Source organism: Camelus dromedarius, chromosome X, assembly GCF_036321535.1.
Source record: "Camelus dromedarius isolate mCamDro1 chromosome X, mCamDro1.pat, whole genome shotgun sequence".
Taxonomy (NCBI): domain Eukaryota; kingdom Metazoa; phylum Chordata; class Mammalia; order Artiodactyla; family Camelidae; genus Camelus; species Camelus dromedarius.
The window spans coordinates 53,407,887-53,552,065 of record NC_087472.1 but is presented as its reverse complement, the minus strand read 5'-3'; the positions used below and the strand labels follow the sequence as shown (position 1 = coordinate 53,552,065).

At 35.0% G+C, this 144,179-nt stretch overlaps 2 protein-coding genes and 1 long non-coding RNA gene across 4 annotated transcripts; 2 read left to right on the top strand and 1 right to left on the bottom strand.

Annotated features, from left to right (window-relative positions):
• Positions 1-28,699: 28,699 nt before the first annotated feature.
• Positions 28,700-34,040, bottom strand: LOC135320133 (uncharacterized). The gene is made up of 3 exons (XR_010379356.1): positions 33,914-34,040; positions 33,435-33,528; positions 28,700-29,731 (listed from the first exon to the last, which is right to left on the bottom strand). It is a non-coding gene; the product is annotated as an uncharacterized LOC135320133 (long non-coding RNA).
• A 443-nt stretch (positions 34,041-34,483) lies between these two features.
• SH3BGRL (SH3 domain binding glutamate rich protein like) lies at positions 34,484-104,909 on the top strand. The gene is made up of 4 exons (XM_010985883.3): positions 34,484-34,749; positions 93,539-93,724; positions 97,951-98,031; positions 103,603-104,909. The coding sequence occupies exons 1-4, from the start codon at positions 34,705-34,707 to the stop codon at positions 103,633-103,635; spliced, it is 345 nt and encodes a 114-aa protein (XP_010984185.1). The 5' UTR covers positions 34,484-34,704; the 3' UTR covers positions 103,636-104,909.
• Positions 104,910-130,152: 25,243 nt separating this feature from the next.
• LOC105093954 (TLR adapter interacting with SLC15A4 on the lysosome) lies at positions 130,153-137,819 on the top strand. Of its 2 annotated transcripts, XM_031445483.2 has the most exons (3): positions 130,153-131,694; positions 133,577-133,678; positions 135,188-137,819. In XM_031445483.2, the coding sequence occupies exon 3, from the start codon at positions 135,230-135,232 to the stop codon at positions 136,130-136,132; it is 903 nt and encodes a 300-aa protein (XP_031301343.2). In that variant the 5' UTR covers positions 130,153-131,694; positions 133,577-133,678; positions 135,188-135,229; the 3' UTR covers positions 136,133-137,819. The 2 variants fall into 2 exon arrangements, with proteins under 2 accessions (XP_031301343.2, XP_010984184.2); XM_010985882.3 differs by lacking the exon at positions 130,153-131,694 and having other exon boundaries at positions 133,342-133,678.
• Positions 137,820-144,179: the final 6,360 nt, after the last annotated feature.

Here is a 144,179-nt window from a genome sequence, read left to right as displayed (position 1 = left end):
GGTCCCAGCCAGTGCATTAGGCACTGAGGATACAAATATTTGGCTCTGGTTCTTAGGAACTCACAATCTAGTACAGAGTTAGATGTGCCTATAAAAATTACGATGTAATCTGAGATGTGATATGATCAAGATATGTGCAAAATAGTACGGGAATCAGAGTAAGAAGCCAATATCACGAAAAGTGGGGAGGTCAGGGAAGGCTTTACTGAAGAAGTAAGACAAAAGAAGGGAGATGAGCATTCCAAGTAAAGAATTATTAATAATTCTATATATTTTTACTCATCCTAAAAAGTAATATTTGTTAAAATACTGACTTGTGCTATTTTTTATTTTTCATAATACATATAAAATAAGTAATTATTAGAATACTTTCCAATGTATCTCCCAAATTACCTTGTATACCACCTATGTGTCCACACTTTGAAAAATACTCCTCTGTTAGGGGCACTGGCATTGTTCCCAGGGCTCAGTGCAGATGCATGGGTTTCTTATATAACTAGAAATTTCAGTGACTATTTGATCTATGTATTTTTCAGGCAGTGCTGAATAGATAGGATTTCTTTTTTCTTGGTTGATTAGAGAGAAGTGAGACTCTGCCTTGAGCACAGCTAGGTAAATCCCTGCAAAGGAACTGTGCTGGAACTGAGGAAGACTATATAAGTGCCCAGTCAAAATAGAAAATGTGATCTTGACCAGCTACTATTTTAGGCAAACAGGGGCAGGTGTGGAATAATTCAGCCTCCTTGCATAAGATATGGACCAGATAAAACTGGCAAACATATGATGTATATACCATTATATGTATACCACATAATTTTACTGACATATGAAAAGTTAAAACCATTATCTTTTTAAAATTGAGTTATAGTCAGTTTACAATGTTGTATCAATTTCTTGTGTACAGCACAATTCTTCAGTCATACATGAATATACATATATTCATTTTCATATTCTTTTTCACCATGAGCTACTACAAGATATTAAATATATTTCCCTTTGCTATACAGTATAAACTTGTTTATCTATTTTATATATACCTGTCAGTATGTGCAAATCTCAAATTCCCAGTTTATCCTTTCCCACCTCCCTAAAACCATTATCTTTTTAACCTAATAATCCTGTTTTTGTTTTTGTTGCCAAGTCATTTCAATATTTCAATTAATTTTAAATATAAAAAGGGTTGTAATTTTAGCAAATTGTGTTTCCATTAAAATTGTTTTATTATAATGGATATAAAAATACCTAACTTTGTTTTCAATGAGTACAAAAAATGGGTGAATCTATTATGAATCCATAAATAGATTTATATCTGGTAAACAAGAGTTACACTAAGAAAACAGTGTTTATTCATATTACAAAACTTGTCTAATGTAAACATAGCAGCTGACCAAATATTGAACTTTAGTCTGTTAGAAATCATGCTATGAGCTGTAATGCCATTTCTCAATTGTGTTATTGCACTCTTTGGTTACAAGCACTAATTACAACCAGTTTAGGACTTTCACATTGAGTTTGAACACTATCATCTTATTTCATATTGAACTTGAATATTTCAATGAGTTTTGGATTTAATATTTGGCTTCTTTAATATTTTTAATTTGTTATGACCAAATACCAAACTTCATCATTAGATTTATTTGGTTTTCATTAGCAGCTTTATTGAAATGTAATTTGCATACCATAAAATTTACCCAAATTAAAGCATGCAATTCAATGTGTTTTGTATATTAACAAAGTTGTGAAACCATTATCACAATCAATTTTAGAATATTTAAATAACCCCCAAAAGAATAACTGTACCCATTAGCTGTCACTCCTCATTCTTCCCTAACCCCCCTAAGTTGATCTGCACATTTAACACAATCCCTAAATTAATGTGAAAATTAAAGGGACTCAGAATAGCTAAAGTAATCTTAGAAAAGAAAAATAAAGTTGAAAGATTCACATTTCCCAATTTCAAAACTTACTACAAAGCAACATTAATTAAAATACCAGCATAAGGATAAACATATAGATCAATGGGATCAACTTGAGAATGTAGAAAATACATTACATGTGTGATGAACTCATTTTCAACAAAGGTGCAAAGAAGAGTCAGTAGGAAAAATGTCTTTAAAACAAATGGCACTAGAAAGAGTGATTATTCACATGCAAACAAATTAGACTTCTTCACATTATACACAAAAATTAACTCAAAATGGATCATACAATTGAATGTAAGAGATAAAACAATAATACTCTTAGAAAAAACATAGGAGTAAATACTCATGACCTTGAGTTAGGCAGTGGTTTCTTAGATATGACACCAAAATAACAAGCAACAAAAGAAAAAGAGATAAACTGGACGTCACTGAAATTGAAATACTTTGTACTGCAAACAATGCCATCAAGAAAGTGAATAGACAACCCACAAAATGAGAGAAAATATTTGCAAATCATATACCTGATAAGGGAATTTTATTCCAATTATGTAAAGAACTATTAACAGATAAATAATAAAAAGATAAATAACCCAATTTAAAATGGGCAAAGGATCTGATATGAGTCAGGAAGTCTATTTTTAGATATATATCAAAAGAAATAAAACATACATCCACACAAAATCTTATATATGAATGTTTACAGAAGCATTACTCACCATAGTCAACAAGTAGGAAGAACCCAAATGTCCACTGACTGATAAATGGATAAGTAAAATGTGGTACATTCATACAATAGAATATTATTCAGCAATAGAAAGGAATGAAATAGTGCTATATGCTACAATATGAATGAACCTTGAAAACATTACAGGCATACCTCAGAGATATTGCAAGTTCAGTTCCAGACTGCCACAATAAAGTGAATATTGCAATAAAACAAGTCACATGAGTGTTTTGGTTTCCCAGTGCATATAAAAGTTATGTTTACTTTATACTCTAGTCTCAATTATGCAATAGCATTATATCTAAAAAAATGTACATACTCTAATTAAAACATATCTTATTGCTAAAAAATGCTAACCATCACCTGAGCCTTCAACAAGCTGCAATTTCTTTATAATAGTAACACCAAAATTCATTGATCACAGATCACCATAACAAATATACTGAGAAAGTTTGAAATGTTGCAAGAACTACCAAAATGTGATACAGAGACACAAGGTGAGAAAATGCTGTTGAAAAAGTGGTGCTGATAGACTTGCTCAATGTGGAATTGCCATAAACCTTCAGTTTGTTTAAAAAAAATGCAATATTTGTGAAACACAATAAAGTGAAGCTCAAAGGTATGCTTGTATATTAAGGGAAAGAAGCCTGTAACAGAAAGACTGCATAAGACATGATTCCTCTTATGTGAAATGTCTAGAAAAGTCAAATATATAGACAGAAAAGGAATATACTTGTGGTTCCTGGGACTGGTAAGGTTGGAGGGAGTTTTGGGAAATGGACAATGAATGCTAATGGGTACAAAGTTTCCTTCTAGAGGAATGAAACTATTCTAAAATTGATTGTGATGATTGTTGCACAACCTGTTACACGAAAAATATAGAAATGCACATTTTGAATGAATGAATTACATGGTATCTAACTGACATCTTAATAAAGTGGTTAAAAAATATGGGTTCATAGCATAGATTATCCTTTTCCTCATGAGGTTTATAAATCATTTTACAATTGAAACAAAATGTATAACATCATCAAATATTCAAGACAATGACATTTAAAAAGCAGGGAAAGTAAAGGAGTCTCAATGGAAATATGGTTTCCACACTTCAAAGTGGTAAAATATTGAACCCAGTAGATTATGATAAATCACATATGTTTATTGCAATACCGAGAACAACCTCTATGAAAAGCTATACAAAGATATACACTCAGAAACACTATAAATAATCAAGAAATAATCAAGATAGAATCCTGAAAAAATGTTTAAGAAATAAACAGGGAGGCAAGAAAAGAGAAACAGAGGAGTGACAACCAGAGGTAATGAAAAACAAATAATAAAATGGCAGACTTATGCTCTAACATATCCATAATAATGGTAAATGTAAATTCCCTAAACATATTAATTAAAAGACAGAGATTGGCAGAATGAATTTTTTAAAATGAGCCAAGTATATGCTGTTAACATGAGACTCACTGCAAATTCAATGACATGAGTTGGTTGAAAGTAAAAGAGTAGGAAAAGATATTCCATGCAAATATTAATTTAAAGAAGCAGGAGTCACTACATTAACATCCAACAAACTAGAGCTCAGAACAGAAAATTACTAGAGACAGGGAGACATTACATAATGACTAAAGGGTCAATCCACCAGGAAGTCATAATGATCCTAAACGTCTATGCATCAAACAATAGAGCCTCAAAACAAATACATGAAACAAAAACTGATAGAGGTGAAGAGAGAGAGACAAACCCACATATATAGTTGAGGATCTCAACATGTCCCTTTTAGAATCTGATAGAACTGTCAGAAAATTTCTCATACCACTTATTCTTATATTTTACTGGAAGTTTTGGCTAGTACAATAAGGCAAGAAAAGGAAATGAAAGGTACAAAGATTGGAAAAGAAGGAATAAAACTGACCCTATTTGTAGATGACAAATTGTCTACATAGAAAATCCACTAGTGTATACAAATAATTCTCTAGAACTATTGATTTCAGTGAGATTGGAAGGTACAAGATAAACACACAAAACTCAATTGTATTTCTACATGCTAACAATGTACAGATGGAAATCAAAATTAGAAGCATAATAATATTTATAATTGTTTCTAAGAAAATGAAATATAAAGGAATACACTTAATAATATATATAGGCTCTATATGCTTACAATTACAAAATGCTGATGAAAGAAATCAAAGAAGACCTAAGTAAATGGAGAGACATACCATGCTCATGGAATAGAAAACTCAATATAATAAAGATGTCAATTCTCCACAAACTGATCTATAGATTTAATGTAATTCCTACAAAAGCTCCAAGTTATTTTTTTAAATATAGACAACTTATTCTAGAATTGATATATCAATATACAATTCTATGTATATATTATAGAATTCTATAATTCTATATATATAAAATATTCTATATATAGTCTATCTAAAAATTATACATACCCTAATTAAAAATACTTTATTGCTAAAAAATAAGCAATTCTGAAAAAAAAGAATCACTCCTGCAATTTTAAGGCTTACTATATAGGCATAGTAATTAAAACAGTGTTGTATCAACAAAAGAACAGACATAAAGATCAGTAGATATAGCAAATTTATTTTTGACAAAAGTACAAAAGCAAGTCAATGAAGGAAGGATAGACAGACTTTTCAACAAATGGTACAGAAACAACTGGATATCCATAGGCTATAAACAAACCTCCATCTTAACCTTACATCTTATTTTAAAAAATGAATCACAATGGATCATGGATTTAAATGTAAAACATAAAACTATAAAAAATTTAGATAAAAAATATAATAGCTTCAGAATCCAGGGCTAGACAAAAAGTTTTTATATTTGACACAAAAAGCATGGCCCATAACAGGAAAATGTGATAAATCATACCTCATCAAAATTACAAAATTTTGTTCTATAAAAGATGCTGTGAGGAAGATGAAAAGACATGTTAGAAATGGGGAGGAAATATTTGCAAATCACCTATCTAACAAAAGTGTAATATATATAAATAACTGCCAAAACTTGACATAAATAATAAAATCAAAAATTATTTAAAAATTAAGGACAATTAGAAAGTGCAAAAGACATGAACATCAAAGAGGATATCCAGGTAGCAAGTAAGCAAAAGAAAAGATGTTCAATATTATTAGCCATCAGAAAAGTACAAATTAAGAGAGGGGGACAAGATGGAAGAGTAACTCACCCTCTCCCACAAATACACCAAAACTCACATACATGGACCCACCCAGCCAAACAGAACACCTGCTGAACTCTGACAGAAAATTGCCCTGTTCAAAAGACAAAGACGACATGAATCTGTTTTATTCCTGCATAGGCTTTAGGTAGATAAATAAATAAATTACTTAAGTACCACAATAGATAACTGATACTTCATAAGCCACAGTACAAGAGAGATATGAGCAAGATGAAGAAGCAGAGGAACCACTCCCAATTAAAAGAGCAAGAGAAATCCCCTGAAAGAATGATCAAGGAAATAGATGGTAATGGGCTACTAGATCAAGATTTCAAAAAAGGAGTGACCAAAGTACTGAAGGAACTAAAAGAGATAGTGTTTAGAGATATAAAATATGTCAAAAATGAAATTGAAGCTATAAAGAAGTGCCAAGTAGAATCGGTAACTCATTTGCTGAAATGAGAGCTGATCTAAAGGCTGTACAAAGCAGAATACATAATGCAGAAGAATGAATAAGTGACCTAGAAGATAGGACAATAGAAAGCAACAAATCAGAACAGCTGAGAGAAAAACAAGTAAAAACTGATGAAAGCAACATAAGGGACATTTGGGATAATATAAAACATGCCAATCAACACAAAATAGGGGTTCCAGAAGGGTAAGAAAGAACAAAGGAGATTGAAAAGGGATTTGAAGAAATCATGACTGAAAACTCCCCAAACCTAAAGAAAGAATCAGATATCCAAGTACAGGAAATTCAGAGGGTCCCAAACAGGAAGAACCTAAAAAGACCCACACCAAGACATCATAATCAAGATGGCCAGGGTCAAAAATAAAGAAATGATCCTAAAGGCAACAAGAGAAAAAGAAACAGAGAGTTAAAAGGGAACCCACATAAGGCTCTCAGCTGATTTCTCTACACAAACACTACAGGCCAGAAGGGAGTGGCAAGATATATTCAAAGTCCTGAATGAAAAAAAAAGATGCAGCCTAGGATACTTTATCCAGCAAGGCTATCCTTTAGCATAGAAGGAGAGAAAAAGAATTTCACAGACAATCAAAAACTAAAAGGGTTTAGCAACACTAAACCCATGCTAAAAGAAATATTGAAAGATCTACTCTAAATAAAAAGAAACAGGATGCTACAGAAATGAGAAACTCATAACTGGAAAGGTGATAACTACAATGAATTAAAAATAGAATAAAAACAAAATTATAAAAGAAGACATGTAAATCATAAGCATGGGAGAGGGAGGCAAGAAAATCTGGAGTATTTTTTTTCACTTTTTTGTTCTCAATAGGATGGGTTTGAGCTTATATTAGTAGCTGTTTAATGTAAAAAGTTACAGTAATGGGCTAATTGACTTACAAAAAAGGGTAACCACAAGCCAAAAACTTACAAGTGAGTCATAAAAACTAAATAAAATCCAAGATAATACAAAGGAAAATTACCAAACCACAAAAGGAAGAAAGGAACAAAGAGGAAATACCAAATCAAATGCAAAAACAAATTCAAAATGGCAAAAAAACCCCACATCTATAATTAATGACTGTAAATGTTAATGGACTCTATGCTACAATCAAAAGGCAGAGAGTGGCAGACTGGATAATAAAGCAAGAACCTTCAATATGCTGCATACAAAGACCCACTTGGGGAGAAGGACACATATAGATTGAGAGTGAAAGGATGGAAAAGGATATTCCATGCAAGTGGAAATGCCAAAAAAGCAGGTGTTCCAGTACTGATTTCAGACAAAATAGACTTTAAAACAAAGGCCATAAAGAAAGATAAAGAAGGACATTTTATAATGATTAAAGGAGTGATACAAGATGAGGATATTACACTTGTTAATATCTATGCACTCAATATAGGAACATCTAAGTACATTAAACATTTACTAACAGAGATAAATGGGGAAATTGGTGGGAATACAATCATTGCCAGAGATTTTAACACCACGTTTACATCACTAGACAGACCTTCCAGACAGAATATAAATAAGGCAACAGAGAAATTAAATGATACAATAGAAAAATTAGATTTGGTGGATATTTTCAGAGCATTACACCCCCTCAAAAATAGGATATATATTCTTTCCAAATGCACATGGAACATTTTCTAGGACTGATCATGTACTTGGTCACAAAAGAAGCCTCAAGAATTTTAAGAAGATAGAAATTATCTCAAGCATCTTTACTGACCACAATGCCATGAAACTAGAAATCAACTACAGAGAAACAAAGGAGAGAAAAAGGAAAGCATGGAGATTAAACAACATGCTATTAAAAAACCAATGGGTCAATGATGAAATCAAAGTTGAAATTAAAAAATACCCTGACACAAATGAAAATAAAAACACAACCACACAAAATTTATGGGATGCAGCAAAGGCAGTCCTCAGAGGGAAGTTTAAAGCGATACAGGCCGGCCTCAAAAAAGAACAATATTAAATAAACAATCTAACCCACCAACTAACAGAATTAGAAAAATTAGAAAAAGAAGAACAGAAACACCCAAAAGGCAGCAGAAGGAAGGAAATACTAAAATAATAAATAAATGAATAAATAAATGAATAAATAAATAAGTAAATAAAATAATAAATAATAATAAAATAAATAAAATAGAGATTGAAAAAAACATAGAAAAAAAATCAATCAAACCAAAAGCTGGGTTTTTGAAAAAGTAAATAAAATCGAGAAACCTCTGGCCAAACTCACAAAGAAGAAATGAGAGAGAGCACAAATAAGCAAAATACAAAAGGAAAATGGAAAAATTACAACAAATAACATAGAAATACAGAATATCATATGTGAATATTATGAAAAACTATATGGAACCAAATGGATAACGTAGAGGAGATGGACAAGTTCCTGGAAATGTACAGTCCACCAAGACTGAATCAAGAAGAAACTGACCACTTGAACAAACCGATCACCAGAAATGAAATCGAATTAGCAATAAAAAAACCTCCCTACAAATAAAAGTCCAGGACCGGTCAGCTTCACTGGGGAATTCTACCAAACATACAAAGAAGAACTCATACCAGTCCTTCTCAAACTCTCCCAGAAGATTGAAAAGGAGGGAATACTCCCAAACTCATTCTATGAAGCCGCCATCACCCTGATACCAAAACCAGGCAAAGACACTACCAAAACAGAAATTACAAACCAATATCACTGATGAACATAGATGCAAAAATCCTTACCAAAATATTAGTAAATAGACTCCAACAACACATAAAAAAGATTATATATCATGATCAAGTGGGGTTCATCCCAGGGACACAAGGGTGGTTCAACATATGCAAATTAATCAATGTAATACATCACACCAACAAGAGAAAGGACAAAAACCACATAATCATCTCAATAGATGCAGAAAAAGCATTTGATAAAAATCAACACCCATTTATGATAAAAACTCTCGCCAAAGTGGGTATAGAGGGAACATATCTCAACATAATAAAAGCTATATATGACAAACCTACAGCCAAGCTAGTACTCAACGGTGAAAAACTCAAAAGCTTCCCACTAAAATCTGGGACAAGACAAGGCTGCTCACTATCACCACTCCTATTCAACATAGTTTTGGAAGTCCTAGCCATAGCAATCAGGCAAGAGAAATAGAAGGGACCCAAATTGGAAAAGAAGAGGTAGAAGTGTCACTATATGCAGATGACATGATTCTATATATAGAAAACCCTAAAAGGTCCACACAAAAACTAATAGAAATAATTGAAAAATTCAGCAAGTTAGCAGGTTATAAGATTAACGTACAACAATCAGTTGCATTTCTTTACAATAATGATGAATCAACAGGAAAGAAAGTGAAGAAACAATCCCCTTTATAATAGCACCCAAAGTAATAAAATACCTAGGACTAAATCTAAACAAGGAGGTAAAAGACTTATACATGGAGAACTACAAAACACTGATTAAGGAAATTAAAGAAGATTTTAAAAAAATGGAAAGATATCCCATGCACCTGGATTGGAAGAATCAATATTGTTAAAATGGTCATATTGCCCAAGGCAATCTACAGATTTAATGCAATCCCTATCAAATTACCAAGGACATATATCACAGAACTAGAACAAATCATAATAAAATTTATATGGAACCACAAATGAACTAAAATTGCCAAAACATTACTGATGAAAAAGTAAGGCAGGAGGAATAACTCTCCCAGACTTCAGACAATACTATAGAGCTACAGTCATCAAAACAGCATGGTATTGGTACAGAAACTTTCATATGGACGAATGGATCAGAATAGAGAGCCCAGAAATGAACCCACAAATTTTAGTCAACTAATCTTCAACAAAGGAGGCAAGAATATACAATGGAATAAAACAGTCTCTTCAGCAAATGTTATTGGGAAAACTGGACAGCAGCATGTAAATCAATGAAGCTAGAACACTCCCTTACACCATACACAAAAATAACCTCAAAATGGATCAAAGACTTCAACATAAGACAAGATGCAACAAATCTCCTAGAAAAAAATATAGGCAAAACATTATCTCACATACATCTCAGAAATGTTCTCCTAGGGCAGTCTATCCAAGCAATAGAAATAAAAGCAAGAATAAACAAATGGGACCTAATGAAACTTACAAGCTTCTGCACAGCAAAGGAAACCAGAAGTAAAACAAAATGACAACCTACGGAATGGGAGAAAATTTTTACAAATAACGGTACTGACAAAGGCTTGATCTCCAGAATATATAAGCAGCTCATATGACTTAATAAGAAAAAACAAACAACCCAATCCAAGAATGGACAGAAGACCTAAACAAGCAATTCTCCAAGGAAGAAATACAAATGATCAATAGTCACAAGAAAAGTGCTCAATATCACTAATTTTCAAAACTACAATGAGGTATCACCTCACACCAGTCAGAATGCCATCATTCAAAAGTCCAATAATGACAAATGCTGGAGATGTTGTGGAGAAAAGGGAACCCTCCTACACTGCTGGTGGGAATGCAGTTTGGTGCAGCCACTGTGGAAAACAGTATGGAGATTCCTCAAAAGACTAGGAATAGACTTACCATATGACCCAGGAATCCCTCTCCTGGGCATATACCCAGAGGGAACCCTACTTCAAAAAGACACCTGCACCCCAATGTTCATAGCAGCACTATTTACAATAGCCAAGACATGGAAACAGCCTAAATGTCCATCAACAGATGACTGGATAAAGAAGAGGTGGTATATTTATACAATGGAATACTATTCATCCATAAAAATTGACAACATAGCACCATTTGCAGCAACATGGATGTCCTTGGAGAATGTCATTCTAAGTGAAGTAAGCCAGAAAGAGAAAGAAAAATACCATATGAGATCGCTCATATGTAGAATCTAAAAAAAAAAAAAAAAAGAACATAAATACAAAACAGAAACAGACTCATAGATATAGAATAAAACTTGTGATTGCCAAGGGGGAGGCAGGTGGGAAGAGCTAGACTGGGATTTCAGAATTTGTAGATACTGACAGGCATATGTAGAATAGATAAACAAGATTATACTGTATAGTGCAGGGAACTATATACAATATCTTGTGGTAGCTCACAGCAAAAAAGAAAAAGTGACAGTGACTATATGTATGCTCATGTATAACTGAGAAATTTTGCTCTACACTGGAATTTGGCACAACACTGTAAAATGACTATAACTCAATAAGAAATGTTAACAAAAGAAAATTGCAAATTAAACTACAATGACATTTAAATATGCACCTGTAAGAGAAACTAAGATAAAAAATAGTGACATCAGCAAATTTTGCTGAGAATGTGGAGAAACTGAATTGCTTATACATTGCTGGTGGAAATGTAAAGTGATACAGATGCCGGACAACAGCTTGGCTGTTTCTTATAAAAGTAAGTATGCAATTAACCCACAAATCAGCAAATGCTCTCCAGGGCATTTTCCCCTGAAAAATTAAAACTTAAGTTACCACATAAGTTTATACAGGAATGTTCATAGTAGTTTTATTCATAGTAGACAAAACCAATAAAAAGCTAGATGTCCTTTAACATGTGAATGTTTAAACAAACTGTGGAATACTATGGAGCAATTTAAAGGAATAAAGTACTTCTACATGCAAGAACCTGAATGAATCTCCAGGGAATTAATATGAGTGAAAAAAAGTCAACCCCCCAAAGTTACATATTTTATGAATCCTTTTATGACAGTCTTGAAATGACAAAATTTTAGAAATAAAGGACTGATTATTGATTGCTAGGGATTAGGGACAAAATAAGGGGTCCGAAGGAGGTGGGGTGTGATTATAAAAAACAGAACACAAGGGATCCTTGTGATGATGGAATTGTTATATAGCTAGACTTGGTCAGAAATACACAAATCTATACATGTGATAAAACTGCATAGAAATTAAGAAACATACAAATATGTACATGTACAAATGAGTGCATGCAAATATGGAGACATGAATAAGATCAGTAGATTGTATCATGTCAATATTTTGGTTGTGCTATTGTAATGTACTTTTAAAAGATGTCATTGACAGAAACTTAGTAAAGTTTATATGAGGCCTCTGTGTATTATTTCTTACAATGCCACAGGAATCTATAATTATCTCAATGAAAATTTCAATTAAAAAAGCAGATATCAGATTTTAATTTGTTGACTCCTCCTCTATAGAGTATCGAATGGCATTTTTCCCAGAAATTAAATGATTATGGTAGTTGTTGAATGGCTGGTATCCTTCTGCAATAAGTTTGTTTCCAATGTAGTATTGGAAACAGATATTTTTACTATGTGAATGTGATCTATATTAGGGTAGTTCAGAGTATGGCCAGAACTAAAGTGGGACTAACATATCTTAGCAACAGCTAGCATCACTCTGATTCACTTGTTATTTAATCACAATGACTAAAGCCTCAGTCCGAAGTTTAAAGCAGAATTAAAATTCCCAGTTCTAGGTTTTTCTGTCTAGAGCTCTTCCTCCCATATAGCCATATAGTTTGCTTATTCAGCTTCTTCCACTATTTGGTTAAATATAACTTTCTCAGGAAGACCTTCTTTGATTATCACATTTAAATTTACCTCCTTATCCCCTTTCTTTGCTTTATTTATCTCCATAGAACTTACTACTTTCTAATATTTTATTACTTTACTTATTTTGTTTATACTTTGTCTTCCACTCTAAAATGTAAGCATCAGAGGGCAAAGATATTTTTCTGTTTTGTTCACCACTGTATACCAAGTGCCTATCTCATAGTAAGTCTTTAATAATTACTTATCAAATAGGTGAATAACTAGGGTATCTCCCCTGCATTTTGTTCAGAAAAGACTTCTTAGTAAATTGATTTATAGTTGAGCATTCTGGGTGTCAGTGTGAGTGTTAAACTAAGCACACCTGAAAAACCTGTGATCATTGATATTCAGTAGGCAAAGATAAAGCTTATAGTTCAGGATGCTACAGATGATAATTAGACCAATTGAGCTCAAGTACCAACATTAGTACAAGTAGCCCCATGTAATTCCATACCCTAAAAAGTTCTAACGGGCGAATGGTTTCTCCTAGCAGCAGATGTCCATTACATTTGTCCACTATCTGGTGGAGGGATGTCCATTACATTTGTCCACTATCTGGTGGAGGCTTGGAGTGAGTCTGGGCCTACTGGACCACGGTTAAATGAAATCTGTCCTCATGTGGGTTTACAGGTGGGTTATATAGGCAGCTAAGTTTCCCCCAACTTAAGATAAAGCTAGAGAGAGAGAGAACCTGGATGACTTTTATTATTATTGGATAACTGAAGCATTTCTTGCTGGTGGGCTAAGCACACACATATAAAGTGGCTGATTTTTCTGAATAAAATATCTCATGCTGGTGCATTTACTCAGTCATGGCTGGTGTTAGATGACTGAACCAAGATGGCTAGGAGATACGTCCAAATGTCCAGGTATAATTTCATCTATACACACAAGCCCAAGTTACAAGCCCTTATCTAAATCAGTTGTTCACATAAAAGTGTGGAAAGCCTTTCCTGGAATGTCTTGTTTAGGGCAGCATCATTCCATAGCACATACTTTTCCAGCAACTGGAACTCTTACACAGTGTCTGTCTCATGCTTTGGAAGTATTGGCATCTCCTCATGAGCAAGAAGTCAGATACCATCCAGAGTTCCAACACTAATCCAACATAGGTCTGGCATAAGGAGTGACTTTTTTGAAGTTTCAGAATGACCCATTTTTATCTTTGCCATCAGCAGTATATCTAAAATGTTCTGCCTTGCTCATAAGTATGAAGGCTGAGTGTCCATGGAGTTATGTAAAGAATTTCATCAACTGACCCAGATAAAGAAAATTGTTCTTTAAAGATATTAAATGCCTGGATAATTATGTAGATATGGTTGCCTTATATGTAAGATTAAGGCCTTGATAACAGTGCCAATTGTTCTGTAATTGTTTTCTTCCAAAAGATTAATGAAAGAACTGCAGGATTGCTGCCAGCTTATCTATGTCTGCATGTGTAGTGCTTCTGGAGCTATGGGTTTCATAATACGATGGTCATGTCCTACACTTTAGGCTGTGGAGAGTTCAGTGGGAATGCCACTCAAAGGATCTTGGTGATAGGGTAAACCGAAGGTGACCTTAGCCAAAGGAACAATTCAAATAGCAGTCAAGGTGGTAAGCGAAGATTCTAGGATAATTTCGCCCTCTTGGTTACTACTTAACTCACCTTGAAATTCTATTGTTTTAAAATAGTTTAAAAAGTGTATTTATGATAAAAGTACTACTTTTAATACATGAATTAAAAAGTGATATTTTCCTTTGCTTTAAAACATATTCCTACACAATATTCATTTCTGAAAATTAAAATGCAAATAAAATTTATTGGTGAATTTTAGTGTTGCTGTTTGTTATTCAAATGTGTTTTATGAAAATAAACCTTGAGAGAATGTATGGGAACCACTGAAATTAATATTTCCAGTTATAACAGATAGAGAAAGAAAAATATCATATGGTATCACTCATATGTGGAATCTAAAAAAAAATTTAAAAAGGACACTATGAACCTATCTATAAAACAGAAACAGACTCTCAAACATAGTAAACAATCTTTTGGTTACCAGGGAAAGGAGGTGGGAAGGGATAAATATGGGAGTTTGAGATTTGCAAATGTTAGCCACTATATATAAAAATAGATTAGAAAAAAAGTTTCTGCCGTATAGCACAGGGAACTATGTTCAATATCTTGTAATAACCTCTAATGAAAAAGAATATGAAAATGAATATATGTATGTATATGCATGACTGGGATGTGCTGTATAACAGAAATTGGCACGTCATAACTGACTGTACTTCAATAAAAAATATTTCCAATTACGAAAATAAAGCAATTACCAGAAAAAATGTTTCTGATATAATATTAGATGAAGAGGGCCAATTCAAAATTGTATTTACAATGTGATCTCAACTCTCAATCTTAAACCAAACTTGATAAAGATTCCATAGCAATTTTAGGACTTGATGGGTGTTCCTAGATTCAGGAACATTGTGCTTTATAGATACAAGATCAATAGAAATCCCATAAAGTTCACTATCAGTGTCCAATGTGGTAATTCCCAGAAGCATATAATTTGTGTGCAAAGTTTTTGAGCTGACATCTTCAATAAATCATTCTGTACAATGGGCTCCCAGTTTAGTCTACCACTTTGATGTCCTTCACACAGTGTCCCACACAAGGTTATATGTAACCTTCTGTCTTTCATTCATATCTGATTAATTATTTCCGACTACTAACGGATGGCTATAAGGTTTCCATGATGGAGGATCTCTTGGCATTAAGTGGCCTCTTCTACCCCATGTCATCCAGGCTTGCATGGCGATGTGTCCATCCAGAAGCTCTGGTTACCTATTACATGGATGTTTTCTACTTGGATTGCCATCATAATAGTGCCTAATGCATCAGAGATGAGCTGTACTTTCTGCTTTCAAATGATCTAACCCCCAAGTCTTTGAGTATTCTAAAGCTGTAAACATTGTTTAACAAAAATGAGGAAACAAATGCTATTTTAAAGAGAAGCAGAAAATCTGTCATTAAGTGTTACTGGGCTTTATCTGTCAGTGATTCCCCTCCCCTACAGTAAGAGAGTTATTTCAAAAGTGCTGAGAAAGTCTAAAGTTTTATCATCAAATTTTAGTTAAATACATTTATTATGTGGTCTGACACATCAATTTGTTGCCTGATGGGAGTGAAACTCAGTCCAAGGTAAAAAGAGCAGAGATACAGAGTCAGAAAGATGATTAAGTTTCTCCCTCTTTCCTAGCATTTTCAAACCAGGCCAACCCCTTTACCCTTACTCCCTCCAATACTGTGTAACTATGTTGTCCCATCTTTGTTATATTTTGTCAATCTAGGAACTGAGATTTCTTTGTTCACTTATCTTAACTTGGGTCTATAATGTTATTTATTTCATTATGAATGCCTCTCATTCTTTTTGATGTGACATTCATTCTCCTTCCTTTTGCCCAAGTTCAACGTCTCTCTAACTTCTGAATTGCTCTAATATCTATTTCACTTGTTCAAAGCAGCCAGCAAATTTGTAGGAAAACTAAAGTTACGTGCAACACTGAACAAAGATGCTGGAATGGTAGAACAGAGTGGCACCTAAGATTTCCTTCTAACATTGAAGGTGGGGGATTGAAGTTCTCAGAGAACCAGAGACTTCTTAAAGGGAGAACATCTGGAACTCCTGTTTCATTATAAAGAAACTTATTACACATTAAACTCCCCTAAGGTCTGGGTTTTTGTCAGTTTTGTTTACTGATGTTTACTGATCCAAGTTCCTACAATAGTTCCTGACATATAATAAGTTCTTAATATAAAGATTTAGTGAATGATTAAATGTAATTCTCCTTCTATCTGGGAGATGGCCTGATATAGTGGAAAGACCTTTGGCTCTGAATTGATCTTGTATCTGACATCAAATGTTGGATTTACCTAAGAGTTCAGTTATGGACTGCTTTCTCTTCTAAAGTTATATTCTTTCCTTAGCTGTTATTCTCTACTCCAGTGGCTTAAATTACCATCTATAAGCTAATGATGCCAACATTTCTATTTCTACCTCCAATGCCATATATACAACTACTTACTAGACATCTCTGCTTGAATGACCCACAGACACCTCAAACTCATCATATTCAAAATTGAACTCATTATCTTACCCCATATCAGCCATTGAGATGAGTTGACTTAAACCTCCTGTGGTGATTGAGCCTAATTTAAGCCTTTTTAAAATACCAGAACATTATTTCCAGCAGTAGACTGATGATATAGCCTTAAAAAAACTTATACACACCAGCTCACCAGACTTGGAAATAGAAACAAAACAACTCTCAATCTCTCTTTCTTCCTTCTGGCTATCATCCTAGAAAATTTCAAGTTTAAGATCTGAGTTAGTTTAATTTTGAGTTTGAGATCTATTCAAGTTCTGAGACATAGAATAAGAGGTTGAGAAGGAAGATCAGGATTAGGGCCATGATATAGTCTCTATGTTAACGAAGCAGTATATAAAGGGAATAGCTCACTATAACTTTGAATGACTTAAGGAAATGTTAGGATCAAATGTCAGGGTCAGGACAGAATTTCTCAACATTAATGTCATCACTACTGACATTTTGGACCAAATAATTCTGTGTTGAGGGGTAGGTGACAAGGGCTGCCCTGTGCGTTGTATAATGTTTAGCAGCATCAATGGCATCTACTCGTTAGACACCAGTAATACCACCCCCACAGTTTTGACAACAAAAAACCTCTTCAGACACTGCTAAAGGTTCGTGAGTGGCAAAATTTACTCCAATTGATAGCCATTAATCTAGGAGAATTACTTTATCAGATATTAATGACCTGAGAAATCACATTAAAGAACTATAAACTACTGGTATTATTACCAGATCCTTCTGTCTGTGTACCTTACCTATTGTGATAATGAAAAAAAGTCTGAAAATTTTTGAATGGGCATGGATTTTCACACTCACAGTTACTATATCTAGATATAAAATTACAGTATGTTTTATTAGGAAGGCAGTAAATTTCTCTATTATATTTGTGAAACATGAATCATAAAATTTCAGTTATTGATGAAGATAAAGGGGAAATATCTTTATCAGTTCAAAAGACTACTTCAAAAAAAGAAAACAGAAGTTTCTGACACTTCTCAACACCTAATGGAAAAGGGGTAGATTGCATGAACTATCAAGAAGTATTGCTAGATCTAAATGACAGCATTGCCTTTGTCAGGGCACTGGAAGAACATGGATGGTGGCTATTTTAGTATCAAGCCACCTGAGTTTAGCCAATTGCAAAGATCTTCAGAAAAGTACTAGTTCTATGGCAATGCTATTAAAGAGGGACTCATGCAAAGAAGAACCTCAGAGAAGTCCAGGCAAAGGCTCATACATTCTTGTCCTCAACCAACCCAGCTGCATGAGGAACAAGATTCTAAATAGTCATTCCTGTATCACTGCTGACACTAACTTCTAGGATACCATATCCTTCCTTGGTCTTCACTGTCTCCAACCTCTTGCTTGTTGGAGAAGAGATTTAATAACACTTTCAGATTAGATATTACTGAACATAATTGGGTAGTGGCTTTTCTAGATTATAATTTAAAGGTGTCAATCTATGCTACAGGGCCTAGATTTGTGACAAAGAGATGCCATCTCAGGTACTCAACCTATAGGAAATGGAAACTATTTATCCTTATGTAGGAAATTAGGTCTATTTGGAATTCCCAGATTACCTGGTACCCTGTTTTAATAAGCATGTCTGAAAACTTGTGCCTGCCTCTAGACAGTATCTGTAGTACCTGTCAGCTGTGTTGTCCTATATAAATCTTTGCTGACGCAATTTATGGGGTAGAGGATAGATACAGAGCATAGTGAGCTAAGAGAAAAGGCCTTCCAGCCGAGAGGACTGGTAACTCTTCTGTGATAACAGGTTTCAAAATTTTTTGACTACTATCCAGTTTGAAGTAGATTTTATGGCTCTATCCAGAAACACATATGCATACATATATATACATGAATATATAACTGAAACAAAAATATCACACAATAATTATTTTTCTAAGTTCCATGTAGTCTTATATTTCTTGCTCCATCCTATTCTACTGCATTTTATAAAAATGCTTTTTTTGTGACCCATTGACTTTATTTCACTACTTAATGGGCTATGATCTGCAGTTTGAAAAATGTTCTTCTAGGATTGCTAAGATTTACTTTAAGAATGGCATAATTTGGAAGTAGTCAGTCAGGTATTATGCAAAGTTTTGCACTGGTCTGTACAAGGGAAATAGAAACATGTGGATTTATTTTAACCCATTTGATTTTTTCTCAGAGGATATCACAAATATTTATGAGGGCATTAGCAATGACTGTGATTATTAAAAGAGAAAAGACCTTAGAACTAATTTGGACCTGGATTTTCTTTTGTTTTGTTTGCCAAGGATGACCGAAGGCATTAAATCCACTGAGAAACTTCTGTATACTGCAAAAGATATCCAAACTTGTCAACCATAAATAATTCACAATGGCAAGCCATAGTGTTAATGAACAAAGATTTCTTGTTTTTAAAACCAGATAAAAGAGCTTATAGGAGCAGACTCCTGGAAACCAATTCTTTCACCCATGACACATAAAATTAAAGGGCTCTAATCACAGTTGCTTAGATTTTATGGAAGACATACTACTCTCTATATAGGCTATTATGCAAAGTATGCAATTGATGGACACGCAAAAATCCAGAATTACCCCATCATGACTCTCAGGAGATCCACAAATATTTGATTACTTTGCTGAGAATGCCAGGAAATGGGGAGTGGGGGGCATATAAAAAAGAGTTCAGAGCCAGACATGACATTCCTAGCACTTGGCTATAAAGACTAAGAAAAACACCACTTTCTTTACCCTTTATTTTTGCATATTTAGCAGGTATCCTGACTGTCCACAGACCGCTAACTTAGAATGGGTGTTGAGACTGGAACTTCAGTAAGCCCAACCTATCGAGTAACTAAATAAGTGAGAAACAACATATTCCCAGATAAAACATTACTGTGGCTAATGGCAGTGGTGTTAATGCTGAAGTGTAGTGCCAGGGACTCCAAGATGGGTGATGAGTACTGTTATAGACTTTGGGTCTCCTTGTCCAGTATAAAATGAATGACATGTGAATACTTATACCCTATCTAATGGGACTAAAGGTTAAGGCCATTACCTGTGTAAAAAGAGCTGGCAGAAAATGGGGTCCATCTGACATAGGGGGTCTACAAATATGATCTATTGCCTACAGATGAATTGGGGAAAGATAGTTTTCCTACATCTGTTAGCCCAGTGCTTGGGAACTAAGGCAGCAAGATGAAGCATCTATCCTTTGCCTAGGAAAAGTTTACAGTTAACTATGTCTGATTTCCATAGAAAACAAGAGAAGCTAGGGTAGAGGGTGAGTCAGAAGATGACACTAGAGTTGTTGCCATCATAAACTACAGAATCTGCCTACCCATAACCATAGGTTTTCTCATGGGCAGTGTTTTTTGAACATGTGGCTCCTCCAGAGAGGTCTTGGGAAGTTCCAGAAGACACAAAGAACTTGGGGACCTACTTCTCTAAGGTAGAAGGGATCAAAGACAGAAAGGAAAATGCTCATTTTGAAAAAAAGAGCATTCACAGCATAGGTAATTTGGAAACTGCATTGTAGCCCAGCCTTATTCAATCACATTTGATGTGTCAGGAGAGGATGTCACAGAATCTAGGGTTGTTTGGTATGTGAGAATCTGGGCCTGTGAGCCAAGCTTAGAGTATCTAAGTAAATAATTGATTATTTCCCCATTGTTGCATGAATTGATTCCTGAATGAAGATACAGACTGCAGCATGTACTACAAAGTTTTTACCAGAAAGAGAAACTTGTAGGGGCTCTTAGAATATACCCAAGTTTTGTACCATTTAGATTTTTGACATGTCTTGGAAAACTGGTGGAAAAGCAGTTCCTAGTTACTTAGCTGCCTGAAGGGCTAAAGAACCTCTTGGAAAATAACTCATCCACAGGGGAAAAAAAGGTCACAAAACCCAAGATGAGTTCAAAGACAATGGGTCAACGCCATTAGAAAGATTGATTACGGTTATAGCACAGGTATATATCACTTAGTTGGATTAGTCACTGACCCAGCTCACTCACAGGGACTCACATTTCAGTCCTAGAGGAATACCAAACAAGAAAAAGAATAAAAAATGTAATGAGCTGTTTTACCTCATTACACAGCACTACACAGTTGTTTCATCTTCTTTTCATGACACATTAAGTGTTTAATCCTTACATTAAAGTATTAGTAACATTAGTGTCAGCAACCTGAGATGGGAGGTAGCATCCTCAAGTTTATATAGGCCTCCCAGACAAGAGCAGTAGATATCAGTAAACTTACTGTAAAAATGTGCAAGAGTAGCAGCAGCAACAAGAACCTCAGTAGTTATTAGTAATGACTGGTGCCTTCAAAGGCAATGAATTCCATAGATTTTGGGGGCATAGTCAAGGACAAGAGGCGTTACTACGGCAAGGAGAGGAAGAAAACAAGGCACCAAGTAGCAGCCAGGAGGACTGGTTCACATGGCATCTGAGAGATGCCCTAAGGAATCTCAAACCTATTTATGGTGCACTGGGACCATGAGTAGTGTGTAGTAGAGCAGGCACTAGAGTTTTTAAAGTAACTGAGTCCAGAGTTATAGAAATACTATTTGATGATTGTTAGAATAACTCTATTTTACATCAATGATGATGTGGCCCTGGAAATGACAGTTACCTATGGTTATATTACTTTTCTAGTAATAAAATAAATGTATAACAGAAAAATAACTGACTATATTAAGAAAATGAAGCAAAATCAGGCAAAACCATTTTGTCCAGTAATGCTAATGGCCTAATTTATAAAACAAGTGGATGCACTAGGGGCATAAAGAGTAAAATCAACATTCCCTCAAACACTGTCAATGAGTGATTATCAATGAGATTTATCACTGATGAAATGCATCAGTTATCAATGAGAGATTATCAGCTAACTGGTAACATATATAGTGAGAAATGCTAATATGTCTCAAATTCTCCAAATCTAACATTAGGGGTGTATTAAACATAACAATATGACATCAAAATCATATTGAGCATCTACTATGTGCCAGATGCTTTATGTAAACTATCTCATTCAATCCTCATAGCAACTCTGCATGTTAGATATTATTATTCCCATTATGTAGATGAAAACACTGAGATTCAGAAAGCCTATGACTTGGCCAAGATAAACTACAAATATGTGGTGGAATTGGGATTGCAATCCTGTTTTGATTGATTTCAAGCCTTATGTTTCCTCTGGTACAATATGTTGCCTTCCAAGACAGTTGATTTTAAAGATTGAAATGAGGATGGAAAAACGTATAACACTGTCACAAGAATAGTGCATTATTATTGTGACTCAGGGGACCTCGCTTTCATTTTAACACGTAACTTGTGTATTACAAGTAACTTAAGTCCCATTTGGTGAATATTAAGTGATTGACAAAGTGCATTTTGGAGCTCTGTTTATGAGAAAATGGGATTTTATAAGTGGACCAACCAATGGTGATGAAACTGTAGCTTTTATTGCAGAAAAAACATGCATCTTAGGTAAACGCGAACAAAAATAAATGGCACTGAAGTAACATTGACTGTACAACTTTTCTTTTTCCCATAAATATAACTTATTTTCTCTTCAAAAACAAACTTTTGAACCCTGAATTCTTTTATGTCAGGTAGCAGGTCAGTTCTAGTTCTGCATAACTTTAGGAGTTGATGGAAATATGAACAGAAATGTAATGGCATGTTTCCAGGCTTGACAACATAATTTACTCATTTTTAACTCACATGTTGATGGATGAGAGCCAAAAATTTACATTTCCTTGTATATTTTTTATGTGAGCTAGTTAATCAACATGGAACTATTCAGAGTTTTCCTGAGTTGAAGGTGTGCAACTGAAAAATTAAAACTTTTCAATGACTTCCCATTGTTCTTATGATAAAAACTAAAATCATTAATGGCCCTAGAAAACCCTGCACAGTTTGGCATCTGCCTCTCTCTTTGTACCTCATCTCAAGTCACTCAAACCCTTGCTCACTACACTCTGGCCACACTGCTTCAGGGTCATTGCACATACTGTACCTAAATTATGATACATTACTAAAATTATTTTGTCCTCCCATTAGAAAATATTTGAAATATAACAATAAGTATATAAAATGAGAACTGATAAATATGCTCACAAGGGAACTATTTGAAGAATTCTAGATTAATACAATAAAGTTTACATTTATCAAAAACAAGTTACTTTTTATGAATCATGTGTCTTGATAAAATTAAATATGCTGGGCAAAGCTAAATGTTATTTGTGTGTTTAAATCTTATTTATTTCTCCAAAGAATTGAGGAGGCTCTAAAGCCAGTTTTAAAGATTGACACTATCTGCTCCTTAAATGTATGTACATATCAGGGGAAAGACCAGGGGGATGTAAAATAAAGCAAACTTAACAGACATACCAACCAAACGTGATGTGTGGACCTTATTTGGATGCTGATGAGAGAAAAAATAAATGGTTGAAAAAAGTCATCTTTGAGATAATCAGTAAAAATTTAATGTAGCCTGGTTACCAGATGGTATTAAGGAGTTACTGTTAATTTTGTTAGGTATGATAACGGCATGGTAGTTATATAGAAAAATAAGTCCCATCAGTTAGACACACATACTGAAGTATTTAGGAGTGAACAAATATGATGTCTGGATTTGCTTTAAAATATTCCAATAAAAAGTGAAAGAATAATTAGATGCAAAGAGATACAGTAACATACACTGAACACCCAGAATAAACTCCAAATGTTTTTACAAAAAGCTACAAAAAGGACAAGAAGAAAACACAGATGAATGTTTTTTATAATCAAGGGATAGGAAAGACCTTTTTAACTGTGGTTCAAAATCCAGAAGCCAGAAAGAAAAGATTGAAAATGTCAACTACTTAAAAAACAAAACAAAATTTCTGCATAACAAGAAAAAAACCCATGCTAAAAATTTTCTCAAATGAGTAATTAAAACCTAGAAAAATACTTGCAATTGATATCACAGGTGAGAGCTAATTTTCCCAGTTTATTAAGGGAACCTAGAAATTAATACAAAAAAGACAAGTAACCCATTAGAAAAATGAGAAAAATACACATTTCAGAGGAAAAGGAGTACAAATTCCCCATACATGTGAAAAAATGCTCAATCTCAATTGTGATAAGACAAATATACATCAAGCTACAATGACAATTTTCACCAATCAGCTTTAGGAAACAAGCATTCTCATATATTTTGATAGGACAATTCCTATGGATAATTTGGTTATATTTATCAAAAATACAAATGGATTTATTCTTTGACTCAGTAATCCTAATGAGAATTTATAGCTAAAGATATACTTGCATATGTATATAAGGCTATTTATTGGTATACTATTTATAATAATAAAAGATTAGAAATAACCCAAATGTCCACTCATTAAAAAAACTGGCTTAGTAAATTATGGTACACTTATGCAATGGAACACTGTGCATCTCTTTACAAAACAGAGGAACCTCTCTCTATACATTGATATGGGAAAACCTCCAGGATATATAATTAAGTTAAGAAAAAAATAAGAAAAGGAAGAGTATCTATAGTATAATACCTTTTGAATAAATAAAGGATGGGAGTGATAATGACATATATCTTCATTTTCTTGTATTTACATAGAGAAACACTGCAAGTAGCCACAAGAACTAATAAAGTAGTTACTTGTGCGGGGTAAGAATGGTGCAGTTGGGGAGGGGATAGGAATGGGACTTCTCAACAGAAATCTCGATTTATTACTTTCTTTTTGAACCATTTGAGTATATTACATATTCAAAACAATATAAATAAACATTTAAAAAAAAAAGATTAACTCCTCAGCAAGCCTTCCCCATTTTATCCAAGATTTGCTCTAAACACTGTTTTATATGTAGCTTTTTTATAACACTCCACAGTTAGTATCATAGTTTTTGTTTCTTGTTAGTTAATTCTACAAAGGTATGAACTTCTTAAGTGTAGGATTCTCATGTTAATGCATCTCTGTCTCTTTCATAATGTGCACAGTGCCTGGCATGTGATGGTTGCCCAATAAATTGTCTTTTGAATGAATATAACCTTTTCAGGTACACCTTGTCTTAATGAATCTCTTCCTATAATATCCTGCTTTCGTCTCTTTTATTGCACTTGTCACTCTCTTGTATTAGAATTATTTACTTAGATTTGTTTGTCTTTATACTATTGTGAACCCCTGGAGATACAGCAGGTATTCAATTAAGATGGTGAACAGAGAAAACCTGAAAAATTGGAAATAATTTTTCTATAATTCTTAAGTTAAAAATGATGCCAATACTATCACAATACTTGGTGATATCTAAGATGACCACCCTCTAGTAAAATAATAGAGTCTCATTAGTGGAAAATAAGAATCAAAGCTTAAAAAAAAAACTTTGTTCATTACACTGGTGCTTTTCTATATGGAAATCTCACACATCTTACAGCCCTTTATTCAAGGGTATACAGTAATCTATTAAACTGTTTTTAAAATCTTCTTTTGGTTTAGTTTCCAGAATTCCAAGGATTAATTTTGAAATGTATTAATGGCATTTAGTTAGAATTTATAGAAGACTAGTGGGTAATATTAATAAATAGGAATCGAAGTTCCAAGAATGATAGAGGTATTATCCTAGAGCACATAAGTAATTTGAATGCCTGAAAGTCCCCTGATCTAACTGAAATGTATTTATTTATATATTCATCCATTCAGCAATTTTTTTGAGCAACTACTATGTTAAGCATTCTGAAGTATTACAATATAAATATAATATGATCTTTGTCCTCAGGGAGGCAGTACAGCGTAGTGGTTAAGAACACATGAAATCAAATAAATGTATATTTGCAATATTGCTTCCCTATTTAATAGTTACATGACCTTGAGCAAGTTACTTAAGCACTGTGCTTAGTTTTCTGACTAATAGAGACAGTAATAGTTACTTCACAGGATTTTTATGAAGATTTTGTTGTTTTGTTGTTAGTGGAGGTACTTGAGATTGAACCCAAGACGTTGTGCACGTTAAACAGGCATTCTATCACTGAGCTATATCTCACTTAAATTTTTATAAAGATTTAATGAAATAAGGTACATATAGTGCTGTACACAGTGCTTGGCATATAATAACCATGCTAAAAGTGTTTCTTTTCAATCTTATCACCTAAAAATAGAAATGTTCTTTTCTACAGTCTACCGTTTCATAATGTTTGCATTCATCTGCTTTATTGTAGCATATGACCCCATTCTAAATACTTACAGAGAGACTTGATACTCACATATGGTACCTCTTACCCTAACGCTTAGGCTCTATGAGTCATGGGGGAATAAGTTCTCAGAATAGTGAAGATATTAGTGAATGAAACGGATGGATGATTACCTGTACTCTTAAGGGAATAAAAGAAGTTCCACAAGACTAATGATGGGAGAATATCATTTTATTTATTTGAATGAAACAGTGGAATTCTAAGAAAAATTCTAAATGTATTAAAAGGTATTTTTAAAAGGAAGTGATGATCACTAAAGTCAGTATGGGTTCACTAAGAATATATTATGCTAGACCAGTAGACCACCTAAACTGGTATCCTTCATAACACTCATGTTAATGGGATAGTGCTGCCAAAACAAACAAAAATAAAAATACACACACATGCACAAAACAACTTTTCTATAACTAGATAAATTTAGGAAACATTAGATTAAGCAAAGTTAAACTTAAACATGCCTTCACATGTATTTACTGCAGGACTTTTCAGAGTTTTAAAAGTGTGTTACACGTTTCCAATAGCATGACGTTTGCAGTATTTCCCAAATGTGAGCACAGAACTATTTTGTAGTGTGTGTATGTGTGCGCGCGCACACACGTACACACACTTATCAACGTTATCCCAAATTAATGTTTTATAGATATCATTTTGGAAACATGGTTTTAGTATGTTTATTCAGCACATTGGAGATATATTTCCATTGCCTTCTGTCTCCTATTTTTTTTTTTCTTTCTGAAGAGCAACCAGCAATAGATCCTACTGCTGCTCTTTTGATGGTAATGTGTCTTTTTTATTCTTTATTCCGTGGCTGCTTTTATGGTTTTCTCTCTGTCTTTGGCTTTCAGTCACATCTTTTCTCTTTTTAAGTAAGATTGTTTTTGAGTTCTAGACATTGTAGATTTTAAAAAGTGTAGTAATAATAAGAATCTGGATGATGCTATCTTATTCCAAAGAGGAATTACTTCTGCTTCTGGAGAAACCCCAGATTAACTTAAAATAATCAAGGTCCCTTTGGAGTCTGTTTATTTTGTTTCCCTTATTTCTGAGTATAGCTCTTTGGAAAAGTAGTGTTATGTGACTTCTGAGGTAAAATCATGAAAGGTGATAGCTTCTGCTTTATTTGCTGGAGCTCTGAGCTGCATTGTAAAGAAGATTCACTTTCTGGAGTTGTCATGTCATGAGAAAGCATTAAGTCACATGTTGAAATCACACATAAGTACTGTAGTCAAGATTTGCAGCTGAGCTGCATCTGAGAATCATCTCAACATAAGCACCAGATATATGGATAGAGAAATCTCTAGGTGATTTCTGCCTCCAGCCATTAAGTGACTCTCATCCTTCAAGACTTCCTAGCTGAAGCCTCAGATACAATAGAGAAGAGAAAAATACTAGTTGTAATGCCCTGGCTGAATTCCTGACCCATGGAATCTCTGAGCATGATGAAATAACTGTTTCATGCTGTTAAGTTTTGGAGTTGTTTATTACACAGCAATAGTAAGAAGAATGAATGTTTTGGAAATTTCAGTACAAGAAAATGAAAATAAATTTTAAAAGTATAAGATTGAAAAGAAAAGCCAGAGCTGTCACTTTTCTTGGATGATAGAATTGTGTAAACATAAATTCCAAAATATATATGGATATGTTATTAATGTTAACGTTTGTGTTCAGCAAAATTTCTGGATACAAAGTCACTATACAGAAATCAATTGTATTTTTTATATTGCAGTTACAAACATTCTAACTTTGTTGGAAAGAAATATAAAGGACTACAGAGAGGACACTTAATGAAGAAGACCAAAGTAGGAGAACTTGCTGTACCAGTTTTTAAGATATTAAATTTGATAATAATTAAGATAGTGTGCTATTGGTGTAAGGACAGACAAACAAGCAAATGAAGCAGAATAGAGATACAAAAACTGTTTGATCTTTGACAAAAGTGTCATTGCAAAGCAATAGAAAAATATTTTTTCCAGTTACTAGCACTAGAATAATTGGATATCTATTTGGAAAAAAATTAAATTTGATCTATATCTCAAATCTTACATGCATGTCAATTACAGGTGGATTGTAACTCTAAAAGTAAAATACTATAATAAAGCTTTTATAAATGAATATGAGAATATCTTAGTGCCATCAGGATTTGGAAAATATCTTAAAAAACTGACATAAAGCTAATCATAAAGGCAACTAACCATAAAGGAAAATATGCCATATTTAAATTACTTAAAATTAAAGCTGTTGATTATAGAATGACACTGTTAGGTCAGGCTGGAAGATATTATTTACAACACATATAAGGGGCATGAGGCTGCTATTTGGGATAGAGACAAAGAAAGACAAACAAATTTTTTTAACATTTTTTATTGATTTATAATCATTTTACAATGTTGTGTCAAATTCCAGTGTTCAGCACAATTTTTCAGTCATTCATGGACATATACACACTCATTGTCACATTTTTCTCTCTGTGAGTTATCATAACATTTTGTGTATATTTCCCTGTGCTATACAGTGTAATCTTGTTTATCTATTCTACAATTCTGAAATCCCAGTCTATCCCTTCCCACCCTCCACCCCGCTGGCAACCACAAGTCTGTATTCTCTGTCTATGAGTCTATTTCTGTCCTGTATTTATGCTTTGTTTTTGTTTGTTTGTTTGTTTTTTAGATTCCACATATGAGCACTCTCCTACAGTATTTTTCTTTCTCTTTCTGGCTTACTTCACTTAGAATGACATTCTCCAGGGACATCCATGTTGCTGCAAATGGCATTATGTTGTCGGTTTTTATGGCTGAGTAGTATTCCATTGTATAAATATACCACCTCTTCTTTATCCAGTCACCTGTTGATGGACATTTAGGCTGTTTCCATGTTTTGGCTATTGTAAATAGTGCTGCTATGAACATTGGGGTGCAGGTGTCATCCTGAAGTAGGGTTCCTTCTGGATACAAGCCCAGGAGTGGGATTCCTGGGTCATATGGTAAGTCTATTCCTAGTCTTTTGAGGAATCTCCACACTGTTTTCCATAGTGGCTGCACCAAACTGCATCCCCACCAGCAGTGTAGGAGGGTTCCCCTTTCTCCACAGCCTCTCCAGCATTTGTCATTTGTGGACTTTAGAATGATGGCCGTTCTGACTGGTGTGTGGTGATACCTCATGGAAGTTTTGATTTGCATTTCTCTGATAATTAGTGATATTGAGCATTTTTTCATGTGCCTTTTGATCATTTGTATGTCTTCCTTGGAGAATTGCTTGTTTAGGTCTTCTGCCCATTTTTGGATTGGGTTGTTTATTTTTTTCTTATTGAGTCGTATGAGCTGCTTATATATTCTGGAGATTAAGCCTTTGTCGGTTTCATTTGCAAAAATTTTCTCCCATTCCGTAGGTTGTCTTCTTGTTTTACTTCTGGTTTCCTTTGCTGTGCAGAACCTTGAAACAATTTTTTTTAAATGGGAAAAAGTTCTGAACAGATACTCCACAAAATAAAATATCCAAAAGACAATAAATATATGAAAAGGTGCACAACTTCTAAGTAATAAGGAAAATGTAAACTAAAATCACAGTAAGATAACCATTCCCCACTAATAAGAGGGCTAAAAGAGAAACACAGGGTCCAAAATGAGAACCGCATACTATATTCTACACGGTGCTAGTCATACCATACTTGGAGCATGATATTCAGTTCTGGGGACCACATTTTGCAGAAGAGAGAAATTGACAAATTAGAGCATATTTAGAAGAGAGCCCTCTAGATCTCACAGCATATGTAGAATGGTTAGAAAAATTGGAAATATTAACTTGTAGGAGAGAAGTCCTCCTGTTACAAAGACTTTCACAAGAATAGAGATGAGTTTATAAGTGGAAATTATTAGTATCAAAGAAACATGGAAGGAAACAGCTGAACCTCAGAAAAAAATTTACTGAAGTTTTGAACTGACCAAAAAAATGGAATGGGGATACCTCAGGAGTTGTGAGTTCACTGTAACAGCAGGTGTTCACAAGCAGTGCCTGGGCAACCATTTGATGGGGCTATTATTACTAAAGCATGAAGGAAGCTGGGGGTTGAAACTGATTTCTGAGGTCCTTTTCAGATTTATAATTCCATAAATTATGGTGTGTTTGCATGCTTGCGTGCATGAGAGAGACAGAGACAGAGAGAGAGAGATAGAAAGAGAGAGAAAGAGAGAGAGAATGAGATCTCAAAGCAGGCTTCTCTTTGGAAGAAATAATACCTGGGAAATCACCCTCCACCCTAACCCCATTACATTTCTTCTGGTGATCAATGAGTTATCTTCACAGGTTGACTCACTACTTTTCTGGATCAGTGGTAACCAAGTGAAAGAATAATGGGCCAGTAGCCCTTACCACAGGTATCAAAAGCTTTTTAGAAATAGTCGTTTCTCTTTCCTGGAGTCTCATTGTTCCCTGAGACATTTTTTGTTGTTGTTGTTATTGCTTGGGGACAATGGATGAAATGACATTCTACCTGTCTGCCGGAATTCTGTACAGAGCTGATAAAAATCCAAGCACCAGAATATTAATGTTCCATGGGTATATGGTGCCCTCTAGCTGCTACAGCTATGATTATAATGTCTTGGATGAAATTAGAACTCTGGACTCAAAACTACGAAGACAACTTGAAGACAAATTCTGGCATCAAGTCCTAAAGTTGTGTCCTGCTGTTGCACATCACCATGTAGCAGGTGACTGCAACAGGCTTGGAAACCCTTGGAAAAACAACACTAAATCCTCCAAAGTACGGAGTCTTTTTGTTTTTGTTTTTGGGTTTTTTTTTAGGGGGGGATAGATATATTTATGTTAATGTGTTGCCTGTTAATAGAAGAAAAATGTTATATTTCTAGTCTCCCATCTGCAAGAGCAGGCAGAAAGGTGGGGACTAGGGCATCATTGAATAACACTGTTGGTGGTTCCATCCAACAGTCAAGCCTCTTTCAATACCATCAAGAGCCCAGGCACTTTTATTTTGGAAACACCAAAATATAAAAATTCAAATGTACCTCTGACTTAAATATAAATGTTCAATACAAATATTATTAAGATTTTATAATTTTGTTTTTATTTTTTAAACTTTTAAAAATTTATTTACTTTTTCTAGGGGGAGGTCATTAGGTCTATTTATTTATTATTAGTTTTTTTATGGAGGTACTGGGGATTGAACTCAGGACCTCATGCATGCTAAGTATGTGCTCTACCACTTGAGCTATACCTTCCTCCCCTATAATTTTGTTTTTAAATTTAAAATTATTCAGCACCAAGCAATTCATTAAACTATGCTTGATAGTTATTTCTCTTCAAGCATTATATATACTTGGGAATTCTGTTGCTGTAGGAAAAAAATCTAAACTCCAAATTGTTTTCAAATTAAATGAAATTCTTATGAATACCAAATTTACTATTTAAGAAGTTGACATGGTAATTTTTTGTAGATATTTCATCAAATATTTCATAATTGTGATTTTGTAGTTTTCTTTCTGTATTGTGGGGTAAATAATATTTTTACTTTCTCAAAAGTTTAAAAATAGGGAAAATTACTCTTCTGGCAATGGTGGACTAGGTGATCTGGAACAACCCTCTTACTAAAGGCAATTTAAAATGTTAGAAGACACTTAACAAAATCTTAAAAACATCGAAGACCTAGACAAGAAAGTGAGGAATTACCAGGGTAAGAAAAAGGGATGAATTAAAACTTCAAAGAGCTCAGTGATGAGTTAGAGATACTTTTGCCCTAGGAAGGGGTTATTTGCTGAGCAAGAAAATGAAGCTTCTAGGCAGATCCTTCTCTTTTGGCTTTGGGAAGGAAGATGATGCACCTGAAGACTCCTAACCTTGAGGAGGGTGTGAGAACATAAGAAGTCTCCACTTGAGAAAGGAAAGAGCTGTCCTGAAGAAACAGGTATCAGTTAAGGCAAGGAGGTAGAAGGAACATTCAGAGAAAAGGTTGAAGATATGGGAGAGTTTTCTCAGCATAAAGCAGAACCTCCAATGAATAGTGAAAAGATTTGGAAGGAGGGAAGCATAGAGGTTGAAACCTGAGGTAGAATTTCTGAGTGAGAGACATCTTCTAGTTCTTATTCTATACCATATGCATGACCCATATCTACCAGAATTTATTAGACTCCTGTATAGAATCCTTCCATGTGACAGATATCCTCAATTCTGTAGCCTTCTTTATCTATCTGTTCACCTATGCACATGCTATACACCCCAATGCTACCACTCTATGCACAGCTTACTGAAATTTTCACTTAGGTTAATACGACTGCATTTAAAAGAAACTAAATACCAGGAATTGTCTTCTCAAAGTTCCAGATAAGACCCACTGGACATATTGCTAATCTTGCCTGCCACTCAGTTCTCTGGAGATATTTTGTCATATGGGTATGTAGAATAAACAGAAGAGTTCTTTCTTTCTCTTCATTTTGTTTCATAAATTATAAATAAAGGGGTAGGAGGTTAGATTATGTAATTATATGGCAAATTATGCCCGTTTTGCCAAATTAAAACCTGAAGGAAGATTTTCCACTCCTGTGGGCTGGGAAGCACAATAACAGTCACTCTGATGTTGACAATGATGAGGGTGGTTAATCACCCTGACTTTCTTCAGCATGATTATTTGTATAAAGATTTTGATTTGTGTCTACTAAAGGTAAGAGCTGGACAGAAGGAGAAGGCAGAAAAGGGTGTAAGGATGTGGGAGAAAGGTGAAGAAATGGACAGGAAAAGCAAAGGTATGGAAATGGGAATAAGTGTGATGATTGTAGTGGGGAGTCAACAATGATTATTCAAGGAAGTTAGTTTGGGGGAGCAATGGTTAGGACTGTATGGATAGTGTAGGACCAGATTATGGTGGGAGCTCCTTAGCAACATAATTTAGGTTTGGTTTGATTGTCAGTGGATACCTGCCTTAAGTAGTTCAGTCTACATTGTCTTTAGTGATATATAAAAATAATGTTTAGGAAGAAAAATAGCTAACAGTTATTGAATACTTTCCCTGTTCCAGACAGTGTATTACAATGATGTTTAAGAAGGTGGCCTTTGGAGTTGGTTGGATTTGAAGTCTAGTTCTAATTCTGGAATCTACTAGCTATATGACTTTAGGAAGATTACTTACTTTCCTGAGTTTCAGTTTTTTCATCTGAAAACTTGATGTGATAATATCCACCTCTCAAGGTTGTACGGATCACATGGATTGGAGAAGGGAGAATCTGTGAACAGGGAACAATTAGGAAGCTATTGCAACTATTGGACCTAGACAAAGATGATAAACCAGTAGAATGCAGAGGAAGGACAAACTGCAAAGTAAAAGTAAATAAGTAGGACAGGCTACTGACTCCATCTCCACTCTCATTTATCTTGCAATTCCTTATTTCTATTCATTTAACATAATCTGGGAAGTTGAAATTACATTCCATATGGTCTCTCTCTGGACATTACCAATTGTTTTGCTCATTTCCCTAGATCTACAAATAACCATTTGCTCTCTCTGTTTATCATTTAGACATCTCCTGCAATATATGGCCCAAACTCTTTCCTCAGTCAGAAAACAAACAAAATAAAACAGAACAAAACAAAAATCATTCACTTTCTTACACTGTATTTTCAACTTTTTTGGTTTGCAATTTCTTCTTCCATTCTTGAGTTTGCCAGTCAATCAGGTCTCCTGCGAATTCTCACAGAGAAGCAGTATTCCTTAACTTAACAATAAAGCAAAACTCAAAAAGAAAACTAATCCTGCCGTTTCTGGGCTTAGGGAAACCAGAAACTTTTCTTAAACCTTCTAAGGCAGCGCTCAGTCCTTCAGGGCGAATTCCTGCCACCAGCTAACATCAGAACAATCACTTCATAATAGGAGTCTTAAAATGCACGAGGCTTTGAGAACCTGGGCTTTCTTACTAGCGTCTAGATTCAACATATGACTTCCTCTTTCAAGGAAGACGTCTTCTTATTTGCACACATTTCTGAGCAGGAAGTTACACAAAGAACTTTTAGTCTACGTGGGAAAAGGTCCTTCGTTGTAATCTAATTTAATTCGATGCTCCCTCTTTCTTTTTCTTTCTCCTTTCCCTTTCCTCAGGGAAGGAATAGTTCAAAAATAAATGTTTCAACAGATCTCGCGGTGCTATTCGAGATTCCCAATTAAAAAAAAATTAGAAACGATGCAAACGAGCCTGTGCCTTCCGGGGTTTGGGGCTGGGATTACAGCCCTCAGAGTCCAGTGAAAGCAGCGGAGGGAGGAGGCGGGGCTCCGGCGAGTTCCCCTTCCACCTTCCCCCACCCTTCTCTTCCAATCTCTGTATGGCCCCTAGCTTGATTCCAGCCTGTGCTGCAGCTGCTCTCCAGCCTTTTGCAGGACTCAAACAATTACAGCCGCTGTTCCCAGGATGGTGATCCGTGTGTATATTGCATCTTCCTCTGGCTCGACGGCGGTAAGGAGGGTGGGGAGCCCACCTTTATCGTTTTCCTGCATGTCAGTCTCCTGCTGCCCCAGAACCGTTAAATTGCAGAAGTTTGTCTGGCAGCTTCTCCTTCGGTAGACACGCATCTCCCACCCAACCCCCTCTTCCTCCCTTTCTTCCCTTTGTTACATCGATTTCACTTTTCCATGGAGTTTGGCTTTGGTTGACTTATGACGTTAGGGCCACATTTCTTTTTTGACGGAAAAAGAATGCGACCGAGTTCTGGTAAATGGAACATAGTGCTGCTATAGGGTCTTTAGGGGTAGGTGAAGAAGTCAAGTAAAATCACACGTTGCTTTCCATGGGATATTTGCCATGTGTACTCTAGGTACTGAAGCAAGGGGCAGGAGTACACATCTCTTAAAGATGTAAAACATGCTCTTATTGATGATGATTGAGTGGAGGCCTACTGAGGCATTGTGATTATGTATCAGAGAGTGAGATCCCTATTATCAAATAGTTATTTGCCAGTGTGTAGAGGTGGCTGTAAACAGTTGGTTAGAACTAGAAAGAATGGGAGGGTAATTTGGGAACAGTGATGCAAAATTGTGGGGTTTTCTTAAACTTAATGTGAAAAGGGACCTCTTTTTTCTTCCATATGATCCCTGATTTTGACTTTTTATTTTCTTTCAAAAGATTTTACTTCAAACAGTGCCTAACTGCTTTAAGTGTATTGAGAACTGGAAAGGGAACTAACAAGTGGGTGGCTTCTTGTGTAGTGACAAACTCCAGTACTGCTTCTTCAGTGATAGGATGCCCCCCTCATTCGCATGCTCTTAATTTAGAATAACAAGTTTAAACAACTGTGGGGAGCAATAGGCTAAACTGAGATGAAAGCTGAGTGTATATCCATGATAAATGGAAATGTCTCTGTTTTTCACAACCCAAGATAAAAGCCACCAGTGGCAAGATCAGATGTGTGGGCTCAGAATGTACCGTGTAGGAACCCCCCTCCCTCTTCTGAGCTTTAGAGCAGCAGCTATTCCATGTTCTTGTTGCTGTGTGTTTTTGTTTTGTTTATTTATCCCCTAAGAGGGTTTGGAATAGAACTGAAATTTATGTGAAATCATAAAAACCTTGAACCTTGAACTTGTCTTCTGTGGCTACCATGTGTGGGTGTGTTTAGATAGTTTTGAAATAGAATACTTAAACTTACATTTTTGGAGCAAATTTCAGTTGGAAAAAAGAAAACTTTTTATATTGTCTTTGAACCTCACTTTATAAGCTTCTTGCCTTATTATCTTCCATATATATTAATTATGATATTTCAAAGTAATATTCGAGCTGCTCAGAGTCTCAAGTCCAATGCAATATTTGTAAAATTTAAAAGATCAGCTTGATACATTTAGTTAAACTTCTAATTAGATTGAACACAGGAAGTTAATTTCAGGATTTCAGTTTGGGCGATACACAGTTTCAGTACTGCTATTTATTCTTGGCTTTCTTGCTCTTCTACTCTCCCTTAAAAGAAGATTCAAAAAGAGGCTCCTTTCAGAATTTCTATTCAAGTAAGAATAACTCTAACTCTTTGTTGACTTAAATTTCTTAGAGCCTTAAAAATGACTATTCTCTCCTATTATGTCCATTATTAGATTCCACTGTTGAAAACTATGCAAATAAGAAATATTTATGCTATTATGTTTATTTTTTCCTGTGGATAATTAGAGATTTGCCTGTTGTTGCATCAGTTATAGTTCTTATGAACCTGTTGTCAGAATTCTACTGCATATTTCCAAAATAAATTCTTATTTTATTATAATCTTACAGTACTTTTAAATGATATCAAAACAGTATAAAGTGGGTATACTTCAGAAAAACACCTTTATAACATAAATGGGGACTCTTCAGTTTGCAATACAAAGAAAGGGTTTTCCTTTAAGATTGCTTTTATGTTGTTTTTAATATATGCTTCAGAAATTTGGGGGCCAATATCCTAACAGGAACCCAACAATTATACAAAGTGAGATGCTCCTGTAAGTGACTAAGTATAGTTTTCTAAAGAACATTTAAAAGAAAGCTTGTGGTTTGGGATTGGTAATCTTTGACTGTTTTCTTACTCCTCCTAATGATTTTCATAAAAATAACCAATATTTGATGCTTTATCAGGCAAGGGAGGATCTATGATGATTGCAACTTATTCTGACCTTATCTCAAGATTCCCTTCCTTCATAGCTTGATTAAAAAAACAAAGTTTTCAAATTTGTACTCAACTCTTCCCCAATATAGAACACTTGTTTCTTAAAAGTTGAGAAATGAAAGCAAGTATGTTGATTTTCACAGTGGATTTCTTGATAATAACCACAGTAATGACAGTTAGAAGGAACACTTAAGTGTGTCAGGTACTATCTCAATTTTTTCTTGACAGTTTCTAGTCCTATGAATTACATGCTATGATTATCTCTGTTTTTTTTAACATTTTTTATTGATTTATAATCATTTTACAATGTTGTGTCAAATTCCAGTGTTCAGCACAATTTTTCAGTCATTCATGGACATATACACACTCATTGGCACATTTTTTTCTCTGTGAGTTATCATAACATTTTGTGTATGTTTCCCTGTGCTATACAGTGTAATCTTGTTTATCTATTCTACAATTTTGAAATCCCAGTCTATCCCTTCCCACCCTCCACCCCCCTGGTAACCACAAGTCTGTATTCTCTGTCTGTGAGTCTATTTCTGTCCTGTATTTATGCTTTGTTTTTGTTTGTTCGTTTGTTTTTGTTTTTGTTTTTTAGATTCCACATATGAGCGATCTCATATGGTATTTTTCTTTCTCTTCCTGGCTTACTTCACTTAGAATGACATTCTCCAGGAGCATCCATGTTGCTGCAAATGGCATTATGTTGTCGGTTTTTATGGCTGAGTACTATTCCATTGTATAAATATACCACCTCTTCTTTATCCAGTCACCTGTTGATGGACATTTAGGCTGTTTCCATGTTTTGGCTATTGTAAATAGTGCTGCTATGAACATTGGGGTGCAGGTGTCATCCTGAAGTAGATTTCCTTCTGGATACAAGCCCAGGAGTGGGATTCCTGGGTCATATGGTAAGTCTATTCCTAGTCTTTTGAGGAATCTCCACACTGTTTTCCATAGTGGCTGCACCAAACTGCATTCCTACCACCCGTGTAGGAGGGTTCCCCTTTCTCCACAGCTCTCCAGAATTACTGAAGAGAAAGAAAGAGGCTGGAGGAATAACTCTCCCAGACTTCAGACAATACTATAGAGCTACAGTCATCAAGACAGCATGGTATTGGTACCAAAACAGACATATAGACCAATGGAACAGAATAGAGATCCCAGAAATGAACCCACAAACTTTTGGTCAACTCATCTTCGACAAAGGAGGCAAGAATATACAATGGAATACAGACAGTCTCTTCAGCAAATGGTGTTGGGAAAACTGGACAGCAGCATGTAAAACAATGAAGCTAGAACACTCCCTTACACCATACACAAAAATCAACTCAAAATGGATTAAAGACTTAAACATAAGACAAGATACAATAAACCGCCTAGAGGAAAACATAGGCAAAACATTATCTGACATACATTTCAAAAATCTTCTCCTAGAAGAAATAAAAGCAAGAATAAACAAATGGGACCTAATGAAACTTACAAGCTTCTGCACAGCAAAGGAAACCAGAAGTAAAACAAGAAGAAAACCTATGGAATGGGAGAAAATTTTTGCAAGTGAAACTGACAAAGGCTTGATCTCCAGAATATATAAGCAGCTCATACGACTCAATAAGAAAAAAATAAACAACCCAATCCAAAAATGGGCAGAAGACCTAAACAAGCAATTCTCCAAGGAAGACATACAAATGATCAAAAAGCACATGAAAAAATGCTCAATATCACTAATTATCAGAGAAATGCAAATCAAAACTACAATGAGGTATCACCTCACACCAGTCAGAATGGCCGTCATTCAAAAATCCACAAATGACAAATGCTGGAGAGGCTGTGGAGAAAGGGGAACCCTCCTACACTGCTGGTGGGAATGCAGTTTGGTGCAGCCACTATGGAAAACAGTGTGGAGATTCCTCAAAAGACTAGGAATAGACTTACCATATGACCCAGGAATCCCACTCCTGGGCTTGTATCCAGAAGGAAATCTACTTCAGGATGACACCTGCACCCCAATGTTCATAGCAGCACTATTTACAATAGCCAAAACATGGAAACAGCCTAAATGTCCATCAACAGGTGACTGGATAAAGAAGAAGTGGTATATTTATACAATGGAATACTACTCAGCCATAAAAGCCGACAACATAATGCCATTTGCAGCAACATGGATGCTCCTGGAGAATGTCATTCTAAGTGATTATCTCTGTTTTTAAGTTAAGAAAATAGAGGTTCAGAGAGGTTAAACAACTTTCTCAAAGTCACACAACTCGTAAGCCACAGAACTTGAATCCAACACAAGCTGTTTAAATCCAAATGACTTGTGTTTAACCACCAATAAATAAATCCGCCCAGTGATGCATGACAGCTAGGAGGCATGAGGAGATAAATATGAACATGAGGTGAGAGGTATAGAAGGGAGTGGGTCCTGTAAGTGGAAAAATTGCTCAGGCATATACATATAGAGGAGTAGAAAAATGAGGAGCCGGTGTAGAGGAGGGATAGTTGTCTAAAGGTGAATGTCAGTAAGTGAGCTAAATGACTATTCACTCAAGGCCAGGGAAATAGAAAAGACGTACATTTGGAACTGGTCTTTTATAGGTTAAAGTATGAAAATTCAGGTCTTAATACTGTTTTTTTTTTTAATGGAAGTGAATTCTGCCTGTTCAGAATGTCTTGTTCTACTGTAACACAGTAGTATACACTATATTTTTTTTTCTCTTGAGATAGTAATGCTCTGTAAATTTTCATTTAATGGGAGAGAAATAGTAAGCACAGAGCCTATAATAAACTTAATTCATTTCAATAACTTTTAACAAAAATCAAAACTGGCCTTTGATCAGGATTGCTACAGTGATGATACCTTGGAGAATTTTCACTGGTTTGGGAGTTTTCTTCCCATACATTTCCCCTCAGATCCATAATAATCTCCATTTCATGGTCTCTATGCATTTTAGGTGAGCTTGGTGTAGAAATTTTAAGACTGGGGTAGATAGATTGTGATAGATATCTGAGGGTTTTATTTATGGAATGACTTTGGTAAAATCATCTCTTTAATGACTGCTAAAACATAAACTAGTTGTAGCTTGGACTGTCCATATAATAAGTGAAATGTATGTGATTTTCCTCTATGGGATTATTCTGTACACAAGTTATAAAAACAAGTGAACAAAATGAACACTCATGATTGCCAAAAAATTAGTCACTAGTCAGTATTTTCTTCATTTCTTCATTCTTTATTTGGATATAGAACAACAAACCATTGTTCTTCAACTATATGATTCTCAAGTAATTGCATTTGGGTAACAGAGTATTTTGCTGCTCTGTCTCTTTGTTTGTAAATTGAACATAGATTTGATGTATGCTGAGGTCTTTTTTGTAGCTGCCAAGTTTGTTTGAGTGCTATGTAAAGGTATTCATTAATTACTTAGAAGAGCAAAATTAGAAACCATTCATGAAATGACTGTGTGGACATGCTTTTTGAATGCACTGAAAAGTTGAAAATGGCAACTTTCACATGACAGATACAGGAACCAAGATCAGTGCCTTCAGTTTGGTGCCATATATTTGGTGACTTACTTCCTAAATCTCACAGCAACAATGGCAAAGCATTTGGCATAATTTGGCTCAATTTACAGAAGCTTGGGGAAAACAGTTATCAATGATGATGATTTTTGGAATTTTAAAAGGTACTTAAAAGTTGAATGGTTGTAGGAAAAAATCTATTGCAGAAGTTTCATAATCTGGTAGATGGAAAAGATAAAATGGATTCATCTCTAACTCAAAGACTAGTTACTGAGGAAGGGTTTTGATCAATAAACCTTAAGGTCAATTCTCCCCCTGGGTTGAGTTGGAAAAAAAATAAATCGAAGCACCCAGACACAATTAGGTTGAATGTTCTAATTCTCTGTAGTTCATCTCTAAATTATTTTCTAAAATATATACTGTATAATCAAACATACATCTTTTACAGAAATGTTTTCTGTTTTAATTGAATTATCAAGGGTGAATGTTGTGTTTCATTTATTACTTATAAAATTAAACAGATTGAGAATCTGTTGATAACTGTCTGACCATCTGTTTGCCTTCAGTTCTACTTTGCAGCCCACCAGGAAACCTTTTAAACCCAGCACTTAATTACTTCCTCCAATGCAGACCAAGATTAAACAAACATACATTTAGAGAGAAGGGGCAGCTCATTTATGATTTTTAAATTAATTTAATTAATATGTGTGTAAAGCTGACTTTTTACACTTGGCCAACCAATAGAGAAGAATTTGAAGCAAAAGGGATTAGTTTCTAGCTCAGTTCCTCACATTTTGGCTTTATTAGTTTGTTTCAAGTGTTTCAGAACATCAGGCCATAATTAGATATAAGTTTAAAAATACCACAACAAATTGAAAAAAATGTATATTTTAAAGTATTAGTTGCTAGTGCTCCTGGATTTTTGTTTAATTACCTTTCAAGATTTGACTCTAGTAATACTAGAGCCTAACATTTATTTATGCATTGTGTACGTCAGGTACAATTTACATAATTTATCTCAATTAGTTGAATCCTATGATAACACTGAGGTAAGTACTAGTATTAGATCCATTTCATATAATCGGAGAAGATATCTCTAAGTCCCAGAATATTAGGTACATTGCTCAAGATCAAACAACTACAGATGGCAGAACGCAGGTTAGAAACCAGGTTGTTCTGACTCCAGAACCCACTCTTAAACACTGTTATTTACACATCCTCTTAATGTATAGGTATTGAACAGAAATTATGTCAATAGTACATTAAAATCTTGTCATGTGATTGGGAGCCTATAACTGCCATTTAAGACTGGATGATGCCTGAAAAGAAAGAAAAAGACTGGATGATGCCTAACCAGGCAAATATGTCTTCATCCATAATCTGCATGTGAGAGTTAGATGGGAGTGGGGGAGATAGAGAGGTTAGTAGCAACATTTTCATATACAATTTAGTTCTTTCTTAAAATAAAGTTGCCTATACAGCATAATCTTGTTTATCTATTCTACAATTTTGAAATCCCTGTCTATCCCTTCCCACCCTCCGCCCAGGGAAATATACACAAAATGTTATGGTAGCTCACAGAGAAAAAAATGTGACAATGAGTGTGTATATGTCCATGTATGACTGAAAAATTGTGCTGAACACTGGAATTTGACACAACATTGTAAAATGATTATAAATCAATAAAAATGTTAAAAAAATAAAGTTGCATAGCCAAGGGCACATTTTTAAATACCATTTGTGACATATTGAACTTTTATGACTTTAGTTCTCTTCCCTGAAAAGTGTCTATGCGTGGCTATAGACCAACATAATTAAAAGGTGGCTTTTTCTGATTCTGTATATCTCAGTTCATCTAGAAGGCAGAACTTCTATGACTTGAACTCTGGTCCTGGACTCTAGTCTTTATGAGTTCTGTCCCTTTGGCTTAGTCTTGTTTGGAAATGAGACCCTATCACAGAGTTGGAGTGTAGCCAAACACTTTTAAAGCTTAGGGGATTTCCAGCAGTGAGTCAAGACAAAAAGAACTTCACCTTTTAAACATCAGAGAATATTCATCTCAGTTAACAGTTACAACATGAAAAAATTTTCTGTTTGTTTCACCATCACTCAGCCTATTGTTTCACCATAAGTGCAGCATATTTCTCAACACTGAAATTATAACAGTAAATATATATTTAATAGTAGCTGTATATCAGAAACCATTCTATCCAATGTGATATTTCAAAGTTGATTTAGAAGGAAGATGAGCATAGAGAAGTACTTAACATGTTAAAAATGTGATAAATCATCTCATTTTAGTTTCTCATGCAAATAATTTGTCAGCTTTAGTTAATAATAATAAAAGCTGTCATTCATTGAGCACTTAAAATGTGCCAGACACAGTGTTAAGAACTTTAGATGCATCATTTACTTCTTGTAACAACTCAATGAAGTTAGTACTCTTATTATGTCCATTTTTCTTTCTTTTTTTCCTTCTTTTTATTGAGGTATAGTTGATTTACAGTATTATATAAGTTTAAGGTTTACAACATAGTGCTTCACAATTTTTAAAGATTATACTCCGTTTATAGTTAATATAAAATATTGACTATATTGCCTGTGCTGTACAATATATCCTTGTAGCTTATCTATTTTATACATAGTAATTTGTATCTCTTAACCCCCAATTATTATGCTCATTTTAAAGAAGAGGAAACAGGCTGAGAGAGCTAGCAATGTCAGAGAGCTAGCAAAGCACCCCTCAGGTGGTCTGATTCCAGAGCCCATAGTCTTAACCCTTATGCTTTTCTGCCTACTGATTTTTATTTATTACTCAGTACGAATGAGGCTCTAAAATTAATTTATAAGTAATTGTAAAATTGCTTTTCTTCTGAGCTTGAAAGTCATGAAAAGTACTTCTTAATTAATTGGTCTATAGCAGTACCAAGAATAATTCTAGTGGCTTGTTACATCATGTAGAAAACTTCCCATGTAGAGAACTTAGAATTCTTTAGAGCAGAAAATTAAAGTCATAATAGCTTAGTATATACGATTAGTTAGAATGAAGAACATGTACCTTTATCCCAGTATAAGAAAATTACCTTGTGTAAGGCATTCTAACTAAAAGTAGGTAAGACACATGAGGCTTTAAGGAGAAGTATGTGTTATTGCCTGCTGCCTGTGTGATTTGAGTAGGTCGCTAAACTTTTCTTTGCTTCTCATCACCCTCACAAGCGGAATATAAATGACATAAATTCAGAGTATTATGGAAGAAAACTGCAAGTATTGTTAATGGAAATCCATTACTAAAAATTGTGGAATATGATCTAACAGTTTCAGAAACTTAAACATAATTGGTTTGGTGCATCAACTAAATATTTTGAACTCAAAAAGGCAGTGGTTGGGGTGAAGTTTTTTCAGTGAGTTTCTAGTTAAGACATTTAGGCATAAAAGTCTTAAATTTAAATCTTCTGAGCAATGTTGAGAGGACATTCAAGGGTAGTGGTGGTAATATAGAGAGTTGGCCAGATGACAAGACAAACACCTGGTGAGTTTTAAAGGGACTAAGTATGAAGGATGACAAGATCCAGAATAAAGCCAATTCTATACCAGATTTGGAATTTATATGATTTTTAAAAATGAGGTTGTTGAAAGACAAATACAAAAAATATGAGGAAAGTGTGAATAAACATTTATTTATTGTCCAGTTGCATTAAGATTTACAAGTTCACTTTGAAGTTGAAATTGAAAAATGATTTTAATTTGGTATGTGTTTGTATCCCTTTAATTGTATGCTTATGATCAGGCTCTACATGGGAGGCTTAAGAGAGGAGTATGTATATCTCACTTAGTCTGACTCTATGAAAAAGTTGACCTTAGAATTAAAATACTACATCCCAGGAGATCCTTACACTGCCCAAATGTCAGGGACGATTTGGGGGAGGTCCCACCAGCCACACAGTATGTATGTACTTTCAAAAGTCAGTGACTATAGATTTCATGAAAAGTGATGTACCATGTGATGCTTTGAAACACAAAGCATCTAACACAATATTATCTACATAATTTATATCTGGATACCCACGTAGATTTACTCAGTCAATATCTAACTGCTTTTTTGTATGTGTGTACGTGTGTGTGTGTGTGTGTGTGTATGTGTGTGTGTATATATATATATATATATTTATTGAAGTATGGTCAGTTTACAATGTTGTATCAGTTTCTGGTGTTCTGGAGGTTGTACCTCCCTATATATATGTATGGAGTGGAGTTTGCAACTGAAAAGAAACTTTGTGTTCCCTGAACACATGGAAAACTGTGTTTCCATGAACATACATATATTTTTTTCATATTATTTTTCACCATAAGTTACTACAAAATATTGAATATAGTTCTCTGTGCTATATAGTATAAACTTGTTTACCTATTTTATATACATTATTAATAACTGCAAATCTTGAACTCCCAGTTTATCCCTTCCCACCCCCTTCCCTCTAACCCTGGTAACCTTAAGTTTATTTTCTATGTCTGTGAGTCTGTTTCTGTTTTGTAAATAAGTTCGTTTGTCCTTTTTTATTTTTATTTTTTTAGATTCCACATATAAGTGATATCATACAGTATTTTTTTTCTCTTTCTGGCTTACTTTACTTAGAATGACATTCTCCAGGTCCATTCATGTTGCTGCAAATGGCAGTATTTTTATTTTTTATGGCTGAGTAGTATTCCATTGTGTGTGTATGTATATACCACACCTTCTTTATCCAGTCATCTGTTGATGGACATTTAGTTTGTTTCCATGTCTTGGCTATTGTAAATCTAATTACTTTTTGAAAATCACTCATTTACAGAGATGAATTTTATTTTTTCACTGCCTAATGTGGCTGGATAGAGAAGTATTAGAATTGTGCTCTCAGGTTACTGAAACTGTGCATAAACATCTTATTGCTTGGAATATATAGAGAACATCTATAAAGGGGGCTATAGGTACAACAGTTAGGTACTATATTGTACAATAGCTCATGTTAAGAGATTCTGGGGGAAGAAAAGTGCAAAACATAAATACTTGGGTTGTCAAAACATGGATTGTTCCAATAGACAGTTATAAGGAAAAGTAGTCAGACAGTCTCCCAATGGGTGAGATAATTACAACCTAATTCTATATGCGCATTTGCTAAAAGGATCATCATTTGATGTCTTTATAAGACATATTAAAAATATTTGAAGTTGAAATGGTGGACATTAATTTACCTATTTTGTTGTAATAAAAATGTATAGCAATTTTCATTTTTTTGGTTAATAATGAGCCCTTATTATATGTAAAAGCATGTGATAAGAGAACACATGTTGTTTATAATAGCATTAAACTTTTATTTTCTAAACATTTTCTCAAGTTATAGAAATTGCCTCTACCATAGTAATTGTTTTAAAGTCATATAAGGTAGATTTCTGTACGTAAAAGAATAGATATTAAGGCCAAGTGAAAACATTGAGCAAACTTAATAATGTATGCATACATGCATACCATATAAACACTTGACAGAGGTGCTCTGGTGCAGAGCCTTACATGAGGTAGATAATTTGAATAAATTATGTAGGCAGGCCCTGGTCATGCTGAATCTATAGGCTGTCTTAAGGTTTTTTTCCTTTCATCCCAAATTTATTAATTCATTCGGAAAATATTTATTGCCATCCACTGGGCTGGACTCTGGAGCCAGGTCCTGAAGGGCAAAAAAAGAGCCAGGAATAAAGATTCCTCAGCCTCTTCCCTGAACCATAAAAAGGAAGAAATTATGGTGATAATTTCAGGGTCTGCAAATAAGGAGTTGTACATGAGGAGATCAAAGGCAGAAATACTTCAGGGACTTCTAGCATGAAATCTGATATGCTGTTTCACAGGAATCAACATTCTGCCTCCAAACAAATGTCCTAAACTACTTTGTCTACCCCTTCCAGTCACCCTAACAATGATCTCCTTGAGTAACTATTCTGAAAACAATAGTTTATTAGTTCAAACTTTACTCAGTTTTCCTGCCATTTTACTTTAGAAAAGTGTGAGAAGGAGATCATAGGCACAATTTGCACTTTCTTCTTATATTTGAACATTTTTCACAAGCATGATCATTATATGGTTCTGATTAAAGCCAAATGTAGCAGTGATGACAAGTTAAAGATCTGTGATATCATTGCCAAACCAGTTCTATCAGTTACCTTGGAATTCTGGAACAAAGCACGCTAAGCCCCCTTTTAAATCTCTGAAACATGCTTTTTAGACTTCTCTATAATCCCTAAATCTTGGGACCACCTTGGCCTTGACTTTTGTATAAACAATTATGCTTTACAAAAATCTGAGGTGTATTTATTAACTCTTATTTATAACACCCTAACCATCTTCTGTTTGTCTCTCCCTTCCTGTTCTCCCTGGCTCTTTCCTCCTTTTATAAGGATTATAGGCATCTCAAGAGTATGGCTTAATGTTTGTTTCAGGGTTCTGGATATCAATGTGCTTCATTTACTTTAGCTTTAGTTCATGTCACTGCTCCTTTAAATTTGATAAAGATTATCTCCTGAGCCAGACTTTCAAGTGTAGAGGTTATTCAGTGTTTGCCTTTGGTCATGCGTATGGCAAAGGAACTAAATGCTGAGATAATCAAACTTCTTCTTATGTTTCCACCAAATCATTGGAAAAATAAATATAATTTAACTCCTACTTCTTCCTCCCAACATATTTCTAATTCTCCCCACCACAAACATTTGAACCCTGTCAAAAATGGTTGCCACATTACCAAGAATTAATAAGCACCGATATCCACTTGGGCACTATTATTCTTAAAATAGCATTAGGGCTTTCACATTTTTATAACAGTGCTTTAGTGGACTAAAACAACTATATCTAGATAAAAAGGTCATGGTAAAAATTAATCTATTGAATTTGTTATTTTGTTATTAAGAAACCTAGACTATAACACTGGAAGTCCCTTTTTCATTGTAAAAAAAAAAATTGCTTTTGGTCTTTTTCTTTTTATCAGCATGAAACATGCTGAAAATAAAATACGAAAAACATCTAGGGAGAAGGGATCTTAGGAGGTCATCCAGTCCATACACGTCAAGACTGCCAGTGAACTGTCCCAGAAAGATAATAATCAATTTTCTCTTAGTAAACTCTCCAGAGAAGGAAATATACAACCTCCCTTGATAATATGCTGCAGTACTACTTTTTATTCCTTGTTGTCCTAGACTCTAGGACTAAGATTGTGGAAATCTGGGTGACCAATGAAGGATATAGTTTGCCTGTTTTTGTGTAGTGAAGAGAAAAGATCAGATTCTTGAAACCATGGAAGTAAAGGAATTAAAGCACTGTACAGTACATAGAGATCCACTAGTTATCAATTCAACACATATTTCCTAAATACCTGATGATAAAATAGTCAACTCTGTGGGGGACAAAGTCTTTGTCCTGAGAGAGCTTACAACCTATTTTGTTTTGGAAAGCTTAAAGTAGGTCTGATGATTTCTTTTTTCTCTTTTCTTCTGTCCCTCTTCTTTTTTAGGAAGCATTCTGGGCATTGTTCATGCCTGTAGATCAGTACACTTTAAGATCATGCCATAAGAGAATATTCTATATATTGGTTATTTTGTGAGACTTATGATTTGTTGAATTTATACTAATCTCAAAATCAGCATTTTAAACATTTTAAAATCAAAAATTCCCTAAAGCTGAAGTACTGGGCATTGTTCATTCATAATAGTTGATGGTATTATTAATGAAGAAAATCATATAGCATGGCTAATGTAAGACCTAATGTAGTGCCTTTAAAAAGTTCAATTTCAAGAAAAATATTTTGTTATAAAATTATTAATTATACTACTTGCTGTTATAGAGAAAACACAGCTGTTTCAGAACTCCGAACTGAAGGCTGTGACTTTTTAATGTTGTTTAATAGTAATTTGTTTGAAATCCTTCCCATCATTAGTGTACTAACCAACAAGGGAACCCTGGATCAGGGAATAAAGGCCTTAAGATAGTGCTTAATCTATATGCTTTATTCTCTCTCTCTGTGAAATAGAAGAAATGACCTTATCCCCACTTCCCACGAATGTTAGATTTTTAAAAATGTGATGAATAGCAATGTGATGATCTCTGAAAGAAAATTATTTTTCTCTAGCACCCTGAAATATTTTGTTAAAACTCTTGGCACAGAACTGCCTTTCTATTTTTCTTTTATAAATTCGAATTTTACGTTTTGTTTTTAGCAGTCCAGGATTAGGCTTCAAGAGAACCTTAACTCCTTGTTTTCTGTTGAAATCCTAATACTGCACAGGGGAGAGTTTTACCTCATTCCTTTTCATGGAAAATGAACTCTTCTCTTAGGGAACAATATTGTAGACTCTTATGTTTGGTCTCTCTCTTCCCCCAGTATCCTCCCTTCCTCTCTCCTCTCTCTGGTTCTTTTCTATGCCTTTGCAACAATGCACAGTGATTTACAATTAGTTGAACGTGACATTTAATAACAAAGTTGTGTCCCAGAGAAGTTATACGTTAAGCTAGGAGAAAGGTACTAAGAAAAGATTATATAGGACCTTCAACTCTAGAAAATAAGCTAATCACGCTGCTTGTGACATTCATATTTCCAAATTAGAATTGTCACATGTAAAAACTTTTGTAAATGTATTATCGTGTTCTAGAAAAAGAATCTTATGCTAATGAAAATGATCATATTCTTTTCATCAATAATCTCTCTTTTTGGATATTTCCTCCTTGCCATCTATTTCTTCTGAATCTATTAGTAGCTCTTATACTTATTTCTAAAATATTAAACATCTACTCTCTTTGGATATTTTTCAGTGATTTCAGGCAAATTTGCAATAGGTTCCAGTCTCAAGACCTTCCTAAATTATAAACAAATTTTGTGAAATCCTACTGTATATACAACCAAATATGAGATCTTTAAAGTACTAATTGAGTCAGAAAGACAACCTGAGTCACAGGTTATGTCTTAACCCAATAGTTGGAAGCAAGACTGAGAATGAATCAAGAATAGATATTAAAATGCATTTTTTTCAGATCACAATCTGTGAAATTAAGTTGATGTGTATTTACTAACTTAATTTTATACAAAAAAAGGCTTATTTTTGTGCCTCCCTTATAATTCCACTGCAGTTGTCTTAAACTCCACTTTTTGACATAGTGTAATAAAAGGACCACTAACCATCCTTTGTTCACTCTTTTTTTCCTCATCAGTTTTTTCCCTTTCTTTTTCCTCAACTCTGGAGGGAACTGGGAATATAGATTTTTTTTTTTTTTTTTTACAAAATTGTTGCAGAAACCATGAGGGGGTGTTATAGCTCCTTCTTGGAGATTGCTGTTTAAAACTGAGTCAACGTCTCTCTTTTCTAAAGAAGATAATGGATCAGATAATGACCTGATGAGTGATATGTAGAGCTAAGTAAAGCTGGCTTCCTCATTAAAGCCCTGTACAAATAGAGACTATATTTCATTCAATACCCACGCCTTTTTTCAAGCCTTTCAAGACTGAAGTAAGTTCAGGCCACCACAATACCAGTTCTATTAATTTTACATAATTAAGGCTAAGGGAAAGAATGATCCTAGTTAGACAGTTAATCAAAATTTGGGTCACTACCAATATATTGTAAATAAAGCCAAGGCCTCTGAAAGAAAAATGCTGTACCTTAACCTAAGTTGGCAGTAAATTAATTCTTCTAGAAAAATGAAATTTCCTTTTAAAATTAGGCCTTTGCCACATTTTTAATCACCAGCATTCAGCCCAATGTTCTTTTGGATATTCTTTGGTGAGACCTACGTATTTATAAACATTAACTGAACTTTTGTTCCTGTGAAGTGTTTTTTTTCCCCACAATGAATGAGTTTATGTTGATAATGTTAATCTTCATAAATAGGGGGGCATGGCTTAGGAATCTCATCAATTTGATAACTGTATATTTCTGAGAACTACAGGATAAATCCCAGTTGAATTAAGTTGATATTTTACCTTATATTGAGAGAAAAATCAACCATTTTCTTCATTGCCTGTCCCTCTGCAATGCATTCCACTCAGGATCCCCATATTAAGCTTCCTAAATAAACTTTAATCTTCTCCAGGAAACACCCTAAAGCTAGGTTAGGTGTCTTTTTATAATCTAGTAACACCTTGTACATATTTTTATATCAATGCATATTGTATTATAATTTTCTGTTTATATCAGTCTTTCCCACTAGACTGTGAACTCCCTGGGCTCAGGGTCTTTGTTTTGTGCGTCTCTGTTATGTTCTCAAGCTGTAGCACAGTGCCAAGTCCCCAGAACTATACAGTGAATACATGATTATGGCATTAGTGGATATATGAAGGAATGCATGCATGAATAAAGCACTTGATTTATCCCAAGCAATAGTATCTGTGAAATCATGGATTTGATGTGCTAATTACCTGTTTTGTCTATTACACATTAGCATAAACATAAACACATACAGTTAAATGAACATCTTTAATCATGTACTAAAAATCCATTTGTATGTCATCAGTGGAAAGCACTGAGCTAGAGGCACTATTTGGTCCAGACATCTGGGCTTACTACTTCTACATGTGCCAGGTATAGCCTCACCTCTGTGCCTTTGCTCCCAGTGTTTCCTCCACCTAAGTTATACTTCTCCTCCTATTTTATAGCCCTTGGTCTTATCCATCTTTACCCTTCCTCACTAATGAAGTCTCTCTTGGCTACTTAAAGTAAGGCAGTTCTCTCTACCTCTAAACTCCTTTAGTACTCATTGCCTATATGTTTCATGAGGGATGTTCATCATATTGTCAGCTACATTCTGATCAAGCCATTAAACTCTCTGAGGATAGGGCCTATATCATATATGTCTTCAATTCCTAGCCCATAAGAGATGTTCAGTAAATGATTGTTGATAAATTTCTTTTCTTAATGATGTTGCTGTGTTAACAAAATAAGTAACATTAGTGTAAGATTTTATGTGGAAGGAATTGTATCTTTTGGCAAAATCTAATTCGAGACCCATACAGTCTTTTAGGTGAACTGGACCTGTAGCCCAATCTGTCCAATAATTTATTGACTGCAAACATATTTTTAACAGCCTTTTAAATATTGACCTTTTCCATTGATACTTCTAGTAATCCTTCAAATAGATTGTTCCATTGTCAGATAACTCTGGTTAATTTATACTACTAACTACTACTATTAACTACTAAGGTAATAAATATAACTCCTAGAAAATATCCAAGTCCTAATCTCTGGAACCTGTGAATGCTACCTTATATGGCAAAAGAGACTTTGTTGCTATGATTCATTTAGGGATCTTGGGATGGGGAGATTCTTCTGGACTATCTAGATGGGCCCTAAATGTAATTACAAGATTCCCTAAAAGAGGGTGGCAGAGGAAAATTTGATGGCAGAAGGGCAAGTAGGAGATATGATGATGGAAATAGGTTGAGAGTGTTGCAAGGAAGCAGTCATGAGCCAGGAAATGTAGGTGGCCTCTAGAAACTAGAAGAGGCAAGGAAAACAGAATCTTTTCTAGAGCCCTCAGAAGGATCTGCACTGCCACTATCTTGATTTTATTCCCATGAAACTAATTTTAAACTCTGACTTCCAGAACTGTAAGTGAATAAATCTGCATTGTTTTAAGTGACTAAATTTTTGGTAAGTCGTTACTGTGACAATAGGAAGCTAATAGAACTCCCAGCGCTGCCGTTGATTAGTCATGTATTTTTGGCCAAGTCACTTTGTCATTGCTTTTGTTTCTCTTAGTTTACCTAAATTGGGTTTAACATTGCCCATATTACAGATCATTCAACTCTGTTGTGAGGAAATTTATAAAATTGTATCTGAAATAAATGCTTTGGGCTCTTCACAACAGAAATATCATTGTGAAAAATAGAGGGCCAAAGACCAAATGTTGAGTAATTTGTTGTTAGACCCCTACACCTGTTAAAAACGTAGTGCAAAGTTTTTAGCTACTTCATGGGTTTAAAACTGCCACATTTTATTTTGATCTGAAGGAGATTGCCAGAGCCATTGCAAAAGCAATCAATTAGTCTCTCATTTAAGAGTTCTATTTTATTTTTCTGCTTAAAAGCAACCAAAATGTTCTCTTCTGTACATTTCCCACCACTATATGCCCTTACTCAGCTGGTCTATTTCAGAACAGAGAGCCTGTTTCATTGCTTGCAAAACCCCAGGGGTTCAACTCTATGTGAAGAATGCAGAAAAATTCTTGAACAAACTATCAGATGGGACTGTTGACAACTTCCTAGCCTAAAGTAAACTTGTCTTATGTTTTTACTTTTGCTTTAAAAATGACTTATTTTTTACTTGCTGTCTTGATAAGTCTCTAAAAGGCACAATGATTTCATTTGCTTTTTAAGGTTTAAGTAACAATAACCTTTATTTGTAAATATTCTTTAAGTCATGGCTTTTTTGAAAAATTTGTTGTTGTTTCCTTGGTTCTTGTAAGCTGGATGTGCTGTTAAATAGCCTAAGCCAAGAGTGGGCTGAGTACAATGAATGGAGAACTAATACTTGGAGTATTAACTCACGTGATAGCATACTTCACTCATTTCTTGTATTTGCACTTTCTTGCAATTCACAGAAGTTATTACAAAATAAACTGTGACCATGCAGCTTCGTGTTCTCTCATATATTTCACCAAGTAGGCAATTTTAGATACTAGAGCTCTAAAAAATATGATTACAGTGATTGTATATAAAAATGTATAGACCTTTATTTGTGATAGTTAATGTTAATGTGTCTGTTTATAAGAAGAATAGTCTATTTTAACCCAAAGTATATAGTTAATCCACTCTGTAGATATGTTTCGGGTTTATAACTCTAAATTCTTTTTTTCAACAAAATGACATGAAATGTGACAGGAGGTATAGCTTGTGAGTTAAATATAGAATTTAGAAGTTTAAGATTAGCCATTACTGAAGTTTGAGAATCCTGAGTGGCCTCAATGGAATGGTGGTCCTCTTTTGAAAAGAACACAGATAATTGGGTAACTCCTTTTTAAGGAAATCTGTGATGCATATTCATCTCTGCTGCCTAGATTTCATTGTCAGAGGCTATGGAGGAGGTGTTTGTCAATGATTAAATTACATGGGGTTACTAGTAATTAGGGAGTTTCTAGCCATGTGGTATAGTGGAAAGTACACTGGATTTGGAGTATGAAGTTCAGAGGTTGAGTTTTAATTCCATCATTCATAGCTATGTTATAGATTCCCTAGTTTATGTGAACCTCAGTGACCTCAACTAAAAAAATGAGTACCTAGTACTTGCTCTACCTATTCCATTAGGTTATTGTATTGAATGAGTGAATGTATATTCATTCATCAAGTATATTTTGAACATTTTCTGTTTACTTGGTTTTGTAGTATGCCTTGGAGATTCAGCAATGAACAAGATTAACATAACTCCTACTTTCGTTAAGTTTACATTCTGATGGAAAATGCAGATATTAAAGAAATAAACACATAAATACAGATGTAATTACAACTTGTGATAAGTGCCATGAAAAAAGAAGATAGGGTTTAATGTGAGAGCATAACAAGAGACTTACTTTAGATAGTGTGGTCAGAGAAGGTCCCAGTGTGCTTAGAAGGAAAGAAGGAACCAAGTAGATGATATGCAAGGAAACATTTCAGGCAGAGAAACAGCAGCTTCAAAGACCTACCTAGAGGAGGAAATGAGCTTGGCATATTTGAGGAATACGGGTGATCCCTGGTGTAGTTGGTAAAAATTGAATAATTTGAAATAAAATTGGAGTAGAAGTCAGAAGGTAGATCAAATAGAGCCTTGAGAGTACAATGGCAAACTTTATGAACCGTAAACTTCCATAAGTTTAAAGTGGTCATAGTACTGTTGGCACTTCTATTTTCAACATAATATCACTGAGTTTTTCCATCCCTGTAATGTATGGCCCTAACTGACTCTTAACACATGAAGGTAAGCCTGTGTATTCCTATATTTGTACTTTGAGCTAAATGGGATGAAAGCTGGATTTTTCTCACTATCACTTGCCCTAACATCAAAAGTATGCTAGGTGCCTTCTGTGGTTATTTTTCCCCAAATGAGATTATTGGTTCCTTGGAGTTCCTAATTAGTTCACAGTATCCTGAAGAGTTTTAGCTCTTTGTACTTGTAACATCAACAACTTCATTCATATAAACTGAATACAGAACACTTCTATCACTTTTCAGGTAAAGCAAGGGCTTACTTTTCCAACTAATTTCTAGAGTAAATAAGAATTCAGGAAGAATTGCACATCCCTTACCCTATCTGTCTTACCTGGCTATTAAAGTGAAAGATTTCTCAGAACAACATGGCAGAGTAGGAAGTGTCCTTAGAAATTAGCTATTTCAAATCCCTTGTTATATATATGAATAACTGCAGCTCAGAGACCAGACTCCAGGTCACCTGATTCCCAGGTCAATGTTCTTTAGAACAATGTGTTGATATGTTGAAGTAAGGCAAGTATGTTCAGTAGTTGGTGGTCTGTGGCTCTTTAGGGAGAGAAGCTAGAAAAACCATGTTGTTTGAGTATTATTTTAGTAGAAGCTTGTGAACACAAGCATTGCTCACTCAATATTTTTGGAAAATTGTTTTCTGCCAATAAGAATGATGCATTTCACCAGACATATATCTAAAAAGATGAACTTGCAGATGAAGTTCTATTTGTAAATTTGGACTCAAGCAAATACTTATCACTCCTAACTCCTTTTATCATTTAAGACAGCTGTGAAGTGCAGTGTCATTAGGCTTTTTTTTTTTTAATGAGGAGGGTTGAATTTCATTTTGCATATATTGTTAGCTTTTGAAGGTATCCACATCCATCGTTTGTCATTTTCAGAACAGAAAAATTAAGTTATAGTTTTGGACACTTCCTTTTATTGATCTTTTCTATCTGAAACTAAGGATCTAAATAAAGTAGCAAAACTGTATTATGGGGTTTTATCTCTGTTAGAAAGCAGTCGACTTGTTGCTATAGCTGATTAGAAGGGGATTCCTAACTCTTACCAATTGCTAGCAGTTATTAATTTAATTGAATTGCTATCTGTTAAATGGTGATTATGTTGTCAATTTTGGAATGAACTAGTCAAATTTTTGCTGGAAAGTTAAGTATAGTTAAGTTCAAAACAGAATATACAATTTGTGCAAAATTAATATGTACTAGCAGTGTTCAAAATGACTTGTCATTTAAATTTTGGAATAACATTGTGGTATTATATAGTCTATGTCTCTGGTTCCTGACACATAACTCCTAAAACCTTTGGAGTGTCATTAGAGGAGGAGAGCCTTTTGTTATTCATAATGAGCGTCCTTCAGCCTTACTTGAGTTCATACCAATGAGGTGGCTCTTAGCAGGGTGGGGCCCCTAGATAACTTGTGGATAGGGGCTGGGTCTTCAGAGAACTCAACCAAAAGATTAGAGGGTTGGAACGTTCAGCCCCACCTCCCAACCTCTGGGGAGGGAAAAAGGGCCAGATTGAATTCAATCGCCGAAGGTCCCTTCCCACCCCCTTCTCTTTCCGGCTTACTTCACTTTAGAATGACAATCTCCAGGTCCATCCATGTTGCTGCAAATGGCATTATTTTATTATTTTCTATGGCTGAGTAGTATTCCATTGTATAAATATACCACAACTCTTTATCCAGTCATCTGTTGATGGACATTTAGGTTGTTTCTATGTTTTGGCTATTGTAAATAGTGCTGCTATGAACATTGGGGTGCATGTATCTTTTTGAATTAAGGTTCCCTCTGGATATATGCCCAGGACTGAGATTGCTGGATCATATGGTAAGTCTATTTTTAGTTTTTTGAGGACTCTCCATACCATTTTCCATAATGGCAATTGGGAGTTCGAGATGTACAGATACTGACTACTATATATAAAATAGATAAACAACAAGATTCTCCTGTATAGCACAGGAAACTATATTCAATATCTTGTAGTAACGTATGATGAAAAAGAATATGAAAAGGAATATGTGTAAGTATATGTATGACTGAAACATGCTGTACATCAGGAATTGACACAACATTGTAAACTGACTATACTTCAATTTAAAAAATCACCAATGGTCAATGATTTAATCAATCATGCCTATATAATGAAGCCTACATAAAACTAAATGGCAGGGTTTGGGGAGCTACCAAGTTGGTGAAATACTATATTCACATTCCAAGGAGTGGTGTAACCTGACTCCACAGGGACAGAGGCTCCTGCGCTTATGTCCTTTCAAATCCTCACCCTATTTACCTATTATTCATCTGGCTGCTCATTTGTATCTTTTATAATAAAGTGTAATAGTAAGTGGAGCACATTACTGAGTTCTATGAGTTGTTCTACTGATCTTGATGGGGAGATCTATGAGTTGTTGAATTACTGATCTTGATGGGGAGTTGTGGGAACCCTTGAATTTGTAGTTGGCCAGGTAGAATTGTGGGTTGTCTAGGAACCCCACTTTTGGCTGGCATCTGAATTGAAGGACTGAGCCCTTTAATTTGTGGGATCTGAACTAACTTCAGGTAGTGTCAGAATTATATTGTTGGATACTCAGTTGGTGTTGGAGAGTTGGTTGTTGGTATAGAAAAATGGCATGTAGTTGTCAGAAAAAACACAGAGTGTTGGTCAATTTCTTTTCAGATTAAAATTTGAATATTTTCATTTAAATTCTAAGAGTCTTCTTTGATTCTGGCTTTGTAACCTTATTATCTTCTATAGGTTATAGCAGTAATATCTCTATGAGAACCTTTCAGAGCCCTATGATATATGGAACTCAATTGGATAAAGACTAATGACAAGCTGTTAGAAGACTACAGTTATAAAAATGGCAGTTTTAGGTACAAGACTGCAATAGCAATATTCTCTGGGTAAAAGCAAGTGAAATCAAATGACACAATGTATGTGGTACTTAGCATAACACCTGGCACAAGGTAGATGCTAAATATATTATATGTGTATGTTCATATATTATATGTGTATATATGTGTGTGTGTATATATATATGTGTGTGTGTATATATATATATATACATATATATACATATATATATGATTAAAAATGATTAAAAGAATAATTTGGGAGATAGAAACAATTTACCACTTCATGAAGTGGACAGTCTATGTTCAGAGAACAGAAAAATGGGTTAGAGGGCAGGAAGCTTTTATAGGATAAAGAATATTGAACAAGGAAGAGAAAAATAGAAAATGACTAATTGTTTGGGGTCACACAGTTGACCTTGTTTGGAGGAAGAAGGCCCAGAGTTGGCTTGGTGTTTGGGGATTGGCTGACTGGATATACTGCTTTTCTGGTCAATGGAACATTTACAGGGACATGAAAATTATTTAAGTTTGGGTTTGCTGACATGACATCCAGGGCAGAAGCAGCTCCATCTTGGTTCTAGAAATTTATTTCAACTATAGAGTTGACTCTTGAACAACAAGGTTCTGAATTGTGCAGATCCACTTGTACGAGGATTTTTTTTTCAATAACTATAGTATCTGTATTTTCATTTTATAGATCTTTAAGTATAAGGAAAAGTTTGTGTTTGATTACAGATCACAATATGTAGAATCAAAGGAACTAGGGTTTGAGTCCTGATTCTATCCAAACTGTTTCAGCTTCCTGCCTTTGGGTGAGTTCTGATCAATTTTTTTTTTTTTTTGAGGCAGAGATGGCAGTACAGGGATTTTCAACTGCATGGGTGTTGGTATGTTCTCTTGCTCTCTCTACATTGCCTTCTCAACCAGTGCCTATTTCACCTACCCCTACTCACATGACTGACCTTCCTACATACTTGCCCCAGGCCCCAGATAATGATTGTTATAGCTTTATATTAGAATATCTCCGCTATGATAGCTTGTCAAAGGGGAAGTGAGCGGCATGCCCTTCTGCTGGTTTCCCTGGTAACTGATGAGTTAACCTGAAGTCGGTTACCCCTATAACTGGTAACCTCCCCCTCCCCTCGTAGCAAAGACTGCTGCCATGTCTTGCCTGCTGACTGCGGCACACATTGGGGTGTCCAGGACCTTGTTTCAGACATGTAAGATTTCCCTATCCATTAAACCATGGATATCTCTGTCACTGACTCTGGGCTCTTTCTTAGGTCTTAAAGCTGGGCAAGTACAGGTCTTGTAGACCTGTGGGGTGCAGCCCAACAGGGGGTCAATGCCCCTAACTCTCACTTTGTGCAAGGGCTGACTGTGTGTGTGTGTGTGTGTGTGTGTGTGTATACATACACAGTAAAAACAGGGATAATAATACCTGCCTTACTTGGCTGTTATAAAGTTTAAATGAGATAGTATGTTTAGCACAGTGCTTAAAACAGTAACTGTTCAATGTTACTTGATATTATTGTTATTATTATTACAGGTACACCTGGATACATTTATATTGTCCCTAAAATCCTTTACAAGGTGCAGCACTGTACACAAGTGATTTAATTCCTGATGAAACTCAGTCAATAAAATGAGGGTAATAGGAGTACATATACATCACAGAACCATTGCGATGACTAAACAAGATGAAGCTCTCAATGTAGTGTTTTGCATACAATTAAGTATTCAGTAAATACTAATGTTGATGATAATGATGATAAAGAAGGTGATGTCGCTTGCCCTCTGGAAAATAAATCTAGGCTAGCTGCTAGACTTTCTGAACAGTAAGACTTTTACTGCTTCACTGATACTCTCCCAGAACTGTTACTCATATTACTAAATTGAGACTTTCGACATGCATACCTATCTGTCTCTTCTCATGGCTTCCATTGTGTATACTCTGGTGCTTGCAGTGGTTTTTGCATGCCAAAGGCAGTTGTGTGTGTGTCTGTGAGAGAGAGAAAGAGAGAGAGAGAGAGAGACAGAGAAAGCACTCTTGGCATGGGTTAGCATACTCTTTTGGAAATCCAGCTGAAAATTTTAATGAACACTTTTCATATTGTGAAATAGTGAATAGGGTCAAATCTTCAGCATGCCTATAAATCAGGATCTGACCCTGCTCTTGTCTGACTCATCTCATTTACCTCCCTATAATCCTGGCTCTGTCTGGTCATGTCTTTATTTAAAATTTTGATATTTTATTCATCATATATTTTTGCGTTAATTTTTATTTTAAAAATATATTTAAAATATTATTTATCATGATTACTGAGCTTTTTGATACCCCTCAAATTTTCACTCCAGGTAAGCATCTCATTTCCTACACTTAGTTCAGGCCAGCTTTAAACAACTGGAGAACATCATACAACAATAGAGTCGCTTGTGATAGTGGGATTCAGCTTTTCAGAGTATAATGGAAATCTGCTATGATATTAGTTTCTTTTTTTACTATGCATTGGTAAGAAAATAAGTAGCTGCAAAAAGCTACCATAAATTTGGTAACACTTTAAAATGAATTTATATTTTAATTTACACAACAGTATCTATACATATTAGAAAACAGTTGTATATTTCAGTGTAAAACTTATCTTTCAGTCTCTAGAAAATTCTTTGTGTACTGAGAGATTTGTAGGCCCTTTGCAATAACTGTTCTTCCCTTCTCACTCTCTCTCCCCACAGTGATCTCTGGACCACAGATCAGAAAGTACTGCTATAAGAACTCAGATATAAGAAAAGTCAGTGTGCCTAAAATACATTATAGACAAGACTTTGGACTGAGTTTGAAGACTGAGTAGGAGAAAAGAGGAAATGGGTGTGGAGAGATTTTTCTATTTACTGAGTGCCTTTGGGGAGCCAGGCTCAAAGCCAGGCATGCTACATTCCTTTTCTCATTTAGCCCTTATATCTCTGTGAAGTAGGTGTGGTATACTTTTTTTTTTTTTACATATAGGAAAACCAAGTCTCAAAATAATTGAATAACTTGCCCTAGGTCTTATAGTCATTAAATTTGTAGAGCCGGTATCCATACCCAGGATTTCAAATTATCAGTAATAAGAAGAGCAGAAGTCAGCTACTGTAAAGAAAGTGTGGATTTGAACTGGTAAGCCTGGAATCCACAGAAATTATAGCAGTTGTTTGCTTTTGTACTTTCTCATTTGGCAGGCCCATCTTAATTCTCGCAATGTTTTTGAATATGTTTTGAATATCCTGTTGAGAAAGCTTGTGTTGTTTCTAGACTATCATTGAACAGATTATTTCGTCTTTGATTGGCTTCACTATTAATGTTTCACTCTACTGTCTAGGCTCATTCTATGGTCCAGAATAATCCCACAGGCCATCTGAAGCAGATCACCAAACATCGGTGGTCCCTTGATTAACTCTTTCTAAATTCCTCAAATTACATGTGAAGAAATAGCTTCCCATTACAAATAGGTTGCACCAAAGTAGAAATACTTTAACTTGCTCACTTGCTAAAAATAATAAAGCAAGCATTATAAAATCAATTCTGCAGCATGCACGAAGAAATGATTCTCCTCTCTTTGTCTTTAGTTGTCTTTGATTAATTTTACAAAGTGCATTTGTGAACAATTCAGTGCAACTTTTCCTTTTAAGATTTTAATGATTCTTTTCTTCCAATGTTGTTCTGATTATTTTGCATCCAAATTAGTTTGCCTGCCTCTTTTCTGGCTTAGTTCTTGGGCCTGAAAGTTCACATACTCTGCTTTTTTTTTTTCAGTTCCTTTTCTTATTTTTGAATTGGACCAAAGTAGGCTTTGACTGAAAGATAAAAATACTGCTAGTAGTAACTGATTTTACAGTGTTTGAAGTGCCAATAGAATAAATCCACTTAATATTCTCATGAGAGGAGAATTATCAAAATGATGCATTGTATTTTATATAAGTTTGTCTACCTTGAAGGGGCCTTTACTCAAAAGTATTTATTGAGTACCAGCAATACATAATGCATTCTGTTTGGTATTTTGAGGGACACAAACATAAATCAGATACATGAGCTGGCCTTGAAGAGATTGTAATCTAGTAGGGATAACAAGATTCATATGTGAATGTGTGTACATATTTTTTTCAAAGTTTCTTTTTTCCACACAAGGGCTAGTAGGATGAGCAAGCCTGCTTTTATGTGATAAAACTCTATAAAGGTAGAAACACTTATATCAACAGTTAATTGTGGGAGTAGAAGCAAAAGAGAAGCACAATGCATTGATTTACCAATTCTTCATTCCTTAATGAGTAGCCATTATACATTTATAAAAAACTAAAACCTCTTCACTTGTAAAGACAGCATTGACTGAATATATCATCTTGTTTTGCTACACCAAAGTAGTTTTTTTTTTTTTAATTCAGATAATACTTGTTGCTGTCATACCCATGGGTTGATTTCTCATCAAAATAGAAACCTTCTAGTTCAATTTATTTGAAACCTAACTCATCATCTTTACTCCCTGCCACTTCTCTCACCATTCTTCCCTTCTTAGATATATTTACTGCCCCACCACACACATACACATTGTCTACCTTCACAATGTCCTATGTTTGCCAGTGGTCCCATGTTATTGTCAGTATCATCTTTTAACTAAATGAGATAAATTTTTCTAAAAACCTAGTCCATTAACTAGCACATATTTAGTTCCCTTGCACTTGTCATCTTTGTATCCTGGAAGTCATCTTTCATACTAAGACTTTGACAACTGATAAAATTTATCAGTTAATCACTATCTAAAATTATTTTGTCTGTTAATTTGTTTTCCTATTTATTGTCTGTTTCCTCTCATTGGATTATAAATTCCATGGGAGCAGGTACCTTCCTTGTCTGTTTTATTTATTGCTGTTTCTTTGATGTCTGGGACAAGTGCCAGGAACCTAATAGGCTCAGCTCAATAAATACTTGTTAAATGAGTAATAGATTAAATAAATCTTAATACTTAAACATTCCCAACCAATCCATCAGTGAATTCTATCAATTTTTCTTTTAATAGTGTCTCTTTTTTTTTTAATAGTGTCTCTTAGATTCTCTAATTCCTCTGCACTTTTACAGCTCACACCTTCCAATTGTCCCTGGACCCTTTAGACCTAAACAATAATTTCTTACCCATAATCTGCTTTCAATCCATCCTGCATACTACTGCTCTTCTAATTTTCCTCAAACACTATTTCCCTCATCTCATCTCATTGCTTAAGAACCTTCTCCAAATGCAAATGGGTGTGAAAGCTTGAAGTGCTATGTGAAAGTTAAGTCTTTCTGTTGGACTTATTGGACTTATAAGATTTAGCACCAGTTATTTCCACTCTGCCTCTCCATTCTTATTTCCCTTCTAAATCATCTATTGACCTTCCACTCTAGTCAATCTGATAACCTGATGGAAATTCTGGAGCCTCCCCCAGGATACACTTACACATTTTAGGGGACTCACAGATCCTAAGTCTGAACTTAAGGATCCTTTTCATAATGTGATTCTCACAATTAAACATTCCATTATATAACATCTCATATTGCTGTAAAGTTTCTTATATTTATGACCTCCCTTCTTATGTTGTATTTTTAGCTTCTCTTGTAGTCCCCAGAGAATTTAGTGCAATTTAGTGCTGGGCCCAGAACAAGCATCTCAGAAATACTGGCTGATCTGACATACAGACCCTTATCCATTTGTGTTACATGAAAAAGCTAAACTCTTATTCAGCAAAAGGGTTCTGAGAAACCAGTAAGTAAATATGAAGCAGTAGTGAATACTACTAAGCAGCATTCTTATCTCCATATTTTAGAGTTATAGTCTTGTGATTATTTCCCTTCTTAATCTAAGGCATAATGCCTTCTATAACTCAAATTTGGTATTGTGCTTTCTCCTCCTCTTCTCTTTTATCACTCCTCCTTCTTTAAAGTAAATTATTTGGTATGGTTAGTGAAAGTTTGCATTCATTGGTATGCAGTAGTCTAACTTACATAAAGTTTACCAACTTCAACTGTTTTTTTTTTTCTCCATTAACGAATATATTTTCAGGGCCAAATTATGGTTCTTCATGAGGGGAGCCATATGTACATTAAAATGCAGAAATTAGACCTTAGTTTAAGCTTTTTTTCTCACTAAATGGTGTTCACAAAAAGGCATGAGACATGTATTTTTTTCAATTGTACTAATAAATTTATTGGAATTAGGCATGTATTGAATGCATCCAAATATATTTCTTCCCTCATCTGGATGGAAGAGCTAAAGACCATTCTGCGTCCTGCTGCCCCGCTAAATAAACAGAAACCATGGACATCTCCTTTCCAGACCAGACCATTCCATAGAAATAAATTCTCAGCCATGAGGGAGGGTTTAGTGAGGCCCTTACTATGTGCTAGGTTAGATGGGAAAATTACTCCTATATACCAAACATCATGATAGAAAAGGGCAAAATAAATGCAGCTATTCTTTCAATGGAAAACTTTAACATTGCAAATAAACGCCATCTGTGTCTGCACATGTAGTTGTTACAAGAAACATTCAAGCCTTAACTTTGGTCAAACTGACTATGTAGTGGTGCGATAAGAAATATCAGAATTTCTAGCCCTTCACTAATCACACCTTCATCTGGATGAACGTCACAGATCATACTGATCAGAAGTTGTGATGAGATTTTTTCTCTGAACTGTTCAGCAGCTGTGTATTTATTTGTGAAATGAATGTATTCAGTACAGCCTCAAGGAAAATATATTTGATAACATACCATCTGGTAGAGAGTAGGAGAAAAAAACAGGTTTAACTTATACCATAGATCTTAATCTAAATTTCTGACATCTCAGAAAGAAAAAAAAGTTTCCTAGGGCTTTCCCAAAACAAGGAACACCTAACTCCTTATTTTCGTAAACTAAGTTTGGCAATCTAGTAAATTGTATGATTATTGCTTGCTTTTTAAGGAATTTTATGCAATAACATTTTAAATCCATTTTTAATTTCAATTCTAGACTTGAAAAGAAATGAATGCTGTGAAAATGTATTAGAAAAATATGTACTTAAATGGAAATTACTGTTTAAAATATGTTTCTTTAAGTCTTAAAATAAAGTAATTTTATATTTTAATCTTATACTTTTCCTTTTATTAGTTTAAAGCCATTGTTCTCTTCACTGACTTCATTGGTTAGCTTCACCCTTTTCAATCCTTTGAATGAAAAATTTCCTAATTATTTAAAATTTACTGGCATTATTTTCTTATTTATAGCTTACTTAATTACTTAACTTCCATTTGTGTAATGTGGTAGTAAAGATCATGGACTCAAGAGCTGGAGTCAAGCTGCTTACTTTGAATCTCTGTTCCACCATTTTCTTGCTGTGTCTTCTTGGGGATGGTTAACTGCTCTAAGGACTGTTTTCTCATCTATTAAAGTGAGATAATGCATGTGGAGTGCTTAGTGTAATATTTGGCGCATAAGTATTTTACTGAAGTGTTAACAAACTGAATTTAGTTTCATACTAAATTTAAAATTTTTCTAAAACAGAAATAGTGTTTCTCATTTTGTGTTCCCTGAAGAGCTGGCTGTGGAACAAGAAGTAATCAAGATGATTTGGGAGGGAGTGATTTTGTTGCCAGGATATTTCATATAAACGTGGACTGAAGAAAATAGAAGAAAAATTAATTAAAATTATTTTTAAATTAAGTATAGTATAGTAGCAAATCTCTTTAAACTGTTTTTTCAACACTTTTACGTATTTCTACACTAAGAAAAGAATACTTAGTGATTTTTTTTCCCTGTTCCCCTACAAAACTAGTTACTGAAGTGTTCCTGTGTCTCAAACTTAATGTTAAAAGTTGCAGGATACTATGATGAAGAATCATTAACAAATACTTATCATGTAGATCTTTTAAAAGATCCATAAACATTTAAGGAAACTGAATATCTACCAATCAACAAACAGGCATTATGAGATTTTATTGCTTTGGTAGATTGTACAGAGTTAATAAATAACATTTGAATTTTAGAAAGGCCATGCTAGGCATCGATTCAATACCTGTTTGCTATTAATTATACCTATGATTCTTTGCTATAGAATGAATGAGTCAGGTGCTCAGGGAAATTGGATATATGTCAACAAATTATCAACTATCAGATCACTAGATGATTCATTGGAATAATTCATTCCCCTTGTGTATATAAATCTTTATGAAGAGAATATATCTTATTAGCTTCCTGTGGAAACTGGCATATAATCTGTTGCGAGCAGTGAAACACTTTTAAAATGATAAAGTATGGAGATTCCTCAAAAGATTATAAATAGACTTACCATATGATCCATCAATCCCACTTCTGGGTGTATATCCAGAGGGAACCTTAATTCAAAAAGACACATGCACCTCAGTGTTCATAGCAGCACTATTTACAATAGCCAAGACATGGAAACAACCTAATGTCCATCAACAGATGACTGGATAAAGAAGTTGTGGTATATTTATACAATGTAATACTACTTGGCCATAAAAAAGAATAAAATAATGCCATTCGCAGCAACATGGATGGACCTGGAGATTGTCATTCTAAGTGAAGTAAGCCATAAAGAGAAAGAAAAATACCACATGATATCACTTATATGTGGAATCTAAAAAAAAAAAAAAAACAAGACAAACTTATTTACAAAACAGAAACAGACTCACAGAAAACAAACCTATGGTTACCATGGGGGAAAGAGGGCAGGAAAGGATAAATTGGGAGTTTGAGATTTGCATATACTAACTAATATATATAAAATAGATAAACAACAAGTTCATACTGTATGACACAGGGAAGTATATTTAATATCTTGTAGTAACTTATGGTGAAAGATATATGAAAATGAATATATATATGTGTATGTATGACTGAACTATTATGCTGTACACCAGAAACTGACACAACATTGTAAACTGACTATACTTCAATAAAAAGATATATATACAAAAAATAAAATTGGCTGTTGATCTCAAAAAATATCATAAGGTAAAGTGAATATTTTAATTTCTGCAATTTATATTCCTCACAGTTTATACTAACTTCTAATATTGATTAAAGTCAAAACAGAACAAAATAAAAAAGCATTTATGCTTACATAACATTTTACAATAACACCAGACATTGAAGTCCTTCTTTCATATACTTTACTTTCAATAAGGATTTTGTGGAGATGACTGCCAGGTTTTTTTTTTTTTTTTCCTTTTTAAAACTTGACTAGTATTAGATTCATTTCAACAAATCATTTCCTGAATCAGTATCAAAATCCTTAAGGCAAAAGCATGTTTGCTGAGAGAATTAAATGCTTTGCAGCTTGTCTAGACTTTAAAATGAGGTCATGATTTACTTTTTGTCTTTTGGCACATGTATGGATATTTGATTTTTAAAGTGAAAGGAGTTGAAGATGTAAGACTGGTCACAAGAATTGATTTTACAAATAAACAACCCATCTTATAAGAGACTGCTGAATGAATGTGTTACCCATGGAGATAGAAGAGTTCAGTTTGATCTGCTGGATTCTTGCAGAATCCATGATTTCTGTTTTTAATTGAATTGCTATACAACTTAACTCACACAATTTTCTGTTCCACCAGGTGGTGAATTACAGTTTCATCACCCAAAAACTACATTTGATGTTGAGATTAGCTTCTCTTCATTAATGTGTAAAACAAGAGCTGAGAACTCTATAATAGCCAAATAGGTTGTGCACAGTAGATACTGGCGGACAGTTCTCCATTCATCTCTTGTATTTGTGTACATCTTGTGAGCAGAGGCACTGACTACATTTGTCCTGTATTTTTTTTTTCAAGGATGCAAACAGTCTTGAAAGATGAAATAGTGTCTCTCTCTAAAGCAAAAGGAAAATTTGCTTACAGCCCAGTATGAAAGATAAATGTTCCCCCACCTGGCCCCCTGTATCACCCTGTAGGAATTGAGGATCAAGGAACGGGTACAAGAAAATGCTTGTACTGTGGCTACTGTTATTGCTATGATCCCAAAATCTCATGTTTTCTTCCACCATCCTTAAAGCTCTGGCAGGTTTACTTATTAATTTGCAGGTGGAGGAAAAATATCAGATCTTTCACCATTCCCTTTTTTGTTTGTTTTGTTTGTTTTATTGAAGTATGGTCAGTTTACAATGTTGTATCAATTTCTGGTGTACAGCATCGTTGACAGCAGTTTCTGTTCCTGTTATCCTTGACAGTCATAGTCCAAATAACAATTGTAGCAAATTAAATTGCACAGAAAACTCACTAATGAGCCCTACAGAACTACATGACCTAGGCCTCTTTTGTTTTAGTAACCTTGGCTTGCTAGTTGGTTAATTTCTTGGACCGTTTGATCCTGGTCTTGTTTAACTAATTAGGTAATACCTGGCAGCTGTTCTCAGCTGGGTGGTTTGGCACATGCTTTATGGCTTGAGTCTGGGAGTGCACTCACAGTGTTTGTTCTCTGGAATGTTTATCTGGAGCACACTGCTCAGCTAAGGCTTCAGACTAATTATTTTTCCTGTGGCAAATGCATTTGTTCGGGCCAGGACACAGAATTCTGAGTTGCCATGCTCCCTTGAAAGGAAAGTGTTTAATTTCCTTTGTAATGAAATGTTAATCACCTCATCAACTATAGAGGAAAATAATCAGTACTACAGCTAAGGTAGTCTGAAATGGTAGTATTTGGGGTTTTTTGTCTGTTTGTTTTTGTGTTTTCTGAAGTCATGGACGGCCCTTTAGGTGTAAGGATTATGCTGTGGACTCATCATCAGCTGGATGTGGTTAACAGTTATTTTCCCAGAAGGGTCTAGAGGGTGACCAGGGACATGCAGTTTTTGTGTGCATGTGTATTAAGGTAACCAGACCAAGCATTCTCTCTTAACCTTGAAGAAGCATTCATATGAACAACTTTTAGATTGTTAAATAACATTAGTAATATACATTCCTTTGTGGATATTTTTGCAAATTCTATAAAAAAAGCAAAAAAAAAAAAAAAAGCAATCATATGTTTGTGTAAGGCCAGTTAAAATCCTTTACCTTAAATAGACTGTAACTAAGAGTTAGCTTTAAATTGGGTGGCTGTTAACTTGTTTTCAGTATGAAAGTAAAGCCATGCTTGTTTCTTTCATTATATGACATTCTAATTAGTTAAAGTTTTAACCGTTTGCAAAGTTGACCCTCTGATCTAAAATCTGACAGAATTATTTGTGAAAATTATCCCATTAGATAATGTGTACAAAGATTTGATATCTCCTGTTATTATGCATATGATAGAATATTAATTTTAAGGGTAAGTGAATTTAAAGAAGTTGAATTGGGACATTTCTTGTCATTTCCATTAATTTCATCAACTTGTGAAAAGATTATTGTTATTTCCTGTATTTGATGCTTTACTTCATGATTGGTGTTAGATTGAGATTCTCTCCCTACCTTGAGTAATGCCATTAGCAATAGGTCAAATCTCCCTGAATCATTTTTTATATTTTGTCCCACTTCTGCCTATTGCTATTATAATATGACTCTTGAAATTGAAAAAGTCATTACCTTAAAATATTTTTATTGTACTGAGAGAGAATTTGGTCCTAGCAAAGAGATGTCTTTGGGTTGAAAATCAATAGGACATATGTAAAACAGCTTCCTTTTCCTCTGAGAAAAGAAAGGGAAGTGGAGAAATTAGTTTCTTTCAACTTAGAGTCATTAGAAATCGCATTTCTGAGAATGTGCATGTGTCTTTGTGTATTACTGTTTTTCTTCATAAAATGATTTGGGGGACTTTCAGAGATTGAGTCAATGACTTCCTTTCCCATTGTTTAACAATATTTTTGGCCTTCCCTTTTTCACAGAAACAAATATTGGTGGATTTTTACAGTGAACACCAGTTGAATGTCCAAGATTTGCAGATACTAACTACTATATGTAAAATAAACAACAAGTTCATGCTGTATAGGGAACTATATTCAGTATCTTGTAGTAATTTATGGTAAAAAAGAATATGAAAATAAATATATGTATGTTCATGTATGACTGAAGCATTATATTGTACACCAGAAATTGACACATTGTAAACTGACTATATATATATATATATATATATAAGCAACAGGTTCTACTGTATAGCACAGGGAATATATTCAATATCTTGTAGTAGCCTATAATTAAAAGAATATGAAAAGGAATATATATACATATACATATACGTATAACTGGATCACTATGCTGTACATCAGAAAGTAACAACATTGTAAATTGATTATTCTTCAAAAAAAGTTAAAAAGGAATGTATTGCTTGACAATATTTAACTGTCAGTCAACTTTCTACTAGACTCTCTTACATTAAAAGCACCTTTTTTTATGGGCTATTATCAGGATAAATTTTCTTACTTTGGTAGACACTTTTTTTCTGAGCACAACACTTCTGGGATTTTACTGTAATGCAGTAAATAGTTGCATCTTTCTGTGGTTTCTCATGGAGACATTTATAGTCTCTGAGTGATCCATCAAACATTTCCTGGATGTACTAACTAGCTCATTAAGCTTCTCAGAGCCCCGTGAAGTGAGTGAGGAAAGTCACTAGACTTTATGAATGTTCAGAGATCAGCTGAGCATTTTACAAACCACTCACCTTATACTGACTAACCAGTGACTATACTGCTTGATTTAAATATCTCTTTATCATCTTCATGTATAGTTTCTATTGATATTAATAGCAGCTTATCAAAGGTTACATTGAATTGTGCAGATACAATTTTCTTATGTTTAATTCCAGAGTCTGGCACCTTATCTGCATATGCATATCCTTATCATACTGCTCCAGAAAGATTATCCTCTATTGTGATTGATGCACCATGGTGTAATTCATTGTTTTTTAATACCTTGAAGTCAGGGGTTCTCTTTCTTTTTTTTTAACATTATTTATTGAGTTATAGTCATTTTACAATGTAGTGTCAATTTCCAGTGTAGAGCACAATTTTTCAGTTATACATGAACATACGTATATTCATCGTCACATTTTTTTTCACTGTGAGCTACCACAAGATCTTGTATATATTTTCCTGTGCTATACAGTATAATCTTGTTTATCTATTCTACAGTTTGAAATCCCAGTCTGTCCCTTCCTACTCCCCACCCCCTTAGCAACCACAAGTTTGTATTCTATGTCTATGTGTCTGTTTCTGTTTTGTATTTTTTTTTAATTCCACATATGAGCAATCTCATATGGTATTTTTCTTTCTCTTTTTGGCTTACATCACTTTGAATGACATTCTCCAGGAACATCCATGCTGCTGAAAATGGCATTATGTTGTTGGGTTTTATGGATGAATAGTATTCCATTGTATAAATATACCACCTCTTCTTTATCCAGTCATCTGTTGATGGACATTTAGGCTGTTTCCATGTCTTGGCTATCGTAAATAGTGCTGCTATGAACATTGGGGTGCAGGTGTCTTTTTGAAGTAGGGTTCCTTCTGGATATATGCCCAGGAGCAGGATTACTGGTTCATATGGTAAGTCTATTCCTAGGGGGTGTTCTCTTTCAATTATGTATAACTACAGTTCCTTTTGTATATTTAAAGTAGCTACATTTCCTTGAGAACTTACCTTCATTTATTTATTCATTAGCTACATACTTACAGAACACCTGCTATGAGTCAGATATGATTATAGGCAATGGATAAAATGATGAGCAAGATAGATAAAGTTTCAGCCCTGAGAGAGCTTATAGTTTACAATCTAGCATATTTTGTGGCAGTCAGCGTTAAAGGCATATTGCTTCTCTCATCTGTAATTTTCTATGCAACAGTTCTGGGAGGTGGGTATTAAATTACTCTCAACTAATAAATGAAGCATTTGAGAGAAAGATTAATCAACTTGCTTCATCACACAGATAATAAATGGAGGATCTTAGATTCAAACCCAAGTCAGTTGTTGGGTTCTGTATTAGTTTTCTATGCTGTTTAATAGATTACTATAGATTTAGTGCCTTAAAACAACACATATTATATCACAGTGCCTGTAGGTCAGGAGTCTGGTATAGCTGACTTGGGTCCTTTATAAGGCTGCAATCAAGGTATCAGTTGGGACTGGTTTCTCATCTGGAGGCTCCACTATGAAAGAATACACCTTCAAACTCATGTGGTTGTTGGCAGAATTCATTTCTTTGAGGCTGTAGTACTAATGGCAGCTTGCTTCTCTGTAACCAACAAAGGAGAGATAAACTCTACTGTGAGTTAGCTGGAAAGATAAAGCCTTGTGTTGAGTGGCATCCCAACACATCACCTTTACCATATTTTATTTTTTTAATTTTAATTTTTTATTGAAGTACATTCAGTTACAATGTGTCAGCTTCTGTTGTACAGCACAATGTCTCAGTAATACATATACATACATATGTTCATTTTCATATTCTTTTTCATTAAAGGTTATTACAAGATATTGAATATAGTTCCCTGTGCTATACAGAAGAAACTTGTTTTTTTTGTTGTTGTTGTTGTTTTAATCTATTTTTATATATAGTGGCTAACATTTGCAAATATCAAACTTCCAAATTTATCCCTTCCTACCCCGTTTCCCTAGTAACCATAAAATTGTTTACTATGTCTGTGAGTCTGTTTCTGTTTTGTAGATGAGTTCATAATATGCTTTTTTTTCTTTTTTCCTTTTCTAGATTCCACATATGAGTGATATGTATTTTTTTCTTTCTCTTTCTGGCTTACTTCACTTAGAATGACTATCTCCAGGTCCATCCATGTTGCTGCGAATGGCATTATTTTATTCTTTTTTATGGCTGAGTAGTATTCCATTGTATAAATATACTACTTCTTCTTTATACAGTCATCTGTTGATGGACATTTAGGTTGTTTCCATGTCTTGGCTATTGTAAATAGTGCTGCTATGAACACTGAGGTGCATATATCTTTTGAATTAGAGTTCCCTCTGGATATATACCCAGAAGTGGGATTGCTGGATCACATGGCAAGTCTACTTTTAATTTTTTGAGGAATTTCCATACTGTTTTCCATAATGGCTGCTCCAAACTACATTCCCACTAGCAGTGTAAGAGGGTTCCCTTTTCTTCACAGCCTCTCCAGCATTTATCATTCCTAGACTTTTGAATGATGGCCATTCTGACTGCTGTGAGGTGATACCTCATTGTAGTTTTGATTTGCATTTCTCTGATAATTAGTGATTGTGAGCATTTTTTCATGTGCCTATTGGCCATTTGTATGTCTTCATTGGAGAATTGCTTCTTTAGGACTTTTGCCCATTTTTGTGTTGGGTTGTTTGCTTTTTTTGCTATTAAGTTGTATGAGTTGTTTATATGTTCTGGAAATTAAACCTTTGTCGCATCATTTGCAAATATTTTCTCCCATTATGTAGGTTGTTGTTTTGTTTTGCTTATGGTTTCCTTTGCTGTACAAAAACTTAAAAGTTTTATTATGCCATATTCTATTGATTGGAAGCAAGTAACAGGTCCTGCTCACACTCCAGGTTAGGGAATTCTATAAGGAAATTAATGCCAAGAGGTGAGGATCATAGGGGGGGCCATAGGTTCCACAGTCAATGGTATTTCTACTATATTGTGTTTCCCCTGCTACAAGCTCCATATACAAGAATTGTTTTTTTTTTAATATTTAAAAAAATTATACAGAGAAACATAATACCACTGGAAAAGTTTGGAAGAGGATTCCCTTAATCCAGTAATCCCGACACACCTCAATTACCCACCTGAGCAAGGTGTTAAGCACTCACTCCTGCTATCACTAAGAGGTCATAATAATTGTACTTAAATTCCTATCTAGTCTTTTAAAAAGCATACACAATTCTCCTTTCCATAGTTGGGATCAGCAAAAACATGATTCTCTAGATTTCTTTTTGCACTCTTTATATCATAACTATTTTTCCTTGTTGCAACATAATTGTAGAGTGGTCAGTTTGAATGTGCTCATAGGAATCTTTTGAATGACCATGCCACTGTTTACTTAACCAAGTCTGAATGGTTGGATATACAGGCAACTTTCAATTCTCCACCACTAAAAAGCAAACAAATTAATGATGACAACAGCAACAACAAAACACATGAAGAAAGAGAGAGAAGCAAGATGGCAGAGTAGAAGGATGCTTGTAGCTCACCCTCTCCCACAAATACACCAAAACTCACATCTATGGACCCACTCAACCAGAGCACCTGCCAAACTCTGACAGAACATCGCCCTCTTCAAAAGACAAAGACACCAAAAATCTGATAGGAGAAAAGGAAAGAAGAAAAAAAAAAAAAACAGTGCGGGATCGGTTCCGTGGGAGGGAGAGGCAAAGGAGAAATAGTGCTTGTTTGCTGGGTCTACCCCCTCCAATGGAGAGGCCAACAGGATGGAGGGGGAGCCTCCAAGGCTCAGATCTGCCCCGAGCACCCCTTGACAGACAGAACTAAGTTAAACGGGCACAAAGGGTCCCCACGACACCCAGCCCAAGACATGAGCTGGCAGCTGGGGGCCAGGACAGGCTGTCCGAGCCGGGCGGAGGACTGGGGCAGCTAGACTGAGGCAGCCCTGGGGGACTGCAGGCTGCTGTGCACTGTGGCAGGGACAGGATACAGAGTAGAACAACCTCGGTCCCCCATAAATTGCAAAAAAAGCAAAGCAACAAGGCTGGTGTGCCCTGGGGGGAGGGGCACCATAGCGTTTGTCTCCTCAGACCCGCGGCGCCATTACTGAAGCTTCTCATGAGAAGAGAGGTCGGGCGTAGCCACAGCCACCATCTCCTCCGATGTGAAGCACGCGGGCGGAGGCAGGGCCGAGACCTGAATCCATACCCAGGGGCTCTGCAACCTACTAGGCAGGACTGAGACTTATTTACAGCCCGAGGCAGATAGGATCTTTCTGCCCTGGCACCTCAGAGAACTTGCGCTGTCAAGACAAACAAGGAGCTGAGATTTGGCAGGGAGCAGGGGAGGGGCCATTCTGCGGTCTTCCCTGAGCCCGCCTATGGAGTTCTGACCTGAGGCAGAGCAGGCAGCTATACTGAACAGCAGAGCAAACGGAGCGAACGGAGCGAACGGGGCTGGGAGAGGGCGGGTGGCCACCCGCCTTTGTGGCAAGAATGCAACAACTGACCACGGTGCTGGGAGGGGGCGCGATCCACCCACCTGCCTTGCCTGAGCGCAGCATCTGACTGCGACATCGGGAGGGGGAGTCACCTGCCCGCCCACTGGCCACAGTGCCAGAGAGATATGAGCAATATGAAGAAGCAGGGGAACATCTCCCAATTAAAAGATCAAGAGAAATCCCCTGAAAGCACGATCAAGGAAATACACATTGATGGCCTACTAGATCAAGATTTCAAAAAAAGGACTGATCAAAGTACTGAATAAACTAAAAGAAATAGTATTTAGAGATACAAAATATGTCAAAAATGAAATAGAAGCTATAAAGAAGAACCAAGTAGAATTAGTAAACTCATTTACTGAGATGAGAGCTGACCTAAAGGCTGTACAAAGCAGACTCGATAATGCAGAGGAAGGAATAAGTGACCTAGAAGACAGGACAACAGAAGCACCCAATCAGAACAGCTGAGAGAAAAACAAATAAAAAACAATGAAAACAATATAAGGGACCTATGAGATAATATAAAGCATGCCAATCTATGCATAATAGGGGTTCCAGAAGGGGAAGAAAGATCAAAGAGGATTGAAATAGTTTTTGAAGAAATCATGACTGAAAACTTCCCAAACCTAAAGAAGGAATCAGATATCCAAGTACACGAAGCTCAGAGGGTCCCAAACAGGAAGAACCCAGACAGATCCACATCAAGACATACCATAATCAAGATGGCCAGAGTCAAGGATAAAGAAATGATCGTAAAGGCAGCAAGAGAAAAACAAAGAGTGAGTTACAAGGGAACCCCCATAAAGCTTTCAGCTGATTTCTCCACACAAACACTACAGGCCAGAAGGGAGTGGCAAGACATCTTCAAACTCCAGAATGAAAAAAAGATGCAACCCAGAATACTCTATCCAGCAAGGCTATCCTTTAGAATAGAAGGAGAGATAAAGAACTTCACAGACAAGCAAAAACTAAGAGTTTAGCAACACTAAACCCATGCTAAAAGAAATATTGGCAGGTCTACTCTAAATAGAAAAGAAGCAAGATGCTAAAAAGTGAGAAACTCATAACTGGAAAGGTGATAACTACCATGAATTACAAATAGAATAAACACAAAATTGTAAAAGAAGACATCTAAATCATTAAGAGTGGGAGAGGGAAGCAAGGAAAGTCATTGTGGAAAACAGTATGGAGAATCCTCAAAAGACTAGGAATAGACTTAACATAGGACCCAGGAATCCCGCTCCTGGGCATATATATCCAGAAGGAACCCACTTCAAAATGACACCTGCACCCCAATGTTCATAGCAGCACTATTTACGATAGCCAAGACATGGAAACAGCCTATATGTCCATCAACAGATGACTGGATAAAGAAGAGGTGGTATATTTATACAATGAATAATATTCAGCCACAGAAACTGACAACATAACACCATTTGCAGCAACATGGATGTTCCTGGAGAATGTCATTCGAGGTGAAGTAAGCCAGAAAGAGAAAGAAAAATACCATATGAGATCACTCATATGTGGAATCTTAAAAAAAAAACAAACATAAATACAAAACAGAAACAGACTCATAGACATAGAATACAAACTTGTAGTTGCCAAGGGGGTGGGGGGTGGGAAGGGACAGACTGGGATTTCAAACTGTAGAATAGATAAACAAGATTATACTGTATAGCACAGGGAAATATATACAAGATCTTGTGGTAGCTCACGGCAAAAAAAAAGTGACAATGAATATATGTATGTTCGTATATAACTGAAAAATTGTGCTCTACACTGGAATTTGACACAGCATTTAAAATGACTATTACTCAGTCAAAAAATGTTAAAAAAAAAACCCACAGAACACACGAAAAAATTACATAATCTCTTCAGGCACACAATTTCTACCCTTTTTTGGATTATGTCTTAGCCTAGGAATCCAGAAATCAAATTACTAGGTCAAGGAATATGAATGTTTCCATGACTTTTGATGCACACTCTCAAAATGCTTTTTTTATTTCTGTTTCTTTTTTAAAAATAGTTTTTATTTTTTATTTGCAAATGAGCAATTTAACTTTTCTTGTTTTTTTTATTTTTTAAAAAATTTTTATTGAAGTATAGTTGATTTACAATGTCAGTTTCAGGTATACAGCAAAGTGATTCAGTTATGCATACACATACATACATATATTTTTTGTTTGTTTTCAGATTTTTTTCCATTATATGTTATTACAAGAAATTGAATATAGTTCACTGTGCTATACAGTAGTATATATATATGTGTATATATATATATGTGTGCACACACACAATGGAATATTACTCAGTCATTAAAAGAATGAAATAATGCCATTTGCAGCATAATCTCTCAAGATTATGGACCTAGAGATTATCATAATGAGTGAAGTAAGTCAGATAGAGTCAGACAAATATATCATATGGTATCAGTTATATGTGGAATCTAAAAAATGATAAAAATTCTGTTTACAAACCAAAAACAGACTCAAGGGCATAGAAAATGAACTATGGTTACTAAAGAGGGAAGGGCAAGGAGGGATAAATTAGGGTTTGAGGATTAACAGACACACATTACTATATATAAAATAGATAAGCAAGGATCTACTTTTTTTTTTTAATGGAGGTACTTGGTATTGAACACAGGACTTTTGCATGCTAAGCACACACTCTGCCACTGAGCTAGACCCTGCCCCAAAATGCTTCTGGTTTTATTTGACTGTGATTGAATTAATAGCTTTCAAAATTACCAAGTCATGTGGTAATTCTAGTTAGAAATATATGATCATTAGAAAGAAAGACAATATCTTACCTGCTGTTAATCATAAGGTTTTGGTAGTGAGAAGTAGAGGAAATTATTTTCTTTTTATGTTGTTCTATCCTGGAGTTCAAATAAGGACAAGGATCCCCTCAGGAATTAACCTTAGTACTGAATGATGTCACTTATATGGACATTTTTCTTAGTCATAGTGTAGGACAGTGCCTTCTGTACAATGGAGCAGAAGCTATTCTCATGGGGCACTTGGGAAATCTGTATTTCTTTCTTACAGGGGCAGAATGAACTAATTTATTTATTTAGATGCAATACCCTGTTTTCCACTTTAGCTGCACGTTTCACAGTAGCCTTCCCTGCAATAGAAAAGGAAAAGAAGGAAAATGCAGAGCTGGTGTAAAATACGGTAGAGTAGCTCATATTTGTCATCCGGCTAACACTAATAAAATTAGATTAATTGCTTATTACTTTTCTTGTGATTAAGGAACTTATGGTTTGTAGTGGATGGTCATAGCCTTTTTCTTTTTAAGTATCTTTTGTGAGCTGGAGAATTTAACTACCATATTTGGTTCTCATATGCCTGCCCTGTGACCTTACATCAGCTTGTTGGAGGATTTGTGTGTTTTTGCTTATCCTTATATGGGAAGGCTGCCTGGAGAATCTGACTGGGATTAGAAGCCCTGTAGCATTTGCAGGAAGTGTGGCTCAAGGAGAAAGCTGTGGTTTGTGTAATTAGGTTTCCTTCCTGTCAGAATTTGTTCCATAGAGAGGTGGCGAGTTGAAGAACATCTTTGCCGACTGTAAAATCACCAGCATTTTTATACCTCTTCATGTACTAATCAAATTCTTTTCCTTCTATTATGACAAAGTTCTCCTAAAGAAGAATGAAATCTGTATAGGAACTCATTGTAATGAGTTGATGATGATAGTGATTAGGGCCGGGAGGTAGAGGCTGTAATGAATTGGTTTGTTTACCTTTAAATTCTTAGTGCAACCTTAATCTGAAATTTTATGGAACATAAAATCCACTTATGTTAGACTAATACTTGTTAAATATTTAGCTTTGATATTTGATTATAACAGTGTGATTTGTTTCGAGGAAAGCTTTTGCTTTAAGGACACTCCCAAAGCTGACAGAGCACCCTAGAGCACCTGTTACCCTATTTCCCCCTCAGCACTCATTTCCTTAGGCACCTTTGGACACAAGTCACTGATACTTTTGTGGAAGCTCTTTGGAATGTTTTTAACTTCATACTTTTTTGACCGTATGACAATTTTAAATTGAGATAAAACTTTTTTTTAATATAGGCAATGGAATTAATACAGATTCTTTGCTATAACTTTTTTCTTATCAAGTCTTAAAGTTCCAGGAGGCTTTTATTGCTTGTGTCATGTTTCTTTGTTTCATTATCACAGAACTTCATAGTGGGAAAGGACTGAAGGGGTCATTTAGGAAAATTTACCCTGTGTATCAAATCCTTAAAATAACCAACAGTTTTTCTTGTTCTTACTTTTGGCCAAACTTTGGAATTAAGAGTAATACAAAAGAATTATGAGCCATTTCTGCACGGAAGGATACTTCATTAAGTTGACAGGTAGTCTAATTAGCATGAGATAACAAGTATGGTAATGTATTATTTTGCTATTCATTATGTTTAATGTTTAACTGGTGCTTTTTACTTTGACAGATCTCAGGCAAGTGTGTACTTTGGAAAGTTTCTAATCCATCTGAGCATTAGTTTCTTTATCTGTGAATCTGGAATGAAAATAACAGCAGCTCGTAAGGTTATTGTGATAAATAAATAATGTAAGCATGTAAAGAGCTTAGTATAGTGCCTGGCTCATAAAAAACACTGAATCAATAGTAATTATTATTTTATAATTATATTACTTTAGAGTAAGATTAAATTTGGTGCAATACAGAGAGGGACCTGCTACATATCAGAGTCTGCAGTCCATTGTTAGCACACCCTAAAGTGGGATCTATGTCCCTTTGTTTCCCTTTATCAGCCCAGTCCTAATCCACCTACTTTCCTGCCTCAGAAAGGGACCAGACTTTGATTAATGAATGACTAGATCCCATTGCTTAAATAGTCTGCTAGTATGGCATTTATAAACTTATAATTATAATTTATAAATTCCTTGAGATCATAAATATTATCTATTTTATTTTATTTTTACTTATGTCAGGGTAAGAACAATGGTTTGAATGCCCAACGTGTACTTAGAAGCTGCATTCTATCTTTTATTATTTTCACAGAAAGATGCAACTATCTTATTTATTTATTTATTTATTTATTTATTTATAAATTTATTTATTCAGTATTACTGAGATATAATTGATATACAGCACTGTATAAGTTTAAGATGTACAGAATGATTTGACTTACATAATCATGAAATGATTATCACAATAATTTTAGTGAACATCCATCACCTCATATGGATACAAAATTAATGAAATAGAAAAAACCCTTTTTCTGTGTAATGAGAATGCTTAGAATTTACACTCTTACCAACTTTCATGTATAACATATAGCTGTGTTGATTATATTTCTTAGGTATTTTCCTTGTGATGAGAACTTTTAGGACTTACTCTCTTAGAAACTTTCAAATATATCATGTAGCGGTGTTAACTACAGTTATCATGGTGTACAGTACATACCTAGTACTTATTTATCTTACAACTGGAAGTTTGTACTTTTTGACTACCTTCATCTACTTCCCCCTCCCTCCAACCCCTGCGTCTGGTAACCACACGTCTGATCTCTTTTTCTATGTGCTTGTTTGTTGGTTTGTTTAGTTTTGAAGTATAATTGACCTATGACACTCTGTTAGTTCCTGGTACACAATATAATAATTCAATATTTCTATACATTTCAAAATGATCACCATGATAAGTCTAGTCACCATCTGTCACTATACAAAGATATTACATAATTACTGACTGTATTCCCCAAACTGTAGGTTTTATACCCTTGAATTATTTATTTTGTAACTGGAAATGTCTACTCTTAATCTCCCACACCTGTTTCTCTCCTTGCTCCTTCCCCTTGCCTCTGGCAAATTATTTAACTTAGTATAGTGCCCTTTAGTTCCATCCATGTTGTTGCAAATGGCGTGATTTCATTCTTCCTTATGGCTGAGTAATGTATATGTATGTGTGTGTGTGTATATTTTTATATATGTAATATATATATATATATATATATATATATATCACAACTTCTTTAACCATTCACCTGTTGATGGGACACTTAGATTGCTTCTGTATCTTGGCTATTGTAAATAATGCTGCAATGAATATAGGGGTGCATATATCTTTTCAAATTACTGCTTTCATTTTCTTTGGATAAATACGCAGGAATGGGATTACTGGATAGTATGATAATCCTATTTTTAATTTTTCTAGGAAACTCAATATTGTTTTGAATAATGGCTGTACCAGTTTACATTCCAAACAATGCATGATGTTTCCCTTTTCTCCACATGCGTGCCAACACTTACTTGTTGTCTTTTGGATAGTAGCCATTCTGACAGGTATGAGGTGATATCTCATTTTGGTTTTGATTTGCATTTCCCTGATGATTAGTTATATTGAGCATCTTTTCATGTACTTGTTGCCCATCTGTATGCAAAAATGTCTTTGGGAAAAATGTCTATTTAGGTCCTCTGTCCATTATTTAATTGGCTTGTTTGGGAAAAATGTCTATTTAGGTCCTCTGTCCATTATTTAATTGGCTTGTTTTTTTAATGTTGAGTTGTATATTTTAGATATTAACCCCTATAAGACACATTGTTTGCAAATATTTTCTCCCATTAAGAAGGCAGGCTTTTCATTTTGTTGAGTTTCCTTCACTGAGCAAGAAGCTTTTTAGTTTAATATAGTCTGATTTGTTTATTTTTGTTTTTGTTTCCTTGCCTAAAATGAAAAATATTGCTAAGACTAATATCAAAGAGCATACTGCCTATGCTTTCTCCTAGAAGTTCTATGCTTTCAGGTCTTACATTTAAGTCTTTAATCCATTCTAGGTTTATTTTTGTATATGGTGTGAGAAAGTAGTCCAGTTAGATTCTTATGCATGTAGCTGTACAGTTTTCCCAGGACCATTTATTGAAGAGGCTCTTTTCCCTATTGTGTATTCTTGCCTCTTTTGTTGTAGATTAATGGACCATATAAGTATGGGTTCATTTCTGGGCTGTCAGTTTGGTTCCAGTAATCTATGTGTCTGTTTTTGTGTCAGTACCATATTGTTTTGATTATTGTAGCTCTTTAGTATAATTTGAAATCAGGGGGTGTGATTCCTCCAGCTTTGTTCTTCTTTCTCAAGAGTGTTTTGGCTATTCAGAGTCTTTTGTATGTCCATAGAAATTATGGAATTATCTGTTTCAGTTATGTTGAAAAATGCTATTGGTGCTTTGGTAGGGATTGCATTGAATCTGTAGATCACCCTGGGTAGTACATTCACTTTAGCAATATTAATTCTTCCAGTCCATGAACACAGAATATCTTTCCATCTGTTTGTGCCAGTGTCTGATAAGTTTCTGAGTACAGTCTTTTAACTTCCTTAGTTAGGTTTCCTAAGTATTTTCTTCTTTTTGGTGTGATGGTAAATGGGGTTGTTTTCTTAATTTCTCTTTCTGATAGTTTGCTTTTAGTGTATAGAAATGTAACATATTTCTGTATATTAATTTTTTATCCTACAACTTTATCAAATTCATTGATGAGTTCTAGTAATTTTATGGTGGCATCTGTAGGATTTTCTGTACAGGTGTTGAACTGTACATACTTGCATTCCTGGGATAAATCTCACTTGATCATGGTGTATGATCCTTTTAGTATATTGTTGAATTCAGTTTGCTAATATTTTGATAAAGATATTTGTGTCTATGTTCATTAGTAATACTGGCCTGTAATTGTCTTTTTTTGGTGATATCTTTGTCTGGTTTTGGTATCAGGGTGATACTGATTTCACAGAATGAGCTTGAAAGCATTCCTTCTTCTGCAGTTTTCTGGAATAATTTGAGGATAGGTTTTAACTTGTCCATACATGTTCAGTAGAATTCACCTGTGAAGCTGTCTGACCCTGGACTTTCTTTGTTCATGTTTTTTTTTTTTTTTCGATTCAATTTCATTACTAGTAATCTCTCTGTTTATATTTTCTGTTTCTTCCTGATTCAGTCATGGAAGATTATACATTTCTATAATTTGTCCATTTCTATTAGGTTGTCTATTTTACTAGCATATAATTGTTCATAGAAATCTCTTGTGATCCTTTGTTATTTCTGTGTTGTTGGTTGGAACCTCTTTTTTGAACATCTTTACCATCATTACCTTGCATTAGTCCTTCTGGGATGTTATCCTGTTTCTTCATTTGGAACATATTCCTCTGTTGTCTCCTTTTGCTCAATTCTGTTTTTATTTCTGTATATTTGGAGAAGTGGCCTTTTGTTGGAGATGTCCTTTGGGGCCCAGCAGCACAGTCCTCTCTGGCCACCAGAGTTATATGCTTTTGGGGTGTCCTCTATGTGGGCTGTATGGGCCCTTCTATTGTGGTAGGTTGACTACTGTGGGTGCACTTGTAGGCATGATTGTCCTCTGGTCCAGTCATTGCCTGGCCCTACCTAGTGTAGAGGCTGCTGGCCATGGTGAGTGGGGCTGGGTCCTAGCATGGCGGGCTTCACAGCCCGAGGAGTCCCAGTTTGTGTGCCAGCTGGGCCCAGTGCCAGTTGGCAGGGCCAGGGCATTAGGTAGCTGGCTGTGGGGTCCAGGGATCCTGGAGCTGGTGTTGGGCACTGGTTCATGGGGACAGTTCCAGTTCCCTCTGATGGGTATGGCTGGCTCCCAGGGAGGCTGTGTTCTCAGGGGATCCTACTGCAGCTGGCCTGCTGGTAGGTGGATCTATGTCCTCACCAGGCTAGCTGCTAGCTTGCAACATCTCAGGACTTATACCAACCAACTAGTGGGCAGAGCCAGATCCCTGTACTAAGAAGCTAGAGGGAGGATTCCAAAATGGTGTTTACCAGCACCAGTATCCTTGCAGTGGAATGAGCTCCCCAAAATGGCTCCTGCTAACATATTTGACTTCATGGTGAGTCCTGGTTGCCTCCTGCCTCTCCAGGAGGTTCTCCAAGATCAGAAAGTGAGTCTGACCCAGCTCCTTTCAAATAATTGCTTCTACCTGTGTCTTGGAGTGTGTGAACTCTTGTGTGCACCTTTTAAGAGCGGAGTCTCTGTTTCCTACAGCCTTCTGGCTCTTCTGAAAGTAAGCACCACTGGCCATCAAGACAGATATTCTGGGGGTTCATCTTCTTGGTGCAAGACCCTTGTGCTTAGGAGCCCTATGTGCATTTCAGACCCCTTACTCCTCAGAAAGAACCTCTGCAATTGTAATTATCTTGTCATTTGTGGGTCACCTCCCCAGGATTGTGGGTCTTGACTACACTGCATCTCCACCCCTCCTATCTGTCTCTGTGGTTTCTTCTTTGTATAAGATTTTTTCTGCTAGTCTTTAGGTTGTTCTCATCAATAGTTGCTCTGTAAGTAGTTGTAATTTTGGTGTGCCCACAGGAGGAAGTGAGCTCAGTGTCTTCCTACTCTGTCATCTTGGCCACTTCATGAACTGAATTCTTGATTAAATGGTAGTCTCTAACGTTACCTCAGCAGGGTTCTGACACTAATCCTTTCCTAGCAACAGAGGATCTTAGAGTTGGAATTGGGTATTCCAGTCACTTCTTGTTCATAATCATGTGAAGATTGATTAAATTGTGTGCATACTCATTTGGACAATAATGGAAGCAAAATCACTGTCTGCTAAGTAGAATTTAGAATTATATAGTAAGAACACATCAAAAAGTGGTATTACTCTTTGTAAGAGCTTATTTACCTTATATAAAAATCTCTTAAGAGAAAAAATCCATACCAAAAATATCTTGAAATTAGACATGGAAATGTATTGGAACAAACTTAAGCTTTGTAGTTCAGGACATCTAGGTTTGAATGCCTGTCCTACCACCCACTAACTTTGTGACTTTGGGTAAATTTACTTAACCTTTTTGAGCCTCAACATTCTAATCTGTAAAATGGAGGTAATGAAATCTGCTTTCCAAGATTATTATGAATATTAAATGAAATAATATATCAAAACACCTACTTTAGCAGCTGTCACTTAACTGGCTTTTTATAACTGATAGTTGTAATTGGTATGAATAATAAGAAGACAGTATCTTTCTTCCAGTCTTGTCTGAACACAACTACAACTTAAAATTCCTGTGAATTTGGGAATAATTACTGAGTACCTTCTAATACCCCAAAGCATCTCTCTATGCTGGATGAACGCCCAGAAGCTTTAAATCTTGTGAAACTTTGGAGCTTTAATTCTTCTATGCTTTGCCCAGAACAGCTGCTATCTATCTCCCTACCATGGAATGTGCTAGCAGAGGTGCTCTTTTTAGCTCTGGAGATTTCTGAGGGCTGTATTTGCTTGTTCTTACTGTATTTTGTCAAATGGAGAAATGGCAATAAATTAATCAACTATCCTTTATTTTTTTTAATTTTAAACAACTTTATTGTGTTATAATTTCTGTGCAATAAACTACACATATTTCAGATGTACAATTTGATGAATTTTGATAAATGTATACACTTGTGAAACCACCAACACAATCAAGATACCTAACATTTCTATCATTCCCCAAGAGGTACAAATTTCAAACTCCCAGTTTATGCCTTCCCACCTCCTTTACCTGCTGGTCACCGTAAGTTTGTTCTTTGTGTCTGTAAGTCTGTTTCTGTTTTGTAAATAAGTTCATTTGTGTATTTTTTTAGAGCCCACATATTAGCAATAGCATATGGCATTTTTCTTTCTCTTTCTGGCTTACTTCACTTAGAATGACTATCTCCAGGTCCATCCATGTTGATGCAAATGGCATTATTTTATTCTCTTTTATGGCTTAGTAGTATTCCATTGTATACATGTATACCACAGCTTCTTTATCCAGTCATCTGCTGATGGACATTAGGTTGTTTCCATGTCTTGGCTACTGTAAATAGCACTGTATGAACATTGGAGTGCATGTGTCTATTTGAATTAACGTTTCCTCTAGATATATGCCCAGGAGTGGGATTGCTGGATCATATGGTAAGTCTCCCAGGAGTGGTATTGCTGAATCATATGGTAAGTATCTTTAGTTTTTTGAGGAACCTCCATCCAAGTGGTAATTTGGAGAATCAAGACTTACTTTGCTAGTTGGGGATGAACAAGATTATATGTGCAAACAGTAATCATCAACAATATCTCTCTGCACTCAAATCTTAGGTAATTGGAATTTATATTGTCATAATGTACATTCCATAGTCACTAGTATTTTAAGGGTGTGAGAAATATCTGGTATTGAAAATGGTGAGTAAAATATAACTAAAACCCATTAACAAATGGCATTTTCTCCAATCCCTTTAGAAGAACCCATCAATCTAATTTTATGCATGATATGTTTAATCCAGGGAATTTCTTTTGAAGACATATTTCCAGATAACATTTAATCTATGAGAAATTCAGTGCAGTCAGCCTCAAATATGATGTGTATTACTTTTGAATAAGCTCTCATAGCCTGATTATAGCCATCAGACTTTTTTCAAACTTTCCTAGAAAGTATTGTCAGATTCCTAGTATGATGTAAGAGTTGCAAAAGGAGAGCTTTTCTTGCTTTATATGGCTGGGATTATTATTATCTATATATTTTTTCAGCTTTATTGATGTATAATTGATTTATTAGCTTGCTTTGAAAACAGTTTGGAAATCTAATCATCAGAAAAACATCAAATAAACCTGAATTGAGGGGCATTTTTCAAATTACTTGGCCAGTACTCCTCCAAACTGTCAAGATAATGGGAAACAAGCAAAGTCTAAGAAACTGTCACAGGCCAGAGGAGACTAAGGAGGCATGACTAAATGGAATGTGGTATCCTGGAAGGGATCTTGAAATGAAAAAAGGATATTAGTGGAAAAACTAATGAAATCCAAATAGTCTGGCATTTGCTAATAGTACTGTGCCAATGTACCAGTATTGGTTTCCTAGCTGTGACAAAAGTACCACTGTGAGCTAAAGTGTTACAATAGGGGAAACAGAGTAAGAGCTACATGAGAACTCTATTATATCTGCAAATTTTCTGTAAATCTAGAATTATTCCAAAGTTTAAGTTTATTAAAATGAAAAACTAAAAAAAAAAAGTTTTTGGTAGTGCTGAATTTAAAATGAAGTTGTTAGATCAGTAAGCATTGTCTACTTTGGGTCCAGCCTGGAGATGAGCATTAAGTAAGGAGACATAGGCATAAGGTGTGGCCTCCAGGTGGCTTATCAACTAAGGAACTGAAGAGATAAGAATTTGACAGGTGAAAAGATTAACAAGCATTGATACTATTTGATTAAGCTCCAACTGGGTGATACTGACTGTAGGAGGTCAGAGGGAGAAGGTTGGAGTTGCCACCAAGGGCTTCACAGACTGAGTGAACCTGGATGAATAAATTAGAATTGCATTAGTTGAGAGAAGGGAGACTTGCAGATGAAGGGAACAAAGAGAAAAAGCACTAAGGTCTTGGGTACAGAAAACTCAGGGAAGAATAAAGGCAGCTTGTTCTGATGTGAGGTGGAAGAGGAATGCATATTTTTAGAGAGGTAGATAGAACAGTATGAAGAACCTTGAAAGTTATACAGTAGGGGATACGGTCAAAATTGGCCACAAGGAACCAGTGTAGCAGCAGTAGGATTACAGTATTTGTTTTGATTTTGTGGCTTTCAACCTTTGGCCAAATTTATGTCTATTATTTATTAATCTGCTAATGCTTCTCTTAGCATGTGCATTTGATAAGACTATGCGGGGATGAAGTTCACCTGCAAGAGGTGAAAATACAGTCATGCTCCTCTTCTGGATTAAAAGGGCTTTTGACTAAATGAAATAGAATAATCTTCTCTGTAAGCCCTTTCTTACCTGGAACTTTTCTCTGTCCATACTCTTTCCCAGAGTCAGAAGGAACTTCAGTCCCTCTGTTTGTTACTGACTCAGTTAAAGCTTGTTTTTCTTTCAAGTGAGTAGTGCATTGTATTCAGATCATTTTGCTCTTTGAAAAGATTGTTGGACTTTATTTTTAAGTGATGGGTACTTTGCTTATTTTAAAAAATAAATAAGGGGAAGGGTCATACCAACTTTGCCCACTCAGAACTATTAAGTGACAGAGCTCTTAGAAAGGGGAAGGCATTGACTACCTTGGTCTCAGTGCAGTCAACAAGAAACCAAAGGCCTCATGATATGCCATTCGGGTCTCCTGTGTGCTTATTGCCTGTGTGCAAGCAAACTCACAAATTTGTGGTCTTAGAAATTCATTGGGGTCTGTTTAGACTGGTCAAGGGGAAAGAGCCCATAATAACTAGGAAATGAAATTCACTAAATAAGGCTATTTGGAAGAGAACGTATCTCAATTTTTGTTGTCTTTCTATTCTGTATCACATAGTTTAGAAGGAACTCTTTCCTGTATGTCAGTCTTATCTCCCCAGCTAGATTGGGAATTCTAATATGTACTGCATGTGGTGAAAAAGGATAGGGCTTTGCTGTCAGATAGCTTTAGATTTGTAATTTGGTACAGCCAATTAATAGATCATTTTTCTTGGACAGGTTTCATAACCTATCTGAACCTAAATTTCCTTTGTTGTAAAATGAGAATAGTCATGCTAATGCTTCAGAATTATTGTAAAGATTTCACGGATATATGTATATGTCTTCACAAAGAGTTTTGTACTCAGTAAGCACTCAGCAAATCTTAGTTTCCCTTTCTCCTTAAAGTTGTTCATCTGATACAAAGCCTAACCCAGTACTAACATACAATAAGGCTTGGAAATTTTCTCTGGGGAGGCCATTCCTGCCGCCTTTTTGGTTAGAATTTATATAAGGACAACTCTGGGCCAAATTCTAGGGCAGACAAAGAAAGTTCACTGTCTTCCTTACCTGCATCTCTCCAGGTAGTCCCTCCCTTCACTCCAAACATGCACACTGCCTGCACTTTCTAGGAAGACCAAAGTAGTGAATTGGTAATGGTAGGATTACAGGCATCAGAAGAATTGAATTTTAAAGTAGATGGTACTCCCAGTGCTTCTTATTTCACAGCCTCCTGGGTCTACACATAGAGCCATCTCTGAAGGAATTGGAGAGGGACCAAATTTCCTTCTGACTCTGGAAAAAACTCCAGATAAGAAAGGACTAGATAGATGAGATTATTTAGAACTGATCAAGGAAAGCCTTTTTAATCCAGAATGATAGACATGAATGTACTTTATTGTGACCACCTTAAGACATAGCTACTTTTGAGAAACTACCTTTAAATATCTACCTTCTCCTCTTTTCACACTAGGCTGTACTTCTGAAATTGCTTAGGCCTTAACATCTTTTTAGACATAATGTGGTAGAAGTGCAACTAAAAGGGAAAATGATACTAGTATTTATTTATTTATTTTGGCAGCAGTAAAGTAGCAAACCTTACCTTGTGCTCTCTTCTTGCCACATCTTGGAACATCTCTCAGGAGAATTCCAGGGAGCTAGGGGTGGAGGTGGGAGATCAGGAAGAAAATTCTTTTTTTAGGAAGAAAGTCTTAATGGTCGTATTAACCTAGATTTGTTGCAGACTTATTGGTAAAGAGATATGAATTACAAGTTTTACATGGCTGATTGTGACAAAAGCATTTTTTATTAAATGTCGCAAAACAGACAAGCTGAAAACAAGCATCTCGTGCTGTGGTTGTACCATTAGATAAAGCAGTAGGAAGCCAGTGGCTTAAGGACTCATGACAGTATTCATTTAAAAATGCACATAGATCTCTGTGGTGACCAAATGACTACACAGTGGCAACACTGCAGTTGTCTAGTACCAGACAAACTGGGGATTTAGATTTGATTTTCCTTTTAGGTGTATTTTGTAAGTAGATAAGTAAAAAACTGAAAAGGCAGCTTTAAATTCTATTCATGCTTCCTTCTTCCTTCACCCGACTCTTAAATCCATAGGCACTGGCTAAGCAAAGACAGCCTTATTATTTTCCTATAAATTAGAGTAGCCCTTCTTGGGGCAGCATTTGAAATAAACAGAACCATTTGGAGGGAATCTGTATCTAAATTTCTCTTTGCAGAGGTTGACTGGGTCACAAATTATAACCTGTTTAAAAAAGACAAAATAAACACCCACACAAGTCATTTATAGACTTCAATTATGTGTGAAAATTTAATCGTAGAAATTGTGAGCATCCATTTAGAAAGTTTCCAAGTTTACTTTGTAAATTCTGAACCGTCACTGTTCTAGTGCAATATGCTATAATATTTGTGGGTTCAGTTTTCACAGCTAGCCAGTTATATTAAATTTTACTAGGTACATCATGCTTGATCTAAAACCATAGATTGTATGCAGTATAGATGGATGTAGTATACAGGCATTTGTGCTGTTTTTTTTTTTAAACTTTTTTTTATTGAGTTATAGTCATTTTACAATGTTGTGTCAAATTCCAGTGTAGAGCACAATTTTTCAGTTATACATGAACATACATATATTCATTGTCACATTTTTTTTTGCTGTGAGCTACCACAAGATCTTGTATATATTTCCCTGTGCCCCTGTGCTATACAGTATAATCTTGTTTATCTATTCTGCACATGCCTGCCAGTATCTACAAATTTTGAAATCCCAGTCTGTCCCTTCCCAACCCCCCACCCCCTTGGCAACCACAAGTTTGTATTCTATGTCTATAAGTCTGTTTCTGTTTTGTATTTATGTTCTTTTTTTGTTTGTTTGTTTGTTTAGATTCCACGTATGAGTGATCTCATATGGTATTTTCCTTTCTCTTTCTGGCTTACTTCACTTAGAATGACATTCTCCAGGAACATCCATGTTGCTGCAAATGGTCTTATGTTGTCAATTTTTATGGATGAATACTATTCCATTGTATAAATATACCACATCTTCTTTATCCAGTCATCTGTCGATAGACATTTAGGCTGTTTCTGTGTCTTGGCTATTGTAAATAATGCTGCTATGAACATTGGGGTGCAGGTGTCTTTTTGAAGTAAGGTTCCTTCTGGATACATGCCCAGGAATGGTATTACTGGGTCATATTGTGCTGTGATTATTGAGCTTAGTCCAAGTGGCATTGCTAATAGCAGTAAGCACTTGCTCTCTCTTCTAAGCTCCTTGCATTCATTGGCTTTGTCATTCACTTGACCCTTCTGACCTAATCATCTTGTATGGTTGGCTTAGCTTCATATTTAAATACCATGTTGTAAATGAACTTTTTAATATATCTATGTCTAATCCCTCCAGTAGATTGTAACTTTAAGAGGGAATCTCTGCTATTTTTCTTTAGACATTTTAAAGAATTGAATAAATTTCTTACACACTTAAGAGACACCCAAGAAATACTGTTGAATAGCTATTAAATACAGTTTTGGACAACCATCTTAGATTTTATTGCATTACAGCTGGAACCTCTCAATATTCATTAAAGTGTCAACTGAGAAAAATGTGACAGGTTGATTAGAAAACAAGACAAAACTCCATCTTGATTGAATGTTTTATTGTAGGTTGATACTTTCATAAAAGAGACTTTTATTTTCCCATCTGAAGCATGGTTATTGAAATTTTGGTCTTCCTTTGGAATTTGAACATTCACATGGGCACCTTCTAAAGCAGAAACCTTGTCAGTTTCCTTCCTTTAAAAGGAACTTGACCCTTGGGATGACAGACAAGAAACTTCTGAAGCTAGCTGGAGACAAGTTGTTTCCTGTAGACAACAGTTGTTCAGCAGCCCTGCTCTGTGCCTTTGTTAGGAAGGGTACCTTGAACCTCAAACCCTGACATGTGAGCAGAAATAACTTGGCATTCTTTGGGTGGAGGGGAAGGGTGTGGTTTGCTCTTTCAAAAAGATTGATTTAAATTCCTACAGTGCCATTGTCCACTTGCAAATGCATTTGTGTGCTGAGAAGAATGTCAGTAACCTTGTAATTCCAGACTACTTTCTTTTCCTATAAGAAATTTAAATTTTATTCCTTAGTGAATCTTTGTGACACTCATTCCTAATTGCTCTGGCAGTGTATGATTTTCAGTCATATCTGTTGACTGTGTTCCTTTAAGTTCCCCCAGGGAATTAGGAAATTAGCGTCATCCAATATTAAGATGTATTGAAGTGAACATGTGCCTGTAGGCACTAACTCTTTATATATAAAAGGTCGCTTGTTAGAAATAAACTTGATATGTGAAATTTTAGACTTATAGATATGATCAATTTAGAAAACAATGTTTTTTACATTTCCTGACAATTCGAAGATGGACAATTGTTCATGTTCACCAGGGCAGGTTCTACCTAAAGTAGGTTCTACTTTAAGAAGTGTTATTATGTGGGGGGTGATTATAACTCAGTGGTACAGTACGTGCTTAGCATGCAGGAGGTCCAGAATTCAATCCCCAGTACCTCCATTAAAAAATAAAAATAAAATAAAATTTAAAAAATAACAACTTTTTTAAAAAAAGTGTTATTATAGCCCATTCTGGTCAGCCTTACAAAGATGTAGAACATGCTAGGAGGCATGTGTACTTGTCAGGCAGTTCCAGAGCATGGGAGGAATACTTGTGGTCCACAGTTGATGGCTAGAGGGTAAAGATATCAGTGAAGGTTTACTGTAATGTTCAGTGATACTAGGCCTGGCCACCACCTTAACTCAGCAAACAGTGAACAGTGCTCTGAACATATAAGCATTCAGTAAGGTGGGAAAGGCTTCAAAAAGTCATTTATCTTAAAGGTCCTTTGCCTTTTTTCTCCCACACAAACATGACAGATGACACTCACCCAGGGCCATGTATAATTATTAGCATATTAGCTATAACATTAACTCTTAATTCATTCAGAAATATCTGTTAGAATGCCAAGTGCCTAAAAGTACCATATTTATGGGGCATCTTTTTATCTACTTAAATTTGTAAATATACAAATAATGGACAAATTACTTGACACACTTCATACAAACTGAACACTCCCTATTGTATCATGGAGATTGAGAACCACTGATTTAATTGAACCTTCCATCACTCCTGATTATTTTACTGACTTTTCCATTGTTTATCCTCAAAATTGAAAAGAAGGTATATGTTATGTTTATGAATGAAAGCTTGACTTTATAAGTTAATAAGGAAATAGGATTCCTATTAGAAAAATTATCTTGCTGCAAATTTTGCTGGGCTGTAACAGATCTTTAAAGGAGGACATTCTGTACTCTGATCTAAATAGCCTGTAGAGATTCCAGTTCGTATTGGGAGAAGTTGAGAATTTTTTTTCCTGGGGTTGTGTGAGGAGAGAGAAAATTACTCATAACAAGTTACAAGGACAAAAATACAACCTCTGCATATGCATGCATGTGTGTGTTGGAGGGGCACGGTATAAATCTAGATTTGACTGTATGAAAATTTTTTTATTTTGCATTTTAATTTCCATTAGGAAGACTGTTTCTTTTGATTTTATATTTCTAATGTTTCTGCTCCATGTGTCTTTTTAATGTAGCCCCATGAAGAAACATTTATTGATTGTGCTCTGCAGTTCAGAACTGTTTGCTAATAGTTTTAAATTTGGATAAATTACTATAGATATATGAATTAAGGTTCTAAAAGAAATGCATATCAGAGGAGAAACCTAACTAAAAAGTATTAATTTTACTATTTTAAAGCTCTCTCCTAGGTATGATTAGTAGACAAAATAAGTGTATTATCTCTAAGATTCCTTAGCAGCACATGTTAAAGGCTAACGTATAGTACAGGTATATTTCAAACTTATTATACACGTGGGCTTAGCTCTTATATCTTCTTATTCAGTTTCTGTTCTAAATGATAAAAATTGACATGTAGTGGCTTGTAACATTCTCAAGGAAAGATTCGTTTCTGTTAACTATATGATGCTTATTAGGACAGGAAGTAGACATAGATCATTTGGAATGACTTTCAACAAGGGCTGAAACACATCTTCCCACTACTCACACTTTTGAGTTAATTTCATTTTAGGTTATTGATATGCATTAGCTAGCTTTTCTTCTGCATGATTAGATGTGGGAATTTCAATGGAAGAAAAAGAAAAAGTCAGATTGATAAAAGGATCTGTGAACTGAAAGCTCTTCAGTCCACTTGTGATGCATCATTAACGACAAAATAATAGAGGGAAAACCATGTATCTGTGAACCACGGATTTTGATTTCATTTCTGCTAGTTCATAACACTTTTTGTTGAATTTGAAAAATAAAAACAATAAACACTTTTTTTCAACAATATAGTATCTTGTCTTTTATGTCCTAGATTAAGAAGAAACAGCAAGATGTACTTGGTTTCTTAGAAGCTAACAAGATAGGATTTGAAGAAAAAGATATTGCAGCCAATGAAGAGAATCGGAAGTGGATGAGAGAAAATGTACCTGAAAACAGTCGACCAGCAACAGGGTACCCCCTGCCGCCTCAGATTTTCAATGAAAGCCAGTACCGTGGGGTAAGGAACCAATTTAAATTCTTGTTTTTTCAAATGGATTACCTTAAATCCCTCACCCCACATCTTCATACAGTCATTTCTTCTGTTCATCCTATGCATCCATCCTAGGCAGCTAGAGTATTTTGCCTTCTACTAGGAAACAAAGGGATGAGTCAGTCACCAAAATACCTGTGAATGTATAAATACAGACCAGAGCATTTATACTGTTTCTGGTATGTCCAAGAAGAAGCCTCTGAAAAGTCAGGTGTTTTATTTTTTAGATTAAAATCAATTTAAAAAGAGGAATATCTTACTTTGTGCTAAAAGGTAATATTTCTATTTTGGTATCATTAATGAATGTTCTTAAAATTCTGAGTTAGCTAATTGAACTTATGTATGGAATGAGGGAAGCAAAAATAGAGTTTTTACTTTGTGACTGGTACTTTCAAGTATGCCATCTTGTTTAGTCTTCATTTAAACTGTGAAGTAGTTCCCTTCATTGTTTATTCACTGGATATTTAAGTAACATTTGTACCCTATGGCCATTCTAGTTACCATGACAAGTACAAGTATTAATAGAAAACAGCCTCTTTTCTTAAAGAGTTGGTTGGGAGTGGCATGTGGGTATAATCATACACACCTGAAACAGAGAGTGGTTATGAAGCCACATCCATGTGATGACTTGGTATAGAAATCATATGGAAGGGCTATAGGAATTTCCAGTAAAGAATTGTTTGCTTTGCTATGTCCTCAGAATTAGCATAATTGAGGAAAAAATGTTTTTAGAGCCAGCAATCCAAATCTTCTAACTCATAGGTTTATATGGGAGTGAGGATATTTTTTGGTGGGGATCCTTTTATGTGCCAATTCAGAGCATCTGGGGGAGGATATGGCAAAATTCAGAAGTAAAATATTTTCTCTGAATTGAATTCATCAGTTCTGAGGAGGGGCCTGAAGATTTCTTCTGTTACTGCAAACAGGGCCAGTGTGTAAAGACATACTCTGCAGATAAGGAGAAGGCAATTCAGCTGTTCATTTAGATAGTGAAACCTCAGTGCCTCTATATTTGAAATTTCTGCAAATTGTTGACTTTCAAGGGCTGGAAGAGGCCTCAGAGGTCATCCAGTCCAATTGAAGCCAGCATATATTGTCTTAACCTTTCTTTTTTGAAGCACAAATTTCAATTTGTTTGCCTTTTAAAAACAAAGACATTTTGGGTTATAAGGGTAATGTTTGAGAAGCCACGTTTACCTGGTTTATTTCTCCCTTGGAAGCCACACTACAAGGGAATGGAGTATGTTATGGAAAAAAGGCAAGTGTCACTAAGAAATGGGAAGAAGGAAAGGAAGGGGCAGGAGGTGACACTCAGACCAAACAAATGGTGTTAATGGAAAAGGAATCCAATTTCTGTTGATTGCCTGCTGTGTGCCAGACACCAAGTTAGGAGTTTAATAATGATAAAAATTAAGATTTGTCCCAATATAGACTCTTAGGGAGAAAAGTGTATAGCAATCATTCATAGAAAGTGTATTATATGTATATTGTGCTACATACTTTATGTGTATAATATTAGTCAGTTCTCATACAAATCGCATGAAATAGGTACTGTTATTCCTATTTTACAGATGAAGCAATTGAGGCCTAAAAGAGGTTAACTGAATTCCTAAATCACATGACTAGTAAATGTTGCAGCTAGGATTTAAACTTAGATCTGTTTTATCCTGAAGCTCTTACTCTTTCTTTTAAACCACTACATTGTTTAGTTTCCTGTCTACTCCAAGATCCCATCTTCCTTCTTTTATTGCTTTATTTTGTATTGGGGGTGGGGAGCTGACCTCAGCAAATTATATTTCCCAGTGTCCATTACCAAATGGCTGCCTATTAGGTGTGGCTGATAATAAGAAGCACTGGTTGGAAGAGTGGATGACAGGAGGAGAGGAAAAACCAAGTTATCTCTCTCCTTCCTGTTTTTGGAGGTTTCCATGACAGTGGCTACAGCTCCTTCATGGGACTAGCTCTGTAATACCACCTTCTCCACTTTTCCCTCCAGCACTAGCTGTGGTGGCAGCTTCCTGCCATTGCTAGTCTCTGGGTTGCCTCACCATGTCCTGTCTGCCTCTCAGCTCTTTAATCCTTTGTAAGTAGTTCTTCATATTAAGTTCCCTTCTTTAAACTATCTCAAGTTTTCTCAACTTTGGCACTACTGACATTTTGGGTTCATGGGGGCTGCCCTGTGTATTTCAGGATGTTTAGAAGCATCCCTGGCTTCTATCCATGAGTGCTAGTAGCACCTTCCCAGTTGTGAAAAAACCAAAAAAGGTTTCCAGACTTTGTCAGATGTCTGTGGTGGGAAAATTACCTCCTTTTAAGAATCACTGAATTATAGCTTAGGTTCTTATTTCCAGATTAGGATGTGACTGAAACAATTACCCTACCAACATAGATGAAGCTCTGCTATAGAAGATACAAAATTTTTAAGGGTAGTCCTCTTCTGAAAGAGCTTATGCTATGTATATGAAGAACTAAAGCACATTTCTATGAAATAATTAATATGATACCAATATATGGTAGAATACATTCTGGATTGATGTTATTGGAATCCCAGAGATGTCAATAAAGTATCTTTATTTTTCCTCAAGAAAATTCCTACAGAAGAAACAGATTATGTCACAGTCTTGTATTCTTAGTACCAAGAATAGTGATTGGCATGTAGTAAGTACTCAATACATATCTGCAGAATAAATTAATTAATCTGGCTTAATTGAGAAACTGCTATTCTTTTCTCTCAGAGTTACAATCTGTTTGTGTTTGCTAAGTTTGAGGCCAAAAAATAATGTACTTTGACCCCAAAACACTTGAAACAGAGATAACTAGAGTACCCTACATAGTATTTTATAATTAGATTTCAATGTAGTTAAAGACCTGCTTTCTTTCACATGATTTTAAAGACTAACACGGGTTATTTTTATTGATTTGATGATAATAAGAAATACTTTTTGTATAACGGTTGGGCTCCTTTAACTAGCATTTTGAGGTTACTTCCAAGTGCCTGAGTATAGTGATGATGTATGTTGTTTTTTTACTTTGATTAGCTTATAGGTCATGTGTCTCAGTATAGAATTTGTATAAAGATCCAGTTAGTTTTGTTTTTGAATGGTGAGTTCAAAGAGTATAGGAGGTTGCTTATAAATGTGTTTTGTTTATTTTATTCCTTTGTCAATATCTAGGGTAACAAAAAGATGCTTTGAGTCAGTCCTTGAGGGGATCTCAGTGGCTCTAAATAACACTGTATTTAAAAAGTCCCTAAATAAGAGAGGAATTCTGATGTTTCTTGGGATGTGGTTCAAATTTAGGGTCATCAATGGCTTGAGAGGCCTTAAACTTTATACTTCTAGATCTTCCAGGTGCCAGGAATTATACGTGCTAGAAAAGAACCCTGTAATAGCTGATCTTTTGGTGATGCAATCTCTAGAGAAGTCAGCAAATTATGGGTACTTTTTACCTCTAATAAATCAGCCAAAATGCCAAGTTTCTCTCTTTGTGTTCTAAATCAAACAAACTAAGGGCAGATATAGACAATGGCTGTGCTTTCTAAGTAGGTTGGCTATTGATTATATGTCATAGTCAAATTTAGATAATTATATTTGTTACTTTTGGAGCATGTGTGGTGACTTAGAGGATGACTATGGGCAGCCCAATCAAATTTAGTCATGTGAGGTTTTATTGGATCCCTGGATTGAAACATTTTGTGTATTGTTTGCTCTTCCAGTCATATTTTATGAAAATCCCATACCCTTCCACCAAACACAGCACAGATTTACTGTTTTTATGGCCATGGGCATATGTAGTTACTATCTGGCCCACTGTAGGTTCTGAGAACATTTCTACCTTAATAAATAATGGAAGAGAAATAACGGAGAACTGGAACAACAGCCTCGTATCAAAAATAAGCAATGTCTTACTGGCAAATAGTTAGCCGATTTGGGCTGTGGAGAAAGCCACTTGCCCTGAAGCAGATTTAAGTACTGTGTGGTATGAAAGAACAGCATATCTTCTAACTCACATTAATTGGGATCCAATATGCCTTGCCTCTTTATTACTCTGTCCAGAATTCTAGTATTATGGAAGTTAGTTAGCTTATCTGCCCTCAAAGATACTGACCAGTCAGATCATTCTGCATAAATGTTCCCTTTTCTTTCCTTTGTTGGTTGAATATTTCTAATTTTTCTTACCTTCTTTTTATCAAGGACTATGATGCCTTCTTTGAAGCCAGAGAAAATAATGCAGTGTATGCCTTTTTAGGCTTGACAGCCCCACCTGGTTCAAAGGTATGATTCTTTTTTTCCCTTCTTTATAGGCCGTTTTATTGCTGCTAGGTTTTTTAATCAGTAAGATTTCCACCTTTATTAAGTACTCAGATTAAGCCAGAGTCAGTGCAACATAGCTAAAGGGAAATATCCCTGCTCTGCATGCACTTAACCCTTAGTAGGGCAGTCAGATGTGCATAATCAAATGCATAAAACCCCTAGTAGGGCAGTCAGATGTGCATAATCAAATACATAAAGTATGTGAATGGGAGGTAGGTGGAATGACTTCCCTATCAAGCTCCCCAAGGCAGTAAACTTCTCATTGACCCATTCTCAAATAAATGGTTAGCAATTTTAAAGACTCTACCATTCCAGCTGTCATACACAGTTCTACATGGATAGAAAGCATCTTAGTTCATAGTAATCTTCCTGGCAGTATCTATTATCTTTGTGTGAGAGCAAATGCTAGAGTCACTCACTCAAATTAACTAACAACATCTGAATGTCAAAACTGGTCACTAAATTGCTGACTGAATTTGGAGCTTTTCCCCTGTCAATAACAAATTAATTTTCCAAGTGGCGGTGTTCCCAGGGGACACCATATAAAGAAAAAAAATCAAAAATTAGATTGCCTATTTTATGAAATGTCTCAAAGCGATGAACTTCAAATATGCCTTTGCCTCTTACTTTATTACTTTTACCCACAGTCTGGTTTAATCAAAATGTATGTCCCCTGCTCTGTTATTTTACATTTTGCTCTTAGAAGCTAATTTTATGTTAAACAGATTCTTCAAACTCCAGCTCCTCCTACAATTTTGAGAGTCTGTGTTTTCACTAGAGACCATTTACAGGCATTGTTGTTTGAGTCACTGTGAAATTCTGTTTTCTTGCCAAACTTTCTTTTCCCATGGATAAAATGTCTTATTTTAGGTTTTCTGTAACTCAAGTTGTAGGAAATGTTAGGTAAGGCATTTTTCTTTAAAGAAGTTAGTAAAATCTGAGTTAAGTAATTAATTTCAGTGCATATTAGAGGAAGTATAAAAGGAAAGATAGTCTGTTTTCTATGACTGATGACTCTCTCTTTCAATGAAAAGTAGGAGTCATTCATTCATTTATTCATTTAATAAATATTTACTGAGTGTCAAACATTGACTTGATATTGATTGTAGGGCAAATACAGAGAATACAACATAGTCTGTACCTTCAAAGTGTTTATAACCTAGTGAGGGACATGCAGACAAATAAATTCTGTATGGCTGGTGTGAATAAATTGTTGTAGGCATCCAGAGGAAATAATCATAAATTACTACTAAAGGGTTTGTGGAAAGTTTCATAGAGGAAGTAGCATTTGAGCTGTTAGGGATTCTGAAATATTGAAGTAAAACTAAGCATGTTTCACAGAGGCAGCAACAAGAACCAGTGCATTGGGATGTAGCTACACCTGATGATATGTTCAGGGAGCAGAGTGTAATATAGCATGAATCCAGTATAGGACATATTAAATAAAGGGGGATTCATTAAGAGGTGAGATTGGCTAGGCAGGTTGGAACCAGATTATGAATGCTGTGCTGGATAACTTCAGCTTTATCTTCTAGACATCTAAAAGCCATTATAGGAAATGGAGGAAGACAGTAATGTGATTATTTCTGTATTTTAAGATGTGATTTGATCTATGTCTTAAGAAAATACACTTGGCAGTGGTAATGATTGTGAAACATTGGAGAAATGATATGTTAGAGATGGGTTGACCTGTGAGTGGATACCTTCGGAGTCCAGAAAAGTGATGGAGAAGCCCTAAAGTGATATAGCAGCCATAGAAGAAGATGGAGTTAGGAGACACAGAAACATCACTCGTGATAAGATTTAGCAACTTATAAAATACTTGGGTATGTAAAGAACTGGGAAGGATTGAAGCTATCTCTGAGGCTTCTAACCTGAGTGATTGGAAAATGAAGCAAAAATCATGAAGGAAACAGAAAAATGAATGATCCAAGAGAGGAGTTAGTCTTGTAAAGGAGAGGGCATGCAATTTTCTTCTGAGACTGGAGGGAATGAGGAAAGGATAAAAATAGAAAGAAATTTTAATGTGTGTGGAGGTTATGGGAAAGTTCACATTGAAAACATCTTATCTTTATTATGAAGTAAGAAGAAAGATCATCTGCTAGGAGTGATGGGAAATTTGAGGAGAATTGAAAGGATTCACTTGTTGAAAATAAGCTAAGGTGTAGGCTAAAATCATGAATGGAAGGATGGCTGAGCAAAATGAGAGGCCCAGCTAAAGTTAGAGTTGATGAACTCATAGTGGAGCCAGTCAGCTTGTTTGTTCAATCCTAAGATGAGGAATAGAGTAAAGGAAAAGTAGATGTTATCAAGACTTGAACTAGGGGAAAATGGTAGATTGGGATAACAAGAAGAGGTCTGGAATTGACTGGAGTTAAAGAGTGGTTGGGTGATAGGGAGATTTTGAATATTAATATTTAATAGGTTTTTCCAAGATTAAAAGTGATAAATTCAATATCAGAAGGATGATTTTTCTATCTTTCAGCTCAGCTTTCAGAGTCCCCCCCCCCTTTAATTTAACAGAACAATAAGCCTTCCAGAAAGAACTGGCTGAACAGGAAGTATACAAAACAAGAAATACTACTAATTAACCTGCATTGGGAAAGTACACCGGTAATAACATAGAAATGTGACAAAATGAGATACCATTTTTATCTATAAAGTTAGCAAATATAAAACAGAGTGACAATGCTCAGTGTTGAAAAGAGTGCTTTGAAACATATATATTATTGGTGACAGTATAAATTGGTATTGCCTTTTGAAAACCAGAATGCCAAATAAGTATCAAGGACCTCAAAAATATTTATAGTTCTTTATCCAGTAATTTCATTGGGTATTGAAGCCTAATAAAATAATTCTATACATGGAAAAGTCTTTATGGATAAAAACAAATCAAATGTTATTTATAAGCTTAAAAAATTTGGAAACAAGTTAAATGTCCAAAAACAGAGTCAGCAAAAATGGTTTATGCACTGAATGAACTCATGCTCTCATTAAAAAATGATAGTTTGTAAAAAGATACATTATAATGAGCTGCAAAACTATTTTTACTGTATAATTAACATTGTAATTACATTTAAGATCTGTGTATAGGATAAAAAGAGACTGAAAGGAACTGTAATAGCTAATATGCATGTTTTTCTCCCTTTCTTTATTTTCCAAATAATTAGCATACATTCTCTTTACATTTAAAAATTATTAAAAACCACTGCACTGGAAAGCTTGATATTTAAAAGTACCCATTGCCAAATATTTCCACAAAGCAAGGAATTCTTATCTGGAAGACAAGTAATTTTTATATTTTTTTGTATATTGGATGCATTTAAACATGGTATATAAATATTTACTATGTATTCTTTTATTAATACAAAAGATTAGTTCTTAGAACTAGCATTTCTTACATTGCAGTGTAGTTGGTAGTTTTGATATGAAATCAAATAGCATATATTTTTACTAAAAAATAATAATCCAGTGATGTTCATGTTGAGGGGAAAACCAACATGCTCCTGAAGAACCATGCTCACTAATATGTTGAGGGAATAGAAGATACTGGTTAAAAAATGTTCTCCTTACCTTTGGTTGAACTACCCTCCTCTAGGGAGGAGCCATGGAAATCTGCCCCTAGTGTGAAATTTGAAGGATTTCTATTTCCACTAAGCCCATCCTATTCTACTGCATCTCCAAGAGAAGTGTATGTAATAACACTTAGCTGTGGTGTTGGTCTTAGTTACTAGGCCAAAAGTGGAATGGAGAAAAGCAGGAAAGAAGGATGGATACCTGCAGTGGGCTAAAACATTGAGCTAGACACTTCACATACATCTCATTTTATCTTTACACCATCCTTATGAGCTTTGGTGTCCTCAGTGCCATTTTACAGAGAAGGAAACTGATGCTCAGATAATTTACATTATTTGTTCAAGGCTACACAATAATTTAGTAGCAGATATGGAATTTGAACCCAGAATTATCTGACTCAAAATTAGTACATTTATAGAATGATGTTTATAGTAGGAGTGGAGGGGGAGAACACCTCATATGCCGGTTTCTAAAGCTTTCTGGTTGATTAAATAATGTGATTCTACATATACTGGCTGCTTATTTTTAGGTAATAATAAAGCTTTTAGCACAATTTACATATTTGATGAATAAAACAATTAGAAAAGTAAATAATTTAAATATAATATATTCTAAAGAAAGATTACAAATAATTTTTGAATTGCCTTTTGTTCTGGATTTTTGTACTAGTGATTTCTTCCATTAAAAAGGATAACTGAGAGCCAAGGAATTTATGATAAATTACAGCAAAGATTGATAAGATGTGACTTAGGGAACTAGACTGTCTCCAAAATACTAGTTACTCAGAGTCATTAGGAGCTCATAAGAAGGACTTCACATTAGGACATACTCACATTTTTATCTCACTGCTTCCCCAACTATATGTGCTGGGCCATTGAGGGGCCTTGGTATAAAATTTATTGTGTTGTGTGAGAAAAATTTTGGAAGCTTGTTCTATAAAATGAAACAAAATGCATAGTGTGGGTCTAAGATGTATTCATTTTGACAGCCAAACACTATGCTAGAGGTTTCAGAAGAGCTTAAGGACATTTTTTTTTGACTGGGGATTTTGGAAGGTGAATCAGTAGTGTATGACATCTGTGTGTTCAAGATGTATTAAGAATGAATTACAGTGTTCTCTAGTTTCCTTATTTCTATCATTTCTACCTCTTTTTTGGCAAAAATGTAGCATCTTTTTTTTATTTGTTTGCTTTTCCCCCTTCTTTTGAGGTTATATCAGAGGCTTATTTTGGAATATGCAGCTGCTGTTACTCATGAGACTGTCAAAGTATTCAATTAGTGACAGGTGTTTAGAGTGATATTGTCTAGCATACATGATTTCTACAACTTAAGTCTGAAGTTTCTTCCACCAAAGTCACTCTTGCCACCCATCTTTAATTCCATAAACTTTTGTTTAATTTATTTTGTACCAAGTACTAAGTTAGGTGCCAGAACATACCCATAAGTCAGAGTTCCTATGCTAGAAGTACTCACTGTCCAAAGGAAAAGAAAGATGACCTTACCTCTTTGTGCCTACTGAAATGAAATTTAAAAGTAACAACATTTTGACAAACAACACATTTTAAAAGTAACTTAAACCTTAATTAAACAAAACCCCAACTGACTGTAAACTGTGGGTGACAATGTTTTTGAACACTCAATTTTTGTGAAAAATCACACAAAAAGGACATCATCTACGTTTAAATTAAATGTCAACTTTAATTGTAAATCATTTGCTTTTATGGAATTATTTCAAACAATTAGTAATGACTAGACAGTTCTCTATGACATCTGTTTCTAGCCGAAGTTTCTATTTTATAGCTTTTCTATTCAGAATTTGTAAGCAGTCTTTTCTGGGGGCCATTTTTCTGATTTTAAATAGTCTTAGTAATTTGAGATACTATATAGTCTAACCAAAATACACATGGATGTCTGATTTGTGATATTTAAATCTATTTTGTTTGTTTTTCATTTCAGGAAGCAGAAGCTCAGGCAAAGCAGCAAGGATGAACCTTAAACATTCTGCCTTAAGCATCTTGAAAAAGGAGTCTCCTTTGCTTTTATACACTAGCAAAATTATCTTGGCTTCAACAGAAATAGGCTTAATGTTGAAATAATAGATTAGTTGTTGTTTTCAAATGCAAACAATCAAAATGAATACATAATTAAAATGTGAACATTATGATGAGCTTTGGAGATGAACATACAATTTTAAGTAGATGTCATTGAATAATATTGTTGTCTGCCAAGGCATTTTATGTATTTCAATGATTTTAAAAAGCAAACACTTGTTCCCTTTTTTGGTATTATTTACTGCAGCTTAAGTATATCCATAGTTCTCCACTGAGAAATTTTAAAAGGAGAGAGAAAGAAAGAATCTCTTATTCCCAGATTGCCTCATTTACTTTAGTAAACAAAAATATGTACCTTTTTGATGTGACATTATTATGATTAAAAAGTAGCTGCAGGTAATGTTTATGATATGTCAGACAATTTCCTATGGTAATTATAACATTGCCATTCTTCTGTAGTTGAAACTTCTATGTACTGAACCACAGGTTTTCTAGAATTATAAACGTAGCCTTTCATTGCATATTTCAGTGATCAGGAAATGATCTGATCTGATCCAGTCAACACTGGTGAACTCCCACACAAAAAAAAAAGATGTATTCAGTTGACAAGTTTCTTGCTTAAGTACACAGCTATGATGCAATCATATTACTAAGTTGCTTGCCCCAGTGAAATATGCATATGTATGTTATGGAAGTGGGATGGCAAATAAGTTTAAAATGGCCTCTTTTGCAATGAACTCAGATTTTTAATTAACTATTTTTAAATACACTGGAACTCATTTTTTCCCTTTCAAAACAACTTGTGATCACAAATGCCACTATCTCTCAGACATTTGACCTTTTTGTTTCAGCTTAGGCATATACTGTATGAGTACATTAATCTAAGCAGAGAGAATAATTTCTATGCCTCCATTCCACTGAATAGAATTACTATCAGATAAAAGGATCAATTTAAAAAATGTTAATTTTGAAAACTTACAAGAAGACTAGAAACATTATGACCTAAATCATCCAGGAGACATATATATTGTACTTTAGTTCCACATTATTTTATTGCTAAAAGCAAACACCTTTAAATTACTTTATCATATCATCTGATGCAAGTCTGTGCTCTTTGCCAAAATCAGTATACAATGAAGACATGGCTTTGTTTATGGAGATTCAAACTTGATGCAATGCTTTAAAATAAACTTACTACTTTGAGAAACATAATTTATATGTTTATGGAGTTTCTAAATAGTGTAATAATAACTTTAGATTAATAATATAGTTTTTAGAGGGTGGGGAAGGAGAAAAGTGAAAATAACAAAAAGAAAACAATTTGAATGAAATTTCTAAATTTCCTCCTTAGAGCTCTGAATTTTGCATACACACTGGAGTCAAACAAATAATTATTCCATTGTTTTGTGTACAAAAATATGCTGTGGAGAACTCTGGAGTAAGCAAGGTGTTTTGTAATAGATTCTGGAAAATGCTAAAAAAAATTTCATCAATATTTTCTCCTGTGCTTTATTAAATGCTGATGATCCTACTTGTAGTATTTTATGTAGGCATTTTTACTTTTATTTTAGTATCAAATAAGTTAACACTGTCAAAAAACAGGCATTCTTTAAAAATAGATGGCATTTCTAGATGTTTATATCTACTTAACTACAATGTACAATGTAACAAATATATATATATATATTTAAAGTAAAAGGTTGTATTAAGTCTTTCCAAATTGATTTTTTTTTTGGTCAGCTGAGCACTAGATGTCTGGTAGACCTAAGAAAAGCAAGTGAAATTCTGAATATTAGGGAAATGCCTTCAAGGCCATGCTGGGGCCCCTTTTATGAAAGACCAAAAATTGTCCCACTATTCTATAAACCCACAAAACACCAAGAGATAGTAAGAAGCTGCAATAACTAACCTAGAGAAAGTAATACACAAACCTGAAAGCAAAGCAGAGAGAAGGTGGGTTTTGGTTCTCTGTGGTATTCCATGAGCAACAGAGCCCCTTGCTTTCCTAGATTGCTCTTGATTCAACTTTCTGATGTTGGGAGTGTGTACCACTCATTTTCTGAGATACTCATTTCCAAAAGTTTTCACCTCCACTGATGTGCTGGTCTGCTCTGTTACCTCCAAATTCTGACCAGCACCCTAAGCCAGGCTAGAGGCATGGTTCCCCAATATAAAAACTCTCTTCATTTCCAGATACAAGGAACAAGAAATTTTAGAAACAGTTTCATCATCATCATCAATATTATTATTATTATTATTATTATTATTATTATTATTATTATTATTATTATTATTATTATTATTTAGGGTACAATATGTAACTGTCTACTTTTATGTATGAAATTAAACCTATATAAACACATATGTGTATATAAATATTCACACATCACCATCTACTATGACTCTTGGGGTAGGGTTAGGGAGTTACACAGGATTGCAAAATTCTCTTTTCTCTACTAATAGGTTTTCCAGAAATGCATATAAGGGAAGAGGGCTTAGGAAGCAGTGAGATTTCCTAACTTCCTCCCGACAGGCAGGAAACCCAGGGTTGAGTGGAATTTCTTGTACAATGTGGCTACTCTAGCTTGTGTGGGAAATGCTTGCACTTCCTAGTGACCCATTCATGCATCCCAATTTCAGAACCTAATGGTGATCAGGCAAAGTGTGTCTGGGGACAGGGAGCAGGCACCTGCTACTTATTACTCTGCTAGACAGCCTTTTAAGTTAAGATCATCTTTTGCATAAGATGACAGACCAGTAAATATTTCTCCCATCCCATCTCTGTCACCAGTACTGGAAGAAGAGTTTTTCAGTTCCTTTCTTACTATATCCATAGCCTTTATGTTTCATTTTTGTTTAACCATTATATGAAATATGAAGGGGATTCCTCTGGACAAAAAAATCTAAAAAACCTGAAATTGAGGGATCTTGTATCCAAGGGGATAATTTTATTACCCTAAGGGAGAGAACTGAACAAATATAGAGGGGTTATATATGCATATTAACCTTATTTACCATTTTGCTTCTATTTATTCCTTCCTGTGCAATTAAGTTACCATCTGGTGTCATTTCTTATTCCAATATAGTTGTATGCCCTGAGGATGACTTTCAGAAGCTTTCAAAATAATTTTCTTCACTCAAATTGCTATTTTGATGGGGGAAGTTTTGCCATGCTCCTTACTCCACCATTAGAAAAGCATAGCATGATTGTCTTTCATAATAAAATATATCTTCCTCCACAAATTAAAAAAAATAACATTATTTTTCTTTGGCCCTAACCTGCTTGCAATGTACATGGAAATACAGTATGACTTCAGTCCTTCCAACCTATCATACTGTGGGATTATGAGAAAAATAGGTTTCCTGCAAGTTTTATCAAAATGACACAGCCTTCAAAGCAGATGATCTTCCTAGGTTTATTATTAAAATATCTATACTTTAGGAATAGAGAAAAGGCCTCAATTTCAGAAATTGGTCAAATCGTTTGACTGACTGTGATTCTTGAAGACCTAGAGTTACCAGTTTATATTGCTACTGGGTAAATAATTTTCATTACTACTGGATTAATATAGGGGAAGAGGCAGAGAGACAGTAGTGGTACCTGTTTTACAACTTTATTTCCATTTCCCCACCTTTATGTAAAGCAAAAGTGGCCCCAGAGCATGTAGAGCACCTTTTCCTTCTTCATTTCTTTTTCTTCACATGAATCCTAATTATTTGGATTGTTACTGGGCATGGTGAAGGCAATGCACTTACTCTGGGCACTCTACTACATCATCTGCCTACATAACTTTACTTAATCTTCACAACAGCCATAATACATAGGTGTAATGCTTAAATTTGTGTGTCAGTTTGGCTAGGTTATAATGCCCAGATATTTGGTCAAACACCAGTCCAGATATTGCTGTGAAAGTATCTTTGAGATGTGATTAACATTTAAGTCAATAGACTTTGAGTAAGTCAGATTATCCTCTGTAATGTGGGTAAATCTTACCCAATCAGTTTAAGGTCTTAATAGAAAAAGATCTAGGCCCCCTGAGAAAGAAGGAATTGTGCCTCCCCACTGCCTTTATGACTCATGACTGCAACATCAACTATTGCTGGAATTTCCAGCCTGCTGGCCTGCTTTGCAAATTTCAAACTTTCAGACTTACCAGCACCCCACCCCCAAATCACACAAATCAGTTCCTTAAAATGTATGCATGTGAGACAGGAGGTAAGGGGGCAAGGCATAACCATTAAAAGAATGGCACAGCAATTAAGGATAAGACATAACCTGGTTAGAACCAACTAAGCCCAAGATGGTAGAAGATTCAACTTCCAGTAGATCTTGAGCCTCATTATACACTCATTTTAATACATTAGCATGCTAAATGACACATGCACAGGTGCCATGATAGTTTCAATGCTGGCCATAAAAGGCCAAAAAGTGGATGTTGGCCCAATTCCTGGAAATCCCTGCCCATTCCCCAAAATAACTGGAGTAATCCTCCCACTTTTTAGCGTATGAAATTACTGAGCCCATAAAAATGAAACACTTATTTTCTGAGAGGATCTCATGCCCTGGGGCCACTCTCCCTTCTGAGATATACCCACATTCTTCCTATAGAATGTATATCTCCTAGGGCAGCTCTCACTTTCTGAGATGACACCATGCCCTGAGGCCACCCCTCTTGCCTTCTGAGATGGCCGCACTCTGTCTGTGGAGTGTGTATCTCTCTGAATAAATCTATTTTCACTCTACTTTGGATCACTCTTGAATTCTTTCCTGCATGAGGCCAAGGACCCTCATTTGGTGAGGTGCGTCCCAGGAACTCTCTCAAGACTTGGGACGTGACAATCTTCTCTTGCCACATTTTATTGCAACACATATGTGTGTGTGTGTGTGTGTGTGTGTGTGTGTGTGTGTGTGTGTATTCCTATTGTTTCTCTGGAGCACTCTAAATTATACAATAGGTATTACTGTCTCCATAGTTTTGATGGAAAAACTGAAGTTATGTAACTTGCCTGGGTCACATAGCTGGGAAATGGCAGTTACCTAAGTCCTAGTAACTCTACAGTCTGTGTTTTTTTTTTCCCCTCTCATTTCATCACCCTGAAAGTTAGCATGAAAGGAAACCTCCTTTTCTGCCCCTCTCTACTTCTAGGCTCTGTATATAAAATAAATATATTTCTGAAAAATTGACTATAAAGTCAAATTCTGAGGTTTGAGCACTTTAAAAAATTTTACTTATATTTAAAAATTAGATCTTGGTCCTACTGAATGTTGCTGTTACTATGACAGCAGAAAGTCTGCACTGTGAAATGGAATTTTGAGGCAAATATAGGCAAGAAATTTAGAAAATAAAGAAGAGGAAGTACATATTTTACTTCGACTATTTAGATTGTCCAGCTTAAATCTGGCTCTTCACTCACAACGTGTTTTGATGCTTGTGCTGACTTTATCAGCTCAGTAAGGGGAAAAAGTCAAATGAGGTATTGGATTGACAGCTTCTGGCCTGGCTTCAGTTGGTTAAGTCAGTCAAAACAATCAAACAGGTTTGTTCATATAGATGGAGCTTTGGAGAAATTATGGATAATTCCATTTCTTTTCACTTTCCTTCACAATAAATAGAGGAAATATATGCAAATCATATTTCATTTTTAACTATTTCTAAGTATTAGTAAAATATTAAGTGAAAGGGTCAAGGAATACTGTGTATATGAAATTTATAATAACTAGCTTGAAGTGGAAGTGGAAGAAAACACAAATTAAGCACCTGGTTTAGTGAGTGACACCTCAGCAAGTAGTACATAGGTTTACATAGCTGATGGCAAATAGCCTTTCCAATTCCATTCTACATTTGTTGTTTCCTAAAATGTATTTGATATGCTCTGAGGAAATAAAAAAGGAAAAAGGCATTCTTGATCATCAAAGAACTTTGTCTTAAAAATCTTATTCTCTATATTTTATAATGTCTAAATTTTAAAGTGCTACTGTGAGTAGCAATTGTAATTAATCATTCATTCAACCCATATTTTTAATCACATACTACATAGCAGAAAAATTTTAGTGATGAGAATACTACCACCAACAAGGCATTATCTCTACTTTTAAGAAACTAATAGTTTAGTGTGCGAAAATGTACAAATTACTACACATTTCTAATACAGAAATATAAGTAAATGGTGCTAAGAGAGGACTTAGGAGAGATACCTCATTATGTGTTGGCGGATGTAGGAGGTGAACAGGCATGCTTTCCTATAGGAAGTGAGTTATAAACTAAGACATATAGGCTATGTAGGAGTTAGCTAGGTAAAGAAGCAAGGGGAGTGCGGCAGCATGGCCCTAGGCCTGGTTGGAGGAGACCTTATGGAGCACTAAAGAAAGTACAAGTACTTCAGTATGGCTAAGGTAGAGATTGTGCATGGTCAGCACACTATTATTAATGCAGGGGTGCCTGTGATCAGTTAAAAAGCTAGATAAGTAGACAAGACTTTAATGTATTTACATTTTTCTTTGAAATGTTCCTTACTGCCATTACTTGGCAGTCTTCTTTTGTAATGAGTGTCCTTTTTGGTTTTTTTACTTTTAAAATTAATTGATAGACTACTTTTTAGAGCAGTTTTAAGTTTAAAGAAAAATTAAGCAGAAAGCAGAGGGTTCCCATATACTCCTCTCCGTTTCCTAGTTTCCAGTATTATTAACATCTTGAATTAGTAGCATATATTTGTTATGATTGATGAGCTAATATTAATAAGTTATTATTAAGTAAAGTTTATAGTTTACATTAGGTTTCACTCTTTGTGTTTTGCCGTTCTGTTGATTTTGACAAATGCATAATGTCACGTATCCATCATTGTAGAATCATAATGTTACATTACATTACAGTAACATAATAGTTTCACTACCCTAAAAGTCCCCTGTATTCCACCTATTCATCACTTCCTCCCTGCTCCATTCACGTCATTTGATTGTCAATCTGCTCAGAAATTTATTGCATTTTGTCATTTATTCCTGTGCTTTACATTTTACTTGATGGGCTTTTTACTTGTTGTTTATTTTATGTTACATTGTTTAGGATTGGAAAAGATTTCAAGAGATCATCTAGCCTGGGGATGTCAAATAAATTGCCCCAAATCTTTCCCTACCCATTCCCTTGTTCATGGAAGATATTGTTAAAGAATAACAGTTCTCTTTCCTATTGAGCCTTGGAATCCTTCTAGACACATTACTTTAGAAAGGCAGTAACTATAACCAGATTTAGCACAAGAGTTAGAAATTATTTGCTACTTTAGTCTAGACCAACCTCATTTCACCAAAAAGGAAACTAAAATCCAGAAAAATCAATTGATTTACCCTAAGACAGAAACCTGCTGACTTACAAAACAAGAATATGTCAAGAGTCTGGGGCTTCTTACTCAATTCAGTGATGTTTCTACTATGCCTATTTTAGGGTTACCTTGAAAGATAAGCTAGTGAAGTAACAAAAAATCATTATAAAGTGCACATGTGAAGTTTTTTTTTCAAAAACATGTATTTCCGTTTCCAATATTGATCACTTCTGGCTAAGAAGTAATCACTACTTAGTGCTTTTTACTTTTTTTTTTTATTGAGGTATAGTCATTTTACAATGTTGTGTCAAACTTAGTGCTTTTAAATTTGATGGGTGCGACTCTTTCTTCAAGGAAAATATGATGTAAGTGCCTGGTATAGAAGATGTGTAAGTGGTTTTTCTGATTGAAATTGATGTGTGTGTCTGTGTGTATTTGGAGGACTGTGAGTCTGGCTGGCTCTATTCTCTCCTCTGCTCCCTGCCAAACATTAAAAATCCTAGAGATCCCATAAAGTTCTACCAAGAATTATTTGAGAGCCATTGCATTTGAGGAACAAGTGTTTCTGCTGAAGGAATTATTAATTTTATATATTCATACTTTAAAACATATTTTCACATCCTACATATCATATACCTTTCTGTAACACAAAAGCTCATAGACTAATGTATCAATTATCTGACCCCAAATTATGCCAGTAAACTAAATATATAGAACAGATTATTAGTAACATCTTTATCATGTGCTGGATTTAATAAATAGACATCATATTGGCTAATTAAATCAGGTGAATGGAAACTATCTCTGTATAAGTAGGGTAAAATTATTGAAATATACCTTGGTTACTTATGCTATGTTATATGCAGTGGTTCTACTTTTTTAAACTAACCTAAAATATATTCTAATCTCAATATTACATCTCTGTCATGGATGGGACTCAGAACAATCCAAATGTTCTTAAGCCAGTCACACACACTTGCACACACACACATACAGTCTGAAAGAATGTATATTTTTAAAAAAGAATATAAAAGAGCCTTACCTTTCGGTTTGGGTTATTTGTTTCAACCTAATAGAATAATGGCTTTCAAACTTAGTTGTTTATTATATCCAGTGAAAAACACATCCTAAATCATGATGCTAAACAGATGAATACACATCTATATGTGTATGCATCTCTATCTACACCTATCTTTCTATATACATATTTATATACATGTAATCAATTTCTCCACATAGGTTTATAATTGGAAAATAAATATTAAAAAATAGTATTTTTTCCTTTCCTCATTTTCTCTAATGGAGGTAGGAAGAGACTACCAATCCCATTATATTCCTGAGCTTAACAAAAATGTTCTAAGGCATCAAATACATGGTCACCCAGAACTTTTCTTTTTATAATTATTTGATTAAGAATTCCAATGGTGATATTTTACATTTCTGTATTGACATGTAATGCCTTGGACTATCAATGCCCTCTTTACCATTAGAAATAGAGTCATTAATGCCTTTAAATCTAATAAGATTAAAGAAACAATTCAAGAAATTCCAGAACTAAAGCAGGAGAGAACTCACCCTTAAGATTCTGTTCCTATTGAACCATTCTACGTGCCAAAATTCCTATCAGTCAGAGTTCTTCAGGGGACAGAACAGAAAAACAAATAGGAGATACATATATGTATACACACACACATACATCCTATATATGTAGGATATATATATATATACACACACATACATACACATCATATATATATATATATATATATATATATGAATTATTTTATATGTGAATTATAACTATATATAAATTATTTTAAGGAAATTCACACAATAATGGTGACTGGAAAGTCTGAAATTTGTAGACCAGGCAAAAAATTAAAACAAGCAATTTTCCAATGAAGACATACAAATGGCCAATAGGCTCATGAACAAATGCTCAATATCACTAATTATCAGAGAAATGCAAATCAAAACTACAATGAGGTATCACCTCACACCAGTCAGAATGGCCATCATTCAAAAGTCCACAAATGACAAATGCTGGAGAGGCTGTGGAGAAAAGGCAACCCTCTTACACTGCTGGTGGGAATGCAGTTTGGTGCAGCCACTGTGGAAAACAGTATGGAGATTCCTCAAAAAACTAAAGATAGACTTACTGTATGATCCAGCAATCCCACTCCTGGGCATATATCCAGAGGGAACTCTAATTTGAAAAAATACATGCACCTCAATGTTCATAGCGGCACAATTTACAATAGTCAAGACATGGAAACAACTGAAATGTCCATCAACAGATGACTGGATAAAGAATATGTGGTATATTTACACAATGGAATACTACTCAGCCATAAAAGATGATGAAATAATGCCACTTGCAGCAACATTGATGGACATAGATATTGTCATTCTAAGTGAAGTAACCAGAAAAAGAAAGAAAAAATACCATATAATATCACTCATATGTGGAATCTAAAAAAAAGAAAAGAAAGAAAAAAGAGGGCAGTAATGTACTCATCTACAAAACAGGAACAGACTCACAGACATAGTAAACAATCTTATGGTTACTGGGGGAAAAAGGGTGGGAAGGGATAAATTTGAGAGTTTAAGATTTGCAAATGTTAGCCATTATATATAAAAATAGATAAAATCAAATTTCTTCTATATAGCACACAGAATAACCTTTAATGAAAAAGAATATGAAAATGAATATATGTATGTATATGTATGACTGGGACATTGTGCTGTATACCACAAATTGACACATTGTAACTGACTATACTTCAAAAAAAGATGATTATAAATATACACAGAAAACAATGGCACTTCAAAATATATAAAGCAAATGTTGACCTGTAGGGAGATATTTCTATAAGAGCTAAAGATTTCAATGCTCCACTTTCAAAACAAATATAACATCTATACAGAAGGTCAATAAGGAAATAGGGCACTTGAATAACAATATAACTTAAGCCTAACAGACATATAAAGGACTCCACCTAACAGTAGCATAATGTGGTATCTCTGGAAATCAGACTTGCCCCCTTCCTCAGGATTTGCTGTTCTTGATCATTTAAAGCTACAGTCATCCATTGTTTTAGTGTGTTTTCTAATTTATTTTTGTAAATATTCTATTCCCTTTAATATGTGATCACTGAAGCCTCTGTTCTGTTAGTTTCTGTTTTCTAGTATTATATTTCATTCTTCAGAAATGCTGGTAGCATGCAACCATGTTAATTTCATTGTGTAGCCACTTGCCTTTTCAAAATATCTGCATTACAGAATTTACAAAAGATCCTTGGGACTTGGGAGTGACTCTTGCCCTATTCCACTAGCTTTCTCATTTATAATATTAAGTTATGGGTATCCCTGTATCCATCCCGTGATGGTGTAAAGGAAAACCTCTTCTTCTTTTGACACCAAACATGACCTCAGTTATTTTTATTCCCTTTTGTCTTAGTTTTGGGAAATTGCACATGGGGTCTAATATTAATTTCCTGTGACTTCCATTACAAATTATCACAAAAATGGGTGGCTTAAAATAACAAACATTTAATTTCTCACAATCCTGGGGGCAATAGGTTAGAAATCAAGGTGTTAGTAGTCTTCACTCCCTGTGAGGGCTCTAGGGGAGAATCCATTCTTTGCCTCTTTCAGCTTCTGTTGCTTCTGGACATTCCTTGGCATGTTGTCGCATAACTCCAATTTCTGTCTCAGTGGTCATGGTGCTCTCTTTTCTTTCTATAATATCCCCTGCTTCACTCTAATAAAGAGGCATTACATTTAGGATTCACCTGGATAATATAAGAATGATCTTATCTCAAGATCCTTACATTTGCAAAGACCCTTTTTCCAAATAAGGTAACATTCCTAGGTTTCAAGAATTAAGATGTGGACGTACCGTTTTAGGGGTCACCATTCAATCTATTACAGGGGATTTAGGAATGGAGGTAAGAAAAAAACCTTCTCAGTGGATGGCTGTCAGAGTGTTGTATCTGCAAAATCAGTAAACATTTTATAATACCCAAATTTATAGTCCTGGGACAGCTTCAGTTAATGTTATTATGCTGGATGATAATTCTCCTCAGTTTTCTTAGTCTCTGCCTGAAAGCTGGAAGCATAAACTGTTAAAAGTGGGAAAATGTTAGCACATAATGGGCATTTTCTCTATTTTGGAGGACAAACTGATTTTAAACTGTGGATGATATGTTTATATCCCTCTACTCCATGATCACCAGGTTCACAAAAGTCACTCATCATTTATTTCCTGAATTTGAGGACTTCTGTATCTGCTAGCTCACATTCAGCCACCTTTGATCCTTTCTGAAAGTGGAGTGTGAAACTGAATACACAAACAGACAAATGCTAGTCTTTATATAAAAATAGAACTTTAACTCATAACCTGCAACAACTAACCCAGGAAGCTAAACACAATCTCTGCAGTAATCCATTCAGGAAGTCAAACAACCTCTGTAGCAATCAGTCCAAAACAGCCAGGGCATGATCGACAACTGACAGCTTCCCTAATTTTTGGCCCTGCTTACAAATTGGGACTAAGCGTAGAAAACCAAACATGCTCCCCCAGCAGATCAACATAAGACGCCATGCTTCTTGTTAGCCTGCCTCCAGCTTCCCCACGCCAACAACCTCCAATCAGCGCATACCTAAAGCCTTCTTTTTTCCACTATAAAGCTTTCCCACTCCTTTGCCTGCCTTTCAGTCTTTGAAGAATAAAAGTGCTAGTGACTGGCTGCTTGTTATAGCAATATCTGAATAACCTTTAATTGTTCACATTTGACTGCTCTTTGTTCATTCCCATAGGAGACATGGGAAAGTTTGGGATGCTCTTTCACTCACTGCAATGGAGATGTAAGCCTTTATGAAGCTGACCTCAGTCCCATTCTCTTAGATCCTCACTTAAAAGAAGTATTGACAATTATGACTTTCAAGGGCGGTAATAGTTCTAAACTGTTAGTAGTGCTGCGATAAAAGTAGCTACTGGGTACCATCTGGGTCATAAAGAAAAATGGTATTTCATTATATTAGGGAGGAGGAGGTCACAAAAGGCATCTTAGAGAAATTTTACTTGAAATAGCAGTAATTACTTGTCAAGCAGATGGCAGGACTATGTAGGCCTGCAAGTATGTACAAAAAGGCAAGATAATGCAAAGCTGAAACCTTTAGGAAACTACAAATAGGATAAGTAGGGTTAATAGGGGAGAGTGTTGGATGTAACTAAAAGGTGAGAAAATAATAATGTACAGAGGTTTGTTTCAGAGAATGAGTATGGAGTTTAATTTTAACCTATAGATCAATACTTTTCAAGAATTAGTGTGTTATCTGAAGCAACTCATTTAAAATTCAAATATCTTTGCCCAGATTTAGAGGCATGGGGAAGTGTTCAGGAATCTGCATATTCATTGAGTTCTCCAGATGATTCTGAGGAATGTGGTTTTCATACACCACACTGAGAAATGTTTGCTACAGGCAATATAAACTTGATTAGACTTAAGTTTTAGAAAGATCCCTCCAATTCTATTATTCTCAACTTTAGGTGCACGTTAGAATCATTAAAGGTAGGATCCAGACATTGTGGTTTTTAAAGTTCCTCAGGTGATTCCAAAGTTCAGTCAAGTTTGAAAAGTCCTCATTTAGAATCAATGCAAAGGGCAGATATTAGATTAGTAAAAGTGGAAGTAGGGAGTTAAGACATTGCAATAGCACAGCAAGAGTGCTGAGGACAGGAACAAGGGCAATAGCTGGAGCACTGGAGAAGTAACTGAGGTATTAAGACTAGCTCGTCTAAGGTTTGTTGCCTGATTACATACAGAGGTGAGGGAGTGGATGATATTTAAGAATGACTCTCAGGATTCTGAGTTGAGATTTGAGTGGGTGGAGGTGCCATTCAGCAATATAGAAATCACAGGAGAAACAGATTTGGAGGAAGAGTGCCATTTTATAGCACAGGTAGAGACCAAGGGAGGAGTGACCTAAAATTATTGGTATTCTTTAGTATCGGTTCCTAGAGTTTAGTGTACCAAAAAAAAATTACCTGAGGAATTTGTTTACAATACAAATTCTTATTCCCTCCCTCATTTCCATTTAGGAGAATTTGGAAAGGATTCCAGTGATCTTTTTCTTTTCTTTTTTTAAGCAGCCTTAGTACAGTATGTAGGCCTTTGTTAAAAGTACTGAGAAATATTTAAAAAATAATGCTGAAAGTAAATTGAAAATTGCATTAAAGGTCTACTTCATGCCTATAAAGTGGCAGCTACTAGTGATTTAAAATAAAAGTTTTATATCAATAGATAGATATTTAACAAAATTTTTACACAGTTTTATAAAATGTTCACAGTGTAATAGAGAAATTATTTTAATGCATGATAAAGATCCACATGTTAATGATTACAACTTAGTCTAGGTAACAATTAACTTTAATGAAACAGTTATATTGTTAGAATTAGAGTAACTGATGTATATGGAAGTATATGCAGATCCACCTTGATAAACATCTTTTGTGTCGTTGCTGCCCATTCATTCCATCTTCAGGAATTTCAGAATTTCTTTGTTCTCCTTTGCCTTATGAAACATTTCAAAATCCTAAAAAGAATAAAAATTAACTCATAATGTGAATACTGATAATTCCCAATTATGAAGTTATTAAACTCAAGTGTCTAGGTAAGTTTGCTAATAACCTTCCCTGGGTCTTTGCATGCAAACTGCTGCCAGCTAAGTTAGATTAAAAAAAAAATTTCCTCAGAATAGCAGTCACTTCATGCTATAATGTGTGTGATGAAAAATACTGCATAAGTATCCCAAACAAGCAGCATGATACAGTTTCTTTTTATGATCTTTTCATAATAAAATACAAATTGCCTTTCTTCAAGAACATAAGTTATTACATAAATAGATAAACTTGACCCTCACACCCCATAATTTACTGTTTCCACAGTATATGACTTTAAAATATGAAATAAAAATAAAAAATATAGAGACATTTATTCTTACTCCACAATATTCTTGGCCATTGAATATCTGAGGTGGTAGAGCCTTAGAGATGGAAACCTTCATCTTCATTTCTTGAAGCATTTTCAAACTGACAGAAATATCTATTAATTCATATTTTATTTTGTAAGTATCTAAAATTCTGGTAACTTCTTCCTGTCTCTGCTTCACCTAGATAGACAAAGATAAAAATATATTAATAAACTGATTTCATTTTATGTTTTTATTTTCCCTGTTCATTATGCTATGTAAGAGGAGCAGCTTTTATAATGGTATGATATTTTTTGAGGAGCAAAAGTTAGGTAATTTTCTTGTGAGATGTATACATATCTTATAAATAAACATCGCTCTATATTATATGTTACATATGTATATACACATAGTATGCATGTAATATATGAATATGTTTAATACATAAATATGAAGAATTACAGTCAATGGGGGCTGAAAATATCTAATTATAAATATTTAACAAATTCTTTTCATACTGGGCATGAAGTGTTATGAACATTCTGCTAACAGTTCAAGCAGGCTTTTGAACTCATCACAGCATTAATTTATGCTAATACATAGTAACTGTGTAGAAAATGGACATGATATCAGGTTTTTAAATTTGAGGGAAAGTTAATGCCAGTTCTAAAACCGTAATCAGGCTGGCAGAGATCAAGATGGTAGAGAAAAAGGATATATTGCTCACTTCCCCATCCTCACCACCATCCAAAATACATCTACATGTGGAATGATTTTCACTGAAAACTAACTAGAAACTGGCAGAAGGACACCTGTACAACCAAGGCTGTAAGAAAGATACATATGTAATCATATAGGAAGGGAAGAAAAGTGGTTAGGTCAGGACTTGTCCTGGGAGGGGACTCAGAGGAAAAGAAAGATTGTGCCAGCAGACACAGACCCTAGGGAGTGAATGGGTCAGGGCACAGACTGGGCTTCCCAGTCCTCAGGTCCTATGTGGAGATAACAAATGCTTTTCTCTGGTTGAAGGACCACTGGGGTAGATAGGCAGGAAAAGCCAGTACTTCAATGTAAGTAGCACTCACTTGTGCTGGCTTGCCCTGGAGGCAGGGTAGAGAAAAAGTCTGCCTTAGTGGTTGCTGGCTTTCCAACAACTTCCTCGCCATGTACCCCAGCTTGAACAGAGCAAATGTTCTGAGCCCCCCTCTCTCCTTGCTACAGTGCAGCACTGGATCTGGGGCAGCCAAGACTAAGGAAAAGATTCAATCTTAGGATTCAGAAGTGACCTGGTCCCAAGGCAGAGCCCAAGTAAAGCTGTGGTGGCCATTGTGGGCCCTTACTCACGTGGCACTCCAGAAGCAGCCCAAATTTCTGATGGCAACTACTTGGCCACAGCTCACCTCCCCATACATTCAGAGAAACCATACAGTCCCTGATTCCCTTGTGGAGCAGTGCAGGCTGGGAATGGTAATCAGCTGTGAGAGACAAAGGTATCTTGCCCCTAAGGAGGGCAAAGAGAGGACTGCTCTAGTGGCTGCTGGGTTTCCAGCAACCACTTGCCATGTGGCCCAGCAGAGTGAGCCTAGCCCAAGCAGAGCAAACACTCCAACACTGCTCAGACTACGCCACTGTGTGGCATTGGATCTGGGATGAGCAAAACCAGGAAAAGGCTCAACCATGGTCTGTGCCTAAGTGGAGACACAGACAATTACACAGGGAGTACATCAGATTTCTGTATGTGCACAGGCCCTACTTGTTTCAGCACTTCTCTCCTCTGTGGAAAATATTCAAGTGTGGGTAGTGGGAAAAACAAACACTTAAAGGAAACAGAGCCATCCCAAGAATGACCCTTGGGGCTACTGCTCCAGCAACCTGGGATCAGACTTTGCACCTGACAAGGCTGTGATGGGCACTGAGCTGGGGGAAAGTCCTGCCTCACACCCTGCACAGGCTCTAGCACCTCCATCTCTAGCCCCACCCACTACCAAGGTGATAGCTACCAGCACACCCTAAGGAAAAAAATTACTGGCATCCACATAAAATCCAGCCTTCCCAGTAAAGGTACTGGGCACAATCAATCTACATAAGGATGCTCCCACATAAGAATACACCTTCATGACCACAATATGTGGCTGGTTCACCTAAATTCATAGAGGCAGAAAAAGTTAAATAAAATGAAAAGGCAGAGGAACTACTCTCAATTGAAAACAAGAGAAAACCCTTGAAAAAAATAATGAGATGAAAATAAACAATTTACCAGATAGAGAATTCAAAACACTGGTAATAAAATGTTAAATTAATTAGGAAAAAGAATTAATCTAAACACTGAACATTTAAACAAGGAAACTATAAAACAGATCAAATCAAAAATAAATAATTCAATAGATGAAATTAAAAAAAACACACCAGAAGGAATGAAAAGAGGACTAAGTGATACAGAAGAACACATAAGTGATCTGGAAGATAGAATAATGGAAATCACCCAACCAGAAATGTAGAAAGAAAAAAATTAAAGAATTTGAAAGCAATCTAAGAGATCTAAGAGATCTAAGAGATCTCTGAATAACATCAAGGACTCCAACATTCACAGTATAGGGGTTACAGAAGAAGAGAGAGAAGAGGGTCGAAAAAGTATTTGAAGAAATTATGGAGGAAAACTTCCCAAACCTGAAGAAGGAAACAGATATCCAGATACAGGAAGCACAGAGGGTCCCAAACAAGATGAACTAAAAGCCTTTACTCTAAATTCAGTAACAAGGCAGGATGCCTACTCTGGATACTTCTTTAACATAGTAGTGACATCCTAGCCACAGCAATCAGACAAGAAAAAGAAATAAAAGCCATTCAAATTAGAAGGAAAGAAGTAAAACTGTCATTATTTGCAGATGACATGATACTTATATTGAAAACCCTAAAGTCTCCATGCAAGAACAATTAGAACTGATAAATAAATTCAGAAAACTTGCAGGATACAAGATTAATGTACAGAAATCTGTTTTATTTCTAAATTCTAATAATGAACTATCAGAAAAAGAAAGTTAAAAAATTCCATTTAAAATAACATCAAAAAATAAAATACCAAGGAAAAAACTTTAAAAAAAGGTGAAATACCTATACATTGAAAACTAGAAAACACTGATGAAGGAAATTGAAGATGATACAAGAAATGAAAAGATAGTTTATGTTCTTGGGTTGGAAGAATTAATGTTGTTAAAATGGACATAGTATCCAAAACAATGTAAAGACTTGATGCAATTCCTGTCAAAATACCCATGACATTTTTCACAGAACTAGAACAAATAATTCTAAAATTCATATGGAAACACAAAAGACCCCAAATTGCCAATCAATCTTAAGAAAAACAGCAAAGCTGGAGGAATCATGTGTCCAGACTTCAGACTATACTACAAAGCTACAGTTATCAAAACAGTATGATATCGGCACAAGATCAGACACCTAGATCAATGCAACAGAAAAGAGAGCCCAGAAATAAACTCACACACCTATAGTCAACTAATCTATGACAAAGGGGACTAGAATATACAAGGGACAAAATACAGTCTCTTCAACAGATAGTGCTAGGAAAACTGGACAGCTACATGTAAAACAATGAAATTAGAACACTACCACACATCATATACAAAAATAACTCAAAATATAATAAAGACCATAACCCAAGGCCTGAAAACATAAATTCCTAGAAAAGAACACAGGTGTAACACTCTTTGACATAGATTACGGCAATATATTTTTGGATCTGTCTCCTAAGGCAAAAGAAATAAAACCAAAAATAAATAAATGGGGCTTAAATAAATCTTTTGCACAGAAAAATGAAACCATCAATAAAATCAAAAGACAACCTACACAATAAGAGACGAGGCCAAAATGGTGGAGTAGTAGGATGCTCGTAGCTCACCCTCTCCCACAGATACACCAAGACTCACATTCACGGACCCACTCAGCCAATCACAGCACCTGCGGAACTCCGACAAAACATTGTCCTCTTCAAAAGACAAAGATGCCAAAAATCTATTTTATTCCTACATAGGCATTAGATAGATAAATAAATAAACTTTTTAAGGACCACAATAGATAATTGATAATCCATAAGCCACAGTGCCAAAGAGATATAGCAAAATGAAGATCAGAGAAACAATTCCCAATTAAAAGAACAAGAGAAATTGCCTGAAAGAACGATCAATAAAATAGACATCGATAGCCTACTAGATCAAGATTTCAAAAAAGGACTGATCAAAGTATTGAAGGAACTAAAAGAGATAGTGTTTAGAGATATAAAATGTCAGAAATGAAATTGAAGCTATAAAGAAGAGCAAAGTAGAACTGGTTAACTCATTGGCTGAGATGAGAACTGACCTAAAGGCTGTGCAAAGCAGACTAGATAATGCAGAGGAATGAATTAGTGACCTAGAAGACAGAACAACAGAAAGAACCCAATCACAACAACTGCAAGATAAAAAAATAATAACAAATGAAAACAATATAAGGGACCTATGAGATAATATAAAGCGTACCAATCTTCACATAATAGGGGTCCCAGAAGGGGAAAAAAGATCAAAGAAGATTGAAATAGTTTTTGAAGAAATCATGACTGTAAACTTCCCAAACTTAAAGAAAGAATCAGATATCCAAGTACAGGAAGCTCAGAGGTCCCAAAAAGGAAGAACCCAAAAAGACCCACACCAAGACATATCATAATGGCCAGAGTCAAGGATAAAGAAATGATCCTAAAGGCAGCAAGAGAAAAGCAAACAGTGAGTTACAAGGGAACCCCCATAAGTCTCTCAGCTGATTTCTCTACACAAATACTTACAGGCCAGAAGGGAGTGCCAAGATATATTCAAACTCCTGAATGAAAAAAGATGCAGCCTAGAATACTTTATCCAGCAAGGCTATCCTAAGGATAGAAGGAGAGATATAGAATTTCACAGACAAGCAAAAACTAAAAGAGTTTAGCAACACTAAACCCATGCTAAAAGAAATATTGAGAAGTCTACTCTAAATAGAAAAGCAGCAGGATGCTACAGAAATGAGAAACTCATAACTGGAAAGGTGATAACTCATGAATTACAAATAAAATAAACACGAAATTGTAAAAGAAGAGATTGAAATCATTAAGAGTGGAAGAGGGAAGCAAGAAAATATACAGTATTTATTTTTCTTTGTTTTCTTTAATTTTTTGTTTTCAGTAGGATGGGATCAAGATATAGTAATGGGTTAATAGACTAACAGAAAAGGGTAACCACAAGCCAAAAACTTACAAGGGAGTCACAAAAACTAAATAAAATCCAACATAATACAAAGGAAAATTACCAAACTACAAAAGGAAGAAGAAAGGAACAAAAAGGAAATACCAAATCAACTGCAAAGGTAAGTTCAAAATGGCAATAAACACACATCTATCATTAATTACTGTAAATGTTAATAGACTAAATGCTCCAGTCAAAAGACATAGAGTGGCAAACTGGTTAATAAAGCAAGAATCTTCCATATGCTGCATGCAAGAGACCCACTTTAGGGAGAAGGACACATATAGATTGAGAGTGAAAGGATGGATGCAAATGGAAAAGCCAAAAAAGTAGGTGCTGCAGTACTGATTTCAGACAAAATAGACTTTAAAACAAAGGCCATAAAGAAAGATAAAGAAGGACATTTTATAATGATTAAAGGAGTAATACAAGATGAGGATATTACACTCGTTAATATACATGCACCCAATATAGGAGCACCTAAATACATAAAAAAATTACAAAGAGAGATAAAGGGGGGTATTGATGGGAATACAATCATAGTCGGAGATTTTAACACCACATTAACATCACTAGACACAACTTCCAGACAGAAAATAAATAAGGTAACAGAGAAATTAAATGATACAATAGAAAAATTAGATTTGGAGGATATTTTCAGAGCATTACACCCCCAGAAATAGGATATACATTATTTTCAAGTGCACATGGAACATTTTCTAGGATTGATCATGTACTTGGGCCCAAATGAAACCTCAACAATTTTAACAAGATAGAAAATTATCTCAAGCAACTTTACTGACCACAATCCCATGAAACTAGAAATCAACAACAGAGAAACAAAGGAGAAAAAAAGGAAAACATGGAGATTAAAAAATATGCTATTAAAAAAACAGTGGGTCAATGAGGAAATCAAAGCTGAAATTAAAAAATACCTTGAGACAAATGAAAATGAGAGCACAACCACACAAAATTTATGGGACACAGCAAAGGCAGTGCTAAGAGGGAAGTTTATAGCAATACAGGCCTTCCTCAAAAAAGAAGAACAATCTCAAAGAAACAATTTGACCCACCAACTAAAACAACTAGAAAAAGAAGAACAAAAAACCCCAAAAGGCAGCAGAAGGAAGGAAATACTAAAGATCAGGGAGGAAATAAATAAAATAGAGTTTTAAAAAAACATAGAAAAAAATCAATGAAACCAAAATCTGGTTTTTTGAAAAAGTAAATAAAGTCGACAAACCTCTGACCAAACTCACAAAGAAGAAAAAAGAGAGAGCACAAATTAGCAAAATAAGAAAGGAAAATGGAGAAATTACAACAAATAAAATAGAAATACAGAATATCATATGAGAATATTATGAAAAAGTATATGGAACCAAACTGGATAACCTAGAGGAGATGGACAAGTTTCTGGAAACATACTGTCCACCAAGAATGAATCAAGAAGAAACTGACCACTTGAACAAACCAATCACTAGAAATGAAATCGAAATAGCAATAAAAAACCTCCCTACAAATAATAGTCCAGGACTGGACAGCTTCACCAGGTAATTCTACCAAACATACAATGAAGATTTCATACTAGTCCTTCTCAAACTCTTCCAGATGACTGAAAAGGAGGGAATACTCCCAAACTCATTCTATGGAGCCACCATCACCCTGATACCAAAACCAGGCAAAGACACTACCAAAAAAGAGAATTATAGGCCAATATCACTGATGAACATAGATGCCAAAATCCTCACCAAAATATTAGTAAATAGAATCCAACAACACATAAAAAAGATTATACATCATGACGAAGTGGGGTTCACCCCAGGGACACAAGGGTGGTTCAACATACGCAAATCAATCAATGTAACACATCATATCAACAAGAGAAAGGACATAAACCACATGATCATCTCAATAGATGCAGAAAAAGCATTTGATAAAATTCAACACCCATTTATGATAAAAACTCTCACCAAAGTGGGTATGGAGGGAACATATCTCAACATAATAAAAGCTATATATGACAAACGTACAGCCAGCATAGTACTCAATGGTGAAAAACTCAAAAGCTTCCCACTAAAATCTGGGACAAGATAAGGATGCTCATTATCACCACTCCTATTCAACATAGTGTTGGGAGTCCTAGCCACAGCAATCAGGCAAGAGAGAGAAATAAAAGGGATCCAAATTGGAAAAGAGGAGGTAAAAGTGTCACTATATGCTGATGACATGTTACTATATATAGAAGACCCTAAAAGTTCCACACAAAAACTACTAGAGCTGATCAAATAATTCAGCAGAGTATCAGGTTACAAGATTAACGTTCAAAAATCAGTTGAATTTCTTTACACTAACAATGGATCAACAGAAAAAGAAAGTAAAGAAACAATCCCCTTTAACATAGCACCCAAAGTAATAAAATACCTAGGAATAAATCTAACTAAGGAAGTGAAAGAATTATACACAGAAGACTATAAACCATTGATGAAGGAAATTAAAGAAGACTTTAAAAAATGGAAAGAATTCCATGCTCTTGGATTGGAAGAATCAATATTGTTAAAATGGTCACACTGCTCAAGGCAATCTACAGATTTAATGATCCCTATCAAATTACCCAGGACATATTTCACAGAACTAGATTAAATCATAATACAATTTATATGGAACTACAAAAGACCTAGAATTGCCAAAGCATTACTGAAGAGAAAGAAAGAGGCTGGAGGAATTACTCTCCCAGACTTCAGACAACACTGTAGAGTTACAGTCATCAAGACAGCATGGTATTGGTACAAAAACAGACATATGGACCAATGGAACAGAATGGAGAGCCCAGAAATGAACCCACAAATTTTGGTCAACTCATCTTCGACAAAGGAGGCAAGAATATACAATGCAATAAAGACAGTCCCTTCAGCAAATGGTGTTGGGAAAACTGGACAGCAGCATGTAAATCAATAGGTAGAACACTCCCTTACATTATACACAAAAATAAACTCAAAATGGATCAAAGACTTAAACATATGACAAGAAGAAAACATAGGCAAAACATTATCTGACATACATCTCAAAAATGCCCTCCTAGAACAGTCTACCCAAGGAATAGAAATAAAAGCAAGAATAAACAAATGGGACCTATTGAAACTTACAAGCTTCTGCACAGCAAAGGAAACCATAAGTAAAACAAAAAGACAACCTACAGAATGGGAGAAAATTTTTGCAAATGAAACTGACTGACAAAGGCTTGATCTCCAGAATGTATAAGCAGTTCACACGACTTAATAAGAAACAACCAAACAACCCAATCCAAAAATAGGCAAAAGACCTAAAAAAGCAATTCTCCAAGGAAGACATGCAAATGATCAATAGGCACATGAAAAAATGCTCAATATCACTAATTATCAGAGAAATGCCGATCAAAACTACAATGAGGTATCACATCGCACCAGTCAGAATGGCCATCATTCAAAAATCCACAAATGACAAATGCTGGAGAGGCTGTGGAATAAGGGGAACCCTCCTACACTGCTGGTGGGAATGTAGTTTGGTGCAGCCATTATGGAAAACAGTATGGAGATTCTTCAAAAGACTAAGAATAGACTTACCATATGACCCAGGAATCCTGCTGCTGGGCATATATCCAGACGGAACCCCACTTCAGGATGACACCTGCACCCCAATGTTCATAGCAGCACTATTTACAATAGCCAAGACATAGAAACAGCTTAAATGTCCATCAACGGATGAGTGGATAAAGAAGAAGTGGTATATTTACACAATGGAATACTACTCAGCCATAAAAACCGACAACATATCGCCATTTGCAGCAATATGGATGCTCCTGGAGAATGTCACTCTAAGTGAAGTAAGCCAGAAAGAGAAAGAAAACTACCATATGAGATCGCTCATATGTGGAATCTATTAGAAACAAACAAAGCATAAATACAAAACAGAAACAGACTCATAGACATAGAATACAAACTTGTGTTTGCCAAGGGGATGGAGGGTAGGAAGGGATAGACGGGATTTCAAAATTGTAGTATAGATAAACAGGATTATACTGTATAGCACAGGGAAATATACACAAGATCTTATGGTAGCTCACAGAGAAAAAAATTTGACAATGAATATATGTATGTTCATGTATAACTAAAATTGTGCTCTACACTGGAATTTGACACAACATTGTAGAATGATTATAAATCAATAAAAAAAAACTTAAAAAAATTAAAAAAGACAACCTACACAATGAGAGAAAATATTTGCAAATGATATGACTGACAAAAGGTTACCATCCAAAATATTTAAAGAGCTTAAACAACTCAATATAAAAAGTAAACCCAATTAAAAATTGGGTAGAAGGCCTGAAGAAACATTTTTTCCTAAGAAGAAATATGGATGGCTAACAGGCACATGAAATGGTGCTTCACATCACTAATTATTGGAGAAATGCAAATCAAAACAACAGTGAGATATCATCACTTCACACCTGTGAGAATTGTTATCATCAAAGTCTACAAATAACCAATGTTGGAGAGGATGTGGAGAAAAGTGACCCCTAGTACGTTGTTGTTGCGAAGATAAATTGTTGTAGCCACTCTGGAAAGCAGTATGGAGTTTCCTCAAAAAACTAAAACTACCATATGATCCAGTAATTCCACTCCTAGGTATGTATCCAGAAAAAATGATGACATTAATTTGAAAAGATATATGCACGCTAGTGTTCATAGCAGCGCTATTTACAATTTCCAAGATATGTAAACAACCTATGCACATTATCAGATGAATAGATAAAGATGCGGTGTGTATCAGTTGATCAATTCTTGTTATGCCCGCTTATATAAACAGTTAGATTTGTGTCATCTGTTACTACTGTATTTCCCTCCATTGTCTTTTCCCCTAAATCACAGACAACTAAAATAAAATTGTCATAGCCGGATATCTTTTAGACATACACACTACTATTAAAGTAAAATTGTAATAGTTATCTATTAAACTTGTTTTATAAATAGAAATTAAAAAAATATATATCAGAAATATTAAATTTGAAGTTTCTACATTTTCATTTGACAGTCTTGAACATTTTTGTCACATAAAATCTCTGACGTTAGAATGAGAAAACTTATGTGAAAGCATTTTGACAAGTACAAACCCCAGTCTACTCAAGTGGGATTTCTGTGAAAGGGCATGTCAGTAGGCTTTTTGTTTGACTACTTGAAAATGTAATCGAGTCACACTCACGCTTAGGAAAACTGCTTATTTCTGACGTATAGCTGAGAAATTTCCGAAATTCCAAAATGCAACATTTCCACTTTCTGAGGCTCATTTGTCTTTAAAATTGCAGAAACACGGTGCATGTGACTTTAGCCACACTTCTATAGTGGTTTTTCAAAACCTTCTCAGAGGAACCCATTAAGAGAAGAATTATTGCTTAGACCAGTGCTAGTCAGAGGGTGGTTCATAAGCCTGGCATCATCAGCCTTACTCCACTCCAAAACTACACAGTCAGAGTCTACAGTGGGTCTCAGGAGTGTTTTAATAAGTCCTCCAGATTATTTTTATATTACAGTTTGAGTGACACAAATCAACATTTGGGTGAATCTTCTATTGCATCCACTTCAGTCCTTACAGATTTCAAATCATTCCCTCTTACAGACTCAGTACCATATCCAATAACAATTCACAGTGTTAAAAAAAAATAACTAGTCAAATGGCCTGTAATTTTCTTTTTTAAACTAATACTTGTTATTGTTTCTTAATATCCAGGTGAAATCTCTAATCTACCTGATGAGGCTTATGAAAAGTAATGTATTCTTTCTAGGCTCAGATCAAATCTCATTCCTTGCACCTGTCATGGTATCTGGCACACATCGGGAGTGTGATGAATGTTTCTCAACCATTTATAACCAATTCCAAATCTTTCAGTTTTCATGCTTCTCCAAAAACTTTGCAGAATGAAGTTTATAGTCATATAATGGTCCTTCTATAACTGAGCTGTCTTATGTGATAACCACTAGTCATATGTGACTATGAAGCACTTGTAGTGTGGCTAGTCCAAAATTAGATGTGCTATAAATGCAAAATACATACTGAATTTTGAGGATTTAATATGAAAAAATAATATATTCCTATCTTTATACTGATTATATGTTGCAATAGTAACATTTAGTATATTTTGTGTTAAATAAAATACTAAAATCTCATCTATTTTTTAAGTGGCTACTAGAAAATTTTAAATTACTTATGTGGCTCACAATATATTGCTGCTGGAAAACATTGCTCTATAATATTTTGTGCATCTTGGTCAAGATGATTCTCCTTAGTTCTAATTAAGCTAAAGAAATGACTGATCTGTGCAAATATACCTTCTTAGGAATTAATCAGTTTGTATTTTTGTGGTTGCCAAGACTTATCTAAGGATTTTGGCCATTCACTGGCATTTTTCCTCTCCCGTCTTAAACAGAGTTCTTTATCTCATCCATTCGAAACATCCACAGAATTACTGGAAGCTCTTAAGATGGTTGAACTCAGGACACAGAAACCTCCCAGATCAGGTCTTAGAGCACAACCTGGGTGAGGGTATTAATGAAGTTCTCTGTTCTCTCCCGCACTTCCCACCCCCAAAAACCTACAGAGGAGGGAACTGAAGAATGGAAGGCTGGAAGGGGATGGTAATGGCTCAGCACAATCCTTAAGTCCCCAACTGGGATGTCTTCACTTAAGTCATTTTTCTGCCCGCTAAGGCCCTTTTCTTTCCACTCACCTCCCTAGACCCTGACACGCTGGTGTAATAGACTTTAATGGAGCTCATTGTTTCCACTCTGAGGCTACTTTGCAGAAGTAACCCGAATTCTGCCACTTCACCGCTGCTTCCGGATCAGCAACGTTAGGCACTGTGTCCCAACACCCGGCCCTTCTCCAGGGTCGTTGCTAACGGCCCGAGGCCCTGCGCTCACGATTGGCTGGGAAACAAGAGCCCTTGTGGCGCAAGCTTGTGCACATTCCAGGAACTCCAGGTGCCTGGTGAGGCGGAGGCTGTGGCTCCCATTGGCCTCGGGGGAGGGGCTGAATTCTCAGGGAGAATAAAGCTTAGTTAAAGTTTTTTCTCTCTCCTCATCTGTGAGGCCCAGGGGAGGAATAGCAGGGGAACCATAGCACTCTACATTCCTGCTGCCCCTTCTCCTGTCTCCCTGGTTGGGAATGGTGGTGAGCCTGAGCTTTCATGCTTGAGAAACATGGCCATGTCTGAACGGCCGAGACACCAGAGGGAGAAAATGGCCAAAATACAAAGTGATGAGTGAAGAAAACATATAAATTAAAACTTGTGTTGTCTAGGTTTGTAGGAACAGCGCAAATGGAACCGATATTTACCTGGATGGGTCTGGACCACCATAGCAGTCTTACATTTTCTCTTAGCCCAGAGAAGTGCCTCCTTTCCCTCTCCAGTCCCCCTACCCCACCTGCTTCTTGAGCATGTGCTTTGCAAGAGGCACCCTTTCTCTCTGGGAGTTGACCTTTGGGTTTGTGTGATAGTGGGTGCAAATAGTCCCTGACTCCTAGAACTTCCTCTCCACCCCTTTGTAAAAAGATAACCTGGTACTTTAAAGACCATTTCCTCTTCAATATCTTCATAACTCATTCCAGCGTTTATTTTCGAGTTTTAATCTTTTCCAGTATTTAAAGATCACTGTAATATTTCCAGGATTTTTTTGGTTTGGCAAAAATGGGCAATGAAAATTGAGAGTAAAGTGCCAGAGAACCTCAGCACCAGATTTTCTGTTAGGCAGATTTGGATTCCAGTTCATAACTATGCATCTTGGGCAAATTATTTCCTTCTGAATGTCAGTTTCTCTATTATTAAAGTGAGAAAGGTGATGTCTACCTGACAGCATCATAGTGAAGGGTAAAAGAATTTAGTATGTACAAGTGTTTAGCATACAATCTGACACGCAGGTAGTTCAGAAAATGATGATGATTACTTTAGATGATAATAAATGCCATACTCATTGCATGCTGCTTGGAAACAAACACATCAATAGGAATAAGAAAAAACCAAAGTGATAACTGATAAGACAAGGTAAATGCAATATAGAGAAATCTACCAGGCTAGGTGAGTCAAGGCCCTTCAGGGATCTGAAGAATTGAGACTGAAACTGAAAACTGAAGGATATATAGTCTGCCAGGAAATTATAAGAGTAAAAGAATTTTAGGAACAGTCATGAAGCAACATGGTAATTGGAACTTTGGGGAGCAAGTGGAGGAATATAGGTTAAGGAAGTAAACAGGGAAAAGCACATAGACCTTCAGGTGTCATGTTTGATTTTGCTTTTTAGTCCTTTCCAGGCTGTTTTCTGTTTTGTGAAAATGTGGAAAATCATAACTTGCAGATTTGCTGAGAATATTAAATAAACAACAGATGTCACCTAAAAGCATCTTTCACTTACGAGGTACACAATAAATTATGTCTATTCTTATTATTAGTCCATGGATGATTAGAAGCCATTGAAGGATTTAGCAGGTTCATGTGAAAGATGGATAAATCTACAATGTCAAATGGATTTGAAAGGAGGCAAGATTGGAAGTAGCTACAACAATCCAAGAACAAAATGACAGTAGTGAAAGGTAGAGATATTTAGTACAGAGGACTGCTAGAATTTGGATCAGCTGGAAATAGAGAGGAGAAAGTCAGAGGAGATGGGATAAAACCAATGAAGGAGTTTAAGTTAGAAACAATTTGAGACCTCTATTTTCCTTTAATATTTCTTTGTGGTAGCAGTGGTAGAAATTTTTTTTTTAACAACTGTTTTCATTATCTTTCTGGTGTGGTATTGTGAAATAGTTCCTCATTTCACTGTGAACCATTCCGTTGGTTCCAAGCTAAATTAATGCACTATTTCTTACAAGAGGCTATCTTTGACAACCTAAAAAAAAATGGCCGATATGTATTTCAAAACTAGAATTAACCTATTCTATAGGATGTTTGTGATAATTATTTTAAAATAATTATTTGTAAAACAAGAGCTGCATTGATAATTGTAGCTGAAAGTATCAACTATGTAGAAATTTTGTTCATGCTTCCCAGTCTATTTTCACAGTTTTTATCTGGGTTTAAAATCATTTTAAAGAATGGGCCAGACACTTGTGAGATGGAGAAAATAAATTCTAAAGAAGATAGTGTTGTTTTTCTTGTCCTTTTATGTATGTGAATTATTTATTTTTAATCATACAAATAATACATGAATACATGCTCTTTGTAGATAAATTCAAACTCTATAGAAATATAGAAAGTGAAAAATAAAATTACCCTTTCACCTTCTGCCTGCCACCCTTCTCCCAGAGGAAACCACTATTAACAGTTTGATTTGTAGTCTTTTCCATTAACATGATTACATATATTAAGTCAATTAAAAGGGGAAGAAATTCTGTTACACCAGGAAAGTTAACCACACAGACTTTGAAGCCAGGTGGCCTGGGTTCTAACCCAGACTCTACCACTTACAACTGTGTGATAATGGATATCTTATCTAACTTCTCTACTCCTCAGTTTCCTCATAGGTAAAATGGCAATTATAATGTCTGTTTCAAAGAGATGTTAAAAGGATTAAATTAGTTAGTATATGTGAAATATTTAGAAAAGTGCTTGACACATAGTACACATACAACACATGATGGAATCATACTGTACATAAGGTTCTGCAACTTGCATTCCATCAATAAACATAGAGGCAGTACAGTATAGTGATTAAGAGCATGAGTTCTGAGTCCAGTTGCCTGGTACAAATCTAATTCCACCCTTTGTGAACTTTCATATATACAACTTTCTCTGTTTCCTCTATAAAGTGGAGATAATAGTTTCTGTTTTAAATTAAATCTATGTGTATAACATTTAGAATGACTGTTATGTAGTAATTACTTCTCTTTATTATCATTCCATCATTAAAAATCTTATGAAATTTAGTTTTTCACATAATAGATATATCACAATTTAACCATTGTCTTACTGGTGGCCATTTAAGTTACTTTTAATTATTAATTGTTACAAAATATGCTGGTTACCATACTGCTTTTTAATACTTAAAAAATTAAAATAACCTTGTCTCTGTCTTCACTTGAATAAAGAAGGCTATTGCTGTTAACATTTCCCACTGTCATTGTCAGTTGCATCTTGAATAAATACTTTCAAGATCCTCTTTTAGTATGTGATCATTGCCATACCATATATGTGATCAACCCACATCACTTTCCTGTTAGTTGGTTCAGTCCTAGGGTATGACTGGAAAGCAGAACCATTTCATTTTGTGTGATTAAAATTATCCTTCTGAGGTGTAGGCAAGACCTGAGGAAAAAAACAAGCCAAAAGGGACTTTTCCTGAGTTTGGATTGTTGGAATCTCAGAAGACTAAATCTTAGTTACCCTGACATTTGGAAAAGGTAAGTTTGAATTCTTATGTATTTTAGTTCATATTATTTTAGTTTTTACCAAATGATTTAAAATATGAATAAGTAGGTTTCCTGGAAACATTTATAGTAGACATTATAGTCCTATTAAAAGAAAAGTGTATCTTTAATCAAGTCTATTTTTCCCTCTTGCACGCTTATAGAGTTTGTACAGAAAATTGAAAGTCTTAAAACTGTATTAAAGAATCATGCAAAAGACTGACATAAGTGCTTTGGGAAATAAGATTTAAGTCCAAAAAAAAAAAAAAAAAAAGAAAAGAAAAGAAGGGAAGAGGGAAGGAAAAAAGAAAGGGAGAGAGAAAAAAAGAAAAATGATGGCAGTGAATTTCATAAACTTATTTGCATTTAATTATTGAAAAATTAAGTGACTCTGTTTATAGTTTAAATCAGACAATTTGCATTTGTCCAAGCTATATATAAATATCCATTTCTTGTACACATTGTAAGGTATATGTTTTTTATGTGATTCAAATGACATCAATTAAAGCACAGTTATGATCAATTCCTTGAAAGCAGGCTTGATTTTAAGCAAACTATTTGAAGATAGAGAAAGAGTTAAGCACTTTAACTAATAACTTTAAAATAAATCATGTATAATGATAGGCATATGCAGAATAGATAAACAAAATTATACTGTATAGCACAGGGAAATATATACAAGGTCTTGTGGTAGCTCACAGTGAAAAAAATGTGACAATGAATATATGTATGTTCATGTATAACTGAAAAATTGTGCTCAACACTGTAAAATCACTATAACTCAATAAAAAATGTTTAAAAAAATAAAATAAATCATTTATGACAATTGAATCTATATGAATACATTTGTATAAGTTTGTACTTTTTATTGAAGTATAGTTGATTTACAATATTGTGTTAGTTTCTGGTGTACAGCATAGTGATTCAGTTATACATATATATTTTTTTCATATTCTTTTTCATTATAAGTTATTACAAGCTATTGAATATAGTTCCCTGTGCATTACAGTATGACCTTGTTGTTTATCTAGTTACACGGAGATTTTTCTTGTAGCTTTGCTTGTATAATATCTCTTGCCAAAGTTCAGTAGGTATTCTGTGAGAACTGTTCCACATGCAGATGTATTTTTGATGTATTTGTGGGAGGAGGTGAGCTCCATGTTTTTCTATTCCACCATCTTGAAGCCCTCCAAGTTTGTACTTTTAAAACACTTGCATGTACACCTTAAATATTATCCTGACAATAACCCTGTGAAGAAGCCAGGGGAACATTATTATCACCATTTAATTGAGAGGAAAATTGAGACACAAGAATGGTAAACAAATCACCTGACAGTAAAAAGTTAATGACAAAATTAGAACCCAAGTCTCTCTACTGCTAGTCTTATTCTCTATCCTTTGAGTAACACTGCCTCCTTAAATCTTTTGTGTTTTCATGTAGAAGTTAAATCTTCATTTCACAATTTAATGTACATTGCCTTAATGAGTTCTTTTATATTACAGGAATATATTACTTTCTTCTGGTTAGAAACTTTGTCTAATAAAATGCTTGGAGAAGCCTTCTTAATTGAACTCTTATACAAAGAACCACTTACATGTAAGAAAACCTCAAATGATGAAAAGGAAACTTGGAAAAAGCAGCTTTTAGATATAGATGACAATTCACTTTCCCCTTATAAAATGGAAAATCAAAATAAGGTTGTGAAAGAAAGTTTAACAGAGCAATGTAATGATACAAATATAATAAAACCTGTGGATGAGAAAACTGTAACAAAACGCAAAAGTGCATCGCTTCCAGGAAAAGTATCTGCTGCGTTGCCCATACCAAAGAGAGAACAACATGATGAAACACAAGTAGATTTATACCGATCTTGGTCATGTACAAGTATTTGCCAGAATTATCCTGATCTACAGATTGGAGGAGACCACGTAGGTAACATGTATGATTCAGGATGCTTTGTGGAACACATACGTGATGATACTTTTAATGGTCCTCTTTTACTTTCAGTAGATATACCTCTGGGACATTCTCCTATCTTTGAACCTCTAGATAAACTACCTACCTCAAAGATTTTGAATGGGGATGAAATTCGAGAAAAAAGTATGTTGTTTCATAAGAAGCCCATCTCTAATTCTATGCTTAATAGTTATATGGAAAAAAAAGTGGACGAACTCTACAAACAGTTTTTGGAAGAAAATCTTACTAGGTGCTGCTCCATAACCAATCTTATGGCTTCCAATTTACTAATGAATAATGTAAATCAGATAAGCTTTCAAATCTCTCAAGAGCAGAACATAGAGGCATCGAAAGTTCGGGAAGCTCTCTTACACTCTTTAGCAAGATGTAATCTCTGTAACTTTTCCTGTGGAAATAGTTCTGAATTCAGCACTCCTAACTTACAAATATCAAACCAGAGAAGTAGGGAACATGTATTACATCTACAATAAGAACCAACTGTAGGTTTGTTGGATTGTTTTATGAGACTGGAGTAACAGTAGTATTCTCTGGCTTATTGTGCCACATCAGGCCCCTTTGGGGTATGGTTATTACAGATAAATTATTTGACCAATTGTACATCTGAATTCTTGTAGGAGACAATTTTAATAATTAAATTTTATGACCATAAATTCTAATTGTTTTTGACATCTTTAATGGTTGCTACATTCAAGTTTGATGTGCTTATCTATTTAATTGTCAGAGCATCCCAAGTTAATCACTTCACACTCACTCATCAGATTTATTTACCACACAAGTGATAAAAAAAAAGTGGAACAAGGAGAGGATTATTGTTCTCAGCTACTGAAAAGACCAGTAGAAACTGTATCAGAAGGGAGCATTTATTTTTCTACAAAAATGTTTAAAGACATGAATAGTACTTAAACACCATTCTTTTTATTTTCAACAGATAGAATCGTTCACACTGTCAATCAGCAATTCTTCAAAGAAATGTTGGATTTAAATTATATTTGAAAGAAATATGGAAGGAGGACTTAAGGAAAAATGGAGAATTTGCCATTAACATTTGCAACTAAACTTGATGCTTCCTTGATCTTTCTTGGGACAAGCATCAACTTTTTTATATCACTCTGCTATGCATGGTGTTTTTCAGCAATGGGAGGAAGGAAAGCATATAGGGAGAGTGAACAGAGTACATAGAGAATCACCTAGAAATAAAGAGGCTTTCTTGGCAACTTTTTACACTTCTCAGATTATCCTCAGTCAAGATCCTGGTTTAGGATAAAAGTCAGTAGAATGTTATGGCAATTTTGGAATTTAATTAATTAATTAATAAAATAAACATGACATACCTAAAGGAATGGTATGGTTTATTGCAGTCTTGGAACAAGACCCTATACTTGACAGCTAACACTTCTCTCTTGGATAGTAAAATGATTGACATGTACTTTTGTTTGTAAAATTAAATGGTATGAATTTATGTTATGGAATTTTTATGTTTTCATTATATGTTAATAAGATTTGTACCTTAGAAATCCCATATTCCCCCCTAATTATCTCTTTGGTCTTTGATTAAATGTTAAAGAATGAGTTATCCAGATGTCCTTACAGCTTGTTCATTTTGATCATACAACCTTTAGTTTATTTTCATCGTCTTCAAATTTCTATGATCTAATAACAAATATGCCTGAATTACCTTGTTTTTATTTTCATCGGTACTTGCCCCAGCATCTTCTTCTGTAACCTTTCCAATCCATATCCATCATTCTGACATTGATTCTGAAGAAACAATGGGCAAAGATTTCGGAAAAACTGACTTAGTGTCTTGTAGATACTGAAAAATGGTTGTGTATACATTGTTTTATATATTGCTAAATTTATACTTTTAATATGTTACCAAAATAATGAAATATTAATGTCAAGCTTTATCTTTTCTAAAGTGAATTAAATGTTGGGCAACATTATTTGTGTGAAATTTTCTAAGATATTATAATATGTATTAATACTTTATGAAGTGTATATATTCATAAATAGTATTAAGACTACATAGTATTATGTAAAAAAGCACAATATTTAGCTAGTATAAAATTTACAAATGCATTTAATTATACTCTCAGACTTCAATTTTCTCCCTCCTGTTTATGTCACCAAAATGCTTATCTAAAGATACTTATTGTTAAAATGGCCTAAGAATTCAATGCAATATTTAACCAAGGAAAGAAGATAAATTTAGTATTATTTTCACCTTGACCTCATACCTGCTGACTTTAATGCTTGACTTAGATATGCTTATGGGACTGTGTTTAGCATATTTTCACCTTAAGTAGTCACTTCTGTCTTTCATCATGGGTTTCACTTATATGACCATACAGTTCCCTTTAAAATGTTATTTGAAATGTATGAAATGATTAATTTCTTTCTGTCTCACTTTTTCAGAAGTTGAAAGTATTACTTTTGTGCTTCTGTGAAAATGGAGAATGTTTTTGATTCATCAGTTGGGGAGGATCATAAAATTTCTGTGTAGGGAAAAATTTTAGGAGGTTAAGAATGATGCCCACTACAATGCTGCTCCTTACCTGTGTAGGTCAGTGTAATTTATATCCCATCTTTGGATTTCAGGTCACTATTTTAGGTCCCAGAGTGGGTTTGACCCAGTTTCAAGTAATTTTCTGTCAGGAGTATCCCTAAATCATTAAAAAAAAATTCAAGAGATAGACTATTCTGGACTCCTGGGGTTTTTAGGCTTCATCTATCTGTCTCATGGGTTAGTCTTTAAAAGAAGCCAGTCTCCCTGAGGTTCTTAAGACCAACGATAACACTGACCTGGTCCACTCAAAGTTATAAGCAGACTTTCTGGTTCTTTCCAATCTTACCTTTAACATTTGGGTCTTATCAAAACTGATTTTTGGAAGTGGAAAAACAAAATAAATAGTTCTCTACGGATATCTTTTCACATGCAATTTCCCTTTAAGTGCAGCTGCTTTGTGGGCAGGAGTAGAGTAGATCATTATAAATATACAAATATATTTATCTTTAAATACAATGAATTTCTTTTCAGGTAATCTGACTAATATAGCATTACTACATAATGCATATTTGGATGAAAGGTGGAGGGATGGCTTGATGAGGATTAGTATGTGCAATAAACTGGAATAATTATGCAGTTAAGTAGAAAATTGGTTGCAGTTAATACAAGAAGGAAAGAAATAAGTAAATTGACAACAACAGATATCTGTTAAATCAAATTTCAAGTGATTTAACGTTTTCATGACTAGTCATTTGTATGGAAATTAACCAATCAGCTACGTATGTGTGAAAGTCAATGAAAAACAAAGTAATATTTGAAAGCAAAAAAAAAATGATGGCAAAAAATGTTCTCTTCATGGTAAAATAAAGATACCTGCCCTTTTGAAAAATGCTTATTGGAAATTTGGGACTTTTAATCCCCAATCATGTAGTATTCTTTTCTTCAAGGTTTAGCAAAAATTTATAGAAATGTTGGTTTCATATTTATTATAGTGTAAATGCACTTCATCACTTGTAATTTTATGAGATAACTTTTACATAATTATGTTAAGATCACAGCGATAAACATGAGGAGAACTAAATTAAGGTATACTGACATCAGTTAAAAATACTGAATCATTGTTCTGGGCAGTTAATTCTTTGAATTTTTGTGCTATTTCTATTTAAAGCTGAGAAATTTGTAGCTTACAGAATTACATTGTAGTTCTGGTTTTTACTTCCCTAAATTAATAGAGGCAGTTTATCATGAGAAACATAAATTGTCATAAGACCTTGGTTTTAGCTGAGAGTGATTGAAATTCATTGGTCAGCTACTTCTTGAAATTTATTTCCCTCTACAATTGTAAACTGGACTCATATCTGACAAATGAACTCTTGAGCAGAATTGAAAAAGTTTAAGAGGCTGGTCAGGATTTCAGTGACTTGTGTAGTTCTGCCCCTTTCCTTTAAGGGTTCAGCTCTGCTTTAGGGAAGCTATATAATTGTAGAGCACCCTTGTATTCCCCATAGATGAGGCTTAGAAATTGATTTCTAAGAGTTCAAATGACAGGGACCATCTTGCACCTGGAGAAGACTTCTAAGGCCAGTTCAAGATCAGAGTGAATTCTCAGAGCTTTTCATCCTCTAGGAATATTTATCCTCAGGACACTCCAGGCACTAGGAGAAACTGACTGGCTCTTTATTCATTAAACAAATATTTATTGAGCACTGTGATAGGCAATCCCAATAAATGATGAACAAAATTGATGCTTTTACTGCTTTTAACTGAGTTTATAGTTCAGCTGATAATAGAATCAAAGAACAAAAGTAAATTACCACAAGACTATTTTAGGGCCATGAAAGTTATAACACGTAGCTCTAGATTACGTATGCTGGTAGTTCTACCTGCCTGGCTTACTTTTAATCTAGTCTGAATCTTGTATCCAGAGCTGCTATTTGGTGTCATTCACCAGCATACCTCTATTTATTATTAAACATGTTGAAATATTTCTGTGACAACTTGTGTGAAGCTGCCACCACTAACTCTCCAAGTCCTAACCCCCCATAACTACCTTGGCCACTCTAATCCCTGCTTCTGGATCCTTATATCTTCTTATGATCCAGCAAGTAAACAGACAAATGAGAGATCTTTAATACCCAACTCTAGTACTATCTATGACACTTCTTATTCATATAAATTGTTAAGTATTTTGACCCTTCATTCTGCTTGTATGTACTTCAATATTGAGATTACAGTTCCAAAAACCTGCTGAGTAACACTATTATTTCTAGACTTGATCTCTGTTTTTCTCTTGCAACTCTTAAGTAAGTGGAGATATATTCATGAGCACCAAATCTTTTGACTGGGACTTCTTTACTGTTAGTCACTTTCTTTGATTTTCTCTGGCCTTGCCTTTAATCTTTATTGCTGTGTTTTTCTCAAAGGTCATTTACTTCTTGATATACTATCCAGATGCAGATTGACTTATGAAATTTTTGCTTGCCACCTGTTGACCAAACTGAGTGACCTAAGACACAAAAGAGAGGACCACATCTTGGGTGTCTGACACTGATTATCTTGAACATTCTACTTTATAATATTCCTGGTTTATACGTCATCTCAGACCTAAAAGCTATTGACTGATATTGCATTGTTCTTCATAACAAAAGTTATTTTTGTTTCAGACACTGAAAAGTTATACTTTAAAGCTTAAGTATAAAAAAGCTCAATGCCTTGAGAAGACTTTCTGCCTATGTGAAGTTCCCTAAATTTCTACTATAGAGCTTTATCCATATAATTGGAGATTTTATTACCTGTGAAATGCCTATCTACCTAACAAGAGGAATGCTATTATTAGTCATTGTCATTCAGTTATATTAATGGTTACTATTTTGAGTATCTATTATATGACAGGCACTCTACTAAGATATTTGCTCTTATCCTCTTATTTAATTCTTTCAATAACCTTATTAGATAAGTAGTATCTTTATCCTCATTTTAGACAAGAAGAAGTTAAGAAATGTTAAAATTGTCACCCAGTATCATACAGCTACTCAGAGTAAGAGTCATTATTCAAATGAAGTCACTCTGACATTAGAACCTATGCTGTTAACCTACGGTTGCCAGATTTAGCAAATTCATTTTTTAATGTCTAGTTAAATTTGAATTTTGGGAAAACAACAAATTACTTTTAAGTATAAATATGTCCCAATGTAATATTTGGGACCCATTTATATTAAGAGCATTATTTATTTATCTGAAATTCAAATTTAACTGGGAGTCCTGTATTTTATTGGGTGACCCTACCTTAAACACTATCCTTGCTTTTTCCACAGTGGTTAAAACAGCAGAGTGAGACCTGAGGGACACAACTAAGGGGAAAAAGACCAAGAATTCTGGAAGCTGTAAGTGCAGGATACCATTTTACAGAGCCATTAATTCAAGGAGAGCTGGGGAGAGAGATTCATCTCCTGAGGACTTTATAGATTCACAGAGCTTATTGTAGGTATGTTGAGACATCTGTTTCTGTTCTGTTACATGAGTAAATCATTCAGTGAAACAGGTAAGAAGAGAGCTAGAAAGAGCAGAGGATTTGCGATGAGAAGATTTGTGTTTTAGCAGTTCCAACTCATACAGTAACTGCCTGGCAAGGCGTTTTGCTTCTCTGAGTCTCAATGTCCTTATCTAAAAATGAGGGCAACAGGACTCCCCCCAAATATATAACAGCACTGTTATGAGGATTAAAAGGAGTTTAAAAGATTTGGTAAGTAGTAAAAGATTCCACTAATATATAGCTTTTTAAATAAGGAATCAGCACACTTGTAAGAAATCAATCATCACGTTCAAGTTGGGGTGGGGTAAAGACTTCCTTTCTGCTAACCTAATTAACATTTGTAATAAATCCCTTCTGATTACTTAAAAGGACCATCTGAATGTAAAATAAGAAATGAGAATTCACATATGCTGTTAGTGTTTACTGGTGGGAGGGGACGCTTTTGTGCTCTATAGGAACATATAAGAAGAAAAAGATTTGCCTTTTTCCTAGTGCTTGAGAAACTTTATAGCGTTTTGATTTAATTTTTTATTTCAGATGAAGGAAATTTAAGGTAAATGCTTTTTGAAGACAAAATATGCTATAAATACTGGATGAGAGAAACAGAAACTATTTAAGATTAATGCACAGTATCTCCTATTACAGCGAAGTATAGGGAGACCAGTGGGAACTTTTATGGAAGAGTCACTGAAAGAGTACTAGGATTCAACAGCAAATGATGTAGATACAGTACTTTTTTTATTTCTTAAACAAATGTAACATTGGCAAAGAATAGGATACTACCTGAAAGAGAGAGGCAACTCTATGCTGTTAAGAAAGTGTGACAGCAGGACTGTCCAGTTGGTGAAATTTGTTTTTCTAGTTTCCTCATTCTAGATCCTTTCAGTAATAATAGCAGTAATGATAATGGTAAGAAGTTAAAAATAATAGAGGCCTTCTCATTGCAGTGGGTAATTCACCTACCTTTTAAGATTGTTTTTCGACTTAAATGAGATAGCATAAGTCATGTCTAGTATGATGTTTGATACCTATTAAATACTCAATAAATGGTGAGTGCTGTTACTTTTATTATATTTATCATTTTCCCACTTTATACATGGGGAAACTGAGATTTGTTCTGTCCAGTGATTTTAGGCACTCAGTTCTTTTTTTCTGTAATCAGAAGCTTGATTTCAGACAAGAGTCTTCTCTTTTTTTCTTCCAGTTTTATTGAAATATAGTTGACATACAGCACTGTATAAGTTTAACATGTACAGCATAATGATTTGACTTATATCATGAAGTGATCATCACAATAAGTTTAGTGAACATCCAACATCTCATGGACACAAAATTAAAAAGAAAACATTTTTTTCTTGTGCTGAGAACTTTTAGGATTTACTCTCTTAAATTTCATATGTAATGTACAGCAGTGTTAATTATATTTATGGCGTTGGACAAGAGTCATTTCTAACTGACTGTGAATGTCAGTTTTCCTTCTTCCATAGAAGCCTGGATTAAAAGGCTAAATTCCCAGTGTGGAACAATGGATTCTATTCTCTGGAAAAACACATTCAAGCTTTATCCAGATACCTATGGGCTTAAAATTTGACCTTCCTGTGATAGTTCCTCAGAATTTCACTACCAAAGCTGACCTGAATCTGTTTAGGTATAAAGCTGCTACTGTAGGGGCTGTAGGGCCATTTTACAAAATATGAGATAGTGCAACTTCCTTAGGCAATGTCTTGTGACTTGAGGCTCAGGAAGATAAGAGTGGAAGGCTTTTAGAAGTACATGACAGCAAACATTGATTAAGGAAATTAAAGAAGGCTTAAAAAATAGAAAGATATCCCATGCTCCTGGATTGGAAGAATCAATATTGTTAAAATGGTCACACTGCCCAAGGCAATCTACAAATTTTATGCAATCCTTATCAAATTACATAAGACATATTTCGTATAACTAGAACAAATCATAATTAAATTTATATGGAACCACAAAAGACCTAGAATTGCCAAAACATTACCGAAGAGAAAGAAAGAGGCTGGAGGAATAACTCTCCCAGACTTCAGACAACACTATAGAGCTACAGTAATCAAACCAGCATGGTATTGGTACAAAAACAGACATATAGACCAATGGAACAGAATAGAGAGCCCAGAAATCAACCCACAAACTTTTGGTCAACTCATCTTCGACAAAGGAGGAAAGAATATAAAAGGAATAAAGACAGTCCCTTCAGCAAATGGTATTGGGAAAACTGGACAGCAGCATGTAAATCAATGAAGCTAGAACACTCCCTTACACCATACACAAAAATAAACTCAAAATGGGTCAAAGACTTAAACATAAGATACAATAAACCTCCTAGAAGAAAATATAGGCAAAACATTATCTCACATACATCTCAGAAATATTCTCCTAGTGCAGTCTACCCAAGCAATAGAAATAAAAGCAAAAATAAACAAATGGGACCTAATTAAACTTACAATCTTTTGCA

What these genes read in the sequence shown, in the direction of transcription:
- LOC105093954 (XM_031445483.2), top strand. Translation starts at nt 135,230, where the DNA reads ATGCTTGGAGAAGCCTTCTTAATTGAACTCTTATACAAAGAACCACTT.
- SH3BGRL (XM_010985883.3), top strand. Translation starts at nt 34,705, where the DNA reads ATGGTGATCCGTGTGTATATTGCATCTTCCTCTGGCTCGACGGCG. An exon ending in CTTCCTCTGGCTCGACGGCG is followed by an intron (nt 34,750 to 93,538) that starts GTAAGGAGGGTG and finishes TTTATGTCCTAG; the next exon opens with ATTAAGAAGAAACAGCAAGA. An exon ending in ATGAAAGCCAGTACCGTGGG is followed by an intron (nt 93,725 to 97,950) that starts GTAAGGAACCAA and finishes CTTTTTATCAAG; the next exon opens with GACTATGATGCCTTCTTTGA.